General features: G+C 37.3%; 2 protein-coding genes and 1 long non-coding RNA gene across 4 annotated transcripts in view; 2 read left to right on the top strand and 1 right to left on the bottom strand.

Annotated features, from left to right (window-relative positions):
- Nucleotides 1–3,025: 3,025 nt before the first annotated feature.
- On the bottom strand, nt 3,026–82,476 carry CCDC88A (coiled-coil domain containing 88A). Its single transcript, XM_040553027.1, is given in 33 exon segments — nt 3,026–4,202; nt 4,204–4,944; nt 6,625–6,890; nt 8,350–8,430; nt 9,418–9,489; nt 9,810–10,013; nt 11,028–11,111; nt 15,074–15,288; nt 15,484–15,576; nt 16,193–16,338; nt 16,708–16,894; nt 17,898–18,041; nt 18,255–18,532; nt 20,822–20,983; nt 21,567–21,743; nt 22,452–22,593; nt 26,232–26,359; nt 26,864–27,934; nt 30,346–30,483; nt 33,402–33,586; nt 34,361–34,505; nt 35,586–35,732; nt 40,757–40,915; nt 43,279–43,360; nt 46,747–46,916; nt 48,114–48,254; nt 48,755–48,838; nt 50,438–50,496; nt 54,858–54,927; nt 62,128–62,236; nt 81,453–81,553; nt 81,652–82,030; nt 82,344–82,476. Coding segments are annotated over 32 exon segments (6,120 nt in total). The 5' UTR covers nt 81,715–82,030; nt 82,344–82,476; the 3' UTR covers nt 3,026–3,926.
- Nucleotides 82,439–103,230, top strand: LOC121068008. Its single transcript, XR_005818555.1, has 5 exons — nt 82,439–82,677; nt 84,179–84,246; nt 85,019–85,096; nt 86,471–86,619; nt 99,854–103,230. It is a non-coding gene; the product is annotated as an uncharacterized LOC121068008 (long non-coding RNA).
- A 4,466-nt stretch (nt 103,231–107,696) lies between these two features.
- CFAP36 (cilia and flagella associated protein 36) overlaps nt 107,697–121,896 on the top strand; it is an 18,537-nt gene continuing 4,337 nt past the window's right edge. The window contains exons 1-7 of one of the 2 annotated variants that reach the window (XM_040553034.1): nt 107,697–108,213; nt 112,131–112,195; nt 113,150–113,251; nt 114,198–114,312; nt 115,310–115,397; nt 116,379–116,430; nt 118,922–119,042. In XM_040553034.1, coding sequence (XP_040408968.1) covers nt 108,042–108,213; nt 112,131–112,195; nt 113,150–113,251; nt 114,198–114,312; nt 115,310–115,397; nt 116,379–116,430; nt 118,922–119,042 — 715 coding nt within the window. In that variant the 5' untranslated portion in view covers nt 107,697–108,041. The remainder of the gene's footprint in view (nt 108,214–112,130; nt 112,196–113,149; nt 113,252–114,197; nt 114,313–115,309; nt 115,398–116,378; nt 116,431–118,921; nt 119,043–121,896) is intronic. The other variant, XM_040553035.1, reaches the window with a different exon arrangement.

Raw genomic sequence — 121,896 nt, 5'->3', positions numbered from 1 at the left:
CTGGCTTAACTAATAAGCAAGATAGATGCCAGTTAAGCAAGCAGTATTTACATCTGGTTAATGCCATGTGCACTTTTTCTTATATGTAATGCTGTTAGTTTGTTGTAAATGAAATTAATCTCATTTACATATTGGGCAGGAAACTCACCACTTGGCCCACATCTCATGTAGTGGGTAATAGAATTAGGAGCTTTGTTGCTCCCTAGACCTGCATTTTGAATTTCTGCTTTCTGGGATAGCTTCCACATCTGCAGAGAAAAGCATTTCATATTATTCATTGTGTTTATCAGGACATGAAAAAACCCTCATGCATTAAAATACATTCTACTTATTAGTAGAGCAAAAGGATATACAAACACTTTTTTTTTTTTTGGTAAGAGGAAAGGACAGACAAGAGGGACAGAAGAATAATTCGAAGCACCTACTCAATTATACTCATTAAAATTCATCTTAGCATTTAGAATAATCAGGTATTATTTTCAAAGCCACAATCAGATATACTTAACTGTGATATATGCTAACCCTATATTTCTGCCTGTATGAAAAGGAAAAACATATTTAATCAAGATTGACTGAACTTAGCTGAGAACTGAACTCTTCTTCATCTTTTTTATCTGCTAAATGTTTACAGAAATGCTCACATTCAATTCAGAAAAGCCGTAAATTATCTTTGCATGCAACAGCTGAACATGCAAAATGCAGTATCTCGGTTTACTGTTCACTTAAAGCAAAGCATCAAGCAAACATTTAACTGCAAGCAAATTATTGAACCTGAACAACAAAACCTTCTTTGGCTGGCAGCCACTATTTAGTGTTTCCCATGCAAAGTCCTAACATCATTTTTAAAGGCAACAGGGACCAAGAAATGACCAAGTGCATTTGGGTTTTACAGTTAGCCACCTGAATGGCCAAGGAGCAGCAGTGACCAGATCTGAAAGGAATTTCACAGACCCTTCCACTACCTGTGCACAAACCAACAGACATCCATGATGTATGTATGCATTGTTAATGTGTAAAGACAAAAAAATGGACAAAAAATAAGCCTTTTCATACATGAGAATATTTCATATATAATAAACAAAAGCTGACTTTTTTTTTTCAGAGACATTAAAAAAATCCCATGCTTTTGGTGCTGCAGTGGTGCAAGTATAGGAGCACAAAAATTATTATCCTCAGAACTGAAATGTAATTCATTACAACTTTATAATACAATTCCAAATAGTAGCTTGAGTTGGACAAGATTATCAAGAACTCCTGTAAGAGGACATGAGGCACTAGTGTTCGATGACACTAGCGTTCAGTTATACTGAAGCCCTTTGTATTAGCGAAAGCAGCTGTTTTAATGCTGCTCCCTCCTTCCCTGGCATAATGCAAGACACAGGCTTTAAAGGCATTCACTATCAGGTATAAATAAACACTATCAGACTTGTTTTGTGTGTGGAAGTTTAGTGCTGTGAAAAGAAATGAAACAATGCAAACAAGTGCTCTGTGAGCAGTGCCAGGAAAAAAAAAACAACTTTTTTTTTGATGCCCTCAAACAAGCTTTTAAACATTCTCCCTGTGAAGTTAAATTTCTCTTTAGATTGGCCATTACAACCGGGGACCAGGACTTGTGCTGGAAAGTTAATAATAAACATGTATCTGGAGACAATATTGCTATTTTTTGTAGCTGTGATAGTCTAAGGGCCTAAGCAAGGTAAGGCTTGCACACAAGAGAGAACAGCATGCTTGAAATCTTATCCCATTTCTCAAACAGCAGCAACTGATTTAAATAGAAGATACTGTCTCTAGCTACAAACCTTGTTCTGATCATCATGAGAAGTTTTGCTGCAAGGCACAACCTTGCAATCAGTTAAGCCAAAAAAAAAAAAAGATACTGAAAGCATGAGTTTACAGCGCGTACTGTCAGAGCTAAAAATATTTTCTCTAATTTCTCAACTTACAAAATATAGTATGAATATGTCACTTCAGATAACAGCACTATTCATCTCAAAACTAATTCAAACACATCTGTGGATTAACAGAAATGAAGATGAATGATGTGACCCAAATCAGAGTAAAACGCATGTGAAATTAAGATTCTGCTTCAGATTTTGGATCTTGTGTTTTGTTTTTTTTTTTTGAAAAGGTGAAATAATTTTAGAGGCAATGATACAGCAATGATTAGCAGCACATGGTGGACAATGATGAACTGAAAAATTTCTCAGCCCAATAATAATGGATGTCTGGGATGTCTGCAAACATGGTAAAGGATAGCTGTTGTATTTTGAAACAATGAGTTTGCCCTCCACAGAATGTGTTTAAAACATCCATTTTTTTTTCCCCATCTTGAAAACTAGTTGAAGCTCAGGAAAGGGTTACCCTCTGCACTTTGTTAACAATTCTGCTGTATGAAATGGAGATCCTAGAGACTTAACAACACGTACAATGTCTGCTGCTTTCCCTCAAGGAACTGTACTTCTGCAGTACTTCTACCCCTCCTTAGTTAAATGTGAAGGAATTGAAGTGCAACTCATGCAGCAGTACCATGACTGCCACAGAACTGCTGGCAAAATAAATTCAATTGGAAAAAATCAGAATAGGATATTTGTTATTTCCAATTAAGTATTTTTCCTTTAGATATATATATATATTTTTTTCATAGCCCACGCAATTTTGAGCTGCAACTGTCAGTAACTATTTCCTCTCAAAAAAAGCACCGACGTCTAAAACCTCATGGAATTACAGCTTGAGTACGGCACAATTTTAATCCGTTGTTTATATTTATCATTGCAAAGTTTCAAGCAATTGCTTGAAATAGTGGCTTATTAAGTAATTACTTTTCAACATTAAATTCCAGATGACCAGCTAAACAGTAATGAGTTATTCACTTAAGCATTCTTATATTCCTATAATTTGGTAAGCAAATTTTAAATTATTTGGCTTCTGCAGCACTAATATTTAACACAGTTTTTGTTATTGTTGCACCTTGTTTTCTATTACATGAGTTACTTATAATAAGAAGAAAAAATGAATTTCCACCATAATCAGTACAAGTTTTTATTACCATACATCACCCGGAGTCTCAGATAACTGTGTTACTTGACTCCTACTGAACAGCATACCTCACCACATTTGTACACCAGACGTGGAAAAAACAATGCATATGAAAGGGAAACGGTGGAAAGGGTCATTTTATCATTGCAAGTGCTGCACACTGTTTACCTCTTAAGAATTATCATTTATGTTTAGGATTATGAATGTTAATTGTAGTTACTTATTAAAATATTTGAATGTTAATCTGAACAAGGATGCATATCTGTTGTGCAAGGTAAGTCATTGAATTATTGGGCTATAACTTGTTCCACGTGCAGAGTGACACACTGGACGTGGCAGAAATGTTAAGAGTGAGATACTGAAATCTCTCTAAATGAAATGCTAATGAAAAGAAGCATTTTTGAAAGAAGGAAAAAAATGCGTTTCTACTCCAAATACATAATCAACATATTACTGATGCATCTGAAAGCACAAACACAACTGAAAAGTACTGTCTTGGACCAAAAATTACATAATTCGCTGTGCCGCTTTTGGCAATGCAGCATGCAACTGGTTTAACATGCATTCAGTTACGTACAGGAGAAAAAAACAAAATATTTGTAATGGATGACAAATTAAATATAGCTTGTATTATAAAGAATTTTAAAGGCATGCAAAATATACACAGTGCAATTAACGTTTCATGCAAACTTTAGTGAAATTACAATTTTACATTCGAATACATGCTAGAGTACACAGCTGAACTCTGTGTCATTCGTCTCAGAAAAAACAACCCATAGATCTAAAAGCAAATCACTTTTTCATTGTGGTGACATTTTTTATAAATCCAGTGGACATTGAAAAAATCCTATGTCATATATGATTATATATTTAAAAATACAATTTTCTTTTCAGACACAACCATACTCATACCACACAGTTTTATTATCTTCAGAAACGAGCAGCGGGGGTTCAGCCTCACTAGTGTTTACACAGGTGGTAGGAGCAAATTCACTAGTTAGAGCTGACCGTAGGTCACTATGATCAGATTTCTGATTAGCTGAAGGCTGTTCTTGACTTTTCAGTACAGATCTAAATGTTGACAGGTTCGCCTGATCAGTTTTTGATGCAGACCTTGGAGGCAATCCACTTATATTACTAACTAATTCAGTGTTAAGGGATAAAAAACGGATGAGCCACAGTAAATGATCTTGTGCTATCATTGCCAGATACACTGACTTTATCATTAAACACATTTGTGCTTAAAGTTTTCTCATGAAAATTTGACCTTTCCATCCTTGAAGTCTTAGGCACATCAAAGTTACATCCTAAATTACGTGGTTTAACTGTATTAGCTGCATCACTTTGTGGAACACAATCTACTCTGTAAGCCACACAGTGCAAAACGTTAGGGGATAACTGTTGTGCTGAGTACTCACTAGATGTTGCTGGAACGCTTCTGTCAGCGGTGGATGGCGCTGGATCAACTGAAACAGGTTGCCTAATATCCTTAGACAAAAAATCATGAATGCTTGTCCTTCGAGTAGTTCCTTCTGCTGTAGAAATTACGCTGCTTGCACGAGGTAAGGTAGCATAAGGATTGCAATCTCTTGATTGTCGCTGTGATACAGTTGCTTGCATCTTTTCTTTAACTGATTTGGTCTTCCCTTGAGTGCCTGATGTAAATTTTATTGGAGAGCTAGTAAAGTAGGCATCTTCAGTTTTACGGAAGCTGGGCCTTACAAGTTGTTCTGGTTTAATGGATCGTCCATCTGAGAAATCAACTGTATTTTTTACACTTAATGACCTCACAATACCACAACCAGCAGATGCCTGTTTTCTTAGCTTTTCCTTTCCTGTCAGCTCAGCAGACTCAGATAAACTTTTCATTACTTCATCTAAAAGATTCTCTTCACTTGCAGATTTCATCTGTCAAAAATATGAAATGTCTTATAAATTTATAATTTCTAATTTTGACTTTTCCTTAAGCAATCTTCATGGACATAAAAAAATTATTCTAAAATATTTTAAAAAATTCTCAGAACTGTAAGTGGTATTATAACGTAAATGTTTAGAGTACACACTCATGAGTTTTCTGTACAGGTTACCTACAAGTAAGTACTTTGAAAACTAGGTGTCAGAGATATCACAAGTACCTGGAATTAGCTCCCGTAATACTGAATAATCCAGTAAATCAGAAGTTGAAAACTTCAAGTTCATCTTCTCACTCACTTTCCCTCTGCCATCACCCATCGATAATTTGCTAAGCAAATTCATATGTGCTATTATTTTAACTTATACTGATAATATGAAGCTAAAAGCTTACATTCTCTACTTATTCAAATAATAAAGACAAGAATCTTAGGAAGTAATACAAAGCACATAACCTTGGTGCCTGAATTTGGATCAGCTGGTTTTCAAACTCCTCTCTTTGGAGAAAAGACTTCAGAAACAGAAAAATAAGTTTTCAGTGAATACTATTCACAGACTCAGAGAAAGACTTCAGTCCTTCAAAATGGTAAAGGTGACAACTTGGAAAAAATTTTTAAGCTAAGATTATTAAGGAAAGGCTCTAGCAGAAGGGTGAAGAGAGATCTCTTGAAGAGCCGCCTTCCAGCCTGAATTATTCTGCGATGCTATGAAAGGGATTTTGTGATTCCTGAACAGCAGTAGACTGACTTGATGACTCAGGTCGTTTCTTTAAGTTCTATTTCCAGAACTGTCTACTGCTAAAGGATAATAAAAGTAATAATAGTAATTCTCTTGCCAGAGAAATCACAAACAATACATAATTTTAAGTAGCTAACAAAAAAATCCAGTGACCTGTTCCAGATTCAAGTCATACACTATGCTAATCAATTCAGCTATGAATATGTATGTTTCCATTATAATTGTGTAGTTAAAAATAGATGGAGTCTGATCCTTATTCTCGATAGGCCCTAGCCACAGTAACTAATTTGCTTTACCCTAGTGGACATCTAAGCTTAGGACAGATCTGCTTGAGAACTAGTGATGAAGAAATTAGAATACTGGCAGAGATGTGATTGATTCTGAGCTTCTAACAAACCTTCAGTGATTTAGAGAAATATTGTCTTATTCCTTCCAGATTTCAATCAGCTCAATGGTCAGGTGTTTAGGTGCTTTGCTCAACAGAGTTAAAAAAAAAAAAAAAAAAAAAACTTTATCTATATCTGTACATATATCTGTATCTGTATATATCTTCCTTTCTCTTAATATAAGACAAATCTGACAATAGCTACTACTGAAGTCAGTGGCTGAACTGGAAGGTGAAAAGTAAATTTCCTTTGAGTTTATGGTCTTCCATCTAAACTCTGGTGAGTGTACCATGCATCAGTACACTGGATAATTTTATGCAGTGGAGATTGACTTTCTCACCTAATTCAGCACCCTAGAAAGAGTGAAGCTGCAAAATTCCAAACTGATATTTATGTAATACAACATGTAGAGTTCATCAGGATACAGTCCACACTACTACTAAATGTACGCATAACCAGAATCTCTACGAACTTTTAAAGCAATTCTACACGCTTTAAGTACTCTATTAATTCTGTAGCCATACATGGTGTAGGAAGTAGTTTTTAAACTAACCTCGCTTGAGGTACTTTTGTTGCTTTCTTCTAAAAACTGCTGCAGGGTAACAACTTCACTTCCAGGAGAACCGTTTTTGATCTGTTTTCCACGACTATCCAGTGTTTCGGGTGTTCTTTGCTGGAGCACAGGACTAGACCTTGTATGACCTTTCAAATACTGAATAGGACTGCTGCTGCTGCTAGACCAAGCCTCGTGTTCATGTAGCAGACTAAATTCTCCACTGCTGTGACTTTGCGGCCTGCTTTGATTGTTAACCACACCTGCTTTTGGAGTAAACAGTATTAAATATCCCGTAACAAAAATATATGAAAGCTGTTAGTATAACCTTACCCAAATTTGAACACTTTCACATTCAGTTAAAAGTAATTCCATTTAGAATACTTAAAAAAAAAAAAAAAATCTAGTTGTCTTATATTGCTCAAACCAAATATGAGTACAATTTCACTCCCCTGATTTACCTCTTACAGCTTTTTCAACATGACATAATAGCTTTTGAATAAAAACTACCTTTCACTTACAATGTGAACCACTATCTACATAACATTGTATTCTGTGAGGCCAAACGTATGCCTCCATTCTTGTTCAGCATGACTGTGAAGTACACATTTTAATGTACTGTAAATTAGTTTTACATTAAATGAAATACAAAAGATGGAATGCAAAACAAGTATTGTCTTGTTGACAATGAAGAACATAGTTCTTCAATAAGAACAATTTTAGAATGTTCATTCTCCAACAGTTTCTGCTATTACTTCTAGTTTATTACAGCTGTTACCTGAAGGAGGCATGCGGCATTAAATGCACAATAAATTCTACAACACCATTTCTGCTTATTTTTCAATAATTGCAAATTGCTTAGAAAATACTGATGAAAAATCAAGTATTTCCTACATCATGTTACTCCTAGGAAATGAAGTAAAGTTTGAAGAATGATAAATTGTTTACAGAAGACATTTCTAATACTTTATACGAACTAGGGCATGGACTACCTTAAAGAATTCTTTGTAAAAGGGATTAATCAAACGGAAAAAAAATGACTAAAAATCTTAAGCTAAAATTCAGCTCTCAATTTCCAAGCATATACTGTTTTAAAAATGTAAGTCACAAACATTAAATGGATCTCAAATTGGCAGTGTTTTACATACAATGGTCTCCAACTAATAATTTTTAAAAAACTTGTTGAATGTCTATTACAAAAAAGTATGTCAAGGCTAATAATATATGGAATTTAGAAAATATTGCTAAATCAAGGAATGTTATTAATCTTTTAAAATCAAAACACAACCGTTTGCAGGACAGTATTACATAGACCATTTGTGTGTTTTGTGTTGTATAACACACAACTTTACAGCAGCAGTGCACAGATGTTTGGATGCTAGGAGAAAAAGCAGAGTAACTTCTCTGTTTAGAAATACAAGATTTTAACATAATTTGGGGGGGGGGGTTCTTATTCTGCAAGATTGTTACTTGGTAAGCTTTGGCTTGAAATAGTTTGAAACTCACATGTCAGTATCATCATCTGAGAATCTATTAAAAATCTAAGTTCTAATACTTGTATCCTTTCCTAATTTGGGGAACAAAGGCTGTGGTATAAAAATGCCTAAACAAAAAAACATGCTATGTTGTTTTTTTCATTTTTGTTGTTTTGTTTTTAACCCATATAGACAATCCTACAAAGAGTAATGGAAATGAAGCATGTATGTAAATTCACCTACAGCATACCTTTGACTTCATGGAGTGAAGCATTGTTATTGCTATTGCTAGTGGATGTTCTGCCACTATCAAGGCTGGCTGGTCTGGAAGCTAAATGGAAAATTAGGAGACACCATGATGAACAAAATTTTAGCAGATGACACGGTACCTTTACATTCTGATCACAGAATGCTCTGAGGCAGGAATCATGCACTATTTCACAGGCTGAGCATGCCCATTGTCAACAAAGTGGTTTCTTACAGATCAGAAAGCGAAGGGATTTCCAGGCAGTCCAAGAGGACACTTTAGAAAAGGGCACTACAGGAATAGTAAGGTACAAGGGAGAGGAAGAGAGAAATAGAGCGCACATTTAGAACTGAAACAGATTGGTTAGTGGGAAACCAGGATTTTACAGATGAAAGGACTGGCATGCAGAAAGCTGCTTGTGATTAGGTCACTTACAACAGATTTGACAAGGAACCTTGCACATTGTTGAAATGCCACGAACAGGAGGAGCAAGAGCATCTGCACAGTTAATGTCCTGTACTCCTATCCAATACAAGGGAAATGCACTGTTATTATCTTCAAAAATGTTTATTGCTCATACTAATTTCAAGTATTTTTAGAAGAGTTAAAACTTCACTTATTACAGCTTTCACTTCATAGCTTTGCTTGAAGGAACATGTCATGATTTTATAAAATACGGTACATGATAAATTTACATTTCACTGAACAATAAACATTGGAAAAGCTGGCCGGATTTCAATTTTTTATTTATTTTTTTTTTAAAGATTGGAATTGTAATAACTGATTTTATTTTACTATCAAATCCAAATACATTTTTAAAAGGCAAAAAAATTTGATCCTGTTCAGATGCACTTCATAGATAATTTCTACTAGAGATATAGAATATCTGATAGTATTTAAGAAGAAAAGATAGTACAAGCAATAATCTGAAGAAATGATGTTATACATTCAAGAGGTATGCAAATCACAGAAAACATGCTCACTCATAATTATACCATTCACGTTTTTTTAGACCTTATTCACATTCACATAATATATCCTTAAGTCATTTAATTAAAATTCACATCTTACCATGAACTCTTGATCCTGTACTAGAATCATCACTAATACCTTGTGGACTTACATCTTCAAAGGATGTAGTATCTATACACAGAGACATAAAAGCAGATGTAAAATAAAATAGATTATAGGCGTATTTATTTCATCGTCTATAAAATATATTAAAATAATTGTCAAAGAGTTTTATTTATGTAACATGTTGTAAGAATAATCCTGAAACATTTTGTAATTGCAGTTAATAAACCTGTTCAGTATCTTATCACTGTAATTCAATTATTCAGGTTGCCAGGTTTTTTTAATTATTTTTTTCTACAAAATGAAAATATAAGTAAGTAAAATGAAGATTTATAGGAAATTGCTGTTACACATAGACACATCATGGTGCAAAAAGCTTCTACCTATACCTTTATTATTTAGCAACTGCTTGGATCTGAAGCCTGTAGAAGAGTTGACAGCTGCAAAGTTGATAGCTGTAGTAGAGAAGGCCATAGCTCCCAATTCTTTTCTCCTTTTACCCGCAGATATATCATCAGGACCCTCCAGATGCTCAGAACTACCTGTCCATTGTCCTCCTGCTAAGACCATGGACTGCACCAGGTCATTCATGGCTGGGATGCAAATGAAAGCAAATGATCAGCATGGTCAATGTATTTGCTTTTGTTCTTATCTTGTATTGCAAAATGTTTGACAGTTTTCTAAGCATTATAGCGTATAGAATACTGCAAGGTACAAGCACAAGATCATCCGTGTTATAACATGCAATCAGCTCAATGAATGAGAAGTGTTGTAAGTCAGAGACTTCTCTGAATTCAGTATGGTTCTTTAAACTGATTTTATTAGGCATAGTCATCATGCTTGTGCTGCAATGATATGCAATATATATGTTAGAAGCCTTGATATACTGTTTGCAATAAGATGGAATGAATAAGGATAAAACGGGCAAGGTGCTAACACAACTATGTCAACAGTGACACGGGATCCTTGAACAGTGCAGGTTACTGCAGGGATATTGTATTTTACATAACAAATAAAAAGATCTGAAAAAGATGACTTCTGATGATATTCACCTTTACTTTGCAAAGACAGAGAAAATTATCCACTACTCTTGAAAAAGTAAAATAAAGTAAAACAAATCAATATAACGTTTTGGCAACAACAACTGATGAATACTTGAAGAGTGACAGACCACCATACAGCCTTGCACTACTTTTTCTACACTTTCTTTAAAAAAAAAATTGCAGCAATTTCTGAAGGCTTATGAAATGTGTAATTTAGAACTACTGATGTTAACACAGTGCACTGTAAATTTATATACACAAATGTGTATATAGACAAATATGTATACAAATACATGTAATCACAATGCACTGAATATATATGTATGTGTGTGCTTGTGCATGTAAATGTGTGGGTACATGTGTGTGCACATATGCACATATATAAGGTATTCAGTGCCAAGGTTTAAAAAAAGAAAAAGCTCCAGCTCCTTGTATAGTAGCAGGACTTGCACATTGCAAAATAGGAGGAAAAATAAAGCGCAGTCCAGGGAGAGGTTAGTGAAAAATTAGTAATGGAAGCCAGTGTAGCCATTTAAAAGAAGCTGAACTGTCATAAAGTCTTACACATGGAGCGACGGTAGAAGGCCTTCATTTTGTCTTTTTCCTTCGGTCTGTTCCTCAAAAAGGGCAGTCTTTTCAGTGCAACCACTTTTATGTCATAGCATGAGGAAAAACGGAAACAGGGAAATGAAAGAAAAAAAGGGAGAAGAACAGATGGAAGTTAAATGTTGAAACTAAGGACAGAAATGAATGTCTGAGTTTAAGCTATGTATGCTATGCTAAAAACTATCACTCTCATGCTTCTGTGTGACAATGAAATATGAAAACTACACCAAAATATGAAAACTACACTATGAGAACTTTAATATACTCAGAAATGCACCGAAAATAATGGTGAAGAGTGTAACACAGTTTGAAAGTCCTAACTACCATCATGAAAAACTAAACGCAAGTGCTTTGCAGATTATAAAAATTGACTGTAATTTTTTTTACTGTGAAAAATGTATTTCTTGAACATAAAGAAAAATGTGAAGCAGAAAAAGTTCCAAATGAAAGTAATCAAGTATAAACTATACTTTAAAATCTGAACATATCACTATTTTTTGAGAATAACTTTTGTAATTTTTTGCTTATTGTCTACAGCAGGAAACAATCTTCATTTGTTGTATTTTTTGCTCATTACTAATTTTGATCACTTACTGTCTTCTTGAAAAATTACATGGACCTTACGCTCAAATAACAATGTTTACTTGCACACTGATTTTAGTATTTTACTGAAATATCTGTAAATCAAATCAAACCTGTAATTAGAAAAATAAAATAAAAACGTATTGGCTGGAATGATATACACCAAATTTTTGACTGAAAGAATACCAAAGATTAAAAAAAAATAGCAAAAGAAAATCCAGATGTGAGTGTTACTGCTATATTTTAGGAAGGATAAAGGAAAGTTAAAACAACATATAATTACAGGAGTTAAAATTTCAAGTAGTAATAAAAGATGGGGAGTGGGAGGGGGAAATCACACATTAATCTTGTCCTTAGGTTCAGCTGTTCTCCATTAGTAACTGATTACTGGCAGACACCTGCATCTGGAAGCATCAGGTAAACGTGTCAGCTGACTGTGAAGTATATAGGAGCCACATGCAAAAAATTAGGATATAAAGATACAGGAAGAAACAAAAAAAAATGGAATTATTGAGAAATTCTTATTTATGCAAATGTGAAAGCAGTGTAGAACAATCTATCAGCCCAGGAGCTGCTTATTTTACCTCCCTGAAGTGACTTTTCAGGACACATGCTTTGTCATTTGCTTTTGTTTTCTACTCAGCCAATGGCTTGTTATACAGCCATTTCTGTTTTATACAGGAGTACATATATACATATATGTTTACGAGTGCATGTGAACTACCTTGAAACAAATACCCCTCTCCATCACATTATTCTGTGTTAGCACTTAGAACAAGTAGTCTACAATGCTATGTAGTCTTCAAGCAGCATGCAGTAGTCCAAGTCAAACCAGAGCAATACCACACTGGGCAGCCCAATATATTTCTATTACTTCCACGAGGATGCGATGTGTCTACTACTGGTACTATTAAAAGATGACAGGCTTAGTAACAGCCTTAATTCCTTGGAATACTGTTGCCAATCTGAAACACCTGAAGTGGAAGCTCACAAAAGTAATCCGTTTTTCTCCACAAAAAAAAAAAAAAAAAAAAAAAAAAAAGATTCCACTTGCTTGCCTTGAGTTTTCTATGCAAAAGCTCAGAATGGTATCCATCCCCTCCAAGAGGAAAGGCTCTGCAGAAACCAGATGTCAGATCCACAGCACTCACCTGATTCAATCACTGAATACAGTTGTGAAAAGCAAAGGTGAAACTCTGCAGTCAGGAGCATCCAGCATTCACACTGCTTGCAGGATTTCACCAGTGCTGCAAATGTTCCCAGCCATACAGGCAGCCCCTCATTTGAGAGTACCTCTGGAAACAAAGAGCTTCAAGCACTCTGTGAGCAGATGAAAACAATCTCAGGTGCTGTCTTCCTTTTTCAACAGCATAACCTGATCTTTGCACCAAGATCACCTGTCTTTCTAAGAGAACAGGTCTCTTGAAAACATCTGCATGAGAGTGTCCTGTATTAGGAAAACACTCTGTCTCCACTATCTTCAAAAGAAAAAAATCTACAGATTTCACATAGCTAATTATTTATCAGTCGTGGTAGCAGAGTAATACATTTGGACATCTGTATCTCCTCACCTCCTCTGACAGAGGTTAAGGGATAGGAAATCTTTATGTCACAAAGATCATTAGAGGACAAAGAATAACATAGCTTTTGAGAGCACCACTGATTTGTGTCACTGGCTGCAGTCTGGGGAATGAAAATTACCTTCTCTTGCTTCCTGAAGGATACAGGAGGATTTTCCATCTCAACAGTTCCTGCTGGGACCACCTCCATTTGCAGACACAGGCGATCAGTGTGGACCAGAACCTGTCCCTTCCCTTGGCGCAGACTGCCTTCAGTCAGTGTGAAAAGCTACAACACCTGAGTAGTTGCTTAGACAGGGGGCAACTTCCTGATTTCCTTTCTTATAGTTTTTTTTTTTCATGGAGGCCACTACTTAAGAGAATAGAAAGTAGCCACAGTATCATGATATTTAGGATTTACAATCATTCTAAAAGAAGAAGAAATAGACTGCAAAATGTGTACCACTACTGGTTCTTTTCACACTGACATATTCTAGTCCTAACTCTGTGAAACACAGACTGTCTCAGTAAGATAGTCAGCACTGAACTAGCACCTAATTTATCCAAATTCTATCCAAAAATATGGTTTCCATGGTGACATGTAATGGAGGAAAGTTGGGATTCCAAATTAGATCAGCCCTTCCAGTTTGTGCATAAATACACTGGGATTAAAAGGAACATGAACAAGGCCCATACAGTACAAAATTAATGAGGTCTGAAAAACTTCAAACTTCTTTTGAGGGTTAGCCACCGTTAACTTCAACCTTGGCTCTATCAAGAGGAAAAGTGCTTTGAGTGTAGCAGCAGCATGCTCAGCTGCACTCTACAAGGTCCCAAGTATCAATGCAAAGAATATTGTCACATAAAAGGGCCCTTCCAGACCATAAAATCATTGATGCACCTGACCTGATCCAAAGCGTGCACACTGTTGATTGAAACACACTTGTAAACATTCGCTATAGCTTCAGTCAGTCCTGAACTCCGCAAGACTTCCAATTTACATTCCAAAAGCCCCAGTTGTGTTTCTTTATTTAGAAGTACCAGTTTTGAATCTTTACATACCACCCTTAGGCTGAAAAATGCTAAGCTCCCCAAAACTGACAAGTTAGCAATGAAAGCAATAGTTTACCCTCAAACTTAAATTTTATTATTTAAAATAAATCACAACTCTGATTTAAAGTTTCCCTGAAATAGTGCTTTTAGATGCCTTAAAGTTTATGTAGTAACCTTAAAAGAAAAAATACACCATAATAGCTTTAATCATTTTTAATACAGTAAATTCATAGCTGGCTCAAAAATATTGATCTGATGCCTTGTGAAACCCAAGACATAAAACTTCCTATTGCATACTCAGTATCAAAAAACTTCATCACTGATTTTTTGTGATGCTGGAGAAACATCTTCAGACAGAAGATCTGTTTAGGATCTGAAGGATGTTAGCACAGTCACGGCTTGGAAAGCACTTTCAAAGACAAGGGGAAGGATTAATGCTGGGACAAGAGGGAGAAACAAAATACGGTGCTTGTGGTGGTATCTGACAATCTATACAAAATTCTGTTCACCTGACACAGTGACACTACCTACTTCATCTTACCTAAGTAAACATATTTTGACATCTTTATTTATAGCTGCAGAAATGCTAAAAAAAAAAAAAAGCATCTGCCCATACACTCAAGTCTGCATGAAGTCAGTATAAATTTGTCACTAATCAGAAAATCCAGGCTCGTTTCCTAAAGACTTCCAGAATTATCTGTAAAAAACCTTGAGAACTCATAGGTTTTCTCAGCACCATTTTTAAATATATCAAAAAAAAACATTTAGCTGAGAAGTATTAAAAGAGAAGAAATGTTCTGCTGTACTCACTACTACTCTTTTTGGTTCCCAGGGTCTGGCCATCTTCAAGAGAATTTGAGCCTACTGAAGAACTATCTTGACTGTCCTGGTGGGGCAGCTGAAGAAATCCTTCACTGGATTCTGAACGGGTAGGCGTAAGGGTCACAGATTTCAAACGTTCTCGATTAGCATCCTTCTTGGATTTTATCAGCTTCTTCATCTTCAGAGCAATCCAGTTACCCCTTCTGTTATCAATAAGACAGTACATTTATTGCGTTTATATTAGATTACTTAGGTCTTCATATTTTTCCTGATTTGTATGCAAGAACAGACATGATTCTGCTCCTCTGAAGTTGAACAAAATCTTGTCTTTCAGACAGAACAGAACGGGTAATAGTGTTTTAGATTTGTGTTTATTTTTATACAATATTCATCACTACCTTCTTGGTGGAGATGGCTCATAAAATTTATACTGATCCATTATCTTCTCTTCCAACTTCTCCTTCTGTCGCCTTAATTCATTTAGCTTGTCACTGTAAACAGAAATTAATGATAATGTATGCTTAGAAAATGTATATATAACATGTGAGTAACATGATCCTCTGGATATGTTATCTGAAAGCTGTAGGTTTTCATGCAAAATTCTTACGTAACAGCTGTTTCTTATTGGAAAAAATCAAGAAAGTGAGATAAAGAAAACAAGCATTCTTCTGTTTAACACCACAATATATCATTATGAATATTTCCACTAGCTTTGTTTATTATACAACAGAAGTTTGCCTTTTTTTTTTTTTTAGTAACAACGTGCACATGGGCTATACCAGAATCATTTACAAACATAGCATATTTTCTCTCAAATTCACTAAAAGGGTTACAGTTTTCAAACAAATCTATCATCTCCGAATGGGGAATAAGTAACATTTTTATTAGACATTTCACCAATAATGAATGCAGTTGCACTCATCTTTCAGATCTAAAAATAAAATGCTCTTAGTTTTAATTATCTGCTTTTCACACATAATTTGTTATTTTAAGAAGAGAAACACATGCTACTCCTGAAACATTAATTTCTATATACAATGAAAGTTTTTTTTTTTAATATTATGTAACTGCCCTAATCACAGTAATTTAACTGTTTTTAAAACTCACATGTACTGCCTTTGCTCTACATGGAAGAGATCCTTGCTTTCCATATTCTGCTCAAGTAATGTTCTATTTTGTAGCATTAATGTCTGAATTTGATCTAGTAGATGTCTGTTTTCCTCCTCCAGATTTCCTTTAAGCTGGCTAAGCAGCTGTTAAAATAAATGAAATGGTATGTACATAACTATATGTGAACATATTTCACACACAGATGATATTATCAAAAAAACTTAGGCCTACAATGTATTTAGACAGTCAAATCAAACAGAAAACTTAAAATCATGACTCAATGGGTAAAATCTTCTTTGATGCTTTAAATAACTTACAGTTTACCTAACACAAACTGCAATTTTTCTACGGCATGTACAACAGACAAATTCATTTGTCTTCAGACTCATGACGTTATCTATAATCCAAATGTCAAATTCTCAAGCACTTCATAAGATTTTATGAATCTGTAAATAAGCTTACACAAACATCGCAACAATACCAGTCCTACAAACAGGATAATTGTCACATACCTCACATTGATTATTTAATTTGGTAGATGTAATATCCAGTTGTTGGTACTGTTCTCTAAGTTTAGAAAACTCAGCTTCTAATCGCGTTTGTTCTAGTTTAGAATTGTTCAATAATGTTTTCAGATTCTTATGATCAGTTTGCAGAACTTCATTCTCTCTTAAGAGTTGACTGTATGTATGAGCAAGCCTGGAATTAAAAGAGAACATAAAAGAATACATGCATGTAAAAGGAAATGTATTCATGACCCACACTCCCCCCTGAAACATGAAACTTCCAGGCTTTGATGCTACTTCACAAAATACACGTAAGAATTTCTTGGTATCACATGCTGTAGGTAAGTTATCTGTAAATCTAAAATTCCTAGGTATGTATCAAGTCTTTACACAGTCTGGGTTCTCCAGATTTTTAAAAATAATTAGGATTTCTAAATGTGGACATAAAAACTAATTTTAAGACATCACTTTTCAAAATATGAAATTCTCACAAAATAGCTAAGATTTCTTGCCAACACAAAAGAGTAAGTAAATAGGAATGGTCCAAACCTTGGTAACTGCATAAGCTGTGTATGGACCCTTAGGCTCCCTTTGCTCCTACCCAGCTCTGCCACGTCCCTTTCTAAAAACAATTTCCAGTTCCCACTAATTCTTCTCATACAACACCACAGGCAGAAGGCATTTCATTGCAAACTTCTCTGCCAGATGAACAACTCTTAATGCCTCTTCTTGAGGTGGATAAGTATTGTACTATGTAAACAACAATATTAATTTCAACCAGACTATTTAGGGCGACCTGTACCTCAGTAGTAGGGATCAAACTGGCCTTCACCACCCACAACACTGAATTTCTACTCCTACCAGCATTAACCGGTCATTCTGCCTCTTAAGCAACTCACAGAGAATGGTTTGCTCCCTCTACAGCCCACATCCACACAGCACAGTGCATGGCCTGGCATTCTTAAGATGCTATGTGGAATTCAGTATAGTCAGCATGCAATAATTACGCTTTATGGGTTTTTGTTTTGTTTTTTTAACTGTTCCCTCTTCAGTTTTCCTAAAGTAATTATACCATAGAACAACAGAGTGTGTTTCTGTAAGGTACGTATCGTTAATATTCTGGGGCACAGCATCAGGTATCAAGATAAATGAGAGGATGCAATGCTTGTTTAGACTGCACCAGTGTTTTGCTTTACCTATCATTTTCATCACGAAGTTTCTTATATTCTACTGCTACAGTTTCATGTTTTTCATTTTGCTGAAGCATTTTCTCCTGTTCTATCTTGAGCACTTTCTCCAACTCTTCCAACTGCACTTTCTGTTTCAGCAACTGATTGTACCTGCAAACAAGAATTGTATTTAAGTTTCTTTTTTTTTTTTTTGGAACAATAAAACATGGAGATTTTTTTTTTTGAAAATGTGATCTTTCAAAGTTTTAAGATCTTAGTGTTATATTTCAGGAATACAGATTTTATTCATCATGGGTATACAGCATTTCTTGCTGTTTAGTCAGGATCAGTCTTCTAATTATAGTCATGCATATTAGTATTTACCTATCTTCTAAGTCCTTATGCTCCACCTCCAGATTTTTGTGTGCAGATTTAAGACTTCCATGTTTAGCAATCAGCGATTCATACTCAGAAGCTTGGCGTTCATGTAGGTGTTCCAGTTTTTCATGATCTTTGAGAAGTGAATCATACAAGGATTTCAGATCCTCATGATCCTTGAGCACACATTCATTTTCATTTTCTAGTGCAGACTGTTGGATCAACAGTTGAGCATTCTGATTCATAAGAGATGTACTTTGAGAATTAAGGGTGGAATTTTCAACCTGCAGTCATAAACATTTGACAAGAGTTGCACATTAATTTCATAGACTGGATCATCTTGTCTGTATCATTCTATTGAAGGATTTCTTGAATGTTCAATTCATTATCTCAGCAACCTTCTAGTTACTCCATTACCTGAAAGCCTTGAATGGAAAGGCTTTTATTTCTTATATCCTAACAGACAACTCCAATTTGTAAATGTTGTTAGATCTGATGGAAAGTATTCCTGTGGAAGAGTACCATTTCTCTAAGAGTTATGTCAGAACAGTATTTATGCCCATTAACACATTCAAGCTTTCAAAATAGGACATATAAAAATCTTTACTTGTGTGCTTCTAAAAAAGATTAACCTCATCTAATCCTTGGATATCTTAAGGAATTAAGGATACCTGACATGTTTGTCATCTGACCTGCAATAGTCTAGTTTCCTCCTCTTTCCTATTCAAAAAAAGGATGAAAAGAAAAAAAATCAACTACTAAGGCTTCTAATACCCTCAGGGTATCTGCTAAGGAAAAAAAAAAAAAAAACAATCACTGCAATGCATGCTGTTACTAAGGAACAAATCCCTTTCTGTTGGAACTGCAGCACTCTGCTACAATGACAAAGCTGAACGTTTCACTGGAAATGAAGTAATGTCTGATGGCAAGCGTATACTGTAAAACTTCAGACTGAATTCCAAGTTCGCTTTAGTACAGAATTCCCAGTCACTGTTTAAGAAATTCTTTCTCTTGTTTGTTCTTTATGGGTATCAGGAAGAATACTAGAATTACAGTTGCCTAAGAACAGCCTTGACATAGTCTATATAGACTTCAGTCTTAGTTCACATTTCAGATTTAGTTAACAGTCACTCTCATTTTCATGAGCATACTTCACCTTTCATTTTGATTTAGAGTTAATAGAGAGTTGTCTTGCAAGTGGAACTCCCTTTCTTGGACTGCTGGGTGCAACATCCTCCTGTCATCCCCAGCAATTAAAATTACATTGCTTGGTGAGATTCACCACAAAAAAAAAAAAAGGCAGAAAATGCTTCCCCTTCTAACTCATTGTCCCAGTACTTTGACTTATCTATGGTTGTTTTATTCTCCAGCTTTATCAGACAGGAAAGGCCTGTGCTGTTATGCAATCCATTAGGCAAAAAACAAACTGCCTAAGATATTCCTGCTATTTTGACAAATATAATTACAAAATACTCAAAGAGTTCTGAACCCCAGATATATACCCTCATCTGTCTAGAACAGTCAAGGATGCCCGTGTCCACTAATTTTTTTAACAACTAGATGAGACACACTATGTGCACAAACGTTCTGTTTTGTTCACAGGCTTGCCAGACACAAAGGGGAGTACTGTGCACTAATTAGATTTCAATGTGGTAGATAGAAAGTGCATCTGTGGTACAACTGGGTTCTGCTTTCCAGCAAGAGACAGAAAGATGACTTGAAGCATTCACAAAATGCATTATTTGTTCACCCTTTTAAAGATTCCCTCTCTCATGGATTTGTCTGTTTTTCATCATTTTTGGCATTTTGTTTACTATTTGTGCTGAACTGTGGATTTCGTATCTCCCCTTTAAGTATTCTTACAGCTCCAAAAAGGATTTGATTCATTAACAAGAATATTTCATTTATCAGAAGAAAAAAAAAAAAAACATATGCATTTGACAACACTGTTGAAACATGAAGGATGATATATGAATTTTGGCCACGATGGCTGGAGGACTCTGCAGTAAAACATTTTTATAATTTCCACGGCTGCTCATTACCTTTTTTTCTACCTCTGCATTATCTGAATTACATCTTTGCATATTTATTTTTATGCAATTTTCAAACCTTTTTGCAAATGCTCTGTATTTACTAACATCTTGATTTTCCTTTTAGGTATGACTTTTACTTATATATTTATTATTATATCTATAAAAATAGACGAAATAGATTTATTAGTCTCTTTGGAGATGCTAACTGCTTTCATGACCTATTTTAGAAGTAAAAAAGAAATTAAAAAAAAAATCTTACAAAACTGGGTAACAGTCTTCTTTACTCCTGAGTATGAAGTCAAGGGTTTAAATAGGATAAACGCAAATGATTAAAAGCAACTTCTGGAAATTTTATTCTTTATCAGCCATCACAAAATATTATTTGACTGCTCCTAGTGCAGATTATTTGTATGTTACTTCCACTTCCATGTCTGTACGAGAATCAAAACATGATTTATAGCATTTCTGTTAGCTTTAAAACTTTCACTTGAAAACTTTTAAATTAATTTTGTATTTAAAAATAAAATATTCTAATATTACCTGAAGCTTGGCATTTTGAGTTTGTAAAGTTGTATTTTGTTCTTGTAGAGAAACAGTCTGTCTCTGAAGTGCAAGAATCTGAGCCTGCAGATTACTATTCTGTGTTTCAAGCTGCTTTAATTGTGTTTTCAGTGCTTGTTTCTCTGCCTGCAGTGTAGCATTCTTTGAACAAAAAAAAAAAAAAGGAAAGAAAAAATTTGAGTTCATGTCTGTTTACTGAACTTCAAGTAGAACTGTTTTTCCAGAACAAATAAAGCAGCATGACTTATACTACTATGATTCTTTATGCTTTAGCCTCAATAGAGAAAAAGGATTTAAAATAATCACAGGTATTTCCAGAGGAGAACAAACTGTGTCACCTTATATAACAAAGTAACATATAATGATACTGCTATAGATTAAGATTTAAAAAATGCGTAAATAACATTAGACCTACGTAGGAAGAGTAAAGAAATCTCAATGACTAGTGTAAACAAATATTATATAAGAGAGATTTGTGAGGTATCTGTGAATTCAAAAAGTCAAATTCAGGTTTATATTTTTTCCTTTTAAATACCGGTCAAGTGCTTTATGGCATCTGTCAGTGCAGAATCCAGCTGTATCATACACTATTTTATACAGATTATGCTTAGTCTATAAACTAGGTCATAAATTGCACACCTCCTTAAGAATATTCTCATTTGTATTACTGGAGCAGCTCACAACAAATACTTAAAATCAGAATAATAGAAAAAGCACATCTTACATTCCTTTCCACTTCTATTAATCTATCTTTAACTTTCAGTAATTCTCTAGTAGTTTCCTGATTTTCTTTCTCCCACTTATTGACAGACTGATTTTCTTCTCCACTTCTTGGAGGAGAATTCTGAACCATCCTTTCCTCTTCTTGTCTTTGTTTGAGGGCTTCATAGTTCTTTTTCACCTAAAATTATTTAGAACAACTTACATTAGGTTTAAAATTTTCCATTTTCAACATCCTATTACATGACCATACCACTTTTCAGAGAACAGAAAGTGCAATATGTACATATCTTACTGTATTTGTAAATTTGTTTTCTGTATATATTTGATGAGATGATGTACAAATAACATATGGATACTTGTAGCTTAACCATAATAAACACTTAAGACAGGTATGACTACGAGACCAACAAAGAGACCTCTACTCCGTATTTTACTTTAGTGCTTTCAACTGCAACTCCCCAACTTTTATAAAGTCCAACAAATCAAGGAGTTTTTTTTGTTTGTTTGTTTTTTGTTTTTTTAACCACTCCTCTTAGGCTGCTCAAGGCAGACCAGAAAACGCAACTTACTAAAAAATGACTATTTTTGGCATTCCCCAATCAAATAAACTCCAGATTATTAATCTACCTGACACATTCAATGACCACTGAATCAACTCCGCCACACCTTTTCATGTGATTTCAACACCAGGCCTATATTACTGAAGTTTTAAAAAGCAGTCATACTTTTGTCCTGCTTTACATTACTCTAAAAACACCCCCCCCCCTTTTTTTTTTCCTCTCTTCCCTTTCCTTTCTTAAACTAAAAGGTCAAGCAAAGTATAGAAACAACAATAGCTGATATATGGATCATTTAATCTTACAAAAAAATATGTCATTCTCCTTACTGTTTTAAGCTCTTGACGGAGTTGCTGGTTTAAATTTGTTGATTCTTCTAAACGAGCCTCCAAAGCAGCAATTTTTTCTTCTTTTATTTCAAGAGACTTCTTAAGTGTGGATTCTAATTTTGACTCCAGAAGCTTGTACCTACTGATCAATGACATCCCAGAAAGAAAGAAAAATTGTATTTTGGAAAATTATTTCAGGTATTTAAATTTTGAAGAGTTCTGAAACAGCAGCCCTGTAGCTACATTCAAAAACACATGAATGCTGACTATTCAAAAGCATGAAGACACCTTGGTATTAATACCAAGTTCTTTTTCTAAAGCAAACAGAAGGCAGCAATCCAAAACATTTTTTAATCCTTCATTTTTGAAAACATTAGATATATAAAAAGCAACATTCAACTACAGCACTAGTCTGCTGGCTTTATTTGGATCATTAGCGTGTGTGTGATGACAGCACTCTTCCTTCTGGCTCCACTCCAGTGAATCCTGCAGGGACCTGAACTAAATTCGAATATGAAGTATTCAGAGAGCAAGATTTTCATCAATTTCCATTTCCTGCCTGCTTAAAAAGAGGAGACACTAGGGAAGGAGAAGAACACAGTTCTTTGCAGGTGCATACTCATTTGATGCGTAAGTGTGCGAATTGCTCACTCAGCCCAGCTGCTGGGATTTTAAGACTGTTACCACTCCTGATGTGTATGATTCCAGTTTTTAACATATTTACAATATTGTAGGGTATATAGAAAACTGAAACCACATATTTGGGAGAGAAGTGATAAGGATTTAGAATATATTATTTCGAAACAGTATCTCCTGAAACTGTCAGTGTACAATATTCTAATGCATTATTAGTCCTTTTAAAAAAAATTACTTCAGAATGCTACACTCAATCACTTTTCAACAGTTTCATCACTGTACATGTGTTCAAAATTTGAAAAACATCCCACTTTTGCCTGCAGTAGGATAAAATAAAACAAGCCATAAATATTCCCCTTCCTAATCTCAATTGCCAAAGAATCTATCAGCTAAGTGAAAAGAATAGATTGCAAGAGACTCCTGAACTGACAATAGCATTAAATCTATGCAGGAACTGGAGCAGAAGACCAATGGTAAGTAGAAAGATGTCCAAAAACATTATGTAGTAGTATGAGAATTCTAGATTTTAGGGTATGAAAAATAATTTTCAGGGATTTAAGAAATACAGGCATTCTACAACCAGTAGAACACACACCATTTTATCTTATTGACCTGAAGCATATATTCAGCTGCAAATGAGAAGTTTCGTTACTGCAAAGTTATACACTTATGCAGAAAAGGAAAGACTAATAGCAGAGAGCCATTCCCCATCTTCCTTTTAAACCCCTGATTACAAAAAATGGTTAAACTTTCTAATTCCATTAAGACTTGGGCATTTCAAATTCAGGGTCAGAATCCACAAATCTGTTTGTCTAAAGACAACAGCCATTTGAAAGATAAGACAAAATGGAAAAAAACCTTGAAGGTAATTCACCAAAAGTGGTTGGCTTAATCCCCAGCAAAGAGGAGATTCTTCTCAATTTTATTTCTCTCAGAGAGAGAGAAATGGTGCTTTTTAAATTTGTCACCAAAATGAGAGAGACAGACCAAAAATACACCAAGAAGTGATTTTGGCCATAACGAACTTAGCTTTCTACAGACCTGATCAAATAATTGCTAATGTCTCACCTTTTGGATATATGAAAAGTTGAGAATACTGGAAAGGCAAGATAGTCACAGAGCACAATTTCAAACCAATCAACCTTTCCACTTTTCAAACAAGTATTTCCCACTCACGATCCTCCAGCTCTACATGCAGTTGTTAAAGGTCAGTCTACATTTTGATTGTAGAAGAGTCTCAAAACAGTAGCTTAGCCCAAATTCCTTCACATCTAAAACTATTTGTCACAAGCGGGCTTTAGGTAATGTTTTGGGTAAGTAAGGTTCAAGACATAAATCTTACTGCACACCTTCCCACCAATCAGCCTGACCAACCACATCATACTCAGTCTGACATCCAAATATCCTGTATCATCAAATATTCCATCAGCTTCTGTGGTGCTTTCACATGGTCAGTGCTGGACAATCAAGTCTGATATGAATTCTTTTCAAGAGAGGCATTATCTCCTACTGTAAGGCAATCTGCAAATAATTGAGCACGAGCTGTTCTTAGCAACAGTGCAGCTGAGCAGTACCAAGTTACAAGTGAACTAAGGCCAGCAGAAAACAGGCCAAGAACAGGTAATATTCAATATATACACAGGAAAAAAAAATGTACTGACTCCTTGTAGAGAAAAAAGCACCAAAGGCAGTGAGGCAATTGAAAACTGTTTACTTGTGTAATTCCCACTCTTGACTAACATGGAATCACACACAGAAATGGAAGAGGTCACAACAGGTGCCAGAACTATGTTAGAAGTTCATTTCCAGATTATATTTTAATTAAACCTGAATAAAACTCCCAATTCCATGGAGATACGTCAACTCCAAATTTTCTTCTGAATTACAATTTATAGATCCAATAATATCATTCTGTAAAATGTGATGGAAACACTAGCATTACATGACCCAAAGTCGTAATTAATATAACATCCCAAAGCAACTAACCAATGAGAAGTGAACCCACAACATCTGAATCTTTAGAAGTATAAGCACTTGTAAGAGACTAACAGCATTGCCTGAAATGTAGACGCAGATTCATAAATCTTTTCACAGAGTATAATTTCTAAAAGCACCTCTACAGAATAATATTTTTTCCCCAGAAGTCATACTAGTCAAAGCTCTGAGGGCTTTTTTTGAACTCCTCATCTGTGAGCTGAGAAAGGTAGATTGAAGACCCCAGCAGAAAACAAGAGGTGTCAACAGATTCTCCATATGGGATTTTGGCAGTACCTCACTAACACAGCTCTGGCAACAAGAAAGGGAAACTGAAGGAAAATAAAAATGTAATCTGGTTTTCTTTTGATATAGTAGGCCCCAAATCAATCTACATGTTCATGACAATCAGTGGTAATAACAGATCATGATGCCAGTTTTTTTTTCCCCTTCTCCTATTTAAAAAGGGCTCAACTGAATAGCATCATGAAAGAAAGATTGGCTAGAAGCCCATACTAATCTGCTTTTCTCCAGTCACAATTTTTCCCTAAATCCCTGCAGGATAAGACAGAACACAACATACAGCAAAGCAAACAGATGTCAGGATAGCAGCTGCTTTATACCGGCAGGTGTGGCAGAGTGATAGAGCCAGTATGAAGTTTTGGAGACACTCAAGAATTGGATACATCCCAGCGTGTATAAGGGGGAATACAAGCAGTTTCTTTTTTGGTAGAAAAATATAGAAGAAAATAGCATCAAGGAAAGAGTGAGAGTTTAAGCTAACCATTATGTGACAAAAGTGTAAATAACGTTTCTATCAGTCAAAAAGAAATAAGCCTCACTACGGACCTGTTTTATTTTACTGCTACTGTTCCACTGCTAACTAGAACATAAGAAGTTTTAATTATGTATTAACTGTATCTACTGACACACTTCAAGAAAATTCCTAGTAGTAAGAAGTGGTAATTCATTTCCAGAGACAGAACACAAAAGCACATCAGCTACCTTATTAATTTAAAAGAATTTCAAGTTCCATTTTTGGCTTATTACAGTGCATTAAAACCAAAGCATATACACAATAAGAGTCTGTAAAACTGTTTTATCTTTATGAATATAAAAGACCCTCAATTCTATACTATTCGTTGAGTAGATAGGCCTTGACATTCTCACCTGTCATCACTACTCTGTTCATCATGCAAGAGACGCTCCTTGTTTAAGCCTATTTTTTCAAGTTCATGGGCAAGCTTTTCTAGATCATTGTTCATTTGTTGGGTCTTCAATTTTTCACTCACCAAGTCCTTACACAGAAAAAAAAAAGCAGTGTTATTATACAAATATAATAATGCAGTCTTAATTCTCTTTGCCTATGTACAAGTCTTCTATTACTATCTAAAATTTAACTGTCATTAACTCTCCTTTCCTTCCAAGCGTTAGGTTTTAGCTAGCATCAGGCATTATATTGTCACCATAAGTACGATTTCACTGTAGCTCTTTACTCCTTTCCTTTCTGAAGAATTTCCCTAATTTGGTCTCGATCATTAGGATTAAGGGGCAACATTGTAGCCAAAACAAATACTAAGATGAAGAATATGAAAAACAATAATTTAACAAAGGCTTCATGACTGCCTGTATGCAGATTTAAATGTAATGTGACTGCGTTTATTATTACGTATTTATTATGATGTAACTCCATCCCTACTGTAACCACTGAAGACAATAACAGCATACACAGATGAGTGCATAATACCTTTTCCCCCCCAAAATACAGATTACATTAAGAATGGTAACTACTTTCTATTTACCTCTCGTAAAGTGACAAGGGTTTTCTTATCAATAGTAGCTCTTTTCACAAGTTCTTTATTTTCCTTTTCTAGTTCTTTCAGGCGAATGCATGACTCCTTATATACAACTATTTCTTTAAATAGAGATTTATTTTCCTTTTCCAGATTGCTAATTTTTACATTGTTTTCTTCTAAAGTACTATCTTTAATTTCTGCTTGTTGTCGAAGTCTTTTATTTTCCTTTTCTAACTGTTTCTTATCTTTTTCCAGTTGAGAAGTCTCTTGTTCTAACAACTTATTCTCCTTTTCCAATTGCTCTAGGCGCTTACTAGAGATTTTCAACTCTTCTAAGTTTTTCTGCAGAGTCTGATTTTCGGACTCTAAATCTTGTAATTCACTTTCTAGTTGCTGAATTTTCTTATTGCTGTTTTCAAGGGCTTTCTGTAACCTTTGGTTTTCTGTGTCTAGACCTTGGTAGCTGACTTCTAAGCGTTCACTTTTCTTAAATGAGGCTTTCATGAGTTCAAGGCTTTTTTTAAGTTGTTCCTTTTCACTCTCCAGTTCCTTATTTTCTAATTGTAGTTGTGCCACCTTAATGCTTGTACACTTCAAAGATTCAATTGTTCTTCTTAATTCTAAGTTTTCTTCATCAAGTTGTGAATTTTCCTTTTCCAAGGATTCTAATTGAAAAGAGAGATTTTTTAGGCTATCCAAAGTCTTTTTCAGCTTTCTGTTTTCTGTCTCCAGGTCTGAGTTTTCTTGTTCTAAGGCCTCTATCTTCTCACAAGTAATTTTTAAGTTAGTAATTTTTTTCTGTAATAATTCATTTTCCTTCTCCAGATGATGCAGCTCATTCTCGAGTTCTTCTGCTCTCTCCCCTTTCTCTTTATAATGTTCCAGTTCTTTTCTCACTTGTTTTTTCTCAAACTCAATCTTATTTAACTTACTACTGGTTTCTTTAATAGACTCATGAAGAATTTTATTTTCTTTTTCGATTTCCTTCATTCTCGCTTCAGCACTGATTTGTGAGCGTTGTCTTAGAGAAGCTACAGTTTGATTCAAATGTTCATTTTCTTGTTCTAATAGCTTAATCTAATTTTGGGGAAAAAATGTAAACTCTAGTAAGCAACATGCCAACAAATAACCAATTCCATATATAAACTGAAAGCTACTAAGATACTAAGATTACAACATATTTCCCTTTTACTGTACGGTTTTTAACAGGATTTTCTCTTCTTACACTACTGATATTTATTTGCAGTCTTACAAACACTGCATATGAACCCAGGTGAGAGTTTGACAGTAAAATCCTAAGTCAATGTGACTCCTCAAAGACCACCTTCTTGGACAGAAGATGACACAGAAATAAAACTAACGTAATACAAAGCAGAATAAAGCTGTATCTATTTCTTAGCTTCATTTCCTTTTCATTTGTGTTTATTTCAATCTAGTTTATTTTCCTTAAACTATGTAATTTCCAGAGAGCTCTCTCCTAGAAACATATAAACAAAAAACAAAACTGCAGTCAAGTTCTAAACCAAACTTGAGATGAAAGGAGGTGAGAGAACTCCAAAAGTATTATTTTTATTTCACTTGAAAAAACAGCACTGATCTGTGGGATATGAAGGCATCCTGATCATAGTAAATCACATTTTGGGAACAAACACAAAGCTTCACCCATTTTTCAGTTAAAAAGGGACATACTGCTTCAAAACAGCCTCCAAAGAAAGTAAATCGTTGATAGGACTGAATTATTTTCTTAGGAAAAATATTTCCAGATCTACTTTAAGGTCAAATGTAGCTTTTCTATCTTGATTTTTTATTTTATTTTTATTGAGTTACTTCATATCAATTTGAATGACTTCGATTTGAGTATTGAATGGCAGACTACACATTGCAGAAAACTGTTTCGATCAATATTTAGGAAAACACAAATCATGTATCATAAGGGGCATTTCAACAATACACTGCTTTGGAGAAAAGTGAAAGTGCTAGCTGCAATGAAAAACAGTGACTGAGAAAATTATAGACTGTTCTTTCATATTTAAGTCTGAATATAGCTATTAATAACAGGATTTGCAACTTGGATCCTGGAAATGGCTATCTGTTCTAAAATTATTAAAAAGGTGTCTAAACCCACTTTTTTTTTTAACAGTTCTTTACATAAATCGCTATCTTACTGAACATATATAATTACTTTCTATGAATTCGGCTTCCATAATCCAAACTTAACAAAAAAAATCATGATCAATGCCTCCATGTTTTTTGACAAAAATCAAATGTACTTTCGGGAGTCCCTCCCAAGAAGTTTCAGCATAGGATTTGTAAAAGACACAAAAGATGCTGCTAACCCAGCACAGCTCCTAAGTACGTAATTTTAAAATAGAATTAGCCCCACTGAAGTGTCAGTCCTACTTCAACACATTGAAAACACCACGTTTATCTTTAATAGTTGAACTGGGATTTACAACCTATTACAGTATTCTAGAAAGTTTTAGTCCCTTTTTCCCTGGAATACACTTCAAATACAATGTCTAAATCAATTACTGTAATAATGAACATCTAAACAAGACAAGCTAGTTTTGCTTTCAAGTTATCCCCACTTGTCTTTAAATGAAAGTAAAACTTCAATAAAGCATTTTTGTTGTTGTTAGGGCTGGAATTTGATTTTCTGATTAAATTGGTCCTGCACAAATTTTCAGAATTTTTACAATATTCTGTATTCCAAAATAGTGTACTTTTATATTTTCAGTTAAGCCAAAAACTGTTGATCTGATCAAGAAGTATCAGTAGAATTCATAAAAAGATAAATATACTTCTAATCTGAAAAAGCTCTAAAAGTATATTTGTTATATAGTGAGTGCAGACATCAGTGACATTTAGTACCTCCCAAACACAGCCCAAATCTTTTACAAAGACACAAATTCCTATTTTGGACAATCAAAATAACAAATTTTGTCATCTACCTGCAAGCCTCACCTAGCAAACATTCTAACGTAAAGGACTGTCAGGAAGCTGCCTCAGTTAATTTTGAAGGTAAGTGGCACAGCAGCGGAACAAACAAACCAGCTTAGATACACTGGTCTTTGTCAGGTCCCCTCAAGGGACAGGCTGCTGTAGTTCTCAGTAGTACTCCAGCATTACTTCAAACACTGACCAGCTGCCTGGAACTTGTTTTCCTCCACTGAGAGGTGTTTGGCCTAACTCCAAAGTTCCCAATTTTCTGTTTTGGCTGTGCTACAACCTCTAAGCAACTACAGCAAATGCATAGCCCATGAAAACCACAGAAGCATTACTAAACACTAAAAAGTCCTAAAACTAACAGTAAAGCCTCTGCTTAAAATGAGTCATTACTCTCCCTGGCTGCAGGTCTTATACAAACTATTTTGGTGCAGGTATGTCCTTTTGGCAAATCTGCTACATTTGCAATCCCTTTATGCCTACAGAGAAGTACAAAATGAGAACAATACAATGCTGCATTAACACTTATTTTTGTTACTCACTTGTCGCTCTGAGTTTTCTCGAAGTGCCTCAAGTGTCTTTTCAAGCTGTGTTTTCTCCTTCATCAAATCTTTACTCAAATTTTGACTGTTCTGCAGACTTTGTTTCTCTTGGCTAATTTCATTCTCTAGCCCTTCAAGCTAGAGGAAAAGAAATAATTTTTTTAAAAATCTACTTGAAAATGATCATAGCATTACTCTTAGCTGGGTTGAAGGGAGTCTTATAAAAATGAGTAAAGCAAGTTAAAGGAATGAATAACATGAAACCTTCTATTCTCTGAAACAATTCGTCTCTTTTAGGAAAAAATTACTTCTAACAGCATCTTCTCTCCTGCTTTAGAAAAAATATATCTATAAGCGACTTTTTCATTTTAAAAAAAACGGTCAGATTTTATTAGGTTTTGGATATTTCCCCAAGCACCCTTTTAAAAAAGAAAAAAATATATATTTCAGTGAGGCTTATACTGCTACTCCACCTCCCTTTCAACTTAAAAGGGCTGAGCTGAATGTTATTTCATCTTAAACACTTCAAGAGATACTTATGATGATTACTTATGACTTCAATACACAGGTTTGTTTTGTCAAATGGTTACAACTCCCATAATGTCACCAGACAGCAAAATTGTTTGCAGGTGACAGTCACCAAGTGTGATTTTTCTGTCACGTCCTAGTCAATATTAGTAACTTAGAAGCAACAAACACGTTAAACAATCATCTGCTGGAAAGATTATATTCTATGTCAACCCACGCTCCACATTTCCCAATGCTAGAGGAGTCCAGACGTAAATCAGACTACAAGCTGGGCACAATATTTCTAGAAAGAAATTATCTGAGTTACACCTTAACTTGCTGGTAAAAAATAGTGAGAAATAAAAATCACAGAAAGATGACAGAATAGAATGTGTTATTCCACAGAAGAATTTATTGGTTGCAAGTAGGCAAAAAGCATGACATCAGTTAAGTCAGAACCTGAATAGTTTCGCTTCGGATGAGAACACTGATGATTGACCAGTCTTCCACTTCCCTCTCCCTCCAAAATTAAGATTGTCCTGATCCCTTGCTTAACAGAGCAATGCATCTTTTACAGGGATATTGGCACTTTCGTTGATTTTTTGCAAAGGAGAAGGAACTGGCTCAATCACCTAGGCAGAGATGCAGTCAGACACCCTGTGGGAACCAAATTTACCCACAGCCCGCTCAACTGTCTCAGCTGGTCTGTCTGCTAACTGGACACAGAGTAGAGTTCCTGCGGTCACTGTGTCTAGCTCATTTTAGTATAGTGTAGACTCTATATTAACAGTTTGCTTGAAGAGAAAGCACGTCCAGATAGAAACAGACTATGCACAGAAGATCCATAATAAACATTTTGTTCAACTTCACACATTTTGCTGAAGTAGTCACAATGCAGAACAATGTTTTGTAGGGTCAGCTGAGAAAAAGGACATGTTGCCAGACATCCAAAGTTGTAAGAACAGTATCAGACAATTATGAAGACTTACTACTGCTTGTTTCTTAAACCTGTTCCCTTCTTTTGTACTCTCCTGTCTTCCTTGTATTGTACAAAATCTCAAAGCAGCACATAGGCTGCTGCTGCAAAAAAATGTATTTTTAAGAAATTAGGAATAGCATGGAAGTATAAAATAGAGAAGGGATTTTTTTTTTAATTATTACCTCTTCTTCTATCTTCAACAATAATCTAATGTCTGACATTGTGTACTGGGTTGGGCTGGGATGTTAACTTTCCCTGCAGCAGCCCATACAGTGCTGTGCTCCGCACTTGTAGCTAAAACAGCAATGGTATCACACCAGTGTTGTGTCTGCTGCTGAGCAATGCTGGCACAGCATCAGGACTCTCTCTAACCCCCCTAGGGGTGGGCAAAGATGTGAGAAAAGAAACATCACCAGGGCAGCTGACCTAAACCAAACAAAGGGATATTCCATACCATATGATGTCACACTCAGCAATAAAAGATGGAAAAAGGAGGAAGAGGGGAGGGGTGGGCTATCATTGTGAAAACATCTGTCCTCCTCCCGAACACCGGCTACGTACGTTGAGGCCCTGCTTCAAGGACGTGGTCAAGCATCGCTCATTTGTGGGAAGTAGAGAGTAATTTCTTTCTTCTGCACTTCCACTCAGCCTTTACTTGTTTTGTTTAGTTTTCCCTTTCCCCCTCCCTTTTCCCCTTTCCCTTTTTTTTCCCCTTTAAATTGTTAATTGTTTAGTTAAATTGTTTAATTAAATTGTTTAATTAATAATAATCTTTCCTTAATAATTATTTATTTTTTCCTTAATTAAATCATCCTTATCTCAACCTGTGAGTTGTTCTTTCCTTTACTTCTTCCCCTCCTCATCTAAGGAGGGGGAGTGAGAGAGCAGTTGTGGTGTTCAGCTGCCTAGTCCGGTAAAACCATCACACATCAGTATTTCAGAAACTTTAGACATTTCACTCTACTGTAGTCTTTTTTTTTTTTTTTTCCAATTTTTATTCCCTATAATAATAATTGACTGAATTATATGACCTGATATATGATTTGTAGAGTAAAATACTGTAGACCAGCACAGATATATCTAAGTAATTTTCTTCATTCACTTGCTCATCAATTGCTTGGCCCATCTTCTCTCTTTCCTCAGTAACGAACAACGACACGACCAAATTTTCTGCATAGGTGAATACTGGCTGATATCTCTATGTAAACATACTTTCCCCTGCTTAATAATTACAAAGTTAAGAATAGTTTTATCAAGCATCATAAAATACTTTCATTATTCACTGTCCCTACATTAACACATTGATTTTCTTCCTTACTGATATAAGCGCTTTCTGAATAAAGTGATCATGTATTAATGAAAAACAGTTAAAAATAGAAAAAAAAACATTCCTGCAGAAGTTGTATTCTTTTTTACTCTAAGTTTATAAGCACCATAACACTATTTAGACACTAGCAATATTTGCTTTATTCAAAATAATGGCAATTTATAAAGTTACCTGTTAGAAATAAAACAGCAAGCAACATTAGGCAACTAATACACGATAATTCAAACATACACTGGTGAGTACCTTTTTGTTAAGTCTTTGGTTTTCCTTTTCCATTTTCAGAATCTTTGAACTACTGTCTTCTACAGAACCCACTGCATTTTGTAATTCTTCCACTGTCTTCAGCAAACTTTGGTTTTCCATTTCCAACTTCAGTAATCTGCTTGATGTCAGTTCATTTACTTCATGACCAAGTGATTTCTGTGGCACTATTAAAACACCATTAAAAAAAAAAAGCAATTTAAATTTATTATTACCTGGAGTTCTTCACAGACAGACTTTGCATTTTTAGAGTTAGGGGATTTAGAAGCCTATGATGATTCTCCAATGCTTTTCTGTTGAATAAGGCTAGTTAGGATCAATGACCCATTTTCCTTACCCAACAGATAACACTACATATGCATAGAAATAAACGTCCTACACACCCTACAGTTCCTAATCATGACAGAGATTTCCTGCAGCTGAAGATATCTTCCCAAATTGCCTCAAATCCTTTGTATGCAATCCAGTTGTGGCCAAGCATTCTATACTGGAAGGATCAATTTTTTTTCCACAGATGTTTCTGCAAACAATTACTCTGACAAACCTTAACAAATCTTTCATAACTTTGAGAATAGTAAAGCAAGAAGATTCCCAATCTGTACTACAGAGTATAGATGCTTGAATGGCAACCCATTTTAACTCCACGGTATTTATGGGTTTTACATCTCTGTTTAAGTGAACAAGAGTTACAGGAACAGAAACTTTTAATTTAGGGTCCACCTCCATGGATATACATGACTGAGTAAACAAACAAAAACCAACTAACCACAACAAAAAAAAGATAACAACCCAAATGAAACAACCCCAAAACTGCCACCTTTCTCCAGAGGACAAAAGATCCTGTACTACAGAGATCAGGAGCTGTGAATTCCTAATACTGCCCCACTTCCAACTTTAAATTTTTTCACTTTTTAGCAGTTTGCAAATATTACTATGCTTACCTTCAGAAAGTTCAGTAGTCCTATTTATCTGTTCAAGTTCCCAGCCGAGATGCAACGATTCATCCATACTTTGTTTCTGAGCCATTTCTAGAGTCATATTTTCCTCCATGAGTTCCTCAATCTTCTTTCTGTCCATATCACGCTCCTTAAAAATTATTTCATGTGTAACTTTAGAAAAAGCTATGTCTCAACATGCACAATTTTTTATACTATCAAGTATGCCACAGACAAATGCAAAGTGCATCTTCTGATTTGTTAATGCACAGTGAGACAGGGAAGAAAGACAAAATTATGGAGGACCTAGAACAGGAGCATGACAAACAGTAAAGAAAAATATGCAGAGAAGACCTTCTCAACATAACCTATGGATATGACTCCATTTGGTCTTTTTCAAAGTTCACTTCTCTCAGAATATTAGGAAAGAAAGTACACATGATAAGCACAGCTTGATAGCACACACAAAAAACAAGCACATATAAAGAAACAAAATTTAATCTTCTCTAGACTACCATAATACTACTATAATACAAAAAGCTATAACAGGACTGGGTCCACAATGAAAGAGTCTCATCCAACTCTTTCCCAGTCCCTCTCCCAATACATGCTACTTTTACAGGAACTAATTGCAGCTATAAAAATCTCAAAATTTCCAGAAAATGAAAGCAAATAGGGGGTGGCAATCTCTTGACCCTTAAGGAAGATTTATTAAAAACAACTACAACAACATACAAAAACAAACACCCACCCACAAAACTGGCAAATCACAATCCTATCTTTTACAATATTTACTTCTGGTGGAAGAAAGTGTTAAAAACAGAAATTATTTTGGGACAAACATTCTGAAAAATATGTCACTATATTGTTACAATTTGGAACACGAATTATCTCTTTTATCCAAGTATTTAAGTGACAACAAACTATCTTCAGCTCCAAAAGATTTGATCCTATCCTTCTTACTACTGAGTCTCTATATGCCTTATCATCTTATTTTAGCTATCTGATTAAACACTGTATTGCCTTTAGGAAGAGTATTGCCTTTCCGATTTTTACACCTCCCTAGGCAGAACCAAGACTGCTGTAGGAAAACCTATGTGAAAAATGTTTAAATTAGGACAGAGCTTCCTCTTCTCCCACGCCATTTCAACCAGAATGCCTTATTTTATTAAAAGTGCAAATAAACTTCATAGAATATCAGTAGTCTTCTTCATCCTCCATTTACACTTACCATCTCCATATCATGTAATTTAGCTTTTAATTGTAGATTCTCTTTTTCTAACTCATGTAATTTATCTGAACGGGCTCGTGTCCCCTCCAGCTGATCTTCCAACATTGTCTTCGTTTCTAGCAACACTTGATTGTCTTCCTTTAGCTCCTATGAGAGCAACAACAACAATTAATACAATTTGATGTTACCTAGTTTTAGAAATGCTGAAACATCCTTTTCAAAGCTGTAACAGACGCTTTAAAAACAGATTTACAGCAATTTCATGTAAGTGTAGCATACAGAAAAATTTACATAACCTGAGAGAAACAAAAAAGAGAGAGAAAAGCATTAAGAATAAATAAGCTGTCGATAATCAGAATTGAACAATCTACTGGGTGGCATCCCTGCATATGGCAGGGGGGTTGCAACTAGATGATCATTAAGGTCCCTCTAACCCAAGCCATTCTATTATTCTATGAAACCCTAAATATCTCTGTGATTTGAGATGTAACCTGGAAAGATGCGCTGCAAGTGCATGGACTACAACTAAAAAGCTGACCTGAAATAAAAATTAAAGGCCTGAGGTTCAAAAAAAAAAAAAAAAAAGCAAAAGGAAGTATTTTGCATACCACATATTTGAATTGTGGAATTTATTGCCCTATGATTGCTAAGATGAAAAAGCTTACATGTGTTGAGAAGTTCTTTAATTCACAGAACCACAGAATCATCTAGGTTGGAAGAGACCTCCAAGATCACCGAGTCCAACCTCTGACCTAACACTAACAAGTCCTCCACTAAACCATATCACTAAGGACTACATCTAAATGTCTTTTGAAGACCTCCAGGGATGGTGACTCAACCACTTCCCTGAGCAGCCTATTCCAATGCCTAACAACCCTTTCGGTAAAGAAGTTCTTCCTAATAGCCAACCTAAACCTCCCCTGGCACAACTTTAGCCCATTCCCCCTCGTCCTATCACCAGGCACGTGGGAGAATAGACCAACCCCCACCTCGCTACAGCCTCCTTTAAGGTACCTGTAAGAGTGCGATAAGGTCGCCCCTGAGCCTCCTCTTCTCCAGGCTGAACAAGCCCAGCTCCCTCAGCCGCTCCTCGTAAGACTTGTTCTCCAGACTCCTCACCAGCTTGGTTGCCCTTCTCTGGACTCTCTCGAGCACTTCGATGTCCTTCTTGTAGCGAGGGGCCCAAAACTGAACACAGCACTCGAGGTGCGGCCTCACCAGAGCCGAGTACAGGGGGACAATCACTTCCCTAGTCCTGCTGGCCACACTGTTTCTGATACAAGCCAGGATGCTGTTGGCCTTCTTGGCCACCTGAGCACACTGCTGGCTCATATTCAGCTGACTATCAACCAATACTCCCAGGTCCTTCTCTGCCAGGCAGCTTTCTAACCACTCATCTCCCAGCCTGTAGCTCTGCTTGGGGTTGTTGTGCCCCAGGTGCAGGACCCGGGGATTGGCCTTGTTGAACTTCATACAGTTGGCCTCAGCCCAGCCTATCCAGATCCTCCTGCAGAACCTTCCTACCCTCAAGCATATTGACACACGCACCTAACGTGGTGTCGTCTGCAAACTTACTGAGGGTGCACTCGATCCCCTCACCCAGATCATCGATAAAGATATTAAAGAGAACTGGCCTAGTACTGAGCCCTGGGGGACTGCACTAGTGACCGGCCTCCAACTGGATTTAACTCCATTCACCACAACTCTTTGGGCCCGGCCATCCAGCCAGCTTTTAACGCAACGAAGCATACACCAGTCCAAGCCATGAGCAGCCAGTTTCTTCAGGAGAATGCTGTGGGAAACAGCATCAAAAGCCTTACTGAAATCAAGGTAGACCACTTCCACAGCCTTTCCCTCATCCACTAAGCGCGTCACTTTGTCACAGAAGATCAGGTTCATCAAGCAGGACCTGCCTTTCATAAACCCATGCTGACTGGGCCTGATCGCCTGCTTGCCCTGCAAGTGCCGCGTGATGACACTCAAGATAATCTGCTCCATGAGCTTCCCCGGCACCAAAGTCAGACTGACAGGCCTATAGTTTCCCAGGTCTACCCTCCGGCCCTTCTTGTAGATGGGCGTCACATTTGCTAGCCGCCAGTCGACTGGGACCTCCCCTGATAGCCAGGACTGCTGATAAATGATGGAAAGCAGCTTGGCCAGTTCTTCCGCCAGTTCTCTCAGCACCCTCAGACCATCCGGCCCCATTGACTTGCATACATCTAAGTGCTGTAGCAGGTTGCCAACCGTTTCCTCGTGGATTATGAGGGCTACATCCGGCTCCCCATCCCCTTCCACCAGCTCAGGGTACTGGGTATCTAGAGAACAACCGGTCTTGCTGCTAAAGACTGAGGCAAAGAAGGCATTAAGCACCTCAGCCTTTTCCTCATCTCTTGTCACTAAGTTCCCCCCCGCATCCAGTAAAGGAAGGAGATTCTCCTTAGTCCTCCTTTTTGTGTTAATTTATAAAAACATTTTCTGTTGTCTTTAACAGCATTAACCAGATTGAGCTCCAGATGAGCTTTGGCCTTTCTAATTCTGTCCCTACACATCCTTACAACATCCTTATAATCCGAGTGGCCTGCCCTCTTTTCCAAAGATCATAAACCCTTTTTTTTTTTTTTTCCCTAAACTCTAATTCATGGAAGAGAAGGCCAAAAACCTCAAAGTTACCACCTCTGAGTAAGATTTTCTTGTTCAGAGACTACTGGAGGCTGGGGAGATTATAATAGGAAAGTATCACCAAGTGCTTGCCCTGTTTTTTTTTTGTTTTGTTTTGTTTTTTTTTGTTTTGTTTTGTTTTGTTTTTACTTTTCATCTATTGGCCACCATCAAAGACTGGAGACTGATGCAGGTGCTCCTTTCAGTCCTGACTTATTTTATTATCCGATTGAACTCCACAATCTTTGGGTTGTAGAATATGGAGAACAAGACTTAGGAGAAAAATTTTCTGTAGACCATAATCAAGTTTAGAGGCAACTGAGCAAATTTACTTAAGCCCAAAATCAGGAAATGATGCTGAAAATGCAACCACATGCATTCTCAGAATTCAACCAACCATATTCAGAAGTCCTAAACAGCTTTATTTTTTCCACACTTTTTCTAATGGTGTTGGATGAAAATAACACGTAAAACATATACTTAGCATTTTTACTCATGACAAAGGTTTTTTTTTCAGACTTCAGCGTGCAATTGGCTGCAAAATCTAACAAAAAGATCACTGAATATAACAAATATTGACCTGTTATACTCTTCCCTACAAATATTAACTTATTATTATGGAGCAAACCCAACAAATTAGTATCTGTCTCTATTTATGCATGTTTGAAAAACAGATAGCTTACAAGCTACAAAACACGTAAACAAATTTTAGTTTTTTAGTAGTTTAAACATTGTTTTCAAGTCTTGCACACTGGTCTCTTTTTTTTTTTTAAAGCCATATGCTCTCGGTCCTTCTTATAACAGTAGTAAATATACACAGCTTATGAAGTCATTCATGTAAGATGGTTTCAAATAGCTCATAGAGATCTTCCCATATGCACGCAGGCTAATGATAATGCTTACCACTCTCAGTACCTGACTTTCCAGAAGACCAATGCATACTAACCTCTCACAGTATATAAAGATAACAGGAAAACTTTGAGAATGTAAAACACGTCACTGGAACTCTGCCCCTGAGCTCAAGTTAAATGGCAGTATCTTCTTTTAAGAAAGGTTTTAACTTAAACGCTGTTGAGAAAGAAATCTCTTTCCAGAGGATGCTGTATCATCAGTCTGTAACCATCTTTTCATTTAGTATTACAACATTTTTCAGATATGATAACTAGAATATTGGGGATATCATATCATATCATGGCTAGACAGCAGATCTGTATGGTGAAGATCTGGAGGTTACCACAGATCACAATAATTTGATGTTGCTTTTGAGTTACTATATGAGAAAGTGTATAGAAAAGTAATCTTTCCACAGTATTCCAAACTGGTAAGGCCATAATTGGAGTACAAGATCCAATTTTAGGAATCCAATTTTAAGCAAGGTATGAATTACAACAGAACCCAGAAAACAGACAAACACACCTTATAAGGCAGAATGCTGTAGGGTCGTAGAGCATAAAGAACTAGGAGAGAAGACATGTGATATGTCTCAGTCTTCAGAGAAGAAAAAAAGCTGCTATGAAAGGTTGTGGATACTTCACCACTCACGTCTTAAAAAAGAGATTAATGCCAAGCTGTTGTTTGGAGTGGTAGAGGTATATAAAAAATATCCCGTGTTTTTAAAGCTGGACTGAATGAATTCCCGAGACACCCATCCAACCTTGTGACTCTAAGAATCCACATTAAATGTAAAAACTACATAAAATAATATTCTGCAACTGTGCATCATAGTTTAGCCTAGTATCTTGCCTGCTTTTGGATCATTTTTTCCCTAAAGAAACATCTTCAAACTAGTTATTATTCATACAAATTATTTTTTTCCAATAAACATTCATTTCAAGTTCTCCCCACTTTTCTAGGGGTTGTCTTCTTTAATGCACATCTTGAAATTTCCTTAAAACTTTCATTAGCTTTGACTATCACAAGTAATGGTTTCATTCCCAAATTCTGCCACCTTCACATTTGCCCAACAAATTTGCTATTTACAGACAGAATGAATGCCTAATAAAACCCTGCATGTTGATGATTTCTTAACTAATTTATGACAAATTTAACAATCTCCTGTCTGGTGTCAGTGCGCTTATCCATAGAACGTTGTCATTCTATACTCATTTAGCATTTGCTGAGCCACTATTTCTTGAACACTTTATTTAGAAATCTGCCTTTTGTGAGAAGACTTACAGAAGAGAAAAGAATTATTACATTTACAGTATATTGTTAATCAACTCCCTCTCTGGCTTCCTCATCACAGAGTATATATCCTAAACTGAGGTTCTCCGACTGGTCTTGCCAGCTTAGAGTTATGGTGAATACTACTGACTTCAAATGAAACTGCCTGGGATTAGACACAGGGGTCTTATGTAAAAACTGTAATTTATGATAAAGACTGATTATTTACATACCCCAGAGTAAGAAGCTATGATACTGTTTCCACATCCCAATGTTTAAGTCATCAAAATAACTTTAAAAAAGCCACAGTAAACAAAAATTATGGCTATTCAGTATTTTCCATAATATACCTCCACTCTAGCTTTGTAGAATTCAATATCATGCAGCCTCTCTTTATACCGGCTGACTTCACTTTCAAGTTTGTCGACTCGAATTGCCTTCTCACGAAGAGCATCTAATTCATCTCTATACACTCTGGCAGAACGGGCCTCTGAGAGTAAATTCATGTTCTAGAAAACATAGAAATTAAAGAAGAGTATTAAATCCCATGAACATTTTCTCCATCCTCACTGATACACAGTTAGATCCTCTACCTCTTCACAATACCTAAAAATGTTTAAAATAGCACTGCTGTGGTCACAGAAATATACAAGTATACAATCCTGAAAATCCTTTGAAGATTTTGATAAAGATCACAGACTTGACTGCTATTATTTTCTAACTACCAATCTGCACATGTACTAGTAGTATATAAGCATAGAGTATGTTTTTACTTTAAATGTATTACATTAAGAACTAATATTCTTAATGTATCTTGCATGAAAAAGACTTTCATCATAGCAATTGACTTTTACCACAGCGACTTCATAATACAAAAGTATCATTATCTCTTGAATACTGCCTACAGGCTACTAAAGCAAAGCAGGATTTCAAAAGTCCATAAAAAATTAGGTAAAAAAAATCACCTTTGGTAAATAATGTTATAACAATCAACTTTTATTAAGATTTAATCTTTGTAAGTCTAAATCTCTGGAATATTTCTCTATGAAAACAGAGAAAAATACTTGAGTCCAGAACTGTTATTTTCTGTGACCATTGTCTACACACATAAACAATAAGATATGTTACCAAGCTGAGGTTCACTGACATCCCAGTGAGGTCATTTGCTATTTTTAATTTGTACATAATTTAGGAATTCAGCCACAGAATGTTTCTACAAATGTTTTTCTCATTGAAAGGAAGATGACCATTTCTGACTTCCTGTGCAAACCTCAGGTTCCTGCACAGAGAAATTCTAATCTCTAGTTGCTCAATAATTAAAGACCAGTATTGTCCAGCAACCTGGATGAATATTTATTTGTCAAAATAAACATCACTGGCTAACTACAACTGCAGTGTGTTTATCAAACTTGTTTAAAAAGTTCTAGCTAGTACTTAATACAGGCAATGGTGAAAACAGATGCAAAACATTCACTTTTTACATAAGCTCTCCAAATACTATGATGTCTGCTTCAGAACACACACCACAAAAAGAGAAATAAAATGTTAAGTTTTGCTACTTCACGCATTTATCACAGCTGCATAAGCAGCTGTGACTGGTCTTTGCTTCCATTTAGAAGCACTGAGGAAATGGCAAAACAAAACAAACAAAAAAATAACCCACCAAAAATATTGATAAAACTAAGCTTCATGTCTTATTGAAATGCTCTTCTGCAAAGCATCTTCCCCCCTCCATTTCAAATTCAGAGGCATTTTTAGGAAATAAAGAACAAGCTCAGACAAGAGTCTGCAATCAATATGAAGTCCTTTCCTATTTCTCTTGTCCCTCTTCTTTGAGAATTGTCTTTCAGAGTTTTTCAGACTCACAGTATGAGGTCACTGCTGAAGACATCAGACCTCCTAATAAATAAGCTGCTTTAGTCATCTGATTGTTTTTCAAGCACCTTGTTCCTCACTATCTAACACAACATAAATGTTGACAGTATAAACACTAGCTGCAAAATGCAAATTTTTACGTTTTAATGCGGGAAAGAGCATTTCAAGCTTCTAGAAAAGTACACTCTTTTCCTATCTGAACAAATTAATTAACATCAGTCCTGAAAGTCTTCATTATGAAACAACTGCAACTCATTTTGAGGGAACTCCGTGAAGGAAAAAACAATTGCTGTGAAGTCATCAGCTGAAAAAAAAGAATACTGGACAGTACATGCCGAAGGATAATGTGGCTGCTTCATTATTTCAATAGGGAGTAATGCAGAGGGGTATCATAACTTAATTCTGAGAAAGGTATGTTAAAAAAAAAAAAAAAACAATTTAGAGGCTACACCAAGATAATGCACTTCCAAGAATATTGCACTGGTCTTTTTCAAGGAGAGGTATATATACTTTTGTAAATTTCAGAACATTTCTTTGACAGTTTAAATTATCAACTGATCCCCAATAATTATATAAACACAATAGCCTAAGAAAAAGTGAATCGTGCTCTCCCTCATTATCTACACAGATTCAAAGTATAAAGGAAAACAGCCCAAATTTGAGTGGATTGTTTTTAAGAAAAATTCTGCACATGTACACTTACAGGATATGGTGGTGGTAAATATCTTGAACATGGAAATAAAAAAAAGTTAGAGAAGAAACAGTAACCTAATTCAGAATTTTCTACCAGCATACTAGTCTAAATAAATTTGTAAATTATACAAGTTCATGTTCAGAGCATAAAAAACAAAATATATTTTTAAAAAGCATGAAAACTACTTCCTAATACCATGATAAAAGAAACAAACAAATAATATTGTTCCGGTAGTGGCAATTTTTTTAGCCCGTCTTTTTAAAAAAAAAAAAAAAAAACACGATAGATTTACAAAGCCCATACCTCCTGCTGAAGTCTCTTTAGTTCAGCTTCCATCTGTTCAAGTTCTTGTTTACAGTCAAGCAACTGCTCAGTCTTTTCCTCACTGAAAAAATACAAAACACAGTTAAACACGACTGCAAAACTTCCTAATTATCACCTTGTTTGAGAACAAGATACTGGATTAAATAAAGGAAGTCTCAATGAATATTAGTATCTCATGGACATCAGAGTGTAACATGCTTAGGCATGCATTATGCTTCAGGTGTTCTCCAGGTTATAGCCTATATCTAATCTTTTTAATTTGGACAGATTTTCTGTAGTTCTTTAAATTGTTCACTATTTCTTACTTATGCAATTATTTTTGTGATAAGGAATATTTTTGTTTAAAAGAAAAAGCAGGACAATACACGAGTGTGCACCAGGAGATTCCAGAAGTAAACTCAGAATAACTTCAAAATACATATTCAAACAGTCCAAATATTTTCCAGCAGCACCACAACGACCACCATGCCACAGATGAGGGAAATCAATCCAGTTTTAAAAAGCACTTTTATACTTCTGGGTTTTTTTTGTTTGTTTGTTTGTAAAGAAAAGAACTAAGCTTTTCAGGTGCCTTTACTCACTGAAAAGAGATATTGCTCAATAACCTGATCTTATGAAAAGCAGCCTCTTATATAATGAACTTTAGTTTTACGGAAACAATGCAGTGTTTGGACTCATATTCTTAACTTCCAGCTAATGCTAATTTCTCAATGCTCAGAAAATGAGTTATTTAAACAACGAGTAAATGCAAGAGAAATATCTAATTATCTCAAAGACAGAATACGTAATATTCAATATTACAGAAATAGAAAATACAGAAATACAAAATAAAGAAGTAGAAAAGGGGGAAGTAAGAATTTAGTAGGCTGAAATGTATAATACAATCTAGAAGTATTCCTGTCAAAAAAAAAACCACACTCATTTTAAACAAAACTGAAACAATCTGGCTTAGAAAAATAAGTCAATCTCACAGTGAATGACCCTTTTGCAATGACGCATTATTTCAAAAAGGTCTTTGACAGCCTATAGGTATGCAGAGGTTCATCTATATATATAGCTCACTGACTGCAACATCAGTGTCCACAGCAGTTATCAAAGCTCTTCCTCTACACGGGTGTTCAGAAACCATACGGAAATATAAATGCATTCTGTATTACCTTAGGTTACTATAGCTTTACTATTAACATTCATGGTCCAGTATTATTGTTTTATATCAAAAACCACAGGACTTAATATAGAAAATTAGCTGTGTTAACTTCTAATTCTGGAATTTCTAGATCACAAGCCTCAAATCACTCTTTGCATCCAAACATTGGTATATGGCATCACAAAGAAAAATAATCTTTACAGATCTTTTGTATGAAATTGTATTAGCTACAGTGCATATTAAACCAGATAGGAAGGTTCACTGCCAAAATGATGTTACAAATAAATTTTAAGCTGACTATTTTTCAACTCTGGAATGAACCTATTTTTAAATGTATCAACAACACTTAATAGCAAATGCTACAGACAGAATTTAATTTACCAAAGTCTAGTATTTTAAATGTACTGCTACGCATAAAGGAAATTTATTTACGAATTGAATTCAAATAGAGTGCAAAATGTGAAATGTTCCGAGCCATCACTGTTGCCCTAATTGCATGCTTCAGCTACAGACTAGAGAGGATTGTACTAAATTATACAGAACATAACAGTGTTCACTGTTTAGGCTATCTATTAACTGTCAATCAAACTAATAACAGCAATTTTTTCACTAATTTTCTTGGTGCAGCTGTTTATAGAATATCCTGGGCGGGCTCATTTCAGTAGACACATAATAATACAGACATCAGGGGGAAAGAAAAAAAGCTATATCTTTTTGTCCTCTATTCTTCATAAAAACCAAGATGTAGTGGGGGAAGGGGATTCTCTGATTAAATCAGCCAGATACTTCATCCAGCGAGCTAGAGATTATCTGATCAACAAACTCTGATAAGGGCAGACTGATGAGCTGGTAATTTTAACTTATGTTACTTTCAACTCTTAATTTAATTTTACCTGTCTTGTCTCCCCACTAGATATACTGGATTAAAAATCTCTAATTAGGCTGTTTCCATTCTATATAAGTTACTTACATACATATTAAGTCTCTTCAAATTTAGCTTCTGTAACTTTAAGTTCAATCTGCACCTTTCATTCTAGTAAAAAAAAAATTTACATATTGCTATACGGAAAATCAAGTTCTCCCACTCTCCCACTATTATTTTTCTCTTTAATTAACTCTTCCCAATAGCTCAGGTTTGTTCCTAGATTCTAAGGACCCTGAATCTGTTTTCTTCATAAAACAGAAGGAATTAGAAGGTTTTAGTTAGAATATGAAAACAAGGAAACAGATCTTTGTTACAGTGGGACTGATTTTTCTCAGTACTTGGACTAGGTGAAGGAAGGCGAAACATAACCCCTTAGCTAAAGGGTCACCACCAGAGGGAGAAGGCAGCACTCCCTAACTGGATGAACCTAGCACGCTGGAAACTAAGAAACTATCTAACCCCATCTATAACATTTACTCATATGGCAATTTACATCCTCCATTGCCATAAATAACCACCTCCTGACATTGAACTCAAAGCTTGTTCCACTGTTCAGGTTTGCAGTGGGTAAAGAGATTTAGTGGAATTAGGTTTGCTTCATTTTCTTCGTAGAGTGGCATGCCAGACCCAAGTAAGGAACAGTTATTGAGAGGCATGAAAAAAAGGGTTGTGCAGACAACCACAGAAAAAGTTCCACAAAGAAATGAAGAGAGTAGGGACTGAAAATTATTCTAATGAGTGATTTTTTCCGATCTGCAACAAATTAAAATGTTTCATAAAACATGAATGAATCAGGTGAGTATTTCTTACTATGTTTCCAAAAACAAACAGGTAACTTATTTATGCTACAAACAAGGAATCACTACAACACTATCTCCTTTTAAGTATGATGTTTTTGCTACTATTCCTTGAGCGATCAAGGACACAGCTCTTACTTTCAGTTCTTACCGGCCTGCCCCCTAAAATATCCTTGTAAAAATACTCTCTTAAAAAACATATATGAGTACAGGTACATTAAAGCCGCAGTCATACACACATTACTGATCCAGAAGAACAGAGGAGGCACACAGAACTTGCCTCTCAAACAGTATGGATATAATGTGTAAAAGAAAAAGGCAACACTGCATTAGATTAGTTGTGCATTGTTAAGATGCACTCAGATGAAAAGCTGCATTTGTCACAGTGGTCCACAAAAAAGCTTACATGCTAGAAATACACGTTGTGGGGTGCAAGAACTTAAAAAGGCATTCTAAACTGTAATTTAACATTTGAAAAAATGAAGTATTTGTTTGTAGATCATTACTGTTGCATGACATCAGAAGCATTTTAAAACTCTACAACTCTCAACACACATCTGCAGCCTACATGTACTCACAGCTCTTGTCTAAGCCTTCTTATCTTTGCTTTGGCATCTGCTAGCTCTACTGACAGGTGCTGCCTGCTTTCGGTGCGTTTCATGCCAGGAGATCCACAAGGTGACTGTGCTGCTGATGCATGAGGTAGAAAACGGAGAGAGTCCCGTTCTTCTGAGAGTTCTATGATAGTCTAATAAAGTAAAATATTAAAAGAAAAATAAGAGTTCTGCAATAGAAGAAGTTAGAAGTCCTACATACACCTCTGTACCTAAAGCAAGTCTTATACATTCACAGCTATTTAATGGTACAGTTGGGATATTCTTAAACTAATCAAATTTGGATTTAAGTCCACAAAAATTATCAGTGCCCAGAATGGACTGGGCAATGAAATGGCATGTATTCCTTGAAAAAATACCAATCTCTAAATAAAGAATAAACATAAATGTCTAAAGAAGCTGGTGTTATTCAGTGAGCAGCAGCATCCTTGCCAGCTGAATAAAGCATCAGACATACAGGAGTATTCCTATTTGATCATATAAATAAAGGTGTTATCCTAAAATGAAGATCTCTTCTACAGTAAAGCTACAGGTGGGGTTTTGAGCAACCTGGTTTACTGGGAGGTGTCCCTGCCCATGGCAGGGAGGTTGGAATTAGATGGTCTTTAAGGTCAGTTCCAATCCAAACCATTATGTAATTCTATGATTCTGTTTCTCCTTTGCTTTGCTAAAAATGATTACCACACATCCTCTCCCCTCATTTTTAAGTTTCTGTTTTACTGTCAACTGGACAGAGTTGGTAACTGACATGGAAGTATTTGGAATAATTGCAACACTAACATATACCCATGCTACCTACTGTGAGGCAAATCTGGGGCCCTGAAGATGATTCATAACTTGTACTTTTTTTAAAAATACACTTCCGTTTCTTGATTCTCAAACTGTACAATGACCGCTTCATGATAAGCTTGTAAAACCTCCCCTCCTAGAATGGATTCTACTCCAGTTCACTCCAAGTTGTATGATACAGTAACACAACAGGCATCTCTCAGTGACTGGCATGCAAACAGATAGGTTACTGATTCATGGAGTTTTCAGCTGCTACAACTCTGGATTTTCTGTTTATAACCACACCTGAATGTTATTTGAAGGTGTTTCAAACTCTGTTTATATGACAAAGATCATCTGCTACTATCTCTTCTAGTCTGTCACAGCATTCAACAGTCAGTATGCACACTGTAACCACCTGAGAAAACTTTTTGGCAGTAAGGAGTCCTCGTTTAAATACAATAATGGAGTATACATTGATTTATTAGTTCTAAAAATAATAGCTTTATCATTTTTGTAAGTCATTTCTTGTATTTCACTTAAGCAATAAAGCACATCTGTACCTCTGAGTGCTTATCTCTTTCATCTATAAGTCTTTTCAAATGTAATGCCATGTTTTTCAAGAGAGGTTCAACATATTCTTGTGTCAATACAATGACCTCCATCCACTGCAGATCAAACACATTTTCTTGATTATGAGTTACCTGCACAAAACAAAGTGGAAGAGAAAAAGTATCCTCTTTAAAACTCCACAGGTTAAATTCCCAGACAAGGTACGGAAAAAAAAAAATTAAGAAGCTATTCCATTACATTCAGTTTATCCACATGAAAGCAGTAATTGTACTTCTGGCAAAATAAAAAGCAAAAGGTGACTATAACATACTGCATACATGAGATTAGAATTGTATTTTATATATAACTTGCACATGAAATTTTCACTAACCTAAGTTTGCTGTAGTTTTAAGAATTTCTTGGAGTGCTATACTTGCTCCTTACTACTGCTTTAACAATGTAACATGAAAGAAATTGGTCATGAAATCTTTTTCTGAATCAAGTTAAAATAAGGGCATTTTTTGCTTACTAAAAACAACAGATATATAAATCACGTGTTTGATTTACACGTTTTTGAACAAATGCAATTAACCTGCTTACAACACAGTATTCTACCTCTAAAAAATAGAAAAGCACAAAAATAACAATATACCTCTTGAATATGGGCTGCAACAGCTGCTCTCGTGTCAAAATCCAGACATTGGATACTTTCAATGAATTCTTCTTTTTTCTGACACTAAAAATTAATATATATCTATTACACATACACACACACATATAAAATGACAAGTGGTTTCATTCTTCATTTGCATTTCTAAGAGCTAAATATAATAAACTGAAATTTCAATAATGACATTACTGAATTATTATCCACTAATTTTCTTGACCAATAAAATCTTGGTTCATGCCATGTTGTAGTAGTTATGATAACTTTCAACATGATAAAGAAAAAACAGCTACTGAAATGGTGGCCAGGAAGAAGTTTCTTAAAATAGCTACTTGTTCAAACTTTATGACAAAGTGTTCCGCAAATATTTTTTCCAGTGACCTCCTTTAATACTCACATCAATTATCTAAGTTATTTAGAATGTATGACTGATCTATTTTTCATTTTAATTAGCTGAATGGTACCAACCTTCCTAACAAGAACAGCAGTCCATCAGAAAAGTTTATTAAATACGTGATCACAGGAACAGAGTATCTCAGACAAATTTCCACCTTGTCATCTATCCTGCACTGCTCTTACTGTCACCTGTTCAATGCACAAAGCAGGTTCTCTCTCTCACTGAGAGATATAACCTACTTCCATGAATGAAGAGTATTACTCAGCTACTATGGGATAGCTCACTTACAAATTTACACCTTATCTGCCTTGTAGCCTACTCACTCACCAAGCCTACAAAAAATGTATAACACAGATCCTCACACATAAGCAAATCTTCAAAGCCTAGGTTAGAGTCGTCTAGAAGGTAAAGGTTGCACGGTCATGACCTAATTTTAAACTGTAGTTTTCTTTAGCAAAACAACACAGAGAGCCAATATTGGAAAGATTTACTTCCTTGCTTGACATGACACACCTGAGTAGTCTGACTAGAGACATTCATACAGTTAAGATGCATCCTCATACTGTAAAGATCACACACATACACCTCCTCCACACCTACGGGAACTAGCAATACGAGCAATGAACTTAAGAAGGTTGGTTTTGGTTCACAATTCACGCCTCTTATTTTTGAAATCCTAAGCAAGCAAACAATTATTGTGCAGGTTAGCATTATGGACTTGGAATTTGTTTACAAAGACTTAAGTGGGACCACTCCTAGCTTAGGTCCTTGATCACCAATTTCAAAAGAAATACAAAGCAACAGTAACCTCAACACAATACTCTAGCTCTAGACCTCTTAAAATACACGACCATTCTCTCACTCATTCATCACGTTTACTTTATAAATTGAAGTCATCCACAAACTTTAAAGAAACAGAGTAGGCAGACTGAATTCAAACTGTTTCAGTAAGATAACAGTAAGACAATTCTTCGTTATTTTACTATTTTCTTCCTTTCTTTACAGTATCTGAGGTGAATTAACAACATTACAATTAATAAACGATTAGAAATCCTACGAAGTTTGCCATATTCATACTGTAAGACATAAGGGGTAGATGGTTGTAGCCATTTTAACTGACAGAACATCCAGATTTTCAAGGAATACAATATTACCACTAGAGAAAGGAAGGTCACAGTTACATACAACCTCTGATATTAAAATAGTAAGATTAGAAGTCATTAACACTTAAACTATTCCAAACAAATGTAAACGTAATTATTTAAACTTACCTGAACCGCACACCCAAGTAGCAGCAGCAGCAGTTTTTTTATTTCTTCAGTACCTGGCTCTAAGTAAAGAACAAGAATAAAAAACAGTAGGTGTAATACAGCAATTTGAGAGTTTCTTCCTCTACCGCTCAGAAAACATCATTTTTTTCATCATTTTCACATAATTTATGTTAACCCAATTTAGAAAATAAAGACAAATAAAACCCCATCTTTCCAGCTTTTGACTTAGTCCTTTTTGCCATTTAATTGCCAACTTTCAGTGCTTACAAATAGCTTAACATCCAGAACAGAAAAAGCAACATTTCAGCCCATCACACAGCAAAACTCGAGTGATATTTTCAGAAGTGTTATGAATACCTGCAATCAAGTTTTCAACTGTAATCTCAGGTATTTCAAGATATGTGCAAAAGCGCTTAAATTATTTGCCACACTCAAGCTGTAATAGTTAAGTGACAGGTTGATTTAAATTATTTCATAAAGCTTTCTGAGATACTACATTGGATACTCATCTGCACATCTAAAAATGAAAATGTATTGCCGAATCTGGCCTTAAAGCATCTTAATCTCTTAAAAAAGCTTAAACCAAAGAACTCTATTTACAGGTTAGTAAAGATAAATTTTACACTCAAAATATATTATAGCATGCCATAAAGCAAACACTTTAGGATGACAAAATAGCTCAGACTAGTTGGATTAAACTCTACAGGGTCATACATCATTTTGCATTACTGAAACATTAAACACTGTCCACTGAATTATCTATGAATAAAAAGTACCTCACATCCTTTCTATGATATACTCTGAATTTCTTTATTTTGTTGTTAGCTAACAAGACAAAAGCTACGCTGCCACACATCATAATGCTGGGTTGGGCTAGAAATCTAACCCTTATTCCACACGAAAGTTCTGCAACACAGCTGGTTTAACTACCACAGACAACAACAGATTGGCTCCAAATAAACACTACGGTCAATGTCTACGATGTAGTAAGGTATGCATACACATCCTTGAACCTGATCTAAGTTACTGAAATCCCATTTTTAAAGGGCTCAGTGATCACAGATGATCTCATATGATCATAAGGTGGTGATAATCTTTAAAAAAAAAAAAAACTTGAAAAAAACTTGATCAGAATCTTCTTTTTGAAATGTTGTCCTTTGATTTGATCCACTAGAGCATTTTGTAAGTGGTACAAATTTTAAATCCTTTTTAAAAAGTTACAGATATGAGGTAATCTTCATCAAAAGAGGAAATCAAAAAGAAATCAATAAAAAGCTAAAAAGATGCAAAACCCTTGAGAGACAGATGCTAAGCTTCTCCACCTTCAGCAGTTCTCTGTGCACTGTAATATTAAGAGCTTTCTCCAACACTGATTCAATCTGTTTCTTTTAGAGGAAGATATGTTTAATCCCAATGAAGAGGTAATGCTTACATTTTTCAAAATCAGAGGTTTGTCAAGTAGATATATGGCAAAGAGCACAAAGTCAAGCGGGAGATCGTTAATCATTTTATAGACTTCTTGTATCCCAAAAACTGGAGCTGTGAAAGTCTTTTACACAGAAACAGAAAACGCCAATGAACATGTGTCATGAGAAACACACTAGTTCAGCTAAAGAAGAGGAATTCCACCCGGCTGCCTATTTTAATCAATAAAGGTTTAACAGAATATCGTGATAGAAGGAATTCACCTCAGTGTCTCACACACTAAATTTGTTTATCCTAATAAACTTATCACACTTCTTTCAAAGCAATCCCTGAGCTCCTCTTAGATGCTCATTTACACACTGGCTCAGCATCTCTGACTGGCTTTTAAAAGCCTACCTGAAGACTGTTCCCATGTCTCTCCCCTACGTTCCCTGAAGGAACACAGCAAAATACTGAACAACCTCAGCTTCCCACTGCTACCAACCATCCTGTGTGTTTTCCTTCCTTTTTCTCCATCACAAATACAGATGTAGATCATTGATACCTCTATTCTAAACCCTCCAACTTGCTGCTTGAACTTTGTCCCTATCCTATCCTTAGATCTTCCCTCAATCTTATTTGTGACTTATTCCTGCTCAGTCTTATTTGTGACTTTTCATATCCTCTGCAGCCTTCCATCATCCCCTAGTTTGCTACCTCAGAAATATGAACTGGTTTTAATCTTTCCTCTTCCCACTTTAAAGAACATTCACCTCTTCATTATCTCATTTATCCTCTTCCTCTTCAATTTAACTTAGCATTTACAGTCACAGCCTGTAGCTCATCTCACCCAGTTTTCTTCTCAAGCTGGCACCTTGCCATTCATCTCGGCTAAAATGTTTCTTGATGAAATCTCTGACGGCCTCTTTTTAACCAAAACTCAAATCCAGCATTCTATCTGCATTTTCCTTGATTAGCCAACTGCCTCTGATACAGTCAAAAGTGTTTCTCTTCCTGATGCCTTATCTGCTCTCACCTTCGACAATTTGACATCTTCTAGAATTTCTCTACTAATCATTCCTTACGTGCAAAGTACTGCAAGTGGGAAAACTGAGATGTTTCTAAGAGAAACCACAGCTACAGCCTAAGCTTTAGTAGACAAAATCTTAATCACTGCCAGAGAATCTACTTTTACTGTGGCAACTTGCCTTGATGCAGATTTAGAAAACAAGTCTCTCCAAAGGTCACTGATGTTTGATTTTGCTACACTGTTCTGCCAAAAAAAAAAAAAATCCCTATAGGGATGAGGTCTTCTTCAAGTCAACCTGAAGGGCAGTCAACTTAAAAAGGGAAAACATTTTGGATGAAACCCAAAAGAATGGTTCTACCTTCAGTTTCAGTTAAAACTCCATGATGAACTCTAGCAGGAATCTGAAACATCTTCTAGAACCTTGTCCCTATACCAGAATTTCTTACAGTATGTGGGCTATACTACAGTAAAGTCCATATTTTCACTCAAATACAGTAACTTTGCCAAAGGAAATGATACATGCACCAACAGAGATTCTAGCTACCAAACCCCAAAAGCTACAATAGATTTATCTGAGGTCCTAAAACAGGAAGAAGCTTTCTTATTAAGAACTAAAGCACAGATTTTTATGTGTACATCCGAATACTAAATTCTTTGTGTTTTTGTAGCACTTTTTTACTAAAATTTCCTACTATGATACACAATGTTAAGATGTATTTTGTCTCAGCATCTTAAAGAAAATAAGAAATTTCATTAAAAAAACAGCATTATAGCCTGTTTTTTTCTTTTTCTTTTTCTTTTTTTTTTAAGTCTGCTTTTCCACTACATCTGATTTCTAAGCAAATCCATGGATTATTTTGAAAACCTTAGGAGTTCTGGAATCAAAATATAAAAGCTGTTGGAACAGATGAGACCACACTCACACTCCTTGGTATATATGACAAATTACATTATCTACACACACACAAACTGAAAAGGCTGTGACTTTGGAAGCAAAAGCAGCAATAATCAAAACCAGAAAGTAAACTAATTAAATCAAGATACCTACATAAATGGGATATATGCAGATGGGATATGGAAAGTATCAATGCTATGAACCCTGGAACTGAAAACTGAAGTAGCACAGATGGTTCTTCTTGTCAATGAGGAAAATACTGTCTCACGTACACTGATGCATGGCATATAAGACATATTTAAAAATAAAAAAATAAAAAATAAAAGCCAGGGGAAGCTACATAGCCTGTTAGAGTAGTTCCTAACCTCTCTGCTGAGGTGTTAGAACATCAGAAGTAGAACACCTGGGACACATTAGACCCAAGTAAATAAATTCTGCCCAATCCATAGTGGCTCCATGCAGGCCAGGTGTGTCTGCTCCGTGCTTCTGGAATTGAGAGCATGGTGCAGAGATTCCCAAGTGGCTGTGGATAGTCAGCTGGGTCCATACAGGCTAATTTTCTCGGTCTGAAAATTTCAACTCTCAGAGCTGGAAGCAAAGAAGGTGGGGGCATGGAGAAGACAGCATCAGTTCAGGGGAGAAAGTAAGAAGGTAATTGTAGTATTTTTCAGGTAATGATGCAAGAGAGTTTTGGGAAAGGAAACAAAGATTAGCTTTTGGACCAAGTGGGATGCACTGAACTGTCAATTTTTTCAAGGATAGCTTACGTAAAGATAGTTGAAAATATACTAGCTGGGATTACATGAAACATACACTTTGCCCTATCAGTGACCAACTGGTTGCCAGGAAATGCACTTCATTTCAGTATGAATCCTAACGACAGCCAGTGCTGAGGTTTGGAAACAACAGATTTTTGTCAAGAAAGGACCTTTGGTGTGAATAAAGAAAATGTTACTCATTATCAAACCATTTGCTAAAAGCATATATATGATCTGTTGAAAGATTCAACCCTGTATGAAATATATTTCCAGTGAAATAATACACATTATTATACTGATATCAATTTTCACCTTATTTAAAAATAAACTTACCAGAAAAAGGATTTCTGCCAATTATTAACACGTTTGGCAAAGACATCATGATCAACTGCTGCAAAGTCTCCTATAAAAGTTAATTAAAATATTATTTAAGTCGTATGTATAGAACAAAAATAAACATCAAACACTAAACTGAAATTAGTATTACACAAGTGGTTTTAAATTACACAATTCTTAATACACACATATTCAATACTTACTTATTTGGACTCCAAATAAAAAGCTTGCAAGTATGAATTATTTGGTTTGCAAGATCATCTCAACATAGTGAAATCCTCTTGTGGTAAGGAGGTGGCTTACAGATCTTATGCCAACTAGATCCTGTGTCTTAGAATGCAGCAAAATTCCTTTAAATTACCAGTGTTTATGTTTCTTTATGTTTCTCCAAGTAGCTTATTGACAGATGTTTATTTTGTTTCCTTTAAGTTTCATTTATACAATGAATGATTAACTTCCTCTATTTCATGCCCATTGTCTCAATACCTGGATGTGAAAATTACAGCTTTTTTGATACATTTATGCTGTGACAATCCTGAAGGTACAAAATCCTATTTGCCTGATCAGGCCGAGTTTTAGTTTGTTAAGTCCCACACTCAAGAAGCAGCTTCGCCTATCTATTCTAGAGATTGTATCAATGGATAGTTACTGTCAGCCAGTAATGGCTGTAATCAGGTCAAATCCCCAGTCTAGACAGAACCTAATTCTTCTGAAGCAGAATAGCCTTCCTCCTGTGTTCCCAGATGTTTACTCACAGCAGATACCATCGTATCAGCAGCTCTGGAGTCATGCTTTCTGTTTTTTTCAGTGACAGACTTATTAATATCTAAAATGCTCATCTCCAAAAGCAATACTGAAGTTGGACTTGATGATGCTTGTGGGTCCCTTCCAACCCAGGATACTCTATGATACTATGAATATTCTGGAACCAACACTGCTTTACATCCCAAAGACACACAACATGTGTTCTACAATGAATTTTAAGTGTAACAGTGTAACAATCAACATTAGAAAAATCTGTTTGTTTTATGTCAGATCTGTGGAAAGTATTAGCTATAGCTGTACTTCAAAGTTCTGACCAGTTAACATAGGACATACAACTGTCATCTAAATTGGTTAATACTAGACTGAAGATATGTACTCTCATTACACATGCCTAGGGCAAATTATAAAGAGTTAGGTAATGATGCAGCTTCCTGCATGCTTCCTGATGCAGCTGGTCAGTGAACCTACCAGGGGTGGTGCCCCGCTAGACCTTCTCTTCACAAACAGAGAAGGACTGGTGGGAGATGTGGTGGTCGGAAACCATCTTGGACAGAGTGACCACGAAATGGTAGAGTTCTCTATTGTTGGCGAGGCCAGGAAGGGGACCAGTAAAACTGCTGTATTGGACTTCTGGAGGGCTGACTTTGAGCTGCTCAGGACGCTGGTTGGCCGAGTCCCTTGGGAGGCGGTTCTGAAGGGCAGAGGAGTCCAGGAAGGCTGGGCGCTCCTCAAGAAGGAAATCTTAACGGCACAGGAGCGGTCCGTCCCCACGTGCCCAAAGACGAGCCGGCGTGGAAGAAGACCGGCCTGGCTCAACAGAGAGTTGCGGCTTGTGCTTAGCAGGAAAAAGAGGGTTTATAATCTTTGGAAAAAAGGGCAGGCCACTGAGGAGGACTACAAGGATGTAGCGAGGCTGTGCAGGGAGAAAATTAGAAAGGCCAAAGCTCATCTGCAGCTCAACCTGGCTACTGCCATTAAAGACAACAAAAAATCCTTTTACAAATATATCAATGCGAAATGGAGGACTAAGGAGAATCTCCATCCTTTACTGGACGCGAGGGGAAACCTGGTTACTAAGGATGAGGAGAAGGCTGAGGTGCTTAATGCCGCCTTTGCCTCAGTCTTTAGCGGCAATACCGGTTGTTCTCTGGATACCCAGTGCCCTGAGCTGGCGGAAGGGGATGGGGAGCAGGATGTGGCCTTCGCTATTCATGAGGAAATGGTTGGCGACCTGCTAAGGAGCTTGGATGTGCGCAAGTCGATGGGGCCCGATGGGATGCACCCGAGGGTACTGAAAGAACTGGCAGAGGAGCTGGCCGAGCCGCTTTCCATCATTTATCGGCAGTCCTGGCTATCGGGGGAGGTCCCAGTTGACTGGCGGCTAGCCAATGTGACACCCATCTATAAGAAGGGCCGGAGGGCAGACCCGGGGAACTATAGGCCTGTCAGTTTGACCTCAGTGCCAGGAAAGCTCATGGAGCAGATTATCTTGAGGGTCATCACGCGGCACTTCCAGGGCAAGCAGGCGATCAGGCCCAGTCAGCATGGGTTTATGAAAGGCAGGTCCTGCTTGACGAACCTGATCTCCTTCTATGACAAAGTGACTCGCTTGGTGGATGAGGGAAGGGCTGTGGATGTGGTTTACCTTGACCTCAGTAAGGCTTTTGACACCGTTCCCCACAACATTCTCCTCAAGAAACTGGCTGCGCGGGGCTTGGACTGGCGTACGCTTCGCTGGGTTAGAAACTGGCTGGATAGCCGGGCCCAGAGAGTTGTGGTGAATGGAGTCAAATCTGGTTGGAGGCTGGTCACAAGTGGTGTCCCCCAGGGCTCGGTACTGGGGCCGGTCCTCTTTAATATCTTTATCGATGATCTGGATGAGGGCGTCCAGTGCACCCTCAGTAAGTTTGCAGATGACACCAAGCTAAGTGCGTGTGTCGATCTGCTCGAGGGCAGGAAGGCTCTGCAGGAGGATCTGGATAGGCTGGAGCGATGGGCTGAGGTCAACTGCATGAAGTTCAACAAGGCCAAGCGCCGGGTCCTGCACCTGGGGCGCAACAACCCCAAGCAGAGTTACAGGCTGGGAGATGAGTGGTTGGAAAGCTGCCTGGCCGAGAAGGACCTGGGAGTATTGGTTGATAGTTGGCTGAATATGAGCCAGCAGTGTGCTCAGGTGGCCAAGAAGGCCAACAGCATCCTGGCCTGTATAAGAAGCAGTGTGGCCAGCAGGTCTAGGGAAGTGATTGTCCCCCTGTACTCGGCTCTGGTGAGGCCGCACCTCGAGTACTGTGTTCAGTTTTGGGCCCCTCGCTACAGGAAGGACATGGACATGCTCGAGAGAGTCCAGAGAAGGGCGACCAAGCTGGTGAGGGGTCTGGAGAACAAGTCTTACGAGGAGCGGCTGAGGGAGCTGGGCTTGTTCAGCCTGGAGAAGAGGAGGCTCAGGGGCGACCTTATCGCTCTCTACAGTTACCTTAAAGGAGGCTGTAGTGAGGTGGGGATTGGTCTGTTCTCCCACGTGCCTGGTGACAGGATGAGGGGGAATGGGCTAAAGTTGCGACAGGGGAGTTTTAGGTTGGATGTTAGGAAGTACTTCTTTACCGAAAGGGTTATTAAGCATTGGAACGGGCTGCCCAGGGAGGTGGTGGAGTCACCATCCCTGGAGGTCTTTAAAAGACGTTTAGATGTAGAGCTTAGCGATATGGTTTAGTGGAGTGCTTAGTGTTAGGTCGGAGGTTGGACTCGATGATCTTGAGGTCTCTTCCAACCTAGAAATCTGTGTCTGTGTCTGTAATAGCTTTGACTTACTCAAATATCACAAATTGCAACCAACCATGACTCTTGTATTTTTGACACCTTGATAAAGATCATTTTTAAATATTAAAAAAATGAAGTGTACCACAGGGAGTTTAAATCAATAAAAGGCATATAAAATAAGGAATTCTGTGATATTTATAGCTACTACAAAAGAAAATTACATACTTTAAAAAGTGCAGGTTTTGTGGCTTTTCTGTTTCTTGTTTTTTCCTAGTAGGTCAAATAATTCCATGATGCTATTATAAAGCTATTTTTACTATGAAACAGAGTACAAGAAGGGGTAACCAAAAAATGCGTCCTCTGTGGACTAATGAGATTATCACTTTTCTTCTTACTAATGATACCTCTACCTTGTTTCAAAGACATCTACCACCTTTTCTGTCACACGGTGTTAACTTCATCAGTGCAGTTGCTCTCAGTTTGTGTTTATTTTTGAAATAACTGCTTCTATTAAAAACCTGAAAAAAGTTGGATCTTGTGCATCTCAAAATCCATCTCTCTCTTTTAACTGTTTGTTAATCTGCAAAAATAAAACTAAAATAAACTAAATAAACTGTTTACAAATTCTGGCTTACTTCTACAAACTTTTAGAATTCATAAAATTTATTTTATTAAATTAAAAATTTATTTTATTAAAGACTGGTACATCATCTGTCAATTGAGGCTTATAGAGAGCCCATGGCAGTCATGGAAGTACACTGCATTAAACCCCTCAACCCCACCAAAACTTAAAGGGTATTTAGTTCTCCTGAATCAGTTGCTGAGAACAAGCCCACAGACTTCCAGTAATTCAAAGCTATTACCTACCTACCTCTGTGATGCTTTAAAAGGCAGAGCAGCTGTAAAGAGCAGATGCAATTGTAATTACAGAGTAGAACAAAAACAACACAGGAACTAAAAATCTTTTATAACCTTATGTGAAATTTTAATTTTGAATGTTATGTTCTAACAATGTAGGTTTTTGGACAAGTACATTAACAGTAAGTCAATGAAGTGTTTGCTATGTCAAGATATTTTCCACAGATGTTATAAAAACAAATGGAATAAACCAGCACAGATAATTTCACAGTAAAAGTTTTTAAGAGTTTTAAAAGCTTTAATGCTAGAAGTTAAAATTCTTATATTCATTGATGTCTTACTCTAATATTCCAGACATTAACTAACCTTATATGTCAATACAGTGATTATTTCCCATTACTGTCAGATCTCAGGCATCCCGTTCAGAACATCCACCAAACAAGATGCCTGTTCAGACAGCTGCCTGAAGCGCTCAGGTACGAGGGAGGGCTCACGCCTCTGCCAAGGCGTACTCCAGGCACCAAGAAGCCTCTCAGACTTGATTCCAAGGCATCCATTAAGCACAAGCTTCTCTGCCTTGGATAATTTTGCAGGTGACAGGACCTATAGTGACCCCTTTCTGAAGCTGTCTGCTACTCTGCCTTGCTAACCCATGCGTAGGCTGCAGGAAAACACCAGCTGCCAGGCTGCACTGAATTTGTGAGGAAACGAAAACAACACACCCTTCAAATCCCAAACAAATCCCAGCACTAAACAACCTTCTTTCTGGAATTATCCCCATGACCTTGGAGCCAGGAAGCTTTACAACTGATCTATGTGGATATATGCAGATGGGAGTTTGAGGTACTGGGACTCCTGCTGAAGCCCACACCAATGCCTACTGCCACCCCAACAATACCTGGACAGGTAGTCTGGAAAGCCATAAACTAGATATCTTAAGGGACCGTGTAATTTATTATCATCATTATTAATTATACGTTTTACATTTAAAACTAATGAAGAATTGACCCTCAAAACCAAGGAACTTTAGCTGAAGAACAATATTCTAGGTTGACAGATGCGATCCCTAAAAACACAACTTAGAGTAAAATCTCCTTTATCATTTCAGTATTGTGTACACATATTGATTACAGCCTTATTTGGAAATGATGAACCACAGGAGAAATTGGATATGACAACTATCCTCAGTACAGGATGAGAGGTACTGCTTTATCACATGTTCTTTTTAATTTAATCTTTGCTTCAGTTTCACATAAATTGAATGTGAACAAATGATTTGATTTACACACACTTAACGGGAACTGCCTGCTGTTTTGAGTAATAATAGAAGATGAGGCTAACAAAGAAAAGGGGATAATTTGACAGGTTCTCCTGGTCACCACTGCCTCCCTTCTGTGCCCAGATTTCAATGGTAACTTACCTTGCATGCATTAGTTACAGAATCAACTGAAATTTGAGAGTTTAATATTAAAAGTAGCAGTACTTTAAGTCCAAATGCTAGCTACAATGAACAGTAACTTCAAGCACTTAAATAAAATATATTCAAAAATAAATCAGAAAGAGAATGAGATAAAAATAGCATCTGAGAAAAAAAGTTTCTATCTCGGAAGAAAACATCAACCATAATAACAACCTTTTGTGCCAAATGGATTTACAGAGTGTATTCAAGAAACACTCTACTCAGTGAATGTTGTCACCAGACTATATAATTGAATTAAAAATATAGTAATAACAACATGAATTTGGGACAGAAACAAAGAACTCTGCAACAGCTTCATCTGGAAGGGATAGTGTAGAAATATACAGGGTACTGAAATACATATTCCTTCTCATATAATATATAATATATTCCTTCTCACATGCACGTGTGTGTGCATGCATATATTTTATCAAGAGCACAGAAACTTTAAGTCAATTTTGCTTTTGCAAAATTAGTGAAATCAAACTACAGCTGACAAAAAAATAGTCTAAATATACAGAAGTACATAACACTACTGTAATAATTTTTTCTTTTCCTGCAGTTTTGATGTTGTTGTTTTTTGTTTGATTTACTTTTTTTAAAGCAGAGATGTACATTTAAAACATACACCTGTAGATTGTAATACTCTCTATTACAACTGTAACTGCGTTGTAAATTTCAATGTATGTTTCAATTTGTGTAATAACCAATTTCAGTTGTTTGTTTACATCCACACTGTACCACATCTGAGGACTGCTGGACCAACACTCACGGGGCACAGATAATCCTGCGCTTGACAATGCCCAGCAGTCCTTTGAAGCAACATTAAAAGGTTTGAAGCAACATTAAAAGGTTTGAAGCAACATTAAAAATCCTGAATCATGCAAAGATAAATTACCAAAACGGAAGCAGTTGTGCATTATACTGCTGCACTAGGACTGACTGATAATGTAAGGCCAAAGAAGCACAAGGAATGCTTTGTTTTCAAATAAAGATCATTCTTGTCACCATTGTATTTTCTGTTGCACCTGTTAGGCGAAACACTAAGATGTGTTTGAAAATGACCACCATTAGGAAATGGACAAGCCTATGAGTACAAGCCAGCAGCATTTATACACACATGCAGTAGCTGCCAAGAAAAGAATGATGTGAAGTAGAAAATGCCCAGTGGCTGGCCACTGCAGGAAACATCAGCTGGGAATTCTCATTGTACAGTGGAGTCTTTAAGAACACACAGTATGTGTGCACACATGAGGAAGTACAGGCTCTGCCATGATGCACTGTTAGAAGCAGATCAAAGGAGATCGAACCAACAAATCATTGGGGGTGTTTCAAAACATTACTTTTATTACCTTAAAAGGTGTAACTGCAAAAAGTATACTTAGAAACAACTATAAGCAAAAGGTATTAGAAGAAACAATTACTGACCTGATAGTAAGTTTTTATTTGCTTCACCAAAATAGACAAATTCTGAATCCTTAGTGATGTATCATTGTTGACTTTTTTATTTATCCTCTGATTAGCAGATTTTGGATTACTGCAAAAAAAAATAATAATAAAAAATTAAACACACTGAAAATTAATCTTTAAACCTCTCTATTTAACAAATGAGATAGTTAATGTGCGAACATAACTTCTTGTTTTAGTTATCATGCCATTTTGTCCATACAAGTAAGGAAGGAATAGTGGAAGTGTCTGCAGAGTCAACGTTTGTTCTGAAATGTATGTTCTGAAACGAGTCAGGTTAGCACCCTAACGTGTTCAGGCTAATAATGTAATGTGTAATTGGGAGCACTCATCACAGTTACAAGAGAATGTATGAGATTTTTTTTTTTGTCCAGACAGACACAGCTTTGCACTTCTCTACAAGCAGTCCCATCCCTGACGAATACAGAAAGCAGAACACAGCTGTAATGTAAATATTCCAGCACACATTACAGACATCAGTAATCATTATTGATGATGCAGAAAATTATGAAGAGCAGAATTTAGACTGGCTACATTAATGAATGTCTACACACTAACAAACTTTATGATGCTATTTTACTATCACAAGGCACAAAATCAGAATTAAGTTTTAACTTTTTCAAAAATGAGGAATATGAAATATATGAAATACACTGGTTTATCTCTGTTTCAGATAGGAAATTGATCCCTTTTTCTTTCAAAAAGTTGTGAGGATCTTCGGAAATGCAAATGAGTCACCCTTTTTCAACACCTCACAACGCACCATGTTGTTAAGCACATACAAGAGAGTGTAACAAACAGTCATTGTGATTTGTCAAGGAAAACAATGCAGAACCAGTGCAACTCCCCCACAACACCCTGTAAAAGGCTTAGAGAATTGCTAGGAGATGGCCAACGTGAAGTTTCTTAACTTTCACAAAGATACTCACTCAATACAGTTGCACAACGCAACTTACGTTATTTAATGATATCATTGCATTGTTTAATGATATTATTGCAAGATGAACGTGCAGTTAGCTGGAACACTGCACTCGAACAAGAAACTACTAACTTCTCATTGTCAAACCGGAGGCACCCGCAAGGGCGTGTGTCTGCTGGGTCTGGTTTTATTCAGCGTTGTCATTAATGACTTAGACAATGGAATACCAGAACTGCTATCGGCAAAAACAGGGAGAAACAAAAAACCAAAAACCTTCAAAGAACACTATGACAATTGAGCATGATCCTGATGAAATGCAAAAGTGGTCTGACAGCAATTTAACAAAATTCAATAATGTATACAGGCGAAGGGTTATATTCAGGAATCAAATGCAGAAAGAGGAGTAACTTGCAATAAAACAAATTATCTGAATAATGTAGTGAACAAAACCGAATACTAATGAAAAATTTAAAGATTTTTTAAATACAAGTGATGTAGTTATCCTATGCATAGTAGAGCTCATGCTTCAATTTCTACAGTTACACTTCAGGGAAGGTCTCTGTATGTTTTCACAGGTGATCACCTGGGTTCTGAGCAGCAAAGGGTGCTCATCACAGGCATGCCCTCCATTCCTTAGGTGTCCTGTATTGTCAGAGACAGGTATGTCTGTATTTGGGAAACGGGAAGTGCCTACTGACATGTGTATCCTTCACACAGAGCAGTCCTGAAGAGCTCTTTTGGAGATGGAACGCAGCAGGTTACAGGTCTGCGTGAATCATCCTGGCAGGACACCTAGGACCTGTAGCCTGAAAGCCAGGTTCTGCTGATGCAAACCGAAGGCCGTACAGAGTACACCAGAAAAAGAGACTATGCATCATACAGAACAGATGTGTAGTTTATTTAAAGGAACTACATGTCTAAAAGACTAAGCCTGTAAGATCATCGATACACACGGGATCCATACAGATACTCAATTCAACTGTAGTATGTAAGTATAAACAACCCCTCAAAAAGGGCTATTCCCCCTACTGCCCTGAAGATGATAGTATCATGATTTATTTTAATGCAGCTGACCACTTCAATTGGTAGTTTCATGTGTTCTTTGTACTAATACGTCTACAGGCAAAATTTACATATTTTTCATATAAATTTAAGTTACCTTATTTGCCTTTTAATGTTTTTTTTTTTTTTTTTTTTAAGCCGTTTATAATATTTAAAGTATATATATTTGCTGTTTCTTCGGTTTATTGCTATCAAAACTTCCTGATTTGTGAGCATGAATGGAAATAACATTAAAACACTGCTGCAAAGAGGAGCTGGATCACATTTAAAATGCACCTCCAACACAATCATTCTTAAAAACAACAGCAGTCTGCATAGCATTTACTTTCTTGTATATACAAATAGGAATCTACAAAAATTAGGACACAGATTTTTACAGGGGTAATTGCTTCATTCGTAAATGCTCATCATCACATTCCATAAAAGGCTATAAACAATTAAAGTATGCTACAGAATATATTATCCACAACTATGCTAAGATGTCACATTGGATTTATTAATTGAGTCAACCTGTAGCTGTAAAAAAACTAAACGAGCTAAAAATGATTATGCTTTGTGGATGTGCAGAGCTGAAATCCTTTCTAAACTGAATTCATTCAGATTCGTTAAAATCAGAAAAGAAAATCCAGGATAAATCCTGCTGACCTGATGGCATACAGAAATCAACTGAAGTCTCCTACTTCTGCATTGATACCTCCAAAAGGCCGATTTGGGGCTTTAATCTTAATGACTACCGGATTATCTACAGGCTTTCCCATCATCTTCATCTGCATTTCTACAGCTGTACATTTTTATCTGAATCTCCTATTTACAGCATCCAAAACAAAGGGCACTAAAGTTTCCTGAATATCTTAATAGTTGTTATTTTAGTACCAACATAAAAATAGCGTGCAACTGCACGAATTCAAATCATACATGACATAAAACCTCAGGCTATAGATTTTGTCATTTCAAAAGGTGTACTAGAAACTCTAGGCAGATCTTGTAAGAGCTAAAAATTTAGTATTTGCATAGTACTGCCAGTATGATGTTATTCAAACATTAATCTTTACACACTTTTAAGACAAATAAGTCATTTGTCTTAAAACAATCAGCAAAAGATATCTGTGTGGAGTAGGAAAAACATGAGCAATTAGAGCCCAAGATTTCTTAGGATACAAGCTCTTAGTTCCACGCCTGTGTCAACACTGCTATCTTCATGTTTTATTGTAAAATATTTCACTACCGGGATTTGAATACACCAAAGATATGGCACACGTGCTTTGTGCTTTATTGGATGATAAGAAAATACATTTTTGAAACCAGAAGTCATAACATAGGCAAGATCAGGAATTACAGAGCGTTGTTATACCTGTACCTTGCTCCTGAATACCAGCATTTCTCCTCACAGTACAGAAACAAGGAACTCACATCTCTCACGTGATGCCCTATCAAACACTAATGGAACTGGAGCATTATTAGAATACCGTAGCTGACACCTCGACAGCAGTACTGCAAGAAATCATTCCTATCTTTCATCTTTTCCATCTTGATCCTTGAAAATCCAACAGTGTATGGATCAACTCTGACAAATTAAACATGAACAAAGATAATCAGAAATTCTGTGGCATTAGTCTTGTGTCAGCATTAATGCTGGTATATGTATATATATACGTTTTTTGAGTTAACTCACACACACTACTGCTGAAAGCAACGTGACATTCCTTTATTTCCACCAAATTACCCCATATACCTCTCTCCCTCTCTCTGATGTGATTCACATCTTCAGCTGTCAAGACCAACTCAATGGCTGACACATGCCTTACATTTTACAGAAATTACTGGCTTTTTTGATAAAAGGTGTACCATTTGGGGTCAAAATGTTTCATTCCTGTTTCTTAAAATGGAGAGCACGTAACTCAGGGTGTGTGTGGAGTGGTCTTTCGGGGGTAGGACATGAATCGCAAGAAACAGTTCACTGAGAGGTTGTTTTTATTTTTTCTGGGGAAACTTGGGCCACACGTGCTCTGGACTTGTATCTTTACTGCTGGAGAAAATTCATAGCTCAAGTATGTGATCCTCTGCTGGTGGATACAACCAACAATTAAAGTCCAAATGTCAACCTCAGGACAACCTGGTGCAACGAACAAATTTACTTAAATAATCTTCCGTTTTCTCAAAATATTGTGGCCCCAGTCCCAACAGAATCCCCCAAACCCAAGGTTTCTTTAACATTTTTAAGCAAAACTCTCAAACACGTTATGGTAAAAAGAACATTTTCAGTAGCTCTAAAGATCAATCCCTTGCTTTTGAGGATGGATAAAATTATGTTACTTAAATACACTGAAATACTACCACTATTAATCTCTGCCAATCATTTCAAATTAAACGCATAGCCTCAACAACTCACTTAGCTAGCAGAAGTTTCAAAGTGTATTTCTTTGGTTGCTTTACTGTTTTGTAAAGATTGTCACATTAGGCCATTATTCTTCAAACAACAGAGGTAAGTGTTCTTTGACACTCTCACTCAATAAATGCTAGCAATGACTAATATGTATGACTGCTACTTGGAAAAGGTTGTTTCGAACTCTACTTGGAATAAAATCCTGTCCTCATCACCTTACAGTCAAAATGGGACTTCGCCTCTGTATTGCAGTTACTTGTCTTTCTAACTATACTATGTAATTAAATTATTATACTTCATTAACACAGAAATATTAATAGGCTACTATTAATACGCTACTAAAATGACCTACACGTTGAAACTTAGACATTTAAGTCAGAGGCTGCTTAGTAAGAGGAGAATCCTTCAGCATTTAAATTTACCAATGTTCCCTCACTTTCAATCACTGACTTTCATCTTTCAGATTCTGCTTGAACTGTCAATTTTGGACTTCAAAATATATTAAAGAGCCAAGAATAGGCTTGACAGTTCACTTTTTGCACTGAACACCATTACTAAAAGAACTGTGATGAGGTCCTTCAGCAGGAACTCCATTATTTAAAAATCAAACCCAACTCCCTTCCCAACACTGATAACCAGGACTCATTCTCTCAAAGCCTCCAACTTTAAAACTCAGTAGTCTCCCTGATCCACACAACAGCATTTTAGATAATCTTAATTTAGTCAATACAGTCCATCTTCTCAGAAAGGCACTTAAAGTACTAACTCCTTAACTTTTTCCTCTCAAAGCAGAAGTAACATAGCATGATATTAGCTGTTATGTTTTCCATTATATATTGCTGGTATAATGGTTCCTTGTCAGATTGCTACAAGCCAGAAATAGATACGTAATGTTCCTACTAGCATTTTGAAATAACTAATGAGAAATAGTAATAGAACGTACAAATATTTTTTCAGAGAGATAAAATTCTAAACATAAATCTCTGAATTTGTATTGCTTTCAAAAGCATCCATTTTCAAATTTGTTTACAGCTTGTTGCAACTAATTTATTACAATTTCAGTAAGTTAATTATATCAGTGTTTAATAATTGCTATTACTAAAGAAAAAACTATAACAACTAAATCTTCATTAATACTGAGTAATTGTGCTTATTAGAATACATTTGGTCCAATACCACTGAAATATGATAAGACATGCTGTTGGGAATACAACAATATGCAAGGACATAATTTTGAAAATAAATCAGTTCTAAAATTGACCTTTGTAAAAGATAGTTTTAAAAAACTTGTTTTTTTGTTTGTTTGATTTTTGTTTTGTTTTGTTTTTTAAGAACGTAAGATTCTTGTGGCTACTGTGCTAGTTACACTGTACATATTTTTACGGCAGGACATGCCTGGAACTCTGAATTGCTCCTTTTATTAGGTGGAGATACTGAACTACTTCAGTGGCAAATAGCCTAGCAAAATAGGGCAAATCTGTCTAGAAGTCAATAGGAAGCAGAGCAGTAAAAGATACCCTTAAGCAATTTTACATTTAAGAGCAACCTACTTATGACAAGATACATTAATTTCAATAGCAGTAAAAACAGACAAGAGCATCTATCCCAGTATCACATCAGTTGGAAACCACTGAATACAGAGAAAACTTCGGTGATTTTGAAGCATTACCAGTGCCATGAATTACAGATTGAGACCTCGTATAATCAGGGATTGTGTGTCTTTAATTTTTCATTGACCAAAATCTATCAGAAATGGGAATGTGATAGCTTAATGGCTTCGTGCTTAAATCTATGCAGACTGCAAACCAGTTGTGTCCTCTCTTGCCATCTGTTCCTTGACAGTACCTAATCATTATGTCTAGTATTATAATGGACCCTAACTTTAAATATATCATTGAATATATTTGTTACATACAGCGAAACGCTGAAACAAGCACTTTGGAAAATATTCTACACAAGTGTACAGATCGAAGGGTAGTAAATATTGACTGCTACTCTATCCAAGTTCCAGGGTACAGAAAGTAGCCCAGTATTCACTTTTACACATAAATGTTGCTTGCCTAATAAAGTTATATTGTTGGCAAAGTCCCTTTAGTTAGGATAATGAGGCTTGCTTTTGCTCTGTGCCAAATATTTCAGTGATTATTGATATATTGTTTTGGATAGCTTTCAAATAATAAAGCAGGACTGCTATCAGCAAGAAAATAGTAAACATGTACAGCGTATTACAAAGGAATTTCATCCAGCAGTGACCTTTTATGGTGAAAGTTAAAGTAAAACCTAGGCCTTCACTGGAGAATAATAGATAATCTCAAATTTGTTATAAGCAGCACCAGACAAATCAGTACAAGTTGATGAAGTTATCAGAAACACCTCTGCATAGAACAAAAGGAGCGCTGGCCTTCAATGTACAGTCTGACCAGTCTTTAAAATGGTTATAGTCAAACAGTCGGTCCACAACAGCCACAGTACCAAAGAATGGGGCAGATTCAGAAGCACATTATTCAGTCGGTATCTGAAACGTTTGACCAGGCACCTTCTAGAAACATTGGTACAAGATGGCATACTTCAAACTTCTGCATCCATCAGTATGATCAATTTTTGCTGCTAAAGAGAATTTCCAGGCTAAGCCTAACTAAAAGATTAAGAAAAAAAAAAAAACTAATTCCTTTTCTATAGCTCTGACACATGTTCAGCAGGATTTCTATATTCATGGAAATAACAAACAAACATGGTTGATACAGAGTACTTCACCGAATAGTAATTCATGCCTCAGCCTGTGCCATAACTCAGACACCCTCTTACTTGAAAAATAGATAAAAATAAATAATATCTTCCTACCTGTTGGAGAGCATTATGGAAGTCATGCATATGCTGAGGCTGCAATGTATTGATACTAGTGACAGTGCAGATGTGACTACGAAAACCGGAAAGCCACAGTGCAACTGGCTGAAGAGCCAGGGTACATACACTCTGGAGTTGCTCAGGTGTCCACTTTTGAATCCTGCTTAGGCACTGGATCTTTGTGCACTTATGTCCTAATTTGCAATAGGCGAGCACATGTTGTGATTTATACTAACCACTCTCCTTTGCCTTTTTAGCGGGCGTTTATGACAACCCACCTCTTGTAAAGCACCTGCATTTCTACCTTGAGACAACACTTCTCAAGCAGCAATCAGTGCACAGTCACATTTTCATACAGCTCCCAGAACACCTGCTCCAACATCTAAAGATCATTACAAATGCTGAGATACCCTTTACCACAAAATAAGGCGCGTATCTCAGTTTAAGGATGCTTTGCTAACTCTGCACTTAGCAAAGTCTGACCATACACGCCAAAAAATTCAACAGCTGTGTCAAAGCTTTTTTGCCTCATGCTAACTTGAGTTTTATGACGTAGGTCTAACATCAAAAGCCTTTTGGCCCTTGCACAAACCCCATTTCCTAGGCACATGTCCAACACCATAAACTATTAGGAGGCTGAAGCCCCTATGCTTGCTTACTTCAAAAAACACAACCAAGCGGTCTACAACAAATCAGTTGGCTGGTGGGGGGGATCACGGGGAACAATTCTGCCAAGAACATACACAGGAAGTATTGAGCCTAGGCGGCCAGCTTCCCTGCCTGCAGCCTTCGCTCTGCAGCACCCAACCAGGCTCTGAATACTCGCAGGTAGCTGCACGGTGCCTATGCTCTGGCTGGTGCTCACAGCAGAGGAGCCGTGAGTAGCGGTTTTATTTGCATGAAGAGGCATCCCCTCGCATCTGGATATTGCCAGGTTTACAAGTCAATAGAAGATGCACCACACTTCTGTGGCAACAGTCACTCCATACTGTCTTCATTAAGACAATGTCACATCAAGACAATGTGATATCATTCTGAACTGTCTTCAGTCTTCATCGAGAAACAGTTAAGAAAGACCAGAAGAACAGCTAAAGACACTAAGATAAGATGGGGAAAGAGGGCATCTACTCAGCTACACAGCAAGTTAAACTCAGAGGAAGAAAGGATGGCTAGCCCTCTGTAATATTTTGGTCGTTTACTGAAGGAACAGGTAAGAAAAACAAACCTTAAGCCAAAGCAGTATCACTGTGTACCTGGGGATGAGTATAAAAGATATTTACATTAGTTAACATTCTTCAACTCAGTGACAAAAGTCAAGCTTTTGCGGAAAAAAATATTAAGTAGACTCCCACTCAATCAATGTCTGTTCTGCTATTTGGAGTGCTTGAAAAAGTCACTCATGGAAAAAAAAAGAAAGCAAGTGGATTTATGCAAGTCTTATGTAAAACGTTTTTTTGTATCCTTGCCCTTTTCATTAATAAGAAAGGCATGTGGGTGATCAAGGTGGAGGTGAAAAAGAGAGGAAATAAACAGTTCACCTTTCACTTACTAAGCACACACTCGCATAGCTGAATTAACATCTCCCCCAAATCATTTCTTATCTTACAGAGCAACAGCTGTCTTTATCATCACAGAGTACAAAACAACTTTAGTACTGTTGTTTCAACTTGACCATTAAGATATACTCTTTTCTTACCACACTGAAATGTACTATGTTTAAAAAAAGAAAAAAAGCAGCTTTCGGCCAACAATACAGAACAGTGCATCACTACTCACTGCACCCAATTAGCATGGTGAGCACCCCACAGTAATCAATGGCATCACAGAGCAGATTGGGACCTACCCGCCTGCCTGTGCTCCTCAGCCAGCAAAAGGTAAGCTGGCTTCCTCCACGTTAAAACATTGCACTGATGGAAAGGAAAATCTCCACAGTTCAGAGCATCCCAGAAGACTTAATATTGTCACATAAAAGAAGCACTCCTAGGTATTAAATAGAAAAAACTTGACAGACAAAACATTCTTTGAGCAATCAGGTGAGAACAAGACAGCCAACAACCACAGGCCTCACGGTCAGAGGTTACCTTAAGAAAGAAACAGAAAATCCACAGGTCTGTCTCTACCTCTAAATTCCTGCCAAAGCAGTTTGCCAACAACTCACCATTTACCTTCCCATTGCTGACTGCCCACCAGTCTACAAGAAACAAACAAATCTGGGAGAAACATTAAAAAAAAAAAAATGGCAAAAAGCTACCTAAAACTAAAAATATGTTCCTATGCAAACAGAGTAACACTCACGTTTCCACCTACATTTGCAGACACTTTTTCTGAAATACAAGAGCTGTCAAATCCTCTAGAGCAGCTTATATCATAATGACAAAAGTTTTTCTTTTCCATGATCTTTAGAAGTTAGTTCACTGGCCTTCACACACATGCAAGCCGCAGCTGAAAACTACTGCTTACGAGCCACTGACAAATACTGAGCTAAATCCTTTATCAAACGCCTGGGATTCAGAACAGGAACATAAGCAAATATTGTTTGAAAAAGTAGTAAACCATACAACTTTTCCCTAGCTTCATCTTACAAAAAACAATGTGACTATGGTTTTACTAGACTGCTCTAGTACTTGCACCGAACTACTTTCCAAACTAAACTAAACCAAAAAGGCAGCACAGGCAGCAAGAGCTGACAGACCTCTAAGAAGTAGCAAGGATGAAGATGGACACACCTGTGAAACAAATATCTGAGAATAATGAAGAGTCAAGTCTTGCTTTCTGCTTTTGAGCACTGTGTATTTTTTGCCCTCTACAGGTCAACAATTTTTACTTCCTCTCAAATGAGTTTAAACTTTAAGATCTGTTCAATCTGATACAAATGAACAGAATAACCAAACTATTTGACTTTGTGATTAAAATCTCAACGTAACTGACCATTAAAACACTGCCAATGTTCACACCCACAATAACCCAATGACAGCATCAAGATTAGCTGTGCATAAGCATGCGCTCACAGATCTGGATCACAAGATGCAGCATGACTTGATACCAATCGTCAGAGGACATTAAAGTGAGAAAATATTTTTACAACCTACCTTGGAAAGGAAAGCAAAAAACACTTCGTGCTTGTAGCAAAGGATCTTTGTGGACCTAACAGACTTTCTACAATTTAAAATATTACTGTAAGAGAAAATATCTTAGGTAGGATTCATAAACAATACACACTTATCCTTTTCTTCTTTATCTGAGCTAAAAAAACTCTTAGGAGATTTGTGTGTATTAAAATTTGTATATAGTAGCTTTTCTCTTCTACCCTAACCAACTTCCAACACCACAGTAGTATATACCTTGCTTTATTTGATAACAACATCATTATCAACAGTAATTTCTCCTTTGGAAGACTTAGAAAAATGCTCATTTTACTTTGAATTTTGCTGAAGCTATAAATTCTCAAAACAATTATTCAGTACTTCAAATTCAAAATAGCCTGACCATAGGCAAACATCTCAGCACCCTGAGTATTTAACAAACGCAAGACATGCTTACGGGAGATCAGTCTAGTGAGCTGACACCAAAGCTACCTGAATACTGCAGTCTTAGTGACTAAAAAGTTTGTAAATTGTAAAAATAGTGCCACACAAAATTCAGTTTAATACTTCCACTTATAACAACATGACTTGGTTCTAGAATTCCCTTTATTATTACAAAGTATAATAAACCTTTCATAAGTAAAGTATTAACAATTAAATATATATCTGTGAAGAATGTAGACCTTTACCTGGCATAAACAACTCTATTTTGGATTAACATCCAAACATACCTATCCTGAAGAAGAATCTTGGCCCAGATCTTCTGCAAAACTTTGGATTAAATGTTTACCCTACTAAAACCAACCAATGTATGCATCTAGATTATCCAGATTTAAGTAAAAAAGAACAAAGTGCGATTCCACATTCTGCCAAAGAAATTGGAACATAGGAAATTTGTTTTCTCCTATTCTCCTCTCAAAAAAATATGGAATGACTATTTCCAAGCAATACAAGATCTTCACCTCTTCCCACAGACTTTCAGGCTGACAACTGATACACCTGAGCCCTTTGTACAGAACATTCCGAGATGAATTTGTACACAAGGCTCTTGGATATAAGGGGATTTCCAAAGAAATAAGTTACATTTGCTGTAAAGATTTTGTCCATGTCAGCAATCTCATTGCTTCAGCTGACTAACTGAAACGTGCTGCAAATTTTCTGTGCACATCAATAAATGTACAACCCCCCTACCAATTTAGATACAAATAGAGCGGTACGCCAAGGACCTTACCCCTGTTAACCCACCCAAATCTACAAGTTCAGCATACATATAAGGGCCTGTAAAAGAGGTGCATTCTTTTCATCTTAACATATGAATATTAATATCCTTGCTAAGAAGCAAATCAGCACTAAGTATAACATTTGTCTACATTTTTATCACACATCAGCTAGCATGTGTATTTTATTTTTATCTGGCACACACAATACTCTAAATATACAGCAAGTATCTTCCCAAGCTACCAGGAAATTACACCAGACATTTTTTGCTTAAGGGTTCACTTAAGAAAAACAAAGATACCGCACAAACAAAAACTAGAGCAAATTTCTCCCTGCAGCTTAAAATACAATAAGATTCTGTAAGAAACCTAAGTGGACTCTGTCCCCCAGTACTATAGAAAAGGAGGCACATTTTTGAGCACATCCAAATGCACAACACAGATTCAGAGATTCAGTGAAGAGCAAGAAACAATACAAGCTGCTTATGGGTTCATCCCTTGCTATTTCCCAATCCAGAAATACATCAGAAAATTTCTGCTTTTTCTTCAGAGCCAATGGGAAAGCAGACTAACAGAGTTTAGGTCAAGCAGTAGCCTTGCTTTCCATTCAATGCCTTAACACCAATTACTCCAATGAAACAAAGGGGGAGCATTTTGTAAACACTGCTTAGTAACAACTGCCTAAGCGGCATGCAAATTCAGGCCATGCCTCTTTGCAGCATCTTAAGGTATAAATATAGGACTCTTTAAAACAAACAAACAGAGGCTTCCACATAGCTATTACTGAATAATCTCTGACCACTGAAGTCATGTGCTCTAACAAAGCAGCGTTTTAAAAAATGTCTTGATCCCTAAATAATTACTACATAGGGAAAAGTGGTACAGTATGAAAGACAGAGCAGGCAAAAAACTTGTACTTAGTTTAGGAAAAAAAGAGCAGGAAACAAAATGTAAGAGGAACATATGAAAGAACACAAAGCTAAAAAAAAAACTCTTCCTAAGAGAAGAAACAAATGAGGAAAGTCTAGAAGTAAGCTTCTCAAATTTAGCATAGGATTAGGATGTGCTTGATTTAGCAACCAATTTGTCAGTTAGCTAGATTAGTTTTCAAAAGAAAGATCAGAGCACAGAGATACTCCTCAAGGGCTTGCGGTGCACAGATCCCAAACAAGCCATGGAACCAGAAGCAACGTAGCCTTGCCAGGGAAAGACAGCAGCTGATCAGCCCAGGTAAGACACTTCTAGCTAACCTAAAACTTTGGGATTTATTGCTGCTATACTACCATCAAATGCAGCAACACCGTAGGGCAGCTCAATGTGTCGTGGCAACCTGGGCAAACTGAACTTTCTGGCACAAAAAACTAGAGCAAAACAAGCTGTGTATTGCCTTTCCTTACAACACAGGGAGCAACAACAGTGGCAGCAAAGAAGAGGTAAAAAGCAAAGTCAGCCCAGCAACCAGAAATACTTCAGGCAGCTACAGCTGGAAGTTCACACAGCCCGGTGTTGGCTGCTGCTACAGGTGAACAATGCCTTCATGAGCCACCTGGCCAACAACCCAGAACCACTGAAATACATGCAGTACTGCTGCCAGTGAGAACATGAAGATGCCTTCCTCTGGCACAAACGCAATTCTCTGCATGATCCTGTGACTTTGAGCTAAAGCCAACTTTGCCTGGTGCAAGGACAGTTCTATCCAGCAGTGCCACACTGCGCTCCGTGCCTGCACCTCCTCCGTTAGCTCGCTCGGCATCTCTGCCCGGAAGCCTTCACAAAACAGCTTTAACTGAACTATGTTACATAAGGAGACAGTGTGTCAGTATACTCTTACTTACCTTTCCAGGCAATAAATGAGATAAAATATACACCCAGAAAGCTCTTACTAACTTAGTAACATTATTTTTGTACAGTGCTTTGAAACAGCATGAAGAACATGAGTGAAATGAAAAGTACTCTGAAAGTACAACTGGAAAGCCATAGTGAATATAAGCTGTTTCACTGCCAGAACATTTTCAATGCTGAAACAAGTTATTCTGATCCTAGATGTTTCAAGTGAGAATGCTATTTACAAAACACATGGACAGACTCAGCTTTTATACCCCGGCCTCAGCTACTGGCGAGGCTAAGGATGCGGTAAGAAGTCCAACACAAAAAGAAGTAAGGAACCATAATCAAAGAACAGCACTGAAGACAACCCATGAGGAAGGGAGCAGAGAAGCAGAAACACACGTGCAGATGAAGATTAGACCAATTGCTTCCTAATCTTCAAAATACTGCAAGTAACAAGAGCAAACCACTGCACAAAAATAAATTGGAGGAGACAGGATGAAGGAAAGTGGACATGAACTGTGGAAAAGGATACAAACAAATTAAGAACCTGTAAAACAGAGACACTATCAAAGGCCAAACACTTAAAGCATTCCACATCCGATCCATACTTTTTCTCCCCTTTACCTATCAAAAGCCCAGGCACCACAGAAGCCCAGGTATCAGCCCACGTTCACTTCATTCGCACAATTCAAAGCTCACTGCTGGCAGGTATTCAAGTCTAAAATTAACCATCATTACACTACAAAAACCTTCCATTTTTCAGTAATCTAAAGGCTTCAATTCCAACAATCTTAACCACGGTGTACATTCTGTCAGAGCATTTACTAAATTTGCTTCTTTACAAAAGCCCTGAGTGTTATAAATCCTGATTTCCTTACGAAATATTTTGAGCCCTACTTAGAAGCCTACCAAGAGCCACTTTTAAGAGCAAAAGCTCTCTCAATTGCCAGTGACATCTATCTGCATCTGTGGAAGCCTGACAGAGCAAGTCTCAAAACGTGAATCAAACCCATTCACTTCAAGAAAGCAAGAACGGTACAGACTTCCTAGTATTTAACATTTTTCTAAAATATCGTATGCTTGTATTTTTGCTGCCAAACTCACCAATTTAATTTTCCCTAAAATGTTTTTCCACCTCCCTGCCCAGCCAGAGCCTGCTGAAGCTGCCTCTTCCTCTTTGGTCTTCACAAGAAAGAGTTAATTGGCTTGAAGTGCACGTTCCTGCACTCTTTCACAGAGCCAGGCAGCTGGCTGAAGCACTAGAGATGGAGGCCAGTTCTCAGCAAAAGATATAGGCAAGCCAGAGCTATGGGCTGGCAAGCTCAACTGTTAGGAAAAAAAAATACACAACTAAAGACTGAGAGCTCAGAAAAGGAGTCAATGAAGCAGTCTACACATTCAAGGCACACACCACCAGAGCAGTGGAAGAAAACTGTCAGTCCACCTGGAAAATTCGATGGGTGTGGAAAGCCTGCATGGGGATCCAGTCACTGAAAAACAGGGGCTGAACAGTAAAATGGAGGAAAACAGGAGAAAAATAAAACGCTTCATCCTTTGATGTAGTTTTCAGCATTTTTTGATGCAATGACTAATATAGGTAGTATCAATTAATATATATATTCAATCGAGACAGCTATGAATGGAACATGGAGAAGAAAGCAGACAGGTTCTCCAGGCAGTGAATCAAATCAACTCAGATCCAGAGTTTGGTTCTACACATTACCCATTCTGCATATGGTAGTTGTCCAATAGCTGCTTTGAAACATCCATTTCCACCAATACAAAGTACAGTAAAATAAAGCCATTGAAACTAAAGCACACTTCCAAGTCTTCATTACATAACCAAATATTAATTGTGGTGCTAAATGTAATAAAAGTCCCAATCCTCTAATTACTTGCAGCTGTGTACTTTTATTCAAAGGAACTAGTAAGACCCTTGTCAGTTTGGGAACCACAGTTTGTACAAGACTTTCATAAAACTCATGCATTTCTCACACGATCCTATTGGAACTCAGTTAACAACTATCAGAGAACAAGACCTATCAGAAATGAAAACAAAGAATACTCAGAAAATGAGATTTTTTTTAAGAACAGCTTCATCTTCTTGGATCAGAGGAGCATATATGTAAAGAGAATAGTATTAAGACCAAAAAAATAAGACCTTGTTAGTCAGGTTCTGGGAAAGCATCTCCAGGACAACTAAGTATTATTTTACTGCGATTGCACCCAGACATGCAACAGGTGACTAATTTGTGGAACTATACTGGTTTTAGTAGCATACACAACAAACATTATTCAAGTACCTGGGTATTTTGTAATATTAGAAGCATTTTGATATAGAAGTATAGTAAAGGCATAAAGCACTCTCGGTGTGCTCCTCCATTTCTCTGCTATGTCAGACCCCATTACAGTGATCTGGCTCCTGATTTCTTCCCAAAAAGCGTAACTCCTTTCTGTATCAAAGAATACAAGAATGAAGGCTCGGATTTAGAAAGACAGATGGATTTCTATTCACGTATCGGATACTGACTGATCCTAGCAGAAGGTAGGTAACTGAACACTTCTGAAGGACTGGACTTAAATTTGAACAGGAAATGAGAGACATTCTCTCAAGTTAGGAGCTAATATTCAAAGATTGGAACTACCCTTAATTAAAAAAAAAAAAAAGAACAAAAAACAGAAAACAAACAAAGAAAAGCACATGCCTTGTAGCACCTCCAGTAAAGGAAGAGCTCTTCAGACCTAATCAGACACCAAAAGGAATCTGCAATTTTCATGTATACTAAAACATCCAAAAAGTCAACAACAAAAAACATACAGGGAACGTACAAAGTTAGTTTTCCCCTTTCCAATGTATTATGTACTAATAAAGTTAATCCTGATTTAAAGAATCAACTATCTCAGTACCACTACCCTGCAACCACTCCAGCACTGGCATCTATTTCCTTGGTCTGAACCATTACAATTGTTGAAAATAAATTTGGTCTAGACAAGCACAAGGAAAATAAATGCCATACTAACAAACTGTCACTTGTAGCTGATGGAAGGCATGATTAACTCTTTTTAAACAGAATAAAAAATCCTCTCTAAGTAATGAAATCACTGTTTTGATTGTATAATTTTAAAAAACATACCTAATACGATATTAACACTCAAAGTTCCATGACACAACTTTTGCTTTTTCCAATATTTGGCAGAAATAAAATATGTATTCAAGTATAAGGACAGCGGGACCACAACACTCCTAATGGCCTCCACTTGTTCATGCTTTTAACTCCCTTTAAAGCATCTAATGCTGCAATGACTTTCCAAGCATAGGAACCAACCTACAACAGCAACACAACATAAGTTCTTCCTGACAGATGCTCACTAGCTGTTATCCTCATATCAAAACATTAGCATCCTCATGTATCTCAAAACTAACAGAAATAATAAGTACCATACAACACAACGCTCGTAAAAAGCAACTTCCACATATTTATTTCTACACATGGCACTCCTGGTGACTTCTGCAAGAACAACACTTCATTCCTCTAGAATGTCAATGTGTGCCATAGCTCCTAACTACGGATCTCTTGTTCTAATGTGAAGTAAGTCATTGAAACCTTAAAAAAAAAAAAACTGAAGAAAAATATTTTGCTTTTGAAGTCACATGATACATTTTCTGCCACATTTCTTCAACATATGTTGGTTAAGACTGAAAGAAAAAAGGGAAATACTAATAAAACAGAAAATACTGAAAATTTGCAATATTAATGATTAGTTGAAGCTGCATCTTTCAAGTGTTTTTGCAAATGAAGATACATTTTTAATATGTGGATCTTCAAAGTGAATGGGACTGGAAGTTAACACAGGTTTCCACTGTGACTTCACCAGAGACAGAATGTGTCTGCAAAACATGACACACTTTTTCCTCTTTCAATCCTGGCAAACCAAACCAAAACAAACAACCCCCCTAAAATACAAACACAGTTCTAGAAGCTTCAGTTCTACGTAGAAATCAACTACAACACATTTCAACACCCTCCAACAATACATTTTAAAATGCACCTTCCAGTGTAGTTACCTGTTTATAAAATGAATTTTGTTTGTTCAACAGTCCTTTTACATGCATCCCTAATTTAAGGCAGTTTGTAACGGTTCTGATTACAGAACTATTTTAGATTTACATTTCCCCTGTGTAAACGACAACAACCAAAAACACACAGACACACAACTCCCCCCAAGTAAACTACAGTCATCAGAGTGTGTTGTCAAAGATGCACAAAACCAAATTCAATGCAGAGCGCCTCAAGTGTGGGAATGTTTCCTCTCTACAGCTTTCCATTTTACATACATATAATACCACATATATATGAACCAGATTATACATTCTTAACATGGTAAAAAATTGCTGAGAAAGCTTAATTTCAAGATTATGTTCTTCAAAATCACCTTGTCCTAGTACTAAATTTGCCTTCAGCTTTCAGCTCTCATACGTCTTTACTGACCAGAAGCTCTGCAAGCTCAACGCACGGTCATAATTTACAAGCTACTTAATTTATATATAATCCAAGAAAAAAATAACTTGTAGCATAAAAACAGAATGCTTCAGTGAATGCATCACTTACAATTCTTAATTATAATGTACTGGAAATACAATCCAGTTCCAAGATTTTTTTTTTCTGAAAGTTTGATTCCACCATCATGTTTTCAGTTATCGTAGAAGTCAGTACTTGGAATTTTAGCTGCACAGAAGTAGGTGACAAAGAAAACACTGCTTTCAAAAGAATGAGAACTCAAAATTACATGTAGTTGAGTTGAATTTTTTTACACAGATTAATTATACAATCTGAATACCACCAGCAAAAGCTTTTAAAGTACTTAATATGAGTAAAAACTGTAACTGGAGTAAAAGGATGCCCATCAATGAGCAGTGTTTTGATGAACAGCTGTCACCACAAGCTGCTCATGCACAGTTGTATCTATCTAGTCACCCATAAGCCTGCATTTTTTCATACCTATGCAAGCAAAAGAAGTATTTCTCTTTAAAGACTTAAAACATTAAGAAAAAAATTTCCACTATTAGCATTTTTATGATGATATCACCATACACTTCACAAAAGAGTTACAGTCTAGCACTATAGTTTTGACTGGAATATCGCCCACTACTATGATTAACCAAAAAAAAAAAAAAACCAAACCTATAATCACAACACATGGTTGTGTATTCCAGTGTTTCTCTGACTGGAACTTTTTGATCTCTGTGTCTTCTGAACAGCAAACTATGCACTTCCTGATCTGGATTATTTTACCCCATCATACTTATACGGATTTTCTTTAGCAGTGTTCAATAGACAATTTAAAAAACTATGTAAGATGTTTCTTCTGTGGTTCACAGTAAGAACACATTCTACACTCTCAATCAAAGTTTCAGCTTTACTGCGCAACTGCTACCTACTCAAATTTTGAACTGTGACGAGTAAAGCAGAAAGAGTTAAAGGACAATCCATTTGCTTAGTAAACAACATTATTTATTGCGTGAAAGTTGTATGTCACAAACTAAGATATACATTAGAATTTTATTAGCCAAGCAGATTTATTAAAATCTTATGATCATGACTTGCAGTAGAACGAACCTTTATGCTTCTCAGAGGAAATCTGAGAAACTATTTAAAAGGATCCAATTTTCCAGTAAGTTCTAGATATCACGATTCAGCCTGTATTGCACTTTACATCCTGGAAATACATCACTTTGACATTAGACTGTACTGTGAGCAGATGAGTGTTTATTGTGCTCTGAAGTCTCCTTGTAACTGACCACATGACTACGTAAAGTATAAAAGAAAGAAGTTATTTTCTAACATCGTTATTGAAGGAAGAAGCAGCTTTCATAAGAAAGCAAAACACACACGAGAAACAAGACAACAGCAAAAACTAAGCCCAACGCCCAAGCTGCACACACTTACATTTGCAGCATGACTTCGCTCAGGAACACGCCATCCACTAGCGCCACATATTCCTCCAGGTTGGTCCCGTTTCTTCCAGCTAACGGTCCAAACGTCTTAACCTAAAATATAACCACCATCACCATGACACCAACTCCACCTTATTCTCAAACGATTAGCAAATAAACGAATAACGTGCGAGAGAAAGATTAATGCTCACCCAGGTGACAAGAGGGCTAGACATGAACTGCTCCAAAAGGGGTGTGAATATTTCGTTCTCCATTTTACAGAAGAGAGGCTAACATCAACGTAGCTCCTCTGCTGCAAAAAACGAGAAGTCCTTCGCTGTAGCAACTCTAAGGCGCTGGGAGGATTTAGCTGGAGTAAGCGAGCCCCATTTTCACAAAGCAACGCAACACCAACAAAAAAGTCGATGCTCTGGCAGCTGGGGTTTATCTTCCTCTTTCGAAAAAACAACGGGTTTGGCCGCCCATCTACGCGGATCTCAGCCCTGCTATCGGTGCCTCTCCCCTCTGCGCGTCGGGGAGGCGGGAGGCAGGCAGGGAAGAAAGGAGGGAGGCTGCCTGGCTACCGGGATTCTGCATCAGACAAAAAAAAAGGGGAAGGAAGGAAAAAATCAGCTTGAGCGGCAACAGCTCCTCAGAGCGAGGCTGCAGCGGGGCTGTGCGCGCCCCCCAAACCCCTGAGCCCCCCGCCCCGCCGAGCCGCCCCCTGCCCCCCTTCCCTTCCCCGACCCCCTCCCCTCTCTAACCCCATCCCTTTTCCGACCCCTTCCCTTCTCTGACCCCTTCCCTCTTCCACCAAATTGCGCCGCGGGGCCAGCGGCGGGACGGGCACCCGCCACCTCGCCCTTCCCCCGTCCCCCCGTCCGCGCCCCCCGCTAACGTCCACCTCGCCTCAGCCGGCCCAGAGCCGCAGCACCGCCCCCTCCCCAATGCCCGCCGATCGGCTGCAGCCCACGGATCCCTCCGCACCAGGCAGCCGCCGATCCCTCCGCCAGCGCGCTCTCTTCCTCTTCCCCCCCCTACTCGGCGCGGGGCGGGGCCGCGGGGGAGCCGCCGCAGCGGGGCTCGTGCCCGGCGCGCGCTCACGGCCGTTGCGGAGGGGCGCGAGCGGGCCCAACAGCTGCGCCGCCTCGGCTCAGGGCGGGGGGCGGCTGAGGGGGGAGCCACAGGGAGCAGGAAGAGAGCAGCGGGAGCAGCCCCAGGGCTCCTCTGGGAAAAAGGTGTCCGTGAGGAAATAATGGGTCGGGCGGAGAATGGGGAAGGGGCATAGGAGGGGAAGTAAAAGGGGAGTCGTTGAGGGCTTTGAGGGGGAAAACGGGGGCTGAGGCGCTCCCTCCGCAGCCCCGCCACACGGGGAGGGAAGGCGAGGCTTTCTCTCTCAGAGGTGAAACCCAGACACACCCACGCTAGCACAAAATCCCGCTTTCTGAAGGGCCTTAGCGCAGGGAGTGGGGCGACCTGGTAACAGGAAAGCGAAGGATGACAGGCAATTTGCTTGGCTAGGCTATTGTCCTCAAGCGAGCTCCTGCCACTTGTGCGTTTCAAACCTCAAATGTTGCATTAACGGATGGGGCCGTATCTGCATGATAGATTATGCAGATTATTGACAAAGCATCTCAAATTCTTAAACTAAATCCAGTTCTCTTCCATGTAATATTTTTCCAATTACCTTTAGTTTTACACACACACACTAAAGTGCACAAAGCAATGCAGTCAGGTGCTGAAATTAAGTCTTTTAAAAACATCACAGCAATAGTAGCAGATTAGGTTTTCTGACCCAAATACTGGAGGTAGTATTCGTCCTAATTGTCCAAGATTAGAGAAAATCCCCTTTGTGACCTTTTCCCCATAGATGAGACTGAGGAGGAAGTTTAAGTAAAATTAGAAAAAATATGGACCTTGAAATATTAGTATGTAATTTCTGTTCCAGGGGTGATTTTTTAAAATAATGGAGTTGAATGATTTGCATATTCTAAACAATAATCAGGTCTTTTCCCCCTCCCCCCCCAAAACAAGATCTTTGGAGTGAACGTTATAGTCCTCCTGTAAAACAAAAGTAAGAGTGCAAGGAAAAATCTGTGGTCTTGGACCAGAATAATAACCTGGTGATCCATGGGTGAAATAACTGTCAATAAACTACTAGCCCTTAAAGACAACTACAAAAGCATTTTTATAAAAGCTTGAATAACGAACTGCTAGGTTCCCTGTATCTGGCAACAGTCCCTAATATGCAACTGTGCGTGCAATACTATGGAACTTCCCTGGCCCATCAGTTCGTTTCTTGTGGGCTCTAAATAGGCAATAATGATTTTGGTGTTAAGTAGTTGCTAGGGATTAAAGACTGGCTAGAATAAGTTGATAGCCAATATAATAGTCACATGCAAATAACACCAGCTCGTTAATGAATTCCTGAAAAATATTTTATACTGAGTTAGCATCATATTGAGATAAAGATTTGATTAAACAGTTTTAGTTTTTTTTTTTTACTTGCATCCACACAATCCAGTTTGTGTGCATTCTCAGCATTTCTATTGGTCACTGTTCCTTCAGACTATTCTATTTGGATAAATATTGTGTAATGTTTTTATGAAATATTTTGTAAGCTGGTTTGTCTCAGGTGATTGCCACTTCCTCATAAGAACCTGAAATTAACACAAGAAAAAAATTCATAAAAGGTTCCCAGAAACAGTCCTGATCCTTATCATTTTTTCCTCCTTTTAGACTAACAGCACTAAAAGCGTGTGGAGGAGCTTCATAGTTTCTGCAGCTTATGTTTTGTCAAGCTAAATGTAAGATTATTTACCTCATTTTCAGGTGTATACTGCAATCAGAGTGAATTGCCAAAACAAGTATCTATATTTTACTGTATTATACTATTACTATATGGTAATAACTACAAGAAACCAGACAAGCTAGCAGTTCTTTGGTTGCCTTTATTTACTGTTCATCACCTATGCACCTAGCTGTGAGTACCAGTAGGGACATGGATCATGCATACTGGCCTAGCCGGGCCTGACCAGTTGCAGCTCTCCTGGACCAGCTCACTTATTTGCTGGAGCTCAGCTGCCATGATGCAAGCTGGTTATTTAAAATGCAACCGTCTAAGAGAGGTGAGACTATTTGTCACAGGACAGGAAGCTGGTGCTGAACCTGTGTTTGTTTGCCTTTTTTTTTTTTCCAGACCACGCTTGAATTGAGATTTTTTTTTTCCTTTTGAGTTTTCTGAGCCGAAGTTGAATATGAACAGCTTCCATCTTTACCCTAACTGTTAGGAGTCTTGATCAGTATTAATGTAGACAATATTTAGAAATCATGGTTCCACTTCAGGAGGCAAGGCAACATCACTATAGTGTGCAGCTCGTTATATTTTTGGCTGTCTTGTTTTAGCACTGTTTACCTGGTGAGACTCTTAAAAGCAAGTTTAATGACTACACTTAAAGTAGTAAATCTAGGAACCTTGTTACTACAGTTCAGTACCAGCTGAGTAAGTTGGCAGCTTGGGTTAACTGACCCAGAAATAGAGAAGACTGGGAGCAAGTGGTTGCTTATGTCTCAAAATAGGAGCTGAAATCTGACTGGAATCTTCCTCCCACCACTCCCCCTGTCCCCAGGATGGATCTCACTCAGGAGTCTGGCAAGGTATATGCTCAGACTGGTACTGCTTCCTCAATTAGCAAGCCAGCAGGCCACCTCAAGTTATAAGAGCCCATCTTTGCCTATCCTCTCATACTCCCAGCACTGTACCCCTCATAAAGATCACACCCCAAGCTCTCAAGTGTAACTGGGACACGTTTAGTTCTCCATACAGTGTGATTCACTTTGAAATTTCATCTCTATTTTCTCCTTTAAAAGTAAAATACTATATTTTGGTTATAATAGAACTGGCAAGATAGTTGGTATGATTCTTTGACTTTGAAATAATAAAATGTAGAAACATTAAATAGCTGTAATTGTTTCAAGTATTCCAGGAACATGTATTCAGTAATTTTTTGGAACTGTAAAAGTTTACACTTTTTGTAATGTCTAAATGCACAGGGAGAACAACCTTGTTTTTTCACATCTTCATGATCTAAAACAGACCTGTCTTTATGTAATAGCATGTGGCCTACTACTTTTGAAAGAACAGATTTAGAGATTTACCTTTATACTTGAAGTGTTGTGTTTGTTCTTGTACAGGTAAAGTATTTCTGTCTCATTTCCATCGCATCTCCTCTGGTACCACATCAAAGGTTCTACACCGAGGACACTGAAATTACTACAAACAATGTCTCTGTGCCTAGACCCCAGCTCTGCAAGTTACAGAATTGTTTCATGATTTCACTTTTTTTTTTTAAAAGCATAATTTTCTATGCCAGTTTTTGCAAACTGAAAGGAACAGGAACACAAAGTAAAGCCTCAAGTCTGCAGACAGCATGAAAGCATAACTGTGTTTACAGCCCCATTTACCTTGTCAGAGTTCGTCAAATGATTTCTGGTTAGCCCTGCCCACACTGAGCTAAGGGAAGAGACTGATTTGTGACAAGAATGTAAACGTAATTACCCATCTTCAGCTGCTGCATGAGACAGTGGTTTTCTCTTCCTCTTGTAGAGAAGCAAAGGAAAGAGGTGGCGGAGAAAGCGCTTGCTGCTTTTTTCACCTACTGATCTGCACTGCCAGTTTGCTACACCTTTGCAGGGCCTCATGACGAATACAAAACAGGAATCAAATGTGGATGATTGGGACCCACTGCAGGGTTATAAATGTGCAGTCAAAATTAGAATTTTCTATATCTGGGCTGATTTAACAGGACTGTGGTCATTGGAAATTGCAAGCTAATGAGAAGGACAGTTACCTCACCTGTTCTTATGTTTGCTCCCAGAGAAATCTGTTTCCCCATCAAACCATGGCTACAGGAATAGATGGGACAATACCAGAAAGAGCAAGGGCACCGAGAGTCCAAGTCTAAGTATGGCTAGGAATTTCCAAAGATCCCAGAAAGTACACTAGACTAAAAGTTACTTTTTGTTTCACAGAACTGGAAAGAAGGGGAAATCCTTCTGTGGCATGAAGAATGAAGTGGAAATTCCAAAACAATTCTTGAAGATTTCTTCCCCATGAGTGTGTCAGCTTCAATGTAACTGAAATTTCCATCAACTTTGAGGGAACTTTCCGACTAAGAACTGTAAGTAACCTCAGAGTATTTTAATAAGAGTATTTTGAGTGAAACAAACAAACAAAAAACAGTAGGGACTTAGGAAGAGTGGGGTTTTCCCATTTATTTTTTTTAAACAGACATTTTACAGCTTGTGTCCAATTATACCAAATAACAAGCAATAGGTATAGAAATAGCAGAAAGGGAATATTTTGTATGGATATCCGCGATACCAAACAGTTCTCTGCATCAGCCTCAATGCAAATTCATCAGAACATCTTAGCAGGCAGAACACTAATTGCAAAAGCTGATGTTTACCATTTCCAGGCGTCTCTAGGTAACCATCCACATCTGATTACTGAGCCATTTGGATATTTCAGATGAATTACAGTTAAAAGTACCATCCAGCAGATTCACACAAAACTAGCAGTGACTGCCAATAATTGTTTATTAAAAACAATTACTATGATTATAATAAATTCCATATTTAAGTACTTAACTCTGTTTTTTAAACATATTAAATTTTTTGAAAATGAAGAGAATTCAATGCTATATGTTGACAGGGGTAGAACTGCAATGTCATTTGAGAGCCAGATTCTGACTCCTGTTTTAACTCACTGAATTGTACCCTAGACAACTTATTTTATCTCTTAAGTATTAATTTAATCTAAAAACTATGTTGACACTTAAACTGCAAAGCATTTGGTGAAACTACTATATTTAGTATTGCTGTTCATCTGAAAAGAGATACTTAGGACATTTTGTTCATTTTCAATTGGTCAGACTGGCAGGAAGGATGTTATTGTGGCAAGTTATCTGATTTGATCAAAAATAGACAGCAAAATACCTCCCGGTTTTAAAATTTAATTATTATTCTTAGATATTTCCGTAGGCTTAGACACCTAAGAACGCCCAACAAATATTATCTTAAAAATGCATTTGACCTTAGTATTATATTCATTCAGGTCTTTTTCCTGCTTAGCCAATAAAACATTCATATGTGAACATTTAGACTTTAATCTACTTAGCTACTGTCTGCTAATATCATCTCTCAACTTCCTTTTGCTACACAGAAAATAGGATATTTTTTTTTTAAAGCAAGCCTTAAACATTACAGCAAGAACAGCAGTTATCTAGGACAATAGCTTTGGTACTGACTTCTGGTGTGGCCAGTGGAGTGAGACAGAGCAAAAGCTCTTGCTGACATGCCTTCTGTCAAACAAGTTCCTGCCATACAAGTTCCAAGTATGAGTAGTGTTTCTTATGAACTGGGTCAGAAAGATGAATTATAGGGCATGCTCTGCATCTCCTCTGAGAAGCAGCAAAGTGCAGCCCAGTCTGATAATCATTAGCAATTACAGCTAGCTGTGTATATGCAGATAGGTGCCTGGGAAAGGAAGACAATATAATTATATCTACAGCACTATGCCATCTTACATCCCTAATGCACAGAAATGTTGAGCTGATTTTCATCTCTAGTGTTTTCCTTCAGCTTAGAGCACACTCACCATTCAACTTCACAAAGCAGAAGAGGTTTTGTACCTGCCTGTAGAAAACTTATTTACCTTGTCAAAATCCAATTCCATTTTATTATGACATTGTTTACTTCTCTTCACCCAGCACCATGTTACTGGTTAATTGCCTCCCTATCCTTTGCCTTGGACTCTCACTGGTACCTCCTTACTTTCAACATTTTCACAGCCTCAATGTCACTTGACCCCACTAGCTTGGGCATTGCTGCCATGAAACCCGTATTTATCAGCTCAGCAGAGGTTATTAGCTTCCATTTCACACAGAGCTTTGTGTCACCTTTAATGTTAGCCTGTCTCATTAGAGAGGCATTCCTCACCATCTGAAGCTGCTGTTTAGGATCTTCCCAAGGTCAGTAAATAATGAATTGGATGGAGTACTTTGTGCTTGAGATTTCAGTTTCTTTCAGACTTTGTTATGCCCATAAGAATGAAAAATACACAACACAAAGAATATAACTGTACTAGAATAATACTCTGATCAAATCTGTTCTTCTGAGCTCTTTCTTACAAATATCTATTCATTTTCATGTCTGATTTTACCCCTGGGTATGTGTCAAATTATTTACCTCTGAAAACAGCTTTTTAATTGTTTCACTAGAATTTCATACAGAGAAAGCTTTTAAGAAAGTCGTATTTTGCCTTTGGGAAATTCTTTCAACGTGCTTGTGGAAGAAGAATACACAAATTATTCTTTTATGTCACTACATTAAAAAGACACTAAAACATTTGGGCTAATTAATAGAAAAAATAAAAGGTCAAGAAAAGATAACTACTGGTGAATAAATATAAATATTGGTAATTGCAATTACTAGATAGCATTCCTCATCAAGCTTCTTGCAAGGATGGATCACAAGCCACATACAACTGGGAACAGCCTACTCATTCACACCTCTTTCAGAAGCCACTGTTAACTGCAAGAGCCCTTTGTTTGAACACTGAACATCCAGATGGTTTAATTCACCATGATACCAGTTTAATTGTGAGTTTAGTTTAATTGAAGGTGAGCACAAAATTGGAATTCTTACCTATTCCTGTTCACGTCTGGAAAACATTATGCTACAAAGGTTTGTAAAGGCTCCTCATAATTCTAGACCATTGATTCAGAATAGGTTTAGTGAATCACAGTACATGCTAGGGCTGGTTTTAGTAGCACACAATTATTGGCACATTCATATTATCTTCTCTTATATTAAGTCTACTGAGTGACCCAATGGCTTATAGTAACAATACCTAAGTTATTTTCTATAAACTATTACTAGTCTTCAGAAGGGAATACAAGGTTCATATTATTTATTCAATCAGTGTGGTAGCTACTGTTATGCTAAATATTAATGTGATGTTACGCAGAAGTGATTAAAAATAATGTGACCGTATCACATGTTTAAAAAAAATCTAAACTTTATAGCTATTTCCCTCTCATATCCTCTGATTTTTTTTTTTTTTTACCATTTTTTAAATCCAAAATTTACCCTATTTTTTAAATTTGTACTCAGATAATTTCAATGACAATTTTCATGAGCTAAAATCTAGCGATCCTTTTACTCATTTTATTTAGGCTTTTCTTAACCACTGTCATTATCAACAGCTGTTTCCTGTATATTCCTTTCCAGTATATAAATATTTTTCATCTTCCTTGTGTAGATTCTTCTTGTATGCTTGATATACCCATAAATTGCCTTTTTTTTCAAACTAAATTGATTATACAATACTAAAGTTCTTAATGATATTTACATCCTGCTCTAACAAAATGGGTGATGTTTTCTGAGTTAAGGGTATAGATAGCATAGTGTGCTGGTGGCTTAAAGGTCAAAGGATGGTTTGGCAAGAGAGTAATTTCTCCCTGTAATTTCAGGCTTATGTTGAGATGTCAGGTTTGTGGGTTTGTTTGTGAAATTGCCTTTGAATATACCAAACTACTGATTTTTCAGTGCTTATAATATAAGGAATAAAATTGATTTTTTTTATTTTTTTAATAACCTGGGTAAGATTACACTTCCAATTTCTATGTATATTGGCCTTGATTCCAGTTTGATAGTTTTTGTGGGGGCCAGAAAGGGTTTATTTTTGCTTAAGATTATTACTTTTAAATATTAGTAACAGGAGAAAAACATGTAAAATGTTAACCATAATCAGGAGGATATTGTGACCCTTTTCACAGGTCATTTCAGAACATTTTGTATGAAAAATAATGCATAGCTGGAAAGAACTGTTCCTTATTGTTCCTTTCTGCTCCTATGAACTATAGAGTATTTTTGATCATAGTAGTCCACCTTAACAGTCTGCCTTAAAAAGATGAGATTATTCAGCTTGTTGAGTCTGTATCTCTGTAAAAGGAAAACACCTTAACAAAGAATGGTTTGTTGCTGACCTGCAGCTGGTTATGGTATTTCATCTGAAAGCCTATTTAAGTCCTTAATGGTAACATTTATTCCCTCTCCCTCAGAGGAGTATTTTACAAACAAAATTAATTAACAAATGGGGATAGCCAATTTTGTACTATAGTTTAGGCTGACAGTCCCCCAAAAGGGGTGGTGGCACTAATAATAATAATTATCTCAAAGTATCAAGAGGTCTTCTGACTCTGATGAGATCTCTGCTGGAGCTGAAGCTTTCATCCTAGGGTGGTGCATGTGGAGCACAGAATAGATAGCAGCTGGCAGTATAGCAGAAGCTGTTGCAGAAGGCATGAGTACTCATAGTAGAAATAGCACAAAAGTAACCTCTGACTCAGAAATTATCAGCATCTGAACCCTTGATACTTTATTCAATTCATCCATAGCTTCCATTAAAAATAGTGATTGACATGCCTCCAGCTTGTGAGGCTTTTTTTTTTTTAAGTACACATTTCAGAGCAGATCCTTCCACTGAGTGGATATATGCTCTTGCAAATGATTCAGATTGACTCAACTTCATAACTGCTCTGCTCTAGGCTCTGATCTTTTGCTCTGTCTCGTTATTTCTTTCACTGGTTCTGTCTTTCTTAATAAAGCCAAGCAGAAGCAAGGAACAGGGAGGTATTACCAGTGCTATAGTTTCCTTTATAGCGGCATGAACAGTGTTTAAGAAATTAGTGAGGCATTTAGGAACTGCTAATCCTTTTTGTGATGAATACAAGGCTTGTTTCTTCAGAGGAATTTCTCACTCCAGGGCCCTGGATGTAGTTCAGTTTTATCTACTAAATCCTCTTGCAGCAAGACAGTAATAACAAAAGTAAGAATTGGGGTTTAATGTAACCTTCTTTCTTTGATGCCATTTTTTCTTGTCTTGCTTTCTGATGCCAGTGCTATAATACATAATTTATTTATACATCTGCTCTTTGATGTACTAATAGCGAACCCAGTGCTTAATACCAATGCAGTAAGGGAAAAACCCAGCTGTTCCTCAAGAGGTAGTAAGAGAAAGTTAGTAGCATACAGTTCTAGAAATAAATTGCAGTTCATTTAATTATCATGGGTTTGGGAAGCTGAAGAAGACACCAAGCAGGAAACTCTCTCTACATTACCAAATAAATTCTTCTGAGATCCTTTGCCTTCTGTAACATATTACTTGGGTTTGAAAATCATTCTAGGAGGCTCCTAAGCCTTTTTTGTCAGTGTACTACAAAGGAAAAACAAGATGAAACTGCACCTTCTCTATATTGTGCTTAAACCAATAGTGCCCCCTTGAGGAGATTCTTTTCTGTGTGGGAGTTAACAAATAGCCTATGACTGTTCAACTGCAAGGTAAACTAAATGTATTACTTTTCTCTAAAAATAAGGCCCCTGTAAGTTGCACATGTTCACAATATTTCTACAGACTTTGTTAAGCTACTGTGCAAGCAAGACTTGTGGCTCCCAAACCTGTCTGTAATTTTGCCCGTGTCTAAATATGTGTAGCAGAATTGTTGAATATAACTATAGGACAGACTCTGCCATTTTATATTGAGGTTGATACATGTAGGACCATTAATGTAGGTGAGGCTCTCAGACTCAACCCTCTGTGATCTCAAAGTTTTGAGAAAATGCCTTTACAGATCCTATATGCCTTGTACTTTGACCTGCTAGCGCTGAGAGACTCCTGGCAGTCCAGGGATACATCTGGCTGCAGACTCCAAGAGTGGCTGCAGCTCAAGAAGTTCTGTCCGAACTGGAAACCAATAGACCAGTTAAAACATTAGCATCTTAGCTACAGTGACTCTGGATTCATCTGATCCCCTAATGTGTTTGCACAGCCTACACTACTGTAGCTAAGTTTCTGCTAGTATCTGAGCAGACTCATTTAAATTTATCTCAGTACACATACACAAGCTATAATTATGTCACCAAATAACTATGTGTAGATACCAGTAGGAGAATTCAGGAAACAATTATTTAGAGCAGTCTTTTTCCCCCACTTGCAGTGTTTGCCATGTTGTAAAATATAAGACCTAAGATGACAGAAAAAAATAGTTTTAAAACATTTTCAGAACTGAAAAGCACTCTAAAATGCCAGCTTCTGCGAAAGCAATGTTCTCTTTAAAACAATTAGAAAGAAGTCCAATGGATCTTGAACAAAAATAATGGTGCTGGTTTGCAGTAAAGACCCATATTAAAAATTATTTGCTTCAAAAGATGAGCATGTAAATCAGATTTGGGCAGGTAAGAAGGAGGTCAGAAATAAACAGGCAAGAAGTATTATGACATACCAGATTATTATAAGAGAAGGAAACAGCATGCTACAACCAAAGTTTCCTGATACTGAAAAAGATACAAAGGGAATATGCTTTTGGTAAAAGCACATGAGAAATTCTGAAAATGTCATATGTATAAAATTTAGTAAAAGACTGATAGCTTTAGAATCAAGAGGAGTTGCAGTTACAGGGCCTGGCTACATGGGGGAATGGAACAAATTAATTGTACTAAGCTCAGTTTTTACTTACAGAAGTGGTAGGCATCCACATGAGGCAAATCTTAGTTTGCAATAACTGGCAACATATTGCACATATGCTTCTGTTAGAAAGTAGTTATTTGATCCATAGCAAGTTGGTACTAACTTTCATGTTGATGCCTCAGAGATAGTATGTTATTCTGCAGTCCTCCAGGTGCCTTCCCACACAACTTGTCTCCTCACAAAACCATCCAGTTTGCTTTTGGGACCTAGTGCTATGATTAGAGCCCCACTGTCTTTTGTGCTTATGGGACTCATTAGATTCAGATATCAAAGAGCCTGCTATGCAAGAGACTGGCTGAAACCTGCAGGAGAAGCAATGCACTAAAGTAGACCCTGATAACTAATCTTTCAGCCCTTTTATCAACCAGTTTCCAATTCCTATATACACCCAAACATCCTGCCCTGCAATTGAGACCTTGGCTTTTTGGCATTTACCTTTTAACTCATTACACCTGCCATTGCTGTATGGCATTAGTGTTAGACTTCATGATACAGACTTAATATATGTCTTAAAGAATCATATCAGATACTAGTGTTTTGGTTAGATGTGAGCTAACAAGTTTTTTTGCCCCCTCTAATCAGGGGCACAAAAGTGGTAACTGCAAAGAAACAGTCTTACTCTGTATATCTCAAGTAATCTACTCCTAACCAACCAAACCATCATTCAGTTTGTCACAATCTATCACCTTATCTTTTTGAGCTCCCTGTCCTGACTTCTTAGTGCTAAACCTATTCACTCATGTTGTATTCAGTGGTGAATGCATGGGAGGCCTGGCACGCACAAACGCAAAAATCACTACAGTCCTCAGGATTAATTAGCACCTTTTGCTCAGTGACTTAGCCACCATTCCATCCTTTCATGTAGATTCATCTTCATAGCCTGCTACTTGAAATACTTCTCTTTCCCACCCATGATATTCTTTGACATCCTAGATTTGCTGGATTTACAAATGGAAATCCTACCACAGAAGGCATTCACTGGGTATGTGGCAAGGAGCTAAATATTTTGTGAAGGTCAGTTTGAATCACTCCGTCACATTATAAATTAGTATACAGCACAGAACACCCCATGAGGCCTTCTGGAGGCATTTTCCCAGTGAAAAGTATTGCATTTCATCTGTACAAAAGCTTTCAAGACATATTTTTCTCATATAAAATTATTCTGGCACGAAAAAGCATACAAACAGCAAGGAGCCAATAATATTAATACCAAACATGTTAAACTGTATTTATTTCACTGAAAACCATGTGTATTTCTGCAGGGAATGTAGAATTGAATTTTAAGTACAGGAAGTGCTCTATTACTTTCTCTGGCATTACAATGCAATGTTGCTTTGTTTGCTCTAAAATAGTAAGCTAAGCCCATCCAGTCAAGTAAAGTATCATGAAGGAGTTCTTGATCTGTAGCAGCACAGTTTATCTTCCTGGTCTCTTGTCAGCTTTCCTAAACAAGCATTTTTTCCACTTTATCGCACTGAACACAAATTGCCAGTATTAAGACTCCCAGTAGAGTCTCAAATGCAGTTTCTAATCTCCCCCCAATGCTTCTCTTATATCCAACTCCCTTCATGGCCTAAAGTCTTGCCAGGATTTCTGCAAGAGCGCAAAAGCAGGGATTAGCTTCACCCCATGAGCCTCAAAGCCCTGCTTGCCAACCCACAACAGTAATATGCAAAACAGCAGCAGACCATAAAACCTTGCAGAGAGCCATCTACCACAGCCAAATCACTGCTAACATCTTAAGAATGAATATTGAGCTCTGAGTAACCTTGCATGCAAGAGTACCCCAGTATTGGGGCACGGCTAAGAAAACATCATGAGCCCCCCTGCCAAGAGGGAAGGAGTTGCAAACCTGGTCCTAACAAGGTCCTCAAAGCCACTTCATGTTGGGAATAGCAGTTTGTCTTGAAGACTGTCCAATCAACCTTTCTCCCTACATGCTATTGAAAACAAGTTAGTAGCTGACCTCTGATCTCTTCAGCTCAAAAGCAGGGTGGCTTTGTCTTGTACCCTTGAGAAAGGGTAACTATGACTAGAAAGAAAGAAAAGGACAGAGCAGAAAGTCTGACATACCAGGAACTTCACACTGCCTGCTTTGCACTGTTACACTTGCAAGAAATCACTAATTTTTGTACCACACATTCCACTTAATCTCGTCTTTTTTTTCCACAAAATCTAAATATCCTGCTTGTTCACACCTTTGTGAAAATAGTGTTTAGTTTAATGTACAGTAGAAGTTTTATATACTTGTCATACTTCAGAAGTTTTATAAGCTAAATAAGCATGAATAAGACCTACATTGGGTAAAATAAGTCCTACATAATCGTAGCATGCTCCCAGCTTTGAGTTTTACCATGAAGCAATCCATGATACAGTCACAAAATAACCCAGTTACACACGGGATCACTTGACAGTGAACATTCCATAAAACTGTAGTTTCCAAACTGTTTTTTTTCAAGTCATACCATAAAAGCACAAGTAAAAACTCCTATATCCTGAATACATAGTCCACAACTTTAAACTACTTAATAAATAACTCATGGGGCTTTCACAAAAATCAACTATGAAAAGTTACACAAAGTTTAATGAAAACCATGCATGCACTGAAATTCAACATTCAATCTGTCCTCCAGAAAAGAACACAAGCAGCCCTGCTTATGCTACTACCATTTTGTCTGCTTATACAGTGGTGAAAGGCTCCACTTCATCTCCTAGTTTTGCTTTGTTATGTCTTCCTGCTCCCACACATATTGGCAAGGCAGTTGTGTTGGTGTATTCAGGGATATCTCCCTCTATTTCTCTGGTTTATACCAGAGTTAAGTATACCTAACTAACGCCTTGTTAGGTGATACCTTAACAGAAAATAAAAAGGAAATTGGGCAAGAGCAAGGTAGCAACATCACAACACCACCATTATTCTTCACAGTGCTATCTGTGGTGGTAAATCTTTCCAAAGAAGCTAGAATCAAGTAGTTTTTCCTCACCTGTCAGTATTTGTATTAGGTGACATTGGTTCACAAGTAAACCTCGCCAGAGTCAATTAGCAGTGTAGCAGTGTCAATTTCCTGCTTATAGACCCAAAGGCCTAACATGGATAGTGGGAGAAGTAGAATTAGGAACAGTGATTTCATCTATTGTCTTAAGCAACTGAAGAACCCCATAAAATACCTTACTGGCCAGTGCTCATCAACCTGCAAGCTTTCAGGAGGCCAATTGCGTCTGAACTGTGATGAGAGCCAATGTGGCAATGCAATGAGTTTGTAATTTATGAGCTTTTATCAGATCTCCAGAAGAGTCACCCTGAACTTCCATGTGGCTAATCACAACTGTGGGCTGCCACAGCTAAAGCATTAATCATCAGTATGAAATCTCCTCTACACCTGGAAGATAGGTAACAGGCACTAGCAAATGTGATAAAGTTATGCTTTCTGGCATATGTAATTTACTAATCTACTTTGCGTAATTCTTCCCATGTCTGACTTGTTACAAATTCTATATATCTGAAAACTATGAAAAAGGATAGACTATGTTCTGTTCAAAACAATTCCATCTGTATCTCCACTGAAGTATTTCTTTCGTATATATCCAGTCTGTTTTTCTGTTTCAGAAGTATGAAGCACAGACAGTTTCTTTAAAGGTCTCTAACATATTGTCTTTTTTTGCTGTTGTTGTTTTTCCTGGCTTTTATGATCAACAATACAACATGATTAGCCAAAGTTCTTGGGGGCAACTGAAACATATGAATAATAAAGATCAGAAATGCAAGCTGCTTCAATTGTTCCAAGCAGCCCCCAGAACCAGCACTTTTGTCTGTGCAGTACTAAATGCCTTCTTGAGAAGATGAAATGACTCAGAGGCTGAAATGACTCAAAGCAAACTGATGTCCCTAATCGTTGCCTCTGATATTCTTTTTTGCCCTATGCAGACTATGAAACTCCAAGGTTGGGCAGTCTTCACATTTATTCTGAAGTTTTACTCTCCATATACCGTCAGGCAACGCTATAGCAATCCTAATATTGGGTGGCCTTTTCTTTAGGAAAGTTCTGAAAAGAAGTTCAAGTGCATCTTTCCTGAAATGTTAGGAAAGGAAGAGAAAGTGAAACTCATATGTAATAGAGGTCATTCTGCTTGGTTAAAGACGTTAGAGAGCTGGGACTTGTATAGAATGTTTCACAATCTCAAAACCAAACAAGATCTTTCGCAAGAATTCATATATGGCTTCTAAGGCTACAGATTGTTTTGGTTTTTTAATTATTATTGTTAAGGACTTGTGGCAATCATGTTCCCTGAACTTTCCCTGCTATTATTCTACAATAAGAAGAACGCCCTAGCAGCTGGCAATATACTCATGCATTCTTTATAATTGAATTTGGGATAGAGTGAGAGTTAGATCAACTTGGATAAATTTATCTTCTCTTGAGACAATTAAAAGCACAAGATTTCTAGTTAGGGAAAAAAAAAAAAATCAAAAATAGGGTCATGCCTCTGTCTACTTTGAAGGAGTTTGAATATTACTGTGTTGCCAGTAAGGCAAACAGTTCAGGCTATGACCAAACTAAGGCTACATTAGTTACTAATTCACTACAATAGAATAAAATCAGTATACAGTGCTGAGAATACCTTATATACAGTTCAGGAGTTGTAGCTGAGAGTAGTTTTAGGCTGGTCCCCTAAACCAACTCACACATGGTTCAAAGCCACCCCAAGGACCAGCCATTGTTTGGAATTTTTTAAGAAGCAGAGGGTATTTGGTGCTCAACTGTGACAGACCTGCTGGCTATCCAAACCAAAGTGACATGCAGTAGGTGAGCAGTCTGGAAATTCACATCAAATCTACAATAATACACCAAACCAAACCCCTATGCAGAAGGATTAGGCTATATAAAAGACACATTCAAATGCATCACACTCATTTGTCTGTAGTTCTACTCTATTGTTTGTGTTCTTCCTATCAGAGGAAAAAAAAACCAAAAACAAAGAAACATCTACATCCTCAAAAGAATTCTGTCACTGAGCCTGGAGCCCCTCCTGCATACTCACTTCCTGCTCTAAGCTGCTTCTAGCTACAGAGCAGCAAGGAGCAGCTCACCTCATGAAATACATGAATGATAGCCATTTTTCAAACATCAAATAAAATTATCCTTGTACAGTATGGTTAGCTTGTAAAGCCATTCTGAATATTTTATAAGGAATAACATGCTAGTGAGATACCATATTTGTGACTACTACTACAAAAGAGATTGTATTTTGATTTCCTGATATCTATTAATAATGCTTGCTATAGACTTATTTAGATCCTATACCTAAAATGAAATCAGTGAGATACAGCCTGAAATTGATCTCAGGTCAGCAAGATATAAAATTATTTCCTTGAAATTGGGCACCCCAACACAATAACTGAAGATACAGGTGTTAGAGAACCTCAGAAGCATGGCTGCTCCAGAGGAGCCAGCAACCAATTGCAAACAAACAGCAGGCAGGGATCTTACCAACCAACCCACAGTCCTACAGCAGTCAAGCAGGGCAAAGCTGGTGATGGTTCCAGGTGTTGTCTCCAAAAAAACCCTCAGGTATAAGGATGAGCAGAACCAAAAAGTCTACAGAGCACTTCAGAGCAAATCACAGCCAGCATACATATGTGCTACAGCACAGCTCAAGCAAAGAGCAGAGGCCCCTCCCTGAGCTAACTAAAATGGGGGACCCAGACCAGTCAGCAGGGACCAAGTGAGGCTGGAAAGGATGATTAAGGGCCCTGGCAATCAGGACAAATCAGCTGAAATCAATTTTATCCACAGTGAAATATATTTAACTCTAGAGGATATTTAACAGCTGCTGAATACAAAATTAGAATGTGTGCTATGTTTCCCTGATCCTGGGCAAATAAAGGATATTTACACAGCCTCAGAAAATAAAATCATCCAGGAAAATCTTAGATATGGTAATCATAATACTGCATTAGTCAAATTAATAATTTGGTTTGGGACTTCAAACAAAGACTTTGGTCTGAAAAATATTAAAGTGATCTAATATTGTGTTCAGACTATTTCAGTTACAGGACATATATAAATAGATGTTAAATTATATATATGTTTGCAATATGCTAAACTAGATAGTTTGCTAATGTTAAAATTAGTTAATCATCAGAATTTGGTAAACTGCTGAGTTAGACCGTCATACTGTGCTATATCCAGAGATTGTTGATCTCTGTGCTGATTTTCAGTTAAGATCTCCCAAAATTGACTCGAATAGTCAACTCCAGTGCAACAATGATGCCACGAACAACTTTTATCAAGGAAATACACAGTTTCTACATAACCTCAGGATTCTTGTTTTATTTTTTATTAAAAACAGCAAAACAGTTTGAATTCCCTATAACAGCATTATCCTGCTTCCACTAGGTTTGGGATGGACTTGTGACTTTTCAGGTCCTGAATTCCCAGCAGCTGCAACTCGTATCACATGTCTCTTTCTCCTGGAATTCTCTGACTACTTTTTTCTGTGGCAGAGAAAAGTAGATTCTCTGTCTTAGTAAGTCAAGTTCTTTCTGAAAGAAGCAGCACTCTATGAGAAAAAACACCCTGTTTTAAATTTAAAGTGTTAAGGAAAAATCACAGATACTATGTGTGCTTAAGATTTATTTTCAGCTTGCAAGGAAAATGACAAAACTCCAGTCAGTGCGATATTCAGAGCCCTTGACTGTGTAACTCATTACACAGTAATCAATCCTAATCTAATTATACTGATTATGTGAAGTTGCTGGTGAGACTGAAATACAGTGTTACCTTGTAGAGAAGTTCTGCACTATTTACACTGCTATTTTACAGCAGCCATATGGAGAGAAATACTACTAGTAAATGCCAGGAATGCCTTGAAGCCCACTAGATACCTTGCAGCATGCTGCAGACTTTTACCAGTTTTAGCAGAGTGCATGCAGAAGACGCTTCTTCTCCTTGTGTGATACAAATGCTTGGACCAGGCTACATGGCTTTTTTTGTTGACAAGATCTACAACCCTTTGTGTAGTCATCAGCAACGTGCTATGGCTGGAAGGTGGAAGACACTTCTGACCTCCAAAATGCCAGGGAAGCTCTTCCACGTGTAGTCCAATTACAGGTCATGTCTTAATTTGTAATTAAAAGTGACGAGTCACGAGGGAACATTTCCCAGCTTTGTGAATGCTTGACTGAGATCAGTTACTGGCTGAAAAATTAGACCAAGAGTAACCTTTGCAAAAAAGAATTCCTCATGAGGAAAATAAAACACTTCAAAACACTCAGAACTATTATAACAGGAGTTAGCTTCAACTCAATGTATTTCTGGAATTTAGATTTAAACTTGTCCATGATTATACACATCTTTAAACTTATAGACTGGAATATGGCAACAGCATAAAGCAGTGAAAGCACTGATGTTGGAAATGTGTCTGATTTATAAAACAGCCTAGTGTCACAACCGCAGGGTGAACTACTTACTCATTTGTTCCAATCTTGGCCTCTGGTTGTAATTGCATGCGTGCCAGCTTCCACACCTTTCTCCTTCCACTCTCATGACTGCCAGCTTCAGTCAGAAGAATTCTTGGACAATTTAAAGAACCATTTCTTAATTTTCCATTGAAACAACTAGAAGATACCACTTTGTCTAAACCTCGTATCTTCAATTGAGATAAAGCTTCAGCAAAGTGCTCTCTGGTTTAGGATGGAGTTTCTTATCAAGACAGGTGAGAGATCCTATCTTTTTGGTAAAAACGCATTCCAGAGCTGTAGAAAAAAAACCTTTCCTGATTTAGTGCAGGGAGTTTGAACAGCCGTGGCTCAGATCTTTTGTGTAACCCAACTGCAAAGCTATTGACTGTATTTGGCCGGGTGTTTCCTGCTGGACCTATCGTACATTGCAGAAACAAGTAACAGCTGAAGTGAGGCCGGAACCCTGGTATAATGATTGCTGCTTTACAGGTCCTTGAATTCTTCTGAACATATGACATAAATTGTTTTAAAATGTTAGTCTATAGCAATCTTTTTAATTGTTATCATTCTTAAATCTTCATTTTCCAGCTCTGGTGCATGTCAGAGGTTTGTACATGTATGTGTATGTCAGGTTTTGTCCCTGGCACAATTTCCCAAGCCATCAGTTTTGCCCTATTGTCTTAACAATATCGGTCGTCTATAGAGAGGATGGGAAAATGGAGAAGGAAGAGGTTGTGAGAGAAAAGGCTTATTGTGATCTGTCATTCTCAGAGTTGATCTTTAGTTGTATAGTCTCCTATCAAATCATTTTATGTACTCAGATAGTAACAATTGCAGTAACCATCATAACTGAATTTGTTAATTTCCGAGGATTTCCATTTCTGTCACACACAGGGGACAAGAGGAAGAATAAAGAACATGCGTATGTTCTGGGGTGGTCAATTAGTTTCAGCATTTTGCTCCGGGTTCCTAAGCACCTCACACCCGTACTGCCTGTTTCATGCTCCATAGGTAGGGCTTCCCTTGCTACCTTTCATGGCTCAGTGAAAGCATCTACTTCAAAATGAAGCAGACAAGGCCTTCTCTTTTTCTTTTTTTTTTTTTTTTTTTTTTAATTTATTAGCTTGCTCATGGCTGCAAAGCTCAGTGCCAGAAGCGACTGGAGTGTCAAACCTCACAGGCTTCACATCAAACCATAGAATTTGCCTTGCCCTAGTTTGTCTTCCCTCTATGAGTCACCTGAGACTGGGCAGAAAAATCTAAACCATTAAGAGGACTTTTATAATTCAAGATGTACAGCTATCACAGAAAAATTAATGGCAAAAACACTAGACCAATTATGAAAATACTATTAAAATATTTAATGTGTGGAGAAAATTCTTGTGAAAAGTATACGTGTATATGTGTGAATAAATCCTATTTTTGCTAAATGAAAAATAAAATTTGCTTAAGGAAAATATATGAAATCAAGTGTATGGATAGATTTTTGGATAAATATATGGATAAAGTGTGCACAGTCTACACTTTGTGGCAAGTATATAAATGAAAAATATTAAAAGGAAATAAATGTGTAGTCTTGTACATTCTAGAATCTTTTATTTCCACAGATTATAAGGTAAAAGCACTAGGTGTTAGACTTCCTGCTTTTAACATTAGATATGTTAAGAAGCATTATCATTACATAAAAAGCTTAAAATATGAATTCTAATGGCTCTTACAAATAGAGGTTGAGTCAGCAGAGCCAGGTAGTTTCTTATTTAATGAATTAGTCCATTCATTTTTAGTAAAAATATTCATCATTTCTGACATTTTTATTGGAGAAGACAGTTGAAAAATAAGACAGGATAAAAGAGAACATGGGCAATGTTAGAAACGTTTATGTGTCTCTATTAAACCCTTCTTTTGGACTCATACACAAATTCAAGAGAAGGAGCTAAGTTGCCATCCAGACCCCATGCTAATGGTGGAAAACAGTTTGGGTTTCCCCTTCAGCATCCCAACAAAGGGAAGCTGTGGGTAAGCCAGCATTACAGGAGAAATGTACATGCAGCAGGACTCTCATAATGGCTTGCTTTGCCTTGGGGCAAAAAGGAAAGAGTGGTTGGATGGTGACATTCCCAAATCTGTTCCTGCCCGGCTTTTGGAAGAGGAATGGCGTCTTATACAAGTTGAACTCTAGTGAGTCAGCCTTACATTTGCACATAGCATTCAAGTCACAAGAGAAAAGACAAGCTTTATAAAACAAAAGGAAATAGCCTAAATAGGAAGATCTTTGTAAGTTCCTGTAGGGGTTCAATATCCCTAAGGGGGGAAGAAATGAAGATAACTCAAATGATTCCTTGTTTGACTTCATGTACTTCTTCAGTGCATTTGCTTTCCTTAGAACCAATTTCATTTCTATTTCATCTTTTACTAAAGTACAGTGAAGTCACTAAGCTGTACAATATTTGAAAAAAAAAAATCAATAAATTTAAAAAAAATGATTAGAATTTAAAGTTTTTGCCTTTTATTCAAAAGTCACATTTAAGTCTGCCTGTTAGACCGAAGAATATTACTAGGGAAAAAATGAGAATGTTCACATTACATTAGGTGCCAGAGGCAGACTCTGTTGTACAAACTTACTGATATTGGTAAACAGCTTAATTAAACATTTTATGTAAGGACTGCTGAGTACGAAGCACTTTTCCTAAATGCATGTTACATGGTGTACATAAACGCCCTCACATCTGCTAGAACATACTGCATTTCTTCCTTGTGAAAAATTTAGAAGAATAAAAATATAAACTTACATTTTTAGTATCTTCTTTGCATGTGTTCTTGTGTACACAAAACAACAATGCAACAACCTGAGAATTAAAAATATGTGCAAGGAATGGCCAGGGAGCATATATGTTGACATTCATGTGAGACCTATAGATGATAAACAGGACGCAGAGCTTTAGCTCTGACCATAATTTTTGCCCAGTGAATCAAAATACATGTGAGAATATAGTGCTTGATAGATGTTTTTTCACTGCTTTATATAAACATGGATTCTTTGGGAAGAGCAGTCTCGCTGCCATAAAGCAGACTCCCATGCTTGCTTTCTTCACATAGTAAATATTCTGCAGCTGGGTAGTGAAGAAACGGACCCTGACTGAGGTCCCAGACAAAAGATACGTGCTAGTCTTTAATCCTCTGGCTACTGACTGCAGGCTGCTTTTTTCTGGAGAGGTCAGATAGAAGATGAAGAAAAAGTACACACACATAAGCATGGAATCTGAGCAAGCAAGCTTGCAGCCACACGGCGCAAGCCTTACAAGCTAATGCTGCGGAGAGCTACCTCACTGCCGCCATAAGCTCTGCCCATCTTCCCATGGCGTAGCCCTGTGAATAAAGGTGCAGGCCTGCAACTTGCAGACCTGCTCATGTTTCACTGCAGTAAAAATGACAGCTTAAACATTTTTGAACTGAACAAATACAGAGGACCAAAGAAGTCACAATTTGAACTTGAGGTTCTGTATAGAAATTAAAAAAGTAACACAGGAGAATGTCACAGTATTTTATATATTTTAAATGTATATAAAGTAATAAAAAGTATGAAGTGTATAAGCAATGTAGCTTTCCCCCCACCTTATTATAGCCTTTCCATCAAATCTAGTAATCCTGTATTTGTGCATCTAGTAAGAAAATGTGGAAAAGATTGAATATCTTTATTAGAAGTTTTGAAGAATAAGTTAGATAAAAACATGTCAAGGACAGTCTAAGTCTACCTTAACTAAACAGAAAAAGAGGAGTGCACTACAGCTTCTCATGGTCTGCTGCAGCCCTACACGCCCATAGTTTCCATTAAGAAAAAGGGATTTGGAACACACCTTTCCAGAAGATAGCTTCAGGTTGGAGTTCTCTTTGTGGTCAGATTTATAAAACAACACTGAAATTTCCTTTCAGAGATGCAATTATTTTCTAAAAAAAAAACCTCCAAAACAGAAATTTATAAAAACAAATTGGAAAACTCGCATCAGATTTGTTAAGATGGAAATATTTATAGCTGTTGCACTTGTAAGATTATTTTTTAGATAATTCAAATTAGGTGAGCAGAAGAAATAAAGCCAGAGCAAAAGAGTTACAGTAAGACTGTTTACTATAACTAAATCTGGGTATTGCATCTTTGTCAACATCTTCAAAATTGCTCAGACATTAACAAAGTTAGGCACAGTGAATAAAAAATATCTTTGTTTTGGAATAGTCAAAAGCTCATCTGCCTCACTTTTTGTCTCTTTTATTTTTCAAATTCATTAATTTTGACCATCAGCAATAAACTTAATGTGTTATGTGTATGGGTATACGTATAACTTTCTTAATTACCAAAACTAGCACAGATAATATCTGGGCTGCCTATCCTGTAAATATCCTTAGGATCTCAATATATCCAATAGCACAGAACAAATACTGTGAAATTATGACTGATAAAAGAAGGGGGATTGATTTCTTCTTTTTTTTTTCCCCAAAGAAAGATAAACCAATTTATAAGTGCAGTAACTGATGAGCAATGGCATTCACCAGTAAGAAGTCAGATATTCTCATGATTTTGGAATTTTGAACTTCCTTGTTATTGTGCTTTATGTTTAAATGCAGACAAAGAGATAGACAGCAAGAGGTACATCAAGATTAAGTCAGAACTGTTAACTGAACTGATTTCCTCTTGATCTTATGTGCTTTTTCTAAGACCATTTTTTTCCAGTGAAAAATATCTCTGTTACAACTAGTGCTGCTACTGTCTTCTTTTTTTTTTTTTTTGAAGTAAGAGAAAGTTTAGCCTAGCCACTTAATGCAGGATTCGGTTATGCTCATCAGATGCAATCCAGTAAAATGATTGTGGATTGACAGACTATATTTATATGTAGGACTATATTTTGACTGTAACTGCTTAATATTTCTGTTCTAAGGGCACACAAAACAATTGTTGACAAGCTTAATAGTATATTTAACACATTAGGATAAGAAATAACTTTAAGAAGCTATTAATAAAGTAATATAAATGATATCGTAGCATATTTTTCCCAATAATTGTGGGGGGGGCAAATGTAGCTATTAGTGCAAAAATTCTTTCGTAAAAGAAACTGAAAAAAAGATACGTTAGGCTTTTTGTGATTTGCTGCATTATGCATATGAGCCTACTGGAGGTGAAAAGAATTGGGTACTGACATAAAGAATTCAGTGGTATGCAGAGACAAATTTGCTTGTCAGTATATATATAAAGCAATGACCCGAGACTATGTCAAAACGTCTTACAAAGGAACACGTACAGAGAGGACAGAAAATTAAGCAATAATTGCTCTTTTGTGAGGCAGACGGGAGAGCATTTCCTGCTCTACCTTTTGTTATTAACAACAAAGAAGACAAAGTGCTAACTAAAGTGTTCCCCTGACATCTGAGAGCAGAATATAATAATATTTGGCAGTTTCATATGAAGTGAGAAAATGATTTTGATTATAGTGGACAGAATTCCCCCGTATTCATTACTCTAACAATATTCAGAAATACTTTAAATTTTATGCAACAGAAAAGTGAAAAATAAGGTTACCCATGTTGAAAGAATGAATAGATTTTTCTCAGTATCAGTGCTGTGCATTAGAAATATGAGAGACCTCAACAGAGACAAGCGTCCTGTTAGCAGAAGCAAGAGAAGACATTTTTGGCATGTCATATAATACAGCTCTGTGCACGGATATGTGCAGTGTTGTGTGATGCACACAGTGTTTGTTTTGCATGATGACATTTATTACAATTCATCTCAGTAGTGGTAGGTTTTGGAGAAATTATGAGACTTGTAAGATTTCAAGTTAATTGTGCTAAATGAGATACACTTTGTGAGCTCTCTGGTACAATGGACAAATCACCCCATGTCTTGAAATGCATACTGTGTTGTTTGTGAAGCTACATCTGAATGTTGGATGCTGTTTAGTTTCCAAGCATGTGTTTCTGTTACATTTTTTTTACCTACATCATTCAAAGGACAAGAAATACATAAAACTACTATGGTCTGAGCCCTACCCTATTGCCTTCTAAAGTTTTCCAGTCATTTCATCTCGGGTCTTCATTGCCTCTGTCTTGCAAAGTTGCCATCAGTAGGGATTTGCTAGTGCCCAGGTGGGTGGTGAGAAGGGCGGATGAGGACTGCAGGGGTGCCACGAGCAGTGAGGGGATGCCATGACATGTCCTCCCGGTTACCTGACACTTCTGACATCTGTGCAGCCAGCTGGAAGGGATGCCTTAGTCATTGCCTTGAGGGGAATGCTAAAGGAAGGGATTATGGTGGTGGGGAGACTTCAGGTGCAAAATGCTGCTAACAAAGCAACTTAATTTCTAAAGCCGTTAATTGTTCAGCATTGCAAGACCTGGAAAGGGCTTTAGAGAAAACAGAAGAGATTGTATAAAAATAACCAAGATAGAAACATTGTTTTCTGCCTGTGTAAGTAGAGCTCACATAATCTGAGGTAACATCCTCTACAGTCATTCGTAGTGGAATGCATATGCAAGAGATGAATAAACTTGACAGTCATGTAAGCCTGCATTTGTAATTAAATTATGTCAACAATCAAATCTGAAGTAGCTGTTCCACAGTAGGCAAGTAACATCTTTATACTACAGGTGGTCTCAGGCCACAAAAGCTGTAGAAAGAAATGGAAGCACTGGTAGGGTAAGGGGAATTAAAGTGATATGCAAAAGGAAAAATTAAAGCTTTCCAGTGCAGTGTCCTATTAAAATAATGAAATAAAGCACACCTTATCAGGTATGTCTCCATAGTGATGACAGCATGGAATTGGTATCTATCTTTGAGATGAAAATAAGGTAGTGTACATGTAGCATGTAGGTACATGCTTTACGTAGGTAAAATCTCATTAATGCCTACGAGAGGTATTGTTAAGCAAAAATAGAGCCCAAGGTAACTGGAATAATGACAGTACTTGTTCCTCACTTTGATAAAAAACAGCTATCAAACAAAAAATAACATAAATGCATTTAAGATTTATTTATTTATTTTTCAATATGCTTACCAGTGACACACAAGAGGTAAAGGAAGCAGCTACCCAACATTAGGAGGGGAATAAATTTCAGCATTAAGAAAACTTGTCAGCCTTTCAGCCATGGCACAGGTGAGGACAATGACAGAACTTATATTAATTTTAGTGTAGAAAAGGAACGTGCCCTCGAACACCAGCGCTAAGAAAGAATACCCAAGCCGCTGAGTTTTAATGTAAACCTTCTTACACAGCGCTTCGTAAACGATTTCCTAATTCCTGCGCCGTGGGGCGTTTACCGAGGCTCGGAGGTGCGCCGAGGCCGGCCCGTTCTCGCTGGCAGCCCCCGGCCTGTCCCGGGGCCCCGGCTGGGCAGCAGCCCCGCTACGGGCACGGCGCAGCCGGGGCAGGGCTGCCTCAGGCCCCAGGCCCCGGCCCCGGCCCTCGCAGGGCCCCGCAGCCCCCCCAGGCCGCCGCCCGCAGCCTCGGCTCCTCCCTCGGCGGCCGCAGCGGCGGGAGGGCGCTCGGGGCCGGGCTGGGCCGGCCATGGCGGCGGAGGAGGAGGAGGGCGAGGTGGACTGGGTGGTGGACACCATCGCCGGCTTCTTGCGGGGGCCCGCCTGGGCCGTGCCCGTCCTGGAGTTCATGGAGCAGAAATGCGAGGGTGAGCGGCGGGGCGGCGGCTCGGCGGGGATGCCGGCCCCGGCAAGGGGCCGAGGTAGGCGGCAGCTGCCCGGGAGCACGGGGAGGACCACAGGGCCTGGCTCCGAGGAGAGAAGAGGGAGGGGAGAGAGCGGGGGCATCCCTTAAATGTACGGCACGTAAGGCTGAGCCCCGGGAAGGTCCGTTCTTAAACGGCTGTCTTACTGGCCTAACCGTTTTTAAACAAGGCATATTTTACCTTAAGAGGGTGGCATTTGTAAGCAAAAGGCGATAGGAAGAAAAAAAACTCTTTCTAGTTGCTTTAAGTGACCAGAAATTGAGCAAGTTGTTAATAGCTTCGATGAAGACAGCTCGGTTAACAGTACATGTTGATTAATCACTAGTTATGTGATTTTTCCCCGCCAAGTTATACTGTAATGCTGTGTCCAAAACCTAAACATTTTGAGTGAAATTAAGAGGGCTGGACACGTCCTGAAATCATCACTTTTTTTTTTTTTTTTTCCAATGGAAATTTCAGTTGTGTGCGTGGAAAATCCTTAGTGATGATGAAGATATGTTGTAGAACAAAAAACACACCAGTCATCTCTCCTGAATTATTTAAAGTGAAATAAAAGTGAAATTTTATTTGAGGACATTGATTTCTGACCTTGTCAGTAGTTTTAACTTTAAAATACTGAAGTATGACACAGAGGCTTTCAAATACATTTTCTTTCAAGGGAGTTCCTAACACAAAGCTCACAGTACAGACAGTTCTTACCATTCATGTGCTCTACCTGCTCGCATTTCTCTTTTCTCCCGTCCATCTGCAATGGTCGGCCTCTGCGGGGCAGCCCAGGTCCATTGCTGTGCTCTTGCTGCTGAGGTCTGTTATGAATTTGTACTTCATGTTCAGAGTGAAACAAACGCGCCTCTCATTCAGATCACAGCTTCCAAGCAAGGTTTTTCTCACTGACCCTGAATTGTTCCCACCCTTTCCAATCTTTGTTTGAGGCAAGATTGCTGTGACTACTCACACCTTTCCTGTTATACTGTTAAACAAGACAGACAAGACAGGTAAAGTTACTACTCTGCAGCTAGGAAGTGAGAGGGAAACCTAGGCTAGAAGTTCTGTCAGAGGAAGTCTGCCTAAACTTTTTGTCCTTTGAGCACTTTGATCGCCATGGAAATGGGCTGCATAGGGCTGCCTCTCTCTCGTTTTAGGAATCAGGGGAGCTCATTATCCCTCTCTGCAGCAATGATCTCTCCTTAGAAGGTTGAGTGGAATTTACTGGCAGTAAGAAGATTTATGGAACCTCTGTAAATTTCCACGTAGTGTGAGGCAGGCTTATATAATGGCCTCCTGCCAGTTTGTTTCTGTGTGAGAAATTAGAGCAGCAAAGTAGAGACTTCACTTATTGCATGTGGTCTTCCAAGGTATCATTTGTGCTACAGAGTTCTGTTGGACAACTCTTGGCAGCTATTGAGAAAAAAGAAAAGGCTAAAGAAGTGTTGCTGCAATGTTAGGGTTGCTAAGAAGCACAGTTAAAGAAATTTGAAATTTTTGTTGCAGTTATCTGTGCTGTTTGCTTTTCCTTTCAATAAATGTGCCGTACTATTTCCATTGCTGTTCCTGAGGTGTTTTGTCATGACAGAATTAATTCTCAAAACATGTAAAGCCTTTGGACAGAACAAGCAAATTAAGATAATTTCGATTAACTGACAGTAATTTCTGATTCCTTAAAACTAGAGTTTGAGTTTCAGTAATAGGTATGTAAGGCACTGATTTTGGAGCTGTAGGCAGGAGTCAAGCACTTGCACTTACAAGAGTCCTCATACTTCAGCTTATAAATGATCCTACTGATTTTGTATCTGTTGATATTTTCTCTCTTTGTGTCTCTCCCTCTTTCTGTGGACTTGATTAATTTATTGTAGCTTCATATATTCCTTGTACGTGGCTGCAAAATGAAGTTAAAACTGTGGGTATGCCTTAAAGGGAGGGGTCTCTGGTTTTATTCAAGTATTCTAAGATATAAATTGAAATACCGCTTTGTAGGCAGATGAGCTTGACAACAGTTTTGACCACTGAAGGGTAAAGACAGAGTACAAAAGGAACAAGCAGGTATCATTGCCTGTGACTGCCGTACCCCATGGGACAGCCTCCTCACCGGTCGCTTGGTGGTGGTTCTGGGGGTGGAAGCAGAACAGCCCTCCTGGGGTTGCTTACTGTCTCTTGTTTGCAGGTTCAGAGTCGTCACTGGCTCAAACTTGACTTAATTTTCATCCTGTTTGAGGGGTCCTAGCGACGGTTTTCAACTTTAACAGGAAAATGATGAGTTCGACTCTAAGGATATCGGGGTCCCCTGGCTTATTGTGAAGCAGTGGGTTCTTCAGGCCTCTGTTCTGTTGGGTGACCAAAGACTGAGCCAAAACCTGAAGGAAAAACAATCACTATGTGATTTAGGAGTCCTAATGTGAGAAAATCCAGGATCCCCATTCAAATACAGAACTCCTTAATGCCACTTAAATCAGAGGCGATGCTGACTGCAGCTTGCTTTGTTTGGCATTTAGCTTCACTCTTTTTGTTCAGACCCTGAGAACAGAGAGCAGTTTGTGCAAGCTTTCCACTCTGCTTTCCGTGTCATCCTGAAGCTGTGCGAGGAGGAGGAGGAAGGACTTGGAGGCAATCCCATTGACATGGACAGGAACAGTGAGATCCCTTTGTCAGCCCTCTTTGGGGGCTCCGGGAGGGTCAGAGCAGGAGGAAGTAGAAGGGAACAGTCACCAAGACAAAGGTTGGGGCCTGCAAGAGCTATAACAGAGGTCCCCCAGAGGGAAGGAGATGTAGAAAACAATAGAGGCAGTTAAGTAGCTTCACCCTCTTGGATTTAGTAATATTGTGGCCACCACAGAAGCTGATTATTTTTTTTTTCATTTAAGATTTATAGTACTTTTTTGTGGAACAAGCGTTTTCTACCATTTGAATGTATTACTATATACTTTTAAAGTCTTTAAAAAAAATCCTTTAATTAGAAAAAGCTTTCCCTTATGCAGAAAAGACAGAAAAGCAAATGTTGCTTTTCCAAATTATGTCACTTAAAAAGAAAGTTTCCCTTGGTTACTTAGAGGGCCTGAATCGTTTGATGGGATTTCTATACTTGCATTGCTGTTGGTTGTTACAAATTGATGCAGGTGTTTTCTGTTGTAGGAACAGCCATCTTGCATCACATCAAGGTTCAGAGACGTTGCCTCAGCATTGTCACAGCTGGAAAATGCTTTCTAAAAGGCCACTCTGAAGCCATGTGACCATTGGACTAATTCCATGCACATGAACACCATCTCCATCGGAGATGTCATATATGAAAAAAATCACACCCACTGACCAATTTGTTAGGCAGAACTCCCATTCTTCAAATGACTTCAAAGCATGCAAATGAGAAGGGACTTGTCCAACATACGGTGGCTAATCTTGACGGGTATTGAGGATGTCTTACTTCTAAGCCTCTGCTTTAATTGCTAGGTTTTATATTACCTCTGCTCATTCCTGACATGATAAAAATGTAAATGTTTCCAAAAAACCCTAGGTTTCCACGCAGCCTTCATTTAAATGTATGTTGAGAAAAACATCCTGATTCATGTGTCATTTGCCATATTAGAACAACATTATCCAAGTTCACAGGGTAGTTCTTATATTAAATTTTACCTTTTAATGTACCTGTCTGCTGAATCCTCAGCTTGCTTAGAAATTTGCTTCTATTATGAAGATGTGTTTTTCTGATATTAAATTGCAAAAGTTAATTACAATAAGTTAACAAAAGTACATGGTTAGCCTGAATGTGTGGAAAAAAATATTATTGATCATGTCCCAGATTGTCCCATGATTGAATGTATTAACATGTAAAGGTCTCTTAGAGAAAGAAAGTGAAAAATGAAATATATGCCACAAATTAATGTGCTAGTACTTAAAACACTAACTCAAAAATGTTTGTTTTTAAGTTTTTGATGATGAAGAAGAAAGCAAGTTGTCTTATACAGAAATTTATCAGGAGTACCAAGCTTTGGTGAGCATTATTCACTATTTGTGATAGATTTCTAAGAAATAATTTACAATAATTTACAATGTTACAGTTGGAAATTTATCTAAATACTACTTTATTATCTTTGTTAGAATTTTCTACTGTTGCTTGCCATAAATGTTTAGATATTCTTGAGCCATAGCTGTCATACGCGTTTTTATGCTTAAACACCAGATACGCAGAAAAGAAAATTCATCCCTCTTACGCAGTTACTTATTTTTCATTAACATCAGTATATCATATCATATCTAGATAAAATATATCAGTATTATCAGATAAAATATATCAGTATATCATATCTAGATAAAATACTGTATTCATAAGCTTGATAGTCTTTATATTTTCTGGCAAGTTAAAATGAGAAAGAGCACAATGTCAGAAAATGTGTAACTTGTATTTTGTTCGCTAATGAGTCTGGTAAATCTTTTGTTTCAAATATTGTTTCCAAAAAACTGCAGAATATTTTTGAAGCGTGCTTGGAAAACCTATAGATCAATGCACACAGTTTTCTAAAATATTTCCTTGTAACAAAGCTTGGTCATATTTGGTGTTGAAAGTAGCACTTCAATGAATACAGGCCAACATTCATTTTTGCTGTGACCCTGAAAACTAATGTGCATGCAGACTGGAAACAACAAAAAAAATTATTTACAAAGGAAAAAGTGATGAGGAATACTAGCCAAGAGTCTGGGGAAAAAACGTAGAGAGGTGAGATTCCCGGAAATTGCAGAGGCTAAAATAAGTAGTAACTGAATTCAGCAACAAAAATACCGGTTAATTTAAAACAGGTTATCAAAGCAAATCAATCCCTAAGTATTTCATTGATTTTCCTGTGAATTTAAAAAGTACAATGGCAGCAGAAAAGAAAGTACAATTACAAAAAAAAAAAGTTTCTTAGGGAAAAGTCTCTTAGAAAGTAAGACTTGTATTTTCTTATAGGTTGAAAAATTATTAGAAGGTTATCTTAAAGAAGTTGGCATTACTGAAGAGAAATTTCAAGAAGCTTTTTCATCTCCTCTTGCAAAGACACATACTTCACAGGTATATTTTCCTTTGTTACAGAACGTATAGATGTAATTTTTAGTTTTGTATTTTAACTAATGTAGCAGGGCAAAGATGTTTAAAAAGTTTTTCTTTGTGTGTTAAAGCTTGAATTTTCTGAAATCTAATCATAGAATCATTAAGGTTGGAAAAGACCTCCAAGATCATCTGGTCCAACCATCAACATATCTATTTATATTATGAACTTTGATCAGCAAAATGTGCATCTTTAAAATAAAAACAGATACTTGTGTGGGGTTGGAAACCTTTTGAGATTTCTTCCATGCTTTGTATTTTTTAAATCAAACACAAAAACTTAAAGGTATGTCTGACACCTTTATTTGCATGTTTATCAGCTTCACATTAGTCTTCAGTTCATTTGCAGTAGTACACAAATTTGAAGATTAAAAAAAGATATGTTCAGTAAAGGTAAAGATGTTTTCCTCTGATTTTGTAAAGGCAAAAATTGGCCTTGAGGAGAAAAGGCATGATTCTGCAGTACTTGCTCAAAGATATCTTTCAGAATTGTCTCAGGTATATGAGGCAGAGAAGTAGGAGCTTCTGCTGCCTGTGTAAATTGTGCTTTGTTGACATATCTCCTCCTCAATGTGCAACAGGATTCTTCAGAGCACACATTCCTCACACAAGCTTACAGATTTGTTCAGGAAGTCAAACAAATTGTAGTTGTAAACTTACGCTGGGAAACCCTGCAGGTCTTGTGATAATATTCTTGTAGCCATGATGATCTAAGGACATAAACCCTCAAATTCTTTTCTTGCCTATTAGCTCAACTTGTATAGCTGGTAAAAGTAGTCAGATAGGAGAAGGAAATATAGTTATTAAAAACGTGCTCCACAGAATTTAAATCTTAACATCATTTCAAGCAAACTGGGATGGTTATGATTTCTGTAGTTTAATTAGTTTGTGCAAATCTTCCCTCCCACAGGCGATTTTGCAAACAGTGCTGGCAGCAGAAGATTTCAGACTGTTTAAAAAAATGATGGTACAAAAAAATATTGAAATGCAATTGCAAGCCATTAGAATCATGAAAGAAAGAAATGGTAAGAAGTGGTAAATGTGGGGTTTCACTTCTCTTCATCTTTGTAGTTTGCGCTTGTTTTCTTTTTTTAAAGACTATGTACTCCCATTCATAAATGAGTATAGAATACTGGTCCAGCCCAAGTTAAGGGAGAACACTCTGTTGATTTTGCTGGGACAAGGATTTCAAAATTTACTTCTTGACTTGTAATCTCAGACACAGCTATCTATTTTCCTTTCTAAAATAACAGTGTCAGCTCTATAGAGTTTCCTGTGAAATTTGATTTTTTCTGTTAGAGATTCTTGTTGATAAATGAGCGTTAATTGTATCTTTTCATTAACAATGATAATACTTATAATTGAATTAAGCTATTTGCAGAGCAGCAGTGGCATACTGTCTGCCATGCCTACCTTGCAGTTCACACTGTACATTTTTACTTGAAAAATCTATATACAAAGCAGAAGTTAGGGCCTTCATCATTCTCACAGTTAAATTATTTTCTCTTCTTTAAAGGCACTTATCCCTCACTCTACTGTGCTGTTGATGTTTCTGAAAGGATTTTCATCTACTCACTCTTTTCTTCTGTCTTTAATTTTACTATTTAGTTTTGTCTTCCTACTGCATATGTTTTGTTTTTCCAGAGAATATTTTTTTAAATGTCAAGTTTGATACAACACCTACATTTGAAAATGGTTTAGTAAGCAATGGTTGATTTACAATCTATAGGAAATACCATGTAACAGCCAATGCAGAGTATGGTTTATGCTTTACTTATGCTTAGATATCAAAACTTTTTTGTGTTTCAGAAAGCTTTGTCTTTTTGCTACTAGCAACTTGATGCTGAGGATCTAGAATCTTTTTGTAAACAGCTTATAGCAAGGAAGAATTAGATGTATCTTTTCTTTCCTCTGCCAAAAAAAAAGGTTTCTTTCACGTCTTTGGTTAAGACTGATGCCAAATAGAGCACAAAACAACTTTCCTTGGAGTAATGCATACATCTTGTTATTTTATTTTGGTAGGTGTATTGCCTGACTGTTTGACTGAGGGTTCTGATGTATTCAGTGAAATTGAACAAGAAGAAATGAAAATACTCAGGGAGGTTCTAAGGTAAAAAAACAACCAAAAGAATCAATCCTACTTTCCACCATATTTTAGAATAAAAGTATATGGGACCTAATTCTTCCAACCTTTTCCAGGAACCTACCTTCAGCTTCCAGATTACATGAATATTTTTGTCAAAATCCTATCTGAGAGGAAAAACAAATGGTACTTGACAGTGAGTGTGATCCGGGATATTTAAAAACATAAGGATTACCACCCTGCCATAATGAACTGTCTTGGTGATGCATGGAATAATATGCAACTCTAAAAGTCTGCAAATCCTGAGTTAGAACTGTATCCAATGACTCTGGACAATGGGAGCAACACTAACTATAAACAGTTCTGGGAACATCCTAAACACAGGTCTAGAGAGACAGGATCAACACTGAAGGTCTGCTTAAAGCGGCTTTATTACTCCTTAGCGCTGCAAGAATTACATGCTCTGTTCCATATCCATTAAAGCCTTGGAAGGGCAAATTCTGCCTTTGCAGTAGTTCTTACTCCTTTCTAAAGCTTCCTCCTTAGTTGTCTTCAATGTCTCTTGCTGTGATCTAAGATGAGGACCAATACAACTTCTGCAGATTCTCTTCCACTCCCAGTTCTCACACACACACAATTATAAACAAATAATAGCAGATTAACCCATTCCCCATATATTAAATGATGATATTTTTCCTCCGTGTTCTGGAAATACTTCCCTTCCTTTAGCAAATGAAACAAGGGATGGATAGATAAGCCCTGGAAATTTATACACAATTATTTTTGCACAGGGAAGGACAGACTGAGGACTGAGATCTGTGTGTTTATCATAATTCTTTCAAGAGCACATTTTCATTTAAGTCATGAAAGTATTTTGGACGCTTTAATAAATTCACATTGTCCTGCAATTGTTCTGATATTCCTCAAGTATTTAAGCAGTGCTAAATTTACATAGAAGTCATTAATACTTAAGAATTCTTGTGTATTTACTTGCATTTTATGTTACAGAAAATCTAAGGAAGAATATGACATGGAGCAAGAAAGGAAAAGGACTGAGGAAGTGAGTATCCTATCTTTCTAGGTGGTTTATGCTGATGATTAAGAAATACTTTTATATTCTTGTCCCAGGCATTAACTGTGTAACTTCAATGCAGTATGTACCACCCTCAGCAAATAAAAGCTATCAGGAAGGTCTTTATGAAAGGTCTGTTCTGTTGTTTACATTTTTCTTGATGGTATCATTGATGTTAGTGCTATATATAATACAACTAACCATCAGTCGTTTGGTGCAGCTCATAAGCATATTTGCTCCTCAGCATCTGAACTCCAAGATTCTGGCAACGGATATCAGCCTTTCAGATTTAGAGAACATCTAAATACCAATAATTACCAATATTGTCAAGATCAAAGACATTTCAAAGTATAAGCTTCTTAGTGACTACAGCATTCATAATCCTTCAGGATTTTTAAGGATCACCTCATAGACAGTATAGTTATTCATTAAGTCAGTACAGTGCTGCCAGAACCTAATTGCCAGGAACTAGAAATCTCCAAGTTAGGCCATCACCCAGTCTCTACCAGAGTAAACCATGTAGAAAGGTACTGCATGTAAGTGGGGACTGATTAAAGTGCCCGTTGTTAAGCAACTGAGAAGCAAATTGAAATCTGAGCAAGGTTGCTGTGAGGAAGCAGCAACAACTACAGTGGCTATAGTTTTTACAGTGGAAATGTGGCAATAAAGCTTCCCTTCACTAGGAAAACAAACAAAAATAGGATTGTAGTCTGTTTCAAAAGGAAGCAGAACTGCTTTTCTGTTTCTGTCATTAGGAAATTGAGCCTAGTAAGTTTGAAAAGGGAAAGAACTGTGTTTCTTCAGCCTGAACTTATACAGGAAGCTAGCTGGAGATCAAATGTAACTACATTGGTTGAGTCACCACATGTAACTACAGTGGTTGAGTCACCATCCCCGGAGGTCTTTAAAAGACGTTTAGATGTAGAGCTTAGTGATATGGTTTAGTGGAGGGCTTGTTAGTGTTAGGTCAGAGGTTGGACTAGGTGATCTTGGAGGTCTCTTCCAACCTAGATGATTCTGTGATACTACAGAGGTCTGCATTTTATTTCAAATCCACTCCTGAATTCAAACCCATAATAGGTGCAGATGATAGTTATGCCACTGTAATTCCACCAAATTAACCTCTCCCATTGTCTGGCACTTCAGAAAAGTGGTGACAAAACTCTGTTTCCCATGTGCATGTTTCCATGATACATTCCAGAAAATGAGTCACCCATTTCTTACTAAACAACCTGGAAACTCAAGCCTTGGCTCGTTTTAAGAATTTATGTTCTGTCTAGATACAGACTTACCCACATCTTCATAGACCAGCCAAGAATATCAATATTCTTGATAAACAAGCCAGATTACGGTAGCATCGTAGTGCCCAATTCATTTTTTCAGCCTAGTCACTGAACTGTTTCTTCTTGGCATAGAAATGTGTCCATGAAGCTGTAATACCTCATAAACTGCATTCTAAGAGTTAACAGCATCTAGTTCCATTTAGTATTTCTTTTTTAAGACATACTCCCAATTAGTTTGGCAGGCAGAATAATAGATAATTATTAGAAGATGCGACTGCGTATTTCATAAAGATAAAACTACTTCAGCATTATTTGCTCAGCGGTGGAATTTTTAATCTTTCTTTTTGTACAAAGAAAACTAGCAAAGAGCACGTGGAGAATGCTATTTAAATTTACCTTAGTGCGATTGATCCCTTCAGGATGCCTTCTGCCACTCCTGTTCAGTTACAGGACCAGACCTTAAGAGTTTAATAATGCAAAACTTGGTAGGTGTTGGCAGGAAATCTGGCTGCAGAAGTAATATGAATTTACTCGGTACATCAGTTCACCTGGACAGGAGAGATGGAGGGTTCCAGCAGGAATTAGAGGGTTGATGAACAGCATAGACATTTTCTGAGTAAATCCCAGCTGGCCTTACTGCTTTCAGAGGTGGATTGTGTTGTCAAGATTTCTCACACAAGTGTGGAAGTAAAACAGTAGTGTCAGAAATTATCCAAGCCCGTTGTTTCCATTCAGCTGATTATTTCCGTTTCTGTGGTAACCTCAGTGCATGCTCCTACTTCTCTTTCTAGCTGCTGTATTTTTATGGTTGGTGGAGGTTTGTTTGAAAGTCACATGAAAGTGTGGAAAAAAAAAACACCCTACATTATCTCTTTGTAGATGGGAAATAAACTATTTTTCTAAAAATAAAAGTCAAGAAAATCTAATATTCTTAATTTTGATTGTTGATAAGAGAATGTTGTGAACTGAAATTAAAAATACTGATTTATGACTATAAGCCAGTATGAACCCTACTATCAATAAAGCAAAATAAGTATGCTTTGTTCACTTTGACAATGCAATACACGGTATAAACAACACAATTTTAACTAGAACTTGTTTGAGGAGGTTTTCTTTGAGTAGATAGTTTAATGCCTGAAATGAAGTGCTAGGAAGTGTAACGCTTGGTTTTGTTTTTTTTTTTTTTTAAATTTAAGGCACATACCTTTAAATCACCAGATGTGACCAGTTTTCCAGGAGATTCAAGAGAAACTGTAAGAGTTAAGGAGTCTACTGAGGGAGCTGATGTTTCTGAAGAAACTCCAAAAATTTCATTAGGTAATTTTTTTGGGAAAGCTCAATACTGAGTATGTAATATTTACGTATACACGGGCAATCTTCAAAAACAGGTGGTGTACTCCCAGTGGGATCTACTCTCTTAAGGGTTAGTGAAAAATGTGTAGCTTTATAGTCTAAGGTCACTTCAAAGAATATAGTTCCAACTTTGGGAAATATTTTGCACATTTTTTTTTCTTCCTGCATCTAGTACTTGTCTTTGTATGCATTCACGCTAAGTTTTCATATCACAGACGCTTGAGCTGGATACTTTTAGCCTTGGTAGTACCTGTGGGCCATACTTGCTCTCTTTCCATGTTATGGCTGTTAACACATGAAGTGGTTGTAGGACCCTCGATTCTTTAAAACTGAATTAGTGTCTTTCACATTAGGAAATTTAAAAGAAAAAAGTGTTACCTTCAAAATATCCTTTTTCCCTTTTTATCTTTTCTGTGCTTCTTGTGAGGTTTCATTACATTTATTCAAACTCTCCTTCTCTGCTTTCCACCCTTGGAAATATGCAGAAGGCCTGCAGGTATACTTGCATTCTTCTCACAGCTTGCTTTTAATCCTCTTACTTTTGCATAGCTGTGCCACCTTGCAATGGCACCATTAAATTATGTCTGTCTGCAGGACTTAATCCTGTGTTTGAGAGACAGGATATCTTACAGCCTGGGAGTCAAGACTTCTCTGCAGTAAGTGCAGCTCTTCATTGCTGTCCACGTGCCTGCTCAGCTGATGCTGAGCATTCCCATGCTCCTTAAAAGCCAAAGAAGAGGGAAGTCTACAAACAGCTCTTTGAAAATCTTCTTCAGCCTCGTAGAACTGGAACTGTGGGACAACACGCCTGTCCAAATAAGCTAGTAAGAAAGTTTGCCACAATTTATCCTCCACTGCAACTGTGAAAAAGTGGTTTTAGGTAGTGAAGGCAAAAATCAAGAACATTCACTGTGAATCTTCTCACAGACCCTTTTCACAACCAGAACTGAGGACTGGCCACCAGACCAGTCTGTTAATACCTACCTCCAAAACATGGGTTTCCAATAAAGCACCATCTTGGATAACGGGATCATATCCTCTGCTTGAATCTCTTCCCCTTGGTACCAGATACAACTCCAGGAGAGGACACAGCAGCAACTTCAACAGTTTGTGCCTCTCCGCCCTTCTCACTGTGGTTAGTCCCTGACCCTCACTGCCCTCCAGATCTTCTCAGCTCCTGGCTCTGTGTTCTCACTTGCAGGGTCTTGTTACTGCAGAACAGAGCAGCTTGCCATTCTTGACCTGAGTATGAGGAAGAATTCCATACCTAGGGAGTACTGGCTGCCTTGGTAATATGGCCTCTTGCATGAACCAGTCTTTATAGTCAGGAAGGACTCCCCCAACCCCTTTCTGTCAGGCATATATTTCTTTTACTTCAGCTACGCAGCTTTTTCATTATCTTTTGCTATTTCCCTATTACCTTGAGACCCATGATTTGAGTTTGTGAACCCCTTACAGTTTTCCACTGCATAATAAATTTGAAGCTAATGGCAGCTGCCTTAATTTTCCTAATTTCACTTTGGTGAGCCCCTTATGAGTAGTTTAGGTATTGCAAAACCATTCCTCCCATATACTGACCATCCAACACCTTGCACTACTAGATGCTAAGAAAGGTGAGTTTCATAGTAAACGTCACACGCAACACCTCAGAGTGCAGTGGCCTTTCCAACATTCTTGAAGAGCACTTCCCTTTCTGGATGCCTGCAGTTGTGTTTGCACCAAGCAGCATGTGTCATGCAGATACGGAAGAATGCAGCATCTGCTACAGTGGTCTTCTGTGCTTGTATTTTCAGAAAACTCTGAAGTAATTGCCCACATCAAACAAATGCTGCTTAGTCACCCACAGTACGAACGTACATATAGACAAGTTCTCAAAGGAGAAAAGAGGTTACATACCAGTAACTAATTCTTTGAAATGTGTTGTCTATTTGTACGTTTGCTATCCATCCTCCTTCCCTTGTCTTCTCAGTATCTTTCCAGCTTTGTGGGTTAAGTGAAACTGAGGGTCTTGTGATCACATCCTACAGGCACTGCTAGGACATAAACATCTCCAGCTTGAGTGTTTGCAATATGGACAGCAACAGTGTAAATGTACATACACACAACACATTTCAAAGAACTACTTTCTGGTAAGTAGCTTTCCTTACTCATAATGTCGGTTGTGGGGTAGGTGTTCGGCATACAGTGTGTGTTCTTTGGATTTTTTTCCCCTGCTTTTTAAGGAGAACAGTCCTGGCATGAGGATTTTTTCTTAGCAATTTTAACTCTCATAGTACCTCTGAGGACTTTTATTCATCACAACAAGACATTATTTGGAGCATCTAGACTTCTAGCAGTCATATTTCAGTGAAATGGAAATTCTTCAACCTGACCTTTATTTTACATTTCTGTCCTAGTCTGTTTTCCATACTTGAAAGAACATTTCCTCTTCTTTCCCCCCTACCTTTTCACAGTTAAACATAACTTGTAATTTTCTATACTAAAGAAAGTAGCAACATTGAAGAGCTAAACATACATTATGTGTGCTAACGTTAAAAAAAAACACACACAAAAACAACAAAAAACAACAAACCAACAACAATTCAGTGTTCACTCTGCAGTACTTTCAGTGGAGCTAGCCTTTGCTGTCTGTTACTGTGGTCTGGTAGAGGCCAAGGAAACTGCTCGTACTCGTAATACAAGTTATTTCTCAATATTACTGAAAAAATCCATAGTGCAGAGCTTAGAGTTATAATTATCTACATTCAGTTACACATCTCTATTCAGATATCATGGAGAGACTCAAACTGACTAAACACACTAGAAATCATATTGCACT

Source organism: Cygnus olor, chromosome 3 (assembly GCF_009769625.2).
Source record: "Cygnus olor isolate bCygOlo1 chromosome 3, bCygOlo1.pri.v2, whole genome shotgun sequence".
In the NCBI taxonomy this organism is placed as follows: Eukaryota; Metazoa; Chordata; class Aves; order Anseriformes; family Anatidae; genus Cygnus; species Cygnus olor.
The sequence above is the reverse complement of the archived record's forward strand: the minus strand, read 5'-3'. Positions and strand labels throughout refer to the sequence as shown.